This window comes from Scardinius erythrophthalmus, assembly GCF_964197995.2.
Source record: "Scardinius erythrophthalmus genome assembly, chromosome: 23".
NCBI lineage: Eukaryota > Metazoa > Chordata > Actinopteri > Cypriniformes > Leuciscidae > Scardinius > Scardinius erythrophthalmus.
In genome coordinates this window covers 25,099,220-25,232,811 of record NC_138243.1, presented here as the reverse complement: position 1 = coordinate 25,232,811, position 133,592 = coordinate 25,099,220, and the positions used below count along the sequence as shown (strand labels likewise).

The 133,592-nt window shown below is 42.4% G+C and overlaps 4 protein-coding genes and 4 pseudogenes across 8 annotated transcripts; 1 reads left to right on the top strand and 7 right to left on the bottom strand.

The window, feature by feature from the left end:
- Positions 1-20,444: 20,444 nt before the first annotated feature.
- Positions 20,445-21,509, bottom strand: LOC308683468 (trace amine-associated receptor 13c-like; the record flags this gene model as incomplete). Its single annotated transcript, XM_081353933.1, has 1 exon — positions 20,445-21,509. The coding sequence occupies one exon, from the start codon at positions 21,507-21,509 to the stop codon at positions 20,445-20,447; it is 1,065 nt and encodes a 354-aa protein (XP_081210059.1).
- A 12,684-nt stretch (positions 21,510-34,193) lies between these two features.
- On the bottom strand, positions 34,194-35,261 carry LOC308684048 (trace amine-associated receptor 13c-like; the record flags this gene model as incomplete). Its single annotated transcript, XM_081355079.1, has 1 exon — positions 34,194-35,261. The coding sequence occupies one exon, from the start codon at positions 35,259-35,261 to the stop codon at positions 34,194-34,196; it is 1,068 nt and encodes a 355-aa protein (XP_081211205.1).
- A 2,668-nt stretch (positions 35,262-37,929) lies between these two features.
- Positions 37,930-45,613, bottom strand: LOC308683467 (trace amine-associated receptor 13c-like; annotated as a pseudogene). The gene is made up of 4 exons: positions 45,568-45,613; positions 44,610-44,826; positions 39,823-40,085; positions 37,930-38,410 (listed from the first exon to the last, which is right to left on the bottom strand). The product of its transcript is annotated as a trace amine-associated receptor 13c-like (transcript).
- A 7,314-nt stretch (positions 45,614-52,927) lies between these two features.
- Positions 52,928-53,980, bottom strand: LOC308684053 (trace amine-associated receptor 13c-like; the record flags this gene model as incomplete). The annotated part of the gene is made up of 1 exon (XM_081355082.1): positions 52,928-53,980. The coding sequence occupies one exon, from the start codon at positions 53,978-53,980 to the stop codon at positions 52,928-52,930; it is 1,053 nt and encodes a 350-aa protein (XP_081211208.1).
- A 7,974-nt stretch (positions 53,981-61,954) lies between these two features.
- LOC308684052 (trace amine-associated receptor 13c-like) lies at positions 61,955-63,971 on the bottom strand (annotated as a pseudogene). The gene is made up of 2 exons: positions 63,723-63,971; positions 61,955-62,779 (listed from the first exon to the last, which is right to left on the bottom strand). The product of its transcript is annotated as a trace amine-associated receptor 13c-like (transcript).
- Positions 63,972-81,963: 17,992 nt separating this feature from the next.
- Positions 81,964-83,031, bottom strand: LOC308684047 (trace amine-associated receptor 13c-like; the record flags this gene model as incomplete). The annotated part of the gene is made up of 1 exon (XM_081355078.1): positions 81,964-83,031. The coding sequence occupies one exon, from the start codon at positions 83,029-83,031 to the stop codon at positions 81,964-81,966; it is 1,068 nt and encodes a 355-aa protein (XP_081211204.1).
- A 7,748-nt stretch (positions 83,032-90,779) lies between these two features.
- Positions 90,780-91,777, bottom strand: LOC308683465 (trace amine-associated receptor 13c-like; annotated as a pseudogene). Its single transcript has one exon. The product of its transcript is annotated as a trace amine-associated receptor 13c-like (transcript).
- A 33,854-nt stretch (positions 91,778-125,631) lies between these two features.
- On the top strand, positions 125,632-126,587 carry LOC308684062 (trace amine-associated receptor 13c-like; annotated as a pseudogene). The gene has a single exon. The product of its transcript is annotated as a trace amine-associated receptor 13c-like (transcript).
- Positions 126,588-133,592: the final 7,005 nt, after the last annotated feature.

Here is a 133,592-nt window from a genome sequence, read left to right as displayed (position 1 = left end):
ACAACATTCTCAAATATTTTACAACACACTTATACATGTACTGTCTGTACACTGAGCCCAAAAAAAAAGGCCTAAGTCATTATGATGAATGGAGAAGAAGTGTTTTGCGTTCATCACAGTGTTTTACATTGAGCACATCAGTGTTCAACTGGTTCTTATAAATGTCTATTCATATGATGGTTTGTGTGTGTCATTTGAAAACAAAATACAATTTTGAGAAGAAATAACATTGTTTTGAATGTAAAGTTTCATTTTGCAGGAGAATTGAGGGGTTTTGCCCATTGTGTGTTTTTTTTATTTGTGTGTAGAGTTCTGAGAATATGAGGCATGCTTTCAGAAAATGTGTGTAAATAATCGAGAAAAACTATAAGTGCGTGCTAAATGTATGTGTTAATCTATATAGTCTACATAGTCTACATAGTCATAGGCAACATAGTCTATTTTAGCTTTTTTATAATAAAAACTTAGTTTTTCTCGATTGCTTAAACACTATGACCAGGCTTTTGAACTAAAATTTCAAAACCATAATGCCATCTATCAAAAAGCACACCCATTTCACTACACTATAAACACTATTCCCTGTTTTGACACATGAGTCAGATTTGTTGAACTGTCACTGCAAAACTCTACACACAAATCCCTTCATTTCTCATTGCCTAGACCATGTTGTCATTTAGAAAGCACTAGCATTCAATATTGTTCACTCAAGTCAGCACAGCTTCAGCTCAGTTAGCACACAATTACCCAGGTGGAAACACTAAGAGTCAAAATTGAACACACATCAATCAGATCCTTCAATAGATAGATAAAAGGGCCAAAATTAGTTTATTGAGTTTTGGAACAATGGATCCAGAAAGACATGAAGGAAGAGACCGAGGAGGGATAAGGAGGAGGAGGAGGAGGAGGAGGAGGATGGGCAAGGGCAAGAAGACAAGCAGTCTCAGATGAAATTCAAGCCACTCTACTTGCCCATGTCTTTATCAGTGGTGTGACTATGAGGGAGGCTGGGCTACGAGTAAGGCCAAATTTGAGTCGCTTTAACGTCACCTCGAGAACCTTCATGGAGGTGCGGTGGCAAACAAAATTCTATCACTGAAAAAAAGACAAACATTGCCAATAGTCTTTGATGAGGTGTATTTTCTTGCAAGAAAAGGCCAGCAGTCGTACAGTCACAGTGTTTAGTGTGACAGTGAAGGGAGGGCATCCTTTCTCCTTTATAGTCTTGACTCCCAGAATGTTATCTTTCTAGGCCAATGATGGTATTTCAACCATATGTGGAACATTCAGACTTGTTCATCATATTGTATCCTTGAGTGGAGGCCCTCCTGTCACGTCTTACAGTAACACTCTTTACCATTCCAGTACAATTCCATATTAGAATAAGGTTTGTGTGTGCTCTTTTACTGTCATATGATGGTCACACACATCTTACTGTAAGTAAATAAATATATATATATATATATATATATATATATATATATATATATATATATATATATATATATATATATATATATAAAATTAGAGGAGAGAATAGGGAAAAAATGTTTGTTTTGTTTTGTTGTGTGTGTGTGTTGTACTGTGTAGTACATGAATGAATAAAAATGTGCCAATGCATCCATTGGTTGCGTCTTTTGTGTTCATCATGTGAAAAGGTTTGTGAGGGGGGAACCACAAGCAACATAACTGACCAGTTTTGGAAATGTTGTTTTGAATTTATTGCACCATTGTAGTGTGTGTGATTTTGAGGGCTTGTGTGTCCTGTCTGAAAGTTTGGGAATTGGGTGAGACGTTATGGATTTGTGTTTACAGTTTTGAGAATACGAGGCATAGTTTCAAGAAATGTGTTTAAGCAATCAAGAAAAACTGTAACAGGTCATTTTCATTGCTATTTAAGTGAAATTACTGAACCTAAATATACAAGCTTGATAAAAATGATCATTCAAGAAGAAAATTTCAGATGGCACTTAGAGGCTTTTGCATCTTATAAATCAATGTGTAATGGATTATGAGCAATTTTAGCACTGGAGTTACTTGCTGATGTTGGAATTTTAATTTAGATACAATTAACGAAAGATTATTCTAATTGAAAAAGACAGTTACTAGGTGTTTGAAACCAGCATGCATCACCTCAGTTCCCAGAATGGTTTGATATACTCGATTTTATTTTATGTATTATTTACAGTAATACAATTTAATTGATAAATGCTCTCTATGGGGAGGGGAACTCAAATACTAACCGATGAAAATGCAAAAGAGTGGCCACATGACCCACAGGGGTCCATTTTGGTCCTTCTTTCAGCACACATGCACATGTCACATAGCTCCATATTTTCTCCACTGAAAAGGGCATTTTTCATTAATTTCTGTCCAGATAATCAGTTACAAAAAATCTGAGTCACCTTCATTGGTAAGTAAAGAAGTATTTTCAAAAACTTTACATTATATATCATCAAATATTTCATAGGAAATTACATAAAACTGCATGTTGCCTCGAGGCAACATTGTACCATAATGGAATCACATAAGGCCATACCAGGCATACTAGGTTTGAATACTTGAAAGTGTATTTTATTTGTAAGGAAAGAAATTTGAATTATCTAAATGTATTTGCATTTTTGCAAACTGAGAACTCAGCATGATTCGACGGGACATTTGGCCACTATAGTGGGAAATCAGACAAATAGTGGGTTCGTGGGACGAGGGCGTGGCTTGTGAGTGGTCAGCAGGGGCCGACTGGTCATTTGGCCACTATAGTGGGTAATCGGACAAATAGTGGGTTCGTGGGACGGGGGCATGGCTTGGGACCGGTCAGGGGGGTTAACATGACATTTGGCCACTATAGTGGGCAATCGGACAAATAGTTTGTTCGTGGGACGGGGGCATGGCTTGGGACCGGTCAGGGGGGTCAACCGGACATTTGGCCACTATAGTGGGCAATCGGACAAATAGTGGGTTCGTGGGACCGGGGCGTGGCTTGTAAGTGGTCAGCGGGGGTCGAGGGGACATTTGGCCACTATAGTGGGTAATCGGACAAATAGTGGGTCCATAGGACGGGGGCATGGCTTGTGATTGGTCAACGGGAGTCGACGGGACATTTGGCCACTATAGTGGGCAAACGGACAAATAGTGGGTTAGTGGGACAGGGGCGAGTGGCGCCAAACTGAGGATGAAGGCGGCGCTACTTCTGGGGGTCTCGGATAATCGGGGGGATCCCCCCCCCCCCGACCCCCCGACCCCCCGACCCCACACGGGTCATTAGGTCGGCCAGGGAGGTCATCCACATGTTTGATCTTGCTGTTGTTGAGGCCTGGCTCCTCAACCGGAGAGACAGCAGAGTTAGGATGAGGTTCATATTAGGATAAGGTTATGGTGATTGTAAATGTTTTACCTTGAAACAACACCGATTGTAATGTTTTGATATGATAACTTGATGATATGATGGTTTGTAGTACTTGCGTTCCATGATGGTACAATGTTGCCTGAGGGCAACAGTTGGATAATAAATGTTACTTTTTATTAAATATGAAATGTGTAATTCATTAAAAACGTGATAAATATGTTTGTTCAAGTGTTTAGTTAAATAAATTGATGTTTTCAAAAATATATAATTTTTGACATGAAAATGTCAAATGTTTAAATTTGTCCATTGTGGTACAATGTTGCCTTGAGACAACAAACTTTTAATTAATAAATAAATGTAAAAAATAATGATAATGTTTATTGATATTGTTATAGTGTCCATTTTTAAGCAGGAAAAACATAAACAATTTTTTCCTCACTGATATCATATTGCGTACCATAGAGGCATATATATAAAACATATATAATAATTTCTATGCCTCTGTTTAAACCTGCACAGAAACTATTCAAGCCACTGCTACCAAAGACTGTATCGCTAATAGCTCGACATTAGCACTCAAGCCGCCGGCCGCTAATAGCTCGTAAACTGCACTTTTGACGAAGTTTCTGGCTGTTTCTATTCAGCTATTTAGAATAAAAGGATGCAGGCTGTACGTGTAACTGTGAGGGAACTAAGAGACGATTCTGAGAGAGTTGGGGGATTGTTTCCATTCAGAAATGATCACCCTATTCTTTTCGACTTTACCATTCACTGTTAGAGCTTTGGAGTCCTGGGGCTCAAAAATAATTGTCATTTGAAATTGTGTGTGTGTGTGTGTGTGTGTGTGTGTGTGTGTGTGTGTGTGTGTGTGTCATACAATAGTAATATAGATTATTTAATGAATAATGTCTATGTAGATATTTATTCTACTCTTTAATCCTAGACATTTATTTAGACATATTTAAAAACATCTGAACTTGAATTAAACATTTTTTTTTTTTACCTCTGCTTCCAAACCATCATGGAACTTCTTAAAGGGATAGTTCAGGATTTTAGACATGAATCTCTATAGCTTCCCCATAAGCAGTGTTGTGCATTGACCATGACTTACCCCCGACAGCGTCCTGTGAGCCGAGCTCCGGTCCAGTTTTGGTCAAGATGAAATTAGTCCGGCAAGTTTGCTGGGGTCACGGCAATAAAGCTTTTTTCTTTTAAAATCAATATGTGTTCAAAAGAGTGATATATTTGCAGCACAAAACCGCTGTCTATGGAGAGGTCAGACCTCGTAATGGCTTGGCACTATTTTCTTCCCCGTCATATCACTGCGCGCTGCCGCTACCTACAGCCAGCTGGGAGCCGCGCACGTGTCACTTTGTTTACAGCTCGTAAAGAGAACGATAACATGTCTGACTACAGCAGCGACGATGACAACATTGACACACAGCCAAAAGGATATCTGTACAAACTGATCGCTCTTGGTGAGTAGCTATGTTAGCTCGTTCGTGTAGCTGTTCTAAGCACGTAAACACTGCTGTAAACACTGCCGAACAACTGAAAAAGTGGTGTGCGCCTGCGCTGCTCGCAGCTGGCTGTAGGTAGCGGCAGCGCGCAGTGATATGACAGGGGAGAAAATAGTGCCAAGCCATTACGAGGTCTGACCTCTCCATAGACAACGTTTTAGTGACGCAAATATATCACTCTTTTGAACACATATTGATTTGAGAAGAAAAAAGCTTTATTGCCGTGACCCCAGCAAACTTGCCGGACTAATTTCATCTTGACCAAAACTGGACCGGAGCTCGGCTCACAGGATGCTGTCGGGGGTAAGTCATGGTCAATGCACCACACTGCTTATGGGGAAGCTATAGAGATTCATGTCTAAAATCCTGAACTATCCCTTTAAGTGACTTGGAACACTACAGCTCTGCACACCACACAAATAGTGCTACTAATGCGGAGACCAAAGAAGTCTTGATTTATAAATCAAGCATCATGCTATTTGAGCTAATAGCAAGATATTTTAATAAGCATAAAAATCCCCAGCACACACAATTATTACACATAACTTTTTTGTATTTCTGCATTTAACTACTGTATAAAATAAGTTTATAAGTACTATCAACATTTCTAGTACATCGTCCACATCTTGGGTTTACATGTTCAATTTTCACAAATTTCACAAATAGGATTGCCTGTAAAGGATACATGTCATGCTGCCTTGGAACACAAAAAAAGATACTAGGCAGTATCTGACAATGTCAGTCATCATTCACTTTCATTTCATCCTTTTTTTTTTTTTTTTTTTTGTTCATACAATGAAATTGAAATGTGACAGAGGCAATCATTCTGCCTGACATCTCCCTCAGTGTTTGAGTAAATGAGTAAATACCTGAGGTTGAGTAAATTATTATTATTATTTTTTTAATGTTTGGTTGAACTCTCTCTTCATTATTAGGTTAATGTTGATCACTAAATTGTATGTGTCATTCTCGCTCCTGAACACCTAAATACATATGACATATTCTGTAATAGCGGTATTTGTGTATTTGTTAACCCCCCTCCTCCCTTCAATCATTAAAGGGACAATAAGTAACTTTTTAGGTATTTTATTATCTAAAATCAATATTTTTATTCATAAATATGTCCTCAATGGTGTACAAATACCTCTGCCAATGATCTGACTTATCCTCGTAAACGAAGAATTTATTATCTTTATATACATGGGACGGGTAGGTCCACGGAGGCTTCCATGTAGTTCCGCCATCTTGAAAAACTATAATAGCAGAGAGGGACAAAAAGTACTAGGCCAACGCGTTTCCACAACGCGTTTTCGTTCAGAGCCCGCGTCACGTGACTGAAACCAGCAGAAACGGAGCAGAGCAGTGAGAGGCGCTTTTGTCACTGCCCCGGCAAGTTTAAAAGGCTGCACTGCACGGTTAAGTCACAGGATAACGAGTCTTCTTCGACGAAAAAGTCCACAATAAGACCGTAAAAGGAAACGTGATCGGAGATTACAAAAACAATAATGTCGGGATAGCTAATGCAGGAGAAAGCTTTCAAAAGAGACGCTGAAGTTGGCTGTTTCTTCTCGACAGGTAAGTCAATGTTACGGTCTTAATTACAGGCTTTTTATTTTTATTTTTTTATTAGCCTATATATACCAGCGTTTCTCAGCGGGGTGACGCGGCACCCTGGGGTGCTTCTGGCGAGAGCAGGGGTGCTGTGTAAAAAAAAAAATAATAATTACCATCAGGGCTGGACTGGGAAAAAAATCGGCCCGGGCATTTTTGCCCAGACCGGCCCACTATATGATCATAAACACCACCCATCTTTGCACGCCCTTAATTATATGCATACCAACTCCTATTCATTAAAACCACTAATGCCATTTAATGAGTGAGTATAGGAACGAGTGAGAGTTAACAGATGAAATAAGTGAAAATTTGACAATTATTAATACATTTGAACTATACTCCACAGTGGTGAATTCTAAAACAAGCTATAAGCGGCTCTGGCATAGCAATACAAGTGTTTCTTACAGGATTTTTATTAAAACTATGGTGGTGTGACCTCGGTCCTTCTAGGGGGGTTGGGGGGCATGCCCCCCCGTGAGAAAATTGTGCATTTTAATGTTAAATTCATCAATCTGGTGCACTTCGAGAGTTCAAAATTAAAAGCTCCAACCCATATACAGTGTGCAAATTAAACAAAGACAAATTCAAACCTCTTTTAGTTACAGTGTCTACATTACACCTACTACATAATAATAGTTATAATACTAATCCAATGACAGTAATAGCCATATTTTGTAAAACAAATGCACTAAAAAATAAAGGAAACTTTCATAATTAGTGTTGTACCAATTTCTATACTTGAAAGAGATAAGCACATTATCTTTTATTTTGACGCAAACTGCATCAAGCTTTTATTTTGGCGGAAAACATGGTTTACAAACGCCTCTCATTAGATTTCTAGTGAATTGCATAATCGTCAACTTTGCAGATGTGGAAATAATCTACACTCATGACATGGCCTAAGTGTTTTGAAAGTAGTTCTGCTTACCGCGGACTCTACACTCTCTCATCTCTCTCCTGATCCTCCGTCCTCACTATCATCATCATCACAGGAGCTGATGAAGGTCAGAAAACATATATTTTGACCATAGACTGTAAAAAAATATGGACGTAGTGTCCGTGACGTCACCCGTAGGTTTCTGAAGAGCATTATTGAAGCCTAAAGTGGGCGGAGCCGGCCGTCGCCATCTTGGCCTTGCGTCACTCCCGGATAACAGAAAATAGACAAACAGGCGGGGCGCGTGAGTGGAGCTGAGGAGCCTGGCTATCTGAAATCACCTAACGTTAGCTCGACGTGATCGAGTTAGCTGATGATGTAAAGCCAATTAAAAGTTCCTATTTTTGCCCCTTCGAAATATTATAATAGTTAAAAGACATGGCTACAAGTGAGACTGTGTATTACTTCGAGAGTGTTTGAGTGTGACAGTGATTTATGTGCATACATGTCCGTCACTCTTTCATGGTCCGTCAGCGCGGCATCGCTCAAGTTCGTAGAGAGCTTTTTCAGTCCATTTTAAATTCTGATGTTGGCCGTCTCTCAAATGGGTTATGGTTTAACCGTTAAACCATAGATATAGTGCCTTTGAAGTGCAAGTAAATGCGCTAGAAAATCCGTGCTCATTCACGGACGGAGAAAGCGCCGACGCCTGTGTAAAAGCAATTTTTATCTCACTTGGAAAAACAGCATCACAGGTGTAAGACAACACTCAAAAGGCAAAATTGTAATATAGAAGAAAAGGCTTTATTCTTTGAGGAATCTTTTCGCAACCGCAGCCACCCAGATGTGAAACAGAAAGCCTCCTGACATAATAAAACTGAGACATTTTATACAGGTTTCTGACATTCTTGACTCCTCCTTTCCCAGTCTCTGTAAATTTCCTTAAAGACATCTAGTATGGACTGGTTCTACCCCCCCCCCCCCCCCCCCCCCCTGGGCAGGTCATGCTGTTCTTTGTCCCTGAGAAGCCAAAAGGCCTTCATTTACAGTCTAAATGACCTCCTGCTTTCCTCAGGAGGGGGCCTGGGACCCTACTATATGACATCCTGTATTCTTCGACTAAGATTCTTTCTCGTGCCTAGGTGTTTGTTATCTCCCCGGGCTATCTGGTTTATTACATCTGCTCTTTCCTACCCCCAATTCAGCTGTTAGAAATGCTTTTACACACACTCAAATGAAATCAACAAGTTTTAAATGAATGGACACAAGAACAATGAATTTTTCATTAACATCTCCCCCCTGTTTATCATTCTCTGATAACCAATAAAATAATAAAAATTCATTTCTGTTTTCTAATCAAACCCATTATACTATTAAATCTTTAAGAATAGAATTAATTCAAGTCTTAATTCAAGAACAATTATACCCTTCATGTATATCAATACTAAGCCCTAATTTGATTCAATCAAATAAAATCGCAAAACTTTTCTTCAACCATTAATTGGTCAACATTTTCTCCAGATATGTTGATCATCTCGTTGCCTCATGGACGTTCCATCTTCACCAATATGACACTTTGCATGCCGTAGAGAGGATTTTTTCCAACGTTGGCAGGGGAGATTTGTTTCTAGCACATATCATTGATCCCCTACTTTATTCTTTGCGCTGGCGTGTGAGGTTGTTGATGTTGGTTGGTATAGTTTAGGTCAGATGCTTGGACCCAGGTCTAACATCCTTCAGTCATTTTCAAATCCTTACAAGATTTTCCCTTAGATCACGATCGCACCCCTACTGGAATGAGTCATTTACTGTCTACTGTCACCTGCGAATGGAGGCCTTAAGTGATTTTGTTAGTGAGCGCGTGTCTTGTCGTTCCTTTGGTGTGACCTGTGAAATTTTCAACCTGAAACATATCACCGGATAATTTCTTGCTCATTGAATAGCACTCAGGGTCCTTGTTCCCCTAAAAAAAAAAAACATTCAACCCATGTTGCTTATGTTAACAAAACAATACAGAATCAGTTCTGTTTGGTTCAATCCATCCTGACATCCTGCAAAATGAAAATTTTTAAGTTAGGCATTACACAGGGTTAGGCAGTGTTTCTTCACTTTGCTCATGCCATGCGCAAAAGTCTGCATCTTCTGTAAAGAAAAACAAATGTTGAGGTTATTGTCACAAATTTTTTTTTTTTTTTTTTTTTTTCTTCTGCTGTGCTGCCACATCTGCTCCGGCGTTTCCTGTTGAAACAATTCTTGTTATTAGCACACTTAAAATACAAACAATGCACACAATTAAACCCAATGTCCTCCCAACATTTATCTTCCCACCTGTGCGATGGCTTTCAGCAAATGTGAACCCCTTAGTAAACCAGATCTAGCTGGTTAAGACAAATAAAGTTCTTCTAATAAACCCCTCCTGGACTTTTACTGTCCTCATATACCAATGAGGTCAAAGCTAGATAACCTCTCAGCCTGCTGTGAAGACAATGGGTTTAGCCCTCCCCCCCTGGATTTACTGTTTTTCCCACCTGTGAGGCCGAAATGTCTTTGTTTGTGGCCTGAATACAAATTATCCATACTAAAAAATTCAAAGACTCATCTGACCACTTGTTTTACTGTGCGTTCTCTTGTTCCTGCCATGAGCATATTCATCCTCCTCTTGATGCACGACACCCATCTCGTGCATAAATTTAACATAATAAAATTCTCTTACTTTTATCAGACGCTTTTATCCAAAGCGACTTACATTTCAAGGTACACATTTGCATTCTTGTCAGGTCAGGTCGTGGTGTGCACACTTCGTCAACGTCAGTCGAATAGCAATCTCCCCCTTTTTTACAATACATAACTGTTAAGGGCTCTCTGGATAATCTGATATTTACTTAGCCTACGTGTTTGTTGCTGTCAAATCTATAACTTTTTCTCAACACATGACTGACGGCTATCTACGACTTCACAATTCTAATTTACACATCAATACCTAAACCTGTCCAGAAAGTAATTCAAATCTACTGCACATCATAAATGACCAAAATAATAAATAGACAGAGCTCGATGATCAATCAACTTAAAGCTCATCCTGTTCTGTGTTGCCTTCTCATCAGATTGACTCACAATCCTCAGCTTACTTTTCAAACTTGTCATTCGCCTTAACCCATCTATAATGCTAAAACACTCTTTCCAGAGGTTAATGACAAATTTATACACACTATTCAGACAGAATAGTTGTCCTAAACTAACACATACTGTACAAACATGAATTAACACTCACACTCATCCCTGACTATGAACTGCTCATATTTCTTATTCATATCTTTTCTCTAAAAAGATTTAAATTTTAAATGACATTTTAACCTTACATTTTCCTGTATCTTTTATCTAATGTTTTTATGGCCTCTTAACCAGTTTCAAAGCATGTCTGTTCATTATTCATCTGATTTTAGAAAAGTCAGCTGGATTGTTTTGGTGCATAATTATTACTTTGCTTCAGCTTTCTTTGGCTGACTGATAACAGAAGAACAGACAGAGTACCATCCTCTTCCTCCACTCAAGCAGTCTCTTTCTCTCTCATTATAAGCAAATAATCTTTTCAACAGCCTCCTAGGACTGTAACTAAAATAATCATAGTCATAGTCAATCCTTAATAGTTCACAAATGTCAAAATACAAATGTTTGACTCAAATTAGAACCGTTACAATAATCTAAAATACATTATGCTATGATCTTTTTTCTAAGGTTATTTTTAGTTTAAATACTCAATTCACCTAACCTTCGTTTTTCAGAAATTTCTCTTGACTCATCACAAGCTGTTCTCATCTTTAGCCACCACCATGTCTAATGACCTTCAGGAGTTAAAAACTAGTTCAATATCAAACATTTTTCTTTGCCCATAAGGCAACCAACATCATGTTCCTTATGTCACATCTTTGATCTTCTGTTAAAACAGAACGGTCAAATGTTTAAGGTGACAAGCTATTCGAAGTCCCCGTAATCAAGATGGTTGTTGGTTGTGCTCTGTGATTCTATTTACATATTACTGAGATTGGATGTAATTGTCTCTATATGATAATTAAGCTCTTTTAAGTGAAGGAACATTTTGATATATATATATTGGAGTGGAAGTTGTAGGGAACAGACCCCTCTTTGATGCTCTTGGCCCCAAGTAGCATCACAACCACTCCCTTCTTGTAGGTAACACCTCCCGAACCTGGTGGGCAGGTGCCCCAGTGGCGGCGATAATCCCTGCCTTAGGTTGTTCCCATCTATGGCCATCAGAGAATCTTACCCGTCTTTGGGATCTACGCCTCCTGCACACTGAGTTATGGCTCTACTTCACTTGAGCAAAATTATCATAGTTTGTGGTAATGAAATTTTTTTTTTTTTTTTTTTTTTTTTTAATCGAGGTAATCAAGAACCATCATATCCACTTGGAACATTTAATATTGACATTCAGTGTACTGTTACTTCTGTAGCCGGAGCCATCGGCCCTGTTTTATGGTGGAGGCTAAAATCAGACAAAGAAGCGGTCAAAAATGTCACTTCTATCATTTAAGGTCTGCATTATTATTTTAAAGACTTCTTTAAAATCATTCAGTTTTACTTTTAAAACATTTACAAATTGTCCTCTAAATTTGTCAAATCTGATTTGTTTTAGCTTTTCCACATCTATGAATCTTTTCAACTGAAACACTGTGCTTTACACAGCCTCAGACAACAGCTTTCAGCTGATATTGAATGAGAGAGAGACTCTTGAGGCATTCAGGACTGGTACACTGCATTCTCATAAACTTTTAACTTCAGACTTTATCTACCATCTTTTTCAACTGTAGCCCATCTTAAGGCATCTTTTCCATGAATTACATGTATTGTAATTTAGACATAATATCCACTCCGAATGAGTCTCTGTTGCACTGAAACTGTGGCAGTTTCAGTCACAGCACGTGCCAGATTCAGATAAGCAAACCTGTTTTGGCCAAATCACAATCTTATCTTTTAAAATCAACATTAACAAGCCTTTGTTTAATCAAATGCCTTTTACACATTTTACATTTAGCAACTGTTAATCCTGTAACACTGCTTCTGTTTATTTTATCTTAAAGAAATAATACGAATTATTCTAGTTCTTAATAACAATTTCATTTCAATTTTACTTCAATGTTTTCTCTAGGAGTTTATCAATCTGCTTCTATGATTCACTTTTGAGGCTGCTCCCTGCTTGTGATACATTTTTTTGATTATCATTATAAATCATTCATTAGATTTGTCTCTCCATATCATCTAAAACCTTATCAAAGCATTTCATTCAAAAACACAATCATCCTTTTAGTGACCGGTACTTTTAAAATATTTTGCAACTCATTTAGTCTTATCCGTAATTTTATGTCAACCGGTACTTTTTATAGTTCTTTCCTTTCAAAAGGAATTCCTTACACTTAAATCTTTCAATCTTCTTACAACTTTCAAAAGTTCCAACTATCAACTTTATTTCTCCCTCATTTACTTTTACAGTCATACAGTGCGCATACAGTCACTGAATGACCCAGCTGACTGCAATAAAACACTCTCTGTTATTCTGCCTTTTATCTTTCTAACAGCTTCACCCTATTTTGCACTTCTGAAACATTGTGTTGTATTCAGGAAATGCAAACAGAGCCACTGATAAGTTCTCTGCATTCTCCCCCACTGTCCCAGCTGCAAATTCAATTACAATAGCCGAATTATAATCTTCATCATATTAACACTGATCTACTTTCTAACTCATATTAACACAGACTTTTCTTTAAATTTGTGTTAGTTTGGCACTTTCTTTGTTTGGAGCCAGTCAAGTTACTATTTATCTTTCCAATCAGAATCAAACTTTTACAAAAACATAATCTGCAAATCTCTTTAAACTGAGAGCTTCAGAGCAGAGCTGCTTACAGCATTTGCTCTCTTTTGTATCAGGACTATTCAGTTACTCTTCATACAGTATTAAAACATTAACGTGTAATTAATTTCATCAACACTGGTTTTAAAAGCTTATTCTTCTATCAAATGGTTAGTTTGCAGATTCAACATAAATCACAAGATTGTATTATAATTATTCAGTCCTACTTATCTCTACTGTTTCACAGAGACCACAAGATTCCCTAATTCTTCTCAGTCTCTAAATTACACAGACAGCTATCCTCAACTCAAAAATATGGCAATCTATTCTTCAATACTCTTGTTTTCATGTCATTAATACAATAAAGCATTCACATCGTAATTTCAATCATTATTTTATCTCCAAAATATAGAATTTTTCCCGTTTTGCTTACATTTGCGTACATGATTCCTAATCTTTATATCATGTTAATCCCTGTTAATCATACTCAATGCCTTATTTTATCTAACACTCTTTCCCTACATGCCACTTCCTTCTGTATCTGTTCAATCCAACAATTTCCATCAGGAAAAACATCCTATCTTCCCCTACATGCCAGTTCCTTCTGCATCTGTTCTCTTTTATCTGCAATCCAACAATTCTCTGTTTATAATTTCCATCAGGAAAAACATTCTATCTTTCCCTATCTTCTTTAGTTCAACAAACTACTGTCTGTTCACAGTTTTCTTCCATATCTCTTTCTCATAGCACAATACTTTCACGTTCCTATCGATTCTTTAACCACTTTTAATCTTGTTGTACTCAATGTTTCCTCTTCTGGAAAATCATGATATTTTATCAATTTCCCTATGTCAGTCATAATTACCACCATAATTATTTCTCCTTTGACAGAAAATTGGTGTAAAAAAAAAATGATCTACTTTACTGTTAGATGACCCCATTTTGGCTGAGTTCCTCTCTTCTGGATTTCACAATTCGACACGTGTCTTACAGAATCTGTCAAACGTCTTCGACAGACCCGATCTTTTACTCCGAGATCGGACGGACCTCTGCTTGTTTACGTTCCACTCAAAGTTTTCTCACGTGCGCTTATTCGCTCGCTCAATTCTTTTGACTTGATTAATTCAACCTGGTCTTGTAATTACGTTCCACTCAAAGTTCCCCCACGTGCGCTTATTCGCTTGACTCAATTCAATGTGGTAAAACTTCGAGTAGAGCACAATCACCCAGAAACTTCTTTTTTACTTGATTAATTCAACCTGGTCTTGTAATTACGTTCCACTCAAAGTTCCCCCACGTGCGCTTATTCGCTTGACTCAATTCAATGTGGTAAAACTTCGAGTAGAGCACAATCACCCAGAAGCTTCTTAATCCTGTTTTAAACTTTCTCTAAGGTTTACATAAATTTCGAGTAGAACGTAATCATCTCAGCAGCTGTGATTTCTCTGAATCACCAGTGGATCCCCTGTCCACTAACGAGCTAAGTGAGGCAGAAACTGGTCTGCTTTGTCAGATCAATTTCTCCCCATAAAATTTGTGATTAACTGACTCACCTCTTGCTCGTACCAAAAAGCAAAACTCAGCCAATATGGTTCACGTTCACTCACAATTATCAAATTACACTCAACTTCAATAAAACAATTTGCCGTGTCTTACCCAGAGATGCTTTTCTGTTTTTTTTTTCTCGCAATCGTCGCGGATTTTTTAATCCTGGTGGGAGTTTTCTTTCACTGGCCCTGAGTGCGGGGTTTTGCCTCTCTCTCTCGTAATCTGTTGAGTTTCTATCTCAAACCGTCGAGGTATGAGACGGCCGCCTGTTGCTGCCGAGGTCGTGCACTTTCCCGTCAAATCCGTTCTCAGGACCAGGAGAAGAAGCGTCCGCACAGGATCCCTCTTCTGACACCAGCTGTAAAAGCAATTTTTATCTCACTTGGAAAAACAGCATCACAGGTGTAAGACAACACTCAAAAGGCAAAATTGTAATATAGAAGAAAAGGCTTTATTCTTTGAGGAATCTTTTCGCAACCGCAGCCACCCAGATGTGAAACAGAAAGCCTCCTGACATAATAAAACTGAGACATTTTATACAGGTTTCTGACATTCTTGACTCCTCCTTTCCCAGTCTCTGTAAATTTCCTTAAAGACATCTAGTATGGACTGGTTCTACCCCCCCCCCCCCCCCTGGGCAGGTCATGCTGTTCTTTGTCCCTGAGAAGCCAAAAGGCCTTCATTTACAGTCTAAATGACCTCCTGCTTTCCTCAGGAGGGGGCCTGGGACCCTACTATATGACATCCTGTATTCTTCGACTAAGATTCTTTCTCGTGCCTAGGTGTTTGTTATCTCCCCGGGCTATCTGGTTTATTACATCTGCTCTTTCCTACCCCCAATTCAGCTGTTAGAAATGCTTTTACACACACTCAAATGAAATCAACAAGTTTTAAATGAATGGACACAAGAACAATGAATTTTTCATTAACACCTGCATGATTTCATCCGACGGTAACTTTTACATAAGCATATTATAATCCATCTGTTCCATGGGAGCAGAACGAACGAGCATTTATTGACGTTTTAAATTTGAAAACCCCAAAAAGCAACGAAATTGTCAGACATCCATTAGTGCATGTTCACAGAGGAAAACAACTGAAATACAGCGCTGGTTGTTCTCTCGAACGATAACGACGGAATCCAAAGACGTGGGCTTTGTACCCAAGTATTAAATTGTATGAAATAATAATCCCGAAAAAAAGCACTAACACTGCAGAGATGGCAAGTTCAGCAGCTAACATTGCTGAGGTGAAGTGACGGCTAGTAACAGCAGACAAACGGCTAGCACTGACAGCGGCAATCCATCTGTCACTCAAGTAGCTTGGCCACACCCTTAAATTTAAATATTAATCAACTAAACGGACGCGTTATAAAATAATTCACCCCCCTCACAGTTGTTATGAAGGGCAAAATTAGCTGTATAGACCAAATCCACATACAGACACCAGGCTTTAAACACGTTTATTTCTGCTGTAAAATTTGGCATTTTAACATGGGGGAGATACAGATTTGACTCACTTCTGACAACAGCCTCAAGCGGCCAGTCAACGAATTGCAGTTTAACTCACTTCCGTGTTGGTTTCAAGAGAGAGACGGGGAGGTTGCCGCTTGATTTTGACACAGTTTACAGTGTCTGCTTTAAGGGCCTGGTTCTATTTTTTCACGCTATTTATCTGCACATTCCTTGCGTTTCTTCTCCATCTATTTTGACAGATACACACTGACACTGCTGCACGCTCGCTCACTCGTTTAAAGTTGTGATTGGGCCAGCCCAGTGTCAATCAAGAAAAGAGCCAATGGGCCGCTGATCTACGTGTTTCATGGGCTGGTCTGTCAGAAAAAAAAAAACTAACACTGACTTTGACCAATGCATTACACCGGCACAAACCCAGCGCCGCCAATTAAGCAAAACAAAACAAAACGAATGGGCCGCCGATGTACAAATTTTATGGGCCGTAAAAAAAAAAAAAAAAAAAAAAAAGTATGAGTATGAGATATATCGGCCCAAAAAGCACGTCGGCCCACCGGGCAAATGCCCGGTATGCCCAATGGCCAGTCCAGCCATGATTACCATCAATCTCGGATTGTCGGAAGTCTCTAATAACAACAAATAATGCGCACAAATTTATAATAAAAATGCAAATCATAAGTTTTCGGCGTTGAATTGCGGAGGTTGCGCTTGCGTGTGATTTTACTCCCGTGCCTTATTCCCAATGCGTCCACATAAAGCTGCCCAGTGGTGTGCCGTCATAGCCAGCAGGGCCTTCTCTGCTGGCCCTGTCAAAATAGAAAAATTTTTTTTTTCAAAAATTAAATTAATGTATGTCTAAATTCAATTACTGTCTATCAGTACGTTACAATTATATTTCCAGAAAGAATATGGTTATTTTTTGTGAGTCTGAGCTGGATTTTACATATGTCATCTAAACGCAGCTCCGTGGACCAGCACTAGTAGTATAGCTAGCCCTCCGTTGAAGCTGCCGTTTTCCATTTGATCATATCTTTGACTGACGTGTTTTATCAGCCAATCAAATTGAGATGCGTATGACAGAACGCCCCAGAGGCCCAGCGATGTGTCGACGGCTAGCCCGCGCTGATGTCATCGACATGGGTGGGCAGATACAATACATGTTTGTGTACAATAACAATTTTCAGGAAAAATAACATTACGATGTCCAGAAATAAATTTCATTAGTACATTGGGTCATTTTGGGTACATTTGTCATTCTAGATCTACTAATATTGTTAGTACCGAGAATTTCCACGTGACTAAATACATTGATACTTTTATAACTTTTGTGTACTGCGATGATCTAGTGGTAGCACTTTTGCCAAGCGTGTCAGAGGTTCTGGGTTCGAATCCACACTCGTATATATATATATATATATTTTTTACCGAATATGTTCATCAGTGGTTGTATATCAAGCAGGGCGTTTGCATTTTGTTTTGTAAGATTTCAACGAATAGAAAGTCTTCGCAACGGCGATAGATTGAAGCGCGCATCTGAGTGAAAACTGTGCGCGAGCCACAAGAGAACACTGGATCCGCGCCACTGATAACAGCGGCAACGAGCACTCAGCTTGAACAACACATTTCAGCGCTAGAATGCATCTTATTTAACAAACGAAAATGAATGTCCTGCTAGTTAACCGGAGATGTTTTATTTATTTGTATTAGGTAACTTACATCCGTGCGCGAGATGTTTCAGCTCAGCTTTTATAATGTACAGTGGTGTGCGTGTGCGCTGAGGTTGAAGATCAGCTGTCTCGTCGTTGTTGTTACGCAGTGCATACAGTGAGTGCATGATTGTATTTTGCATTGGGGTGGGGGGGTGGGGGTGTTAGATCGTTACTGAAGGCCCTGACTGAAACCCCACGGTACGCTACTGAAGCTGCCTATTTTTCATTGATGCGCTTACAGTCAAATACACACGAAAACATTGTCACAACGTATTCACATAAACTATGCTATTTCCGTGCTGCTGTCAACGCAATGCGTGCGATTAATGTTTTTCACTTTAACATGTTAAAAATATTTAACGCAATTAAAGCAGCATTTTTTTTTTTCTGTCATACTTTGGCTATAGCGTTACATTATATAATCACGTTCTTCTTCATGCAAATGCTTCTAACCATGCAAGCGAGAAAATACAAAAGAGAATGCGCTCTCCTGTGATGCTGACACGACGCGCGCCAGACTCGACTTCTCTTTCGCGCTTTCGCTTTGAGTATCCTCATCAGACCAGTCTTAAATTAGTTAAGTCTTAAATGAACGTTAATAGTAGGGAGAAAATGGGACGCCTGTGGGATCCACATGTGACAGTGCAGCAGTGACATCAGAATCAAATAACACTTCATTCATAAAAATATGCCATTAAACAATTATTTGAAATATACTGTCTTTATGATGTTTCTACATTAATTTGGAGATTTACTGTGAAATTATTAGGCTACATAAAATATAGTAAAAACAAGCTATCTTGTGCAATTATAACAACATTATCCCAATAATTATCACATTATCCCAATTATTATCCCAATAATTATCCCATAAACTGAGTGAGCTAACATTTAGGTGAATGATATGAATAAAAAGCCTTAATTGAATATGTCATTATGTAAAGTGATCTCTTCAGAAGAAAGTAATTATTTCCTAGATTTTAAATGGATGGACAAAAAAAATAAGAAAATAAAAATATCTATATGACAGTAGGCCTATAAGTTCTTCCCTGTGTGGTATTGAAAATTGATACATTTATTTATTTATTTATTGCTCAAGTCATACATAAATGTTTCATTCATTCATTCATTCATTCATGCATGCATTTCTAACATGCATGAACGAAGAAAAAAAAAAAAGGAACAGGAAGAAGATAATCTTATGGTACCTGTCATTTATTTGTGCACATCAAAAATTAAATAAAACAACCCAGCACATTTCAAGGTATAGTATCAAAGTAGTATCTCTACTATTGAGTAAAGTAGAGAAGGCCCTATAAACAAGGTTGTAAGTTTTGTTTGTTCAAAACTGTAACATTCGTTTGTTCGTTGTGTCAAGTTGTAGTTTGTTTGAAATAACAAACCAGTTCACCCGAAGGAAAACTCGATGAAGTGCTATTAGAGGACATCCTGTCATAGCTTTTTGGTACATAATGGCTACCGTAGATGCAACACACATTTGAAAATGCGAGGCGCTAGAGAGCACTATTCATTTGATTGCAAAATACAATTTCACCACTAGATGGGAGAAAATCCCACTTACTGTCCCTTTAAAGCAACAACATGGAACTTTTCCTCTGCGGTCGCCCTACAGGTTGGAAGCGGAATTGTCCATTACCGCTGTCGTAAAATGATTTACGGTTACTGTATATGAAGCATGCAGGTTTTTTTCATATGGGCAATGACAATATTATTAATCTTCCCCCTTTCATAATTTATACATGTTTAGTAGACTAAACATTTTAACTCAAACATTTGCGATTTGCATGTCGATTGCAATGCTCAAATCTGAACGAGAATGATAGCGATAGCATCCTAACCATCTAAAACTACCATGTTAGTGTTTACTAGCTACCAGATTGATAATTCGCTCATCTACTAGCTGATTCATGAAGATAAATGGAGGACCAGATAGTTTCCGTAACGTAGCCAGGCAGACAACAGATTAGAAAAACTAAAGATAGTATGCAAGCAATTTACAGTTACTTACTAGTTCAACAGCATGACGGCCAAGTCAGCATCGGTCTGGTAACTCTCCTCCTCCATAAGCTAACGGCAGCGAGCAAACGCTCGACCAATATTGATCCTCGTCCTGACTTTCAGTTTATTACTCTCCCTTTTCCTCTTCCTACTCTACTCCGACAAAACCTTGAATTCCTTACGTTTCGCTGCTGCTTCAGCCATGACGAAAACAGACGTACGAAAACAAACGCGCTGGTTGGCCACATTTGAGGAAGTGGTGGGCAAAGTGACGTATGCCGTAAAGCAGTCGAATTTTGTAGTTCTTTTTGAGCTCTGGTTACTACCCGCACCCCGAAGTTACATAGTGCCAGTAAAAGCGATACAGACCCCGTCAGGCTCTGGCAGACGTCTCATTCAACCTATTGTAAGTCGATGTACTATCACAAGGGTCTTGGAAATATATTATGAAGGTTGAAAAGTTACATGTTGTTACTTTAATGACAATCCGTAAAAATGTCCATCAGAGAGGATGCTGGCTGAAATATTCGAAGAGTTAAGATGTGTTTAACTGATATTTTAAACCAGCGGTAAAATAAAGCATAGACAATAGGATTCAGACCTGAGTTTATATTAAAGGTCCATACTAGTAATGTCATTGTAGTGGATGTAATTGTTGTGGTTTTTGTTAGAGAACAGATATAGAATGGAATAAAGCAAAGCAGATAAGCCGTCACAATGATTCCTAATGTCAGAGCAGCTTTACTCTCAGATTTCCTCCTAACTGAAACTTCCATTACACATTTTACACCATTCATTTGAGAGTTAATAACCTTCACTTGCTGACGTGCAACATAAAATATCCTCAAATATGCAGTGATTATGACAGTACATGGAAATAAGAAGGAAAATATCAAATCAGCGAATCTCCAAGCCAGAGTAATCAAAACAATACACTGACCGTAACACGTTGTTTTATCTGTGATGTTAAAGTATCCATTACTAATTACAAACCAAATAATGTAAAATGAACAGCAAAACCAGCAGAGACAGATGCTTATTAAGGTTTTAGTTATGGTTATTTTCTGTGGGTACTGTAAAGAGTAACACACAGCCACATAACGATCAACAGCAATTAAAACTAAATTACTAAGAGATATAGAAAGGAGCAACCTAACGATAATTACAAACAGTCCACAGTAAGTGTCTCCAAAGTACCAACATGTCTCAATTTGCTTGATGCCCTCTACGGGTATCACAATAAGTCCAATAAGCAGGTCAGCCACAGCCAGAGAGAGAATAAGCAGGTTTGTTGGAGTGTGAAGCTTCTTGAAGTGAGAGATGGAGATGATCACCAGCAGGTTCAGAAACACAGTCCATGCTGACAGCAATAATACAAAAATGTAAATGATATTATGTTCAAAACTGGAGTGTTTTCTCTTGATACATGATGAGTTGATGGCAGGAAAGCAGTATTGAGTCTCATGATCCTCTGTCTCATAGGCCATGAGTGAGTCTCCTCCTGTTAGGAGTTTGTTCTGCTCTCCTTTCTGTCCTTTCATTTGTAGTGTCTAGCTCAGGCTGGCCCACCCATTTTCACCCACTCTGATACTGCGTAAAGAAAAAAGTAATTATGGTTATGTGCTCTTACAAACTATTGTAACTCAAACGTTCTGGGAAAAAGTTTTTAGATAAACCTGAAAGAGCTGTTGGAAGCTTATTAGTGATGGTGACGTTGAATTCGTGGGACTGTGGTGTAGTTTGTTTATAGCCTACCCTTAACTTTTTTCTTCTGGCAATTGCATTTGGCTTCAAAATTCATAAAAGTTTTTGACAATAACTAAACCAACAATAACAGGAGAAAGTACTAAATTATTACTATACTATATAGTAAAACGCATGTGAACAGTAGCCTACTTTTTGATCAGTTCATCAGTAATATTCAGGAAATAGTAGATATTGAATTGATGTTGGAATTGATTTTCATAAGAGGAAACCAACAATAAAATAGGAGAAAGTACTACATTATTACTATATTACAATACTTTAGTAGTAAAACACATGTGAACAGTAGCCTACTTTTGGATCAGTTCATCAGTAATATTCAGGAAAAGAGTACACTAAGCTTACGTCCACCCCTGCCACCCCCATCCCCGTTGGGCAAATGGTCAAAATGATCTGTTTGTGCTTCGTGAACACTCGCACCTTGCACAGCGGCACCATTGCGCGGCAAAGATGTACCGGGAGATGCGCGCGCGGCACCATTGCACGGCAAAGATGTACTGGGAGAAGCGCGGGCGATACCATTGCGCGGCAAAGATGTACTGGGAGAAGCGCGGGCGGCACCATTGCGCGGCAAAGATGTACCAGGAGAAGCGCGATCATTAGACGGCCGATCGTCATTTCCGAAAGGCAAATATTCCTCTTCAGAGTCAGAATCAGCGAATAACATTTGAACACATCCTCACGGACCACGGTACAAGTTTTTATTAGCCATTTTCTCTCACAAATCTCACAATTTACTCAGACACTCTGAACTGAACTGCTTCCGCATCAATGACACGATCGCTCACTTGCTCTGCTGTTTCCTCCAACACTTTGAATAGGAACATGACGTCATTTTGGTCTTGAATCGAAGTATTACATGTCTGCCATCTAGTGGTAGGGAATACAAATGAGATATTACACCATATTAGGATATACAGCCTGTTTTATTAAGTATGACGTCTTGTCGCAATTTTGCGACTTTGCCGCTTAGAGGTTTAACAAACGTTCCGGGTTACGTATGTAACCCTAGTTCCTCGAAGGGAACGGACGCTGTGTGGAAACGCGGTGGGAACGCCTCCAGCGTAGTGCGTCTGAAGCATGAATGAAATCAGTCAATGGCGAGACGGAACGTAGTAGGCGGGTGATGTCACCGACCAGGAAACTATAAAGCACCCCTGAAAACACAAGCGAAACAGCTTATGATGTTACTGAAGCAAGCGATCACAGGGATGCCGGGAGTATGGCAAAGACACACAGCGTCCGTTCCCTTCGGGGAACTAGGGTTACATACGTAACCCGGGACGTTCCCCTTCAGGGAACTACCGCTGCATGGAAACGCGGTGGGAACGCAATACCCACGTCGCCATTCGAGCAAGTCTCCGTAGTGTGTAATCAAGGCGCACAGGCTGACGAAAGAACTTGCGCCCCAGGAGTGGAGCTAAAATCAAGACTATAAAACCTGATGAATGTGTGCGGTGATGACCAGCCTGCCGCATCACAAACGTCCTGAAGAGAAACTCCTGAAAGGAGAGCTTTAGAAGCAGCCATACTCCGGGTGGAATGAGCCCGTACAGCCAAAGGTGAAGGCTGACCGACCGACTCGTAAGCAAGTGAGATGGCCTCGACCACCCACTTGCTCATCCTTTGCTTAGATGCAGGGAACCCCTGTTTGGGCGACCCAAAACAAACAAACAGCTGTTCAGACTTCCTCCACAGGGCAGCTCTGTGGACATAGGCATCTAGAGCCCGAACTGGGCAGAGCAAATTAAGTTTCTCCTGGTCCGACGTCAGAAACGGAGGAGGACAAAAAGCCTGCAGTATGACAGGTCTAACTACAGTAGTTGGAACTTTTGGAACATAACCTGGCCTAGGATAGAGGAAGGCCTTAGCCATGCCAGGTGAGAATTCCAGGCACGAGGGAGCAACCGAAAGTGCTTGAATGTCTCCAATCCTTTTGAGAGATGAAATAGCAAGCAGGAGAATAGTTTTGAGAGTAAGGAACTTCTCGGAAACCTCTTCAAGGGGCTCAAAAGGAGCTAGGGAGATCCTCTAAGACGATGGCCAAGTCCCATGATGGCACCCTCGTGCGTACTGCTGGCCCCAGCCTCTAAGTGCCACGAAGGAAGCGAGATATAAGTGGGTGTCTCCCAAGAGAAACTCCACTCAAAGGGGCGTGGTAAGCAGCCAGGGCCGCCACGTATACCTTCATTGTGGAGTGGGATAACCCCGTGGAGAGACGGTCCTGCAGGAACTCCAGCACTGTACCAACTGGGCAGTTAACTGGGTCCTGTTGGCGCTCTCCACACGAAGAGGTGAAAAGTTTCCACCTCATGGCATATAGCTTCCTTGTAGCGGGAGCTCTGGATTGGAGAATGGTCTCAACGACCTCAGTCGAGAGACCGGATTCTATGAGCTGAGCCCCCTCAGAGGCCAAGCCCACAGTCTCCATAGCTCTGGGCCGGGGTGAAGGATCGATCCACTCGCCTGAGATAGTAGGTCCCTCCTGATCGGAATCTCCAGGGGAGAGCCGTCGAGGAAGGACACAAGGTCTGAAAACCATTATCGGGCCGGCCAGAACGGGGCTATCAGGAGTAAGCTGACTCCGTCCTGGCAAACCCTTTCCAGAACTCCTGGGAGCAGAGCAATCGGGGGAAATGCATACAGACGTGACCTCAGCCACGCCTGTACTATAGCGTCCAACCCCAGTGGGGCTGGATGGCTGAGAGAGAACCACAGAGGACAATGTGATGTCTCTCGGGAAGCGAATAGGTCTACCTTGGCATGACCGAAATGTTCCCAAAGGAGTTCCACCACCTCGGGGTGAAGTCTCCATTCCCTGGGCCTCGGCCCCTGCCTCGACAGGATGTCTGCCCCCCGATTCAGATACCCCTCTCAGATTCGCTCTCAAAGACAGAAGTTTCCCCTGGGACCACAGAAGGATCTGACGAGCTAGCTTGAATAATGGACGCGACCGCAGACCCCCCTGATGGTTTATGTAGGAGGCCACCGATGTGTTGTCTGAGCGGACAAGCACATGGTGGCCCCTCAGGTCTGGGAGAAAATGTTTCAGAGCCCGAAACACCGCCAACATGTCTAGACAGTTTATGTGCCACGAGAGATGATGGTCCTGCCATAGACCCTGAGCTGGGCGACCGCTCATGATCGCCCCCCAGCCCGTGAGGGAGGCATCCGTCTTTAGCGTTACACGACGACAAGGAGCTCCCAGCACGGGACCTAGGGGCAAGAACCGAGGATCTTTCCACATAACCAGGGCGCAAAGACACCGTAGCGAACTCATGATCGTGCGGAGCGGATTTCCTCTTGGGGAGAATCCCTTGGTTCTGAGCCACCACTGAAGCGGTCTCATGTGCAATAGGCCAAAAGGAATAACGTTGGACGCTGCTGCCATGAGACCTAACAGTCTCTGGAACTGTTTCACAGTGAGTAAGTGGCCTAGCTTGATCTGATTTACTGCAGCGAGAATCGAAGCAATACGAGCAGGGGAAAGTTGTGCCTGCATCGTCGTTGAATCCCACACCACACCGAGAAAAGTGGATCTCTGTACTGGAGAAAGCACACTCTTCTTGGCGTTGAGCCTCAACCCCAATTTCTTGATGTGAGCGAGAACGACATCTCGATGCCGAACCGCCTGAGACTGTGATTGAGCTAAAATCAACCAATCGTCGATGTAATTCAGAATGCGGATGCCCTGTAGACGCAGAGGAACTAGAGCCACATCCATACATTTTGTGAACGTTCGGGGTGACAGTGCTAGGCCGAACGGAAGAACCCGATACTGGTACGATTCGCCCCCGAAAGCGAACCTCAGGAACTTCCGATGTTAAGGAAGAATAGACACATGGAAGTAGGCGTCCTTCAGATCTATCGTGACAAACCAGTCCTCGGACCTGATTTGTCACACGATCTGTTTGAGAGTGAGCATCTTGAACTTGAGCTTCCCTACAGTGCGATTTAAAAGACGCAGATCTAAAATCGGACGCAACCCCCCCCCCCGTCTTTCTTTGGAACAATGAAGTATCGGCTGTAAAAACCTGACTCCCTGCTGGAGGGAGGAACCCATTCTATGGCTTCTTTTTGTAGAAGAGTCATAACCTCCTGTTCCATTACCAGAGCCTGCTCGGGGCCTACCACTGTGGGTAGAACCCCACTGAATCGAGGCGGACGAGACCTGAATTGAATTGCATAACCTCTTTCGACCGTGTGCAGGACCCAGTGAGATATGTTGGGAAGATTTTTCCACTCCTCCAAAACATCGATAAGCTCATCTTCAGCATGAGGCTGGAGTGACGAGTCTCCAGTCTCCTGAGTTCCGACACTTTCAATATCCAGCTCCTCAGAACTGGATAAATGAAGCTGCTGAAACTCATGTGCCTCATCCTGGCCGGAAGTAACCGCAGTGCGTGCTTCCAAAAACCCAGGACAGAGGCACTGGATCTCATCGGTGAAAGCTGAGATAGGGCAGGGCCCGTCTCAACATCCTCAGTGAGATCCATCTGCGAACCCCACGACGAGCGTCTCCGCTCTGCCTCGAAAGAAGCAGGACCCGAGCCGCGGGGCGCGCGCAGCGAACCGCCCTCCTCAAAGAGCGATCGCCGCGAGCGCAACGCTCTTAGGGGAAAACGCTCGCAATGCTCGCAATCAGCCTCTTCGAGAGCTGACTGGGCATGCTGCATTCCCAAACAAGCAACACATAGTTGGTGTGAATCCCCACCTGTAATGTAACGTGTACAGGGGGGAACACACTTCCTAAAATGCTGCTCGCTCGTCACTTTTTCTGTCTCTTAACTCATTTTTGTTTTTTTAATATATATGGGGATATATATAGTGAAAACTCCTGCCTAGTAACAACAAGAAACAGACAAACACGAAATAGACAGTTTTCAAACACACACAGAGCACTGCTGAAGTAACAGAAGCTGTTTTGCTTGTGTTTTCAGGGGTGCTTTATAGACCCTTTTACAGTTAGTAAACATGGTGACGTATTTGTGTGGGCGGGGCTTAGCTGGAGGCAGAAAGATCCCTCTGGCCGCTTCACTAACGTTAGTTTGCAAGTTTTGTTAGCTTGTTTTTTTAACAATGACTGGAGAAAATCCGATTTTGTCTTAATGTGCAAGGTCACTCACTGTCCAGGACCTCGATTGTTATTTGCAAAAGTTAATTTTAACGGATGGAACCAGATGACCGTACACGCTCAGTCAATGGACGATCTGACAGGATTAACGTTAACGCTACCTCCGGTTGAGTGGCCTGACTTCTACACCTACCTGATAGAGAAACCGAGGGTAAAGAGAAACTGAGGACATATAAATATATTTAGATGCCTATAATATAACTATGTGCTGAATGGCCATGTAAATACTTGTGTGGTACGATCCGCAGTTCTGCCTAGCCAGCGCCAAGACGACAATGTAAAGAGTGACACTACGGTGCAATTTTAATGATATGAATATTTTCTAGAAATAAAAATTCCAGATACAGCATACTCATTTTTCATCGATTCTTGCACCCAAGAACACAACAAGATGACATTTAATAATAAAAATAATAATTTAAGCTCCTTATTATGTAGCCGAATCTGTGCTGGTTTGTATTGGCCGCCTCCAGTTTTCCGTTTGTTTTGCCTCCAGCTAACGCTGTGACGTAACTGTGACGTCGGCGCAAAAGGGGTCTATACACGAATCCGACGAGCGTTCTGTTGTAACGACAATGACTATGACATGCAATCACATGCTGTTCAAATTAGTAAATCCTGATCTCCAAACACATCCTTTGTTGTCTCCTTAGACAACGAGTTTGTTCATGGCGCCTCTAAGTCTGCTTGAACGGTCAAAATTGCATCTTTGTGGCTCCCCAGAGGGACAATTGAGTCACAAAAAGAACCCTGTTTTTGGAGAATCCCCTCTAAAACCCCCATGCCTTTGAATCACGTGACAAGACTCGAGACATTCCAGATACTCCACACACACACACACACACACACACACACACACACACACCAAGAGACCAACCTTTGTGTGTAACTCAGTATAAGCAATATTTCTTTTAAATATATGTACAATTCCATTATGCATGTGTGGTTAGGTTGCCTTATAATAGAGGTGTGGTTTGCTAGAGTATAATTTTGAATTCTAAAGGTTCACTGAAAGAAGGTTCCTCAATAGTGTCTTGTAATTCGACCTCGACCTGGTCATAAACTTTATGACTCCAAAGCTGCAGCTCATCCAGTTCCTCTGCAAGCCAACATTCCAGACATTTCCACACATGTGATCCAATAACAATGTTTTCTATATGTATTTTTATGTGTGTATAATTGGCCAGATAATGTCTGAGGTATCTATGCAACGTTATTATGTTAATCAAAATCTAGTGATTATGAGGAAATTATGTAACCCTGTATTTCTTTCATGCAAAAACGTCATTCGAGGTGTCAATGTAATGGGAAAAACATGTCGGAGTCGAATCTTGACTGCAAAGTACAATAATATGCATTTATTCCAGGAAATACTATATTTCTAAATATGATTGCTATTTTCGATCTCTCACATGACAAAGTAGGCGTTTTCTTCACAAACAAAGAAACTTTCTTCCCGCCTCAGATCTAGATCTGATTTGCTGTGTCCCAAAAAGAGGGCGTAAACAGATGTCTTTTAAAAAGGAAGAGACCCCCACCTCTCACTCTCCTCTCTCATCCCTGATCTCTCACCCTTCCTCCTCTTCTCCCCGGCGCAGCCCTTCTCCAAGGAACATCTGAAGGAGGCCCTGGCCTTCTCTATCGAACGAACACATGTTCGAGTCGTAGCTTCATCCTTTGCAACCAAGATTTGCAACCTCTCCCTGCCCGGGAGATGAATCTGAACTTTCTCGGTAATGTTACATTCAGTGAGCCTTTTTAAACTTCCCGCGACACCGGAAGACGCAGCAGAAACAGGACACCGTCCGCGCTTTCCTGCCTCTCAGCATCACCCGAACAGAAGACAAACTCGCAAGTATATTTATTTATTACTAGCTTTTCCCTTCTCTCTATTTCTTTCTTTCTTTCTTTCTTTCTTTCTTTCTTTCTTTCATTTCATTCTATTCTGATCACGTATTTTCTTGTTTGGTTAAATGTTTATGTGTTTTATTTGTTTGCATTTTTACGTACGTTTATATTTGTAGCTCATATAATCTCTAGTCTTACATTTATTAAAATCCATAAAATACTTTTCACTGTCTCTGTGTTTGAAAACCCACCTTATTAAAGTCAATGAAACAAAAAGATCTAATTAAGCTATAAAGCTCGATATTATAGACTACATTGAGTAGTTCTTAATTCATAAACTCAGAAAGTTTGATGTTCGTGGCCAGAAGATAAAACTTTCTTGGAGTTTGTAAATACCCCTTCTTAACTGTGATGATCTTACATTTATTCGCTGGACGAATGACTGATGACCAGACCAGTTACAGAACAAGGTTATCTCGATAATTGATAAAATAAATGTACATGCGACTGATGAATTATGACCATGAGTTATGATTATTAATATTTCCAAAATTCCCTATATCCTTGAGCTAATTCACATTTACCCCAGAGTCGTTTATGTTACATTGTGTAGGCTGCCATCTTGTGGCGACGCCATTACTGAGCTGTTACTGGTATGTAAACAAACCTCCGTGATAACGCACCCTCGATGACAGCTACAGCCAGGCAGTATGACTTGTTGGGTTGATGATGTTAGACAGTGGCCTCCAGTCACAGATGAAGGTACAAACGATCTTACAGATTATTTATGAAAATAGCTTGGCAATAACTATGCTAGCTAGGCTAGCTAAGGAGGAAACTATAAAAAGATCTGTCCATTTGGCAACAATAAATAAATGAATGATATCAAATAAACAAATTCATGTTTTTCATTTGTGGCCATTATTTATCTCATTTTCACATTTCAAAAGGAAAGGGTAAGGTACAGCTAACTGCTAGCGTTGTTGGTTCTCAGAGTGAGAGTCACAGTCAAGCAAATCAAACATTAACAACAGACATAACAGTAATGTTACTACTGCCCCAACGCACCCCTTCTGTTGTTTTAAAGGTATTCAAGAGTATTTTCTCCTTCGCCTGGCATCCGATGATCAACAAAATGCCAACTACAGGTCACTGATAGAGGGTCAAAATTATCTGAGCTCCGGATGGGTTGGTCAAATAATGCACACTCTACCAGATGATAAAATAAAATTTTACTGCCGCCATTGAAACAATTTATACCAGGAACATGTTTTCCCACTCGACATTATAAAAGTTGTAACGTTAGTAACGTTAGTGACAGTCGTAAATCTCGGGCTGTTTATTCCAGTGGACGCAACCAAACCAATAGGAGGCACTGGCGCAACGCTACCCAGCAACAGCTCAGTTATGGCGCCCGCTTACTTCCGGTAGTTTCGCCGGAGTCTATGGCGCTATACACATCAAAATCCACTTTTCTCAGGATATAATTTTTTGTCTAGTAATTTGAATGTTGTATTCGAAAGGAGATGCAAAGAAATTACACATTGCGGGGTGTTCGATTTTTTAGAGTCACTTATTTGCTTTAAAACGTCTTTTAAAGTGTCAATGACGTCATACACATCGTACGACCAGAGATACTGCTTAACGGCAATCCTTCACTTACTCTGGTGCATTCGCGCTCTGCACTTTCTTTTCTCTCGAGGCATCGACAACACAGCTGACACAGGTAAATACACGTGCTAGAAGAGTTTTTGTTTTGTTTGTTTCTGGTCCCGCTTCGGATGCCACGATGCCATCAAGTGGCATCTCTGGTCGTAATCAGTCCTTCACTGTCCAATCAGCGTTCATTAGCAGAATGCTAGCGTGTTATGGGCAACAACAACTCAACCTGTAAGAAATCGAAAGGACATAAGTACTCGTTCATTCAACTTTCGACCTATAACCCATGTTGAACTTACAAAACCTTGAATCAAATCTGAGATTTCTCAACGGCAATCGGATGAAAGAGACAAATTTAGCTGTCTAGCCCCACAGACTCCCATTCATTCTGCACTCATGGGTGATCTCCCCCAGTGGAACTCTGGTGGAACTACAACCAAAATTCGGTACAATAGGACTTAATAGGGAGTGGGAAGGCTCTCCGTAGACGGGCTCTGATTCGTCTATAGTTTCCTGGTCAGTGACGTCACCCGCCTACTACGTTCCATCTCGCCATTGACTGATTTCATTCATGCTTCAGACGCACTACGCTGGAGGCGTTCCCACCATGTTTCCATGCAGCGGTAGTTCCCTGAAGGGGAACTATAAATAATAGTGATTTAACAATCATAACTCAATTTTGTAATGCGCTGCAAACAGTCAAACAAGCTTTCATTTTTCGCTCGCTGAGAACGGTTTAAAAAGAAGAGAACAAGCTAAGATATTTCTTTAATTAGTGTTTAAGGACATTCCCTGACATAACATTAGAAAGAAAAATGAACATAGCTAAAGTGCGTTGATTCAGTAAGGGATCTTGTCAAATTACCATTGAATTATTGAAAATGAATGCAATCAAAGAGGTGATAATGCACACATACATATGCTAGCTAAATGTATGTGTTAATATATTTATATATAAAAAAGAAAAAATAAATTCCTATGCCTCTGTTTAAACCTGCACAGAAACTATTCAAGCCACTGCTACCAAAGACTGTACCGCTAATAGCTCGACATTAGCACTCAAGCCGCCGGCCGCTAATAGCTCGTAAACTGCACTTTTGATGAAGTTTCTGGCTGTTTCTATTCAGCTATTTAGAATAAAAGGATGCATGCTGTACTTGTAACTGTGAGGGAACTAAGAGACGATTCTGAGAGAGTTGGGGGATCGTTTCCATTCAGAAATGATCACCCTATTCTTTTCGACTTTACCATTCACTTTTAAAGCTTTGGAGCCCTGGGGCTCAAAAATAATTGTCATTTTAAATTAATTTAAGAATTATTAAATCTCTTGATTATGATTAGACTATAAAGGCATCATTTAGGTAGTTATGCACCCAGGGATTGTGTATGTGTGTGTGTGTGGGGGGGGGGGGGGGTGCGCGTGTGCGTGTGTGTGTGCGTGTTTGTCATACAATACTACAGTCATATAGATTATTTAATGAATAATGTCTATGTAGAATTTTATTCTACTCTTTAATCCTATAAATATAAATATTTTAGAAAATGTTTAGACATATTAAAAAACATTTGAACTTGAATTAAACATTTTTTTTTACCTCTGCTTCCAAACCATCATGGAACTTCTTAAGTGATTTGGAACACTCAGTGCCGGCCCGAGCCTTTTGGGGGCCCTAAGCAGAATTTGATTTGGGGGCCCCCTCCCACCACGCAGAGTCACCTGTGCTTGACGATTATTGACACAATGTCACTCTATAATGTTACATTATAAATTAATACAATGAGGTTATGTATTAATACAAAATAAATAGCCTACTTAATAAAAAATAGATACTTAAATAAAAATGTTTTAACTTTTTCTTTACTCTTTTACTAACTCTTTGAAACTTCTGAAAACAAACTGTCAAAAAACATATTATATACATGACGGAGTATGTGTTTATGTTTCCACTGTTCGATCGCGCCTGCGCCTCACACACACACACACACACACACACACACACACAACATATTCCAGCACCGCAATCTTGACATCGCAGCCTGTTCGTTATAGCCGTAATAAAATATAATAATAAAATAGTCAAACTAACATATAAAAATTACACTGCTCTTTTTAAATAGTCAGTAGTAGCCTACAATTCGTACCATTCAGCGCTGCACCGCTCCACTGTGATGTTTCCAAGCACATTTTTGCGCATGTGAAGAGAATGATTTTTTCCCTCGATATTGGATTTCAAGCACATTTTTGCGCTTGTGAAGAGGATGATTTTTTCCCTCGATATTGGAACGTGGCGGGTGAAGTACAAAGAAGCCTATAATAAAGAATAGTTTACCATCCAAATCTATCGCGAATGTTGAAACATTTTGATTCTAATGAGAGAGATCCGCTTTCACTTTCGCTTTAAATTATTTCGTTTTGGCTTGTTTATAGTTATTTTTTTATTCTTGTTCTGTTCTGAATATCATTAAATTTAAAGGATAAATCATTGATCAAATCAAATTTGTGTGAAATGGCTTAACATTACCGTGACTTTGCGCACGAATTTTCTATGCACGCGAGGTTATGCGCATATGACTCAAACACTGGCAGACACAGCAGCAGTTGCAGGCAGGTATATTGATCATGAAATCAGAATTTTCTTGTCTTGAATTATTAATCCATTAATTAATTTATGTCACTTGTTTAATTTAATTAATATGTTAAAAAAAAAAAAAAAAACTCGCTTAGGGGCCCCCTGGTGGCGAGGGGGCCCCAAGCAGCCGCTTAGTTCGCTTATGCCTCGGGCCGGCCCTGGGAACACTACAGCTCTGCACACCACACAAATAGTGCTACTAATGCGGAGACCAAAGAAGTCTTGATTTTTAAATCAAGCATCATGTTAGTTCAGGGAGGTCACATCAGTTATGCTTGCTTCAGTTCACCCATGATTTGACAAGTACCTTGTTACAATGATCCTTTAAATTCACTCTATTCAGATGATAATGCTAGCTGCATTTAGACTCCCACCTCCATCTTCAGCTACAACTTAGCTGATGGATGTCAGTGATTCTAGGCTAGTGATGTAATCTTGTTTACCTCTTCTGTGTATTGTCATTTGTATTAAGCCATTTTTTCTGTCTTACAGTTGTGTGCAGCTATCAAATATGTGAACTACTGTAGCTGTTTTGACCCAGAACAAAATTGTACAAACAAACATAACTGTTGCCACGTTTAAATAAACTATTGATGAAAGTTGGCCTGATTGAATTAATTTCAAACAGAATTTGAGCTAATAGAAAGATATTTTAATAATCATAAAAATCCACAGTACACACAATTATTACACATAACTATTTTGTATTTCTGCATTTAACTACTGTATGACATACGTTTATATAAGTACTATCAACATTTCTAGAATATCGTCCACATCTTGGGTTTACGTTTTCAATTTTCACAGATTTCTCAAATAGGATTGCCTGTAAAGGATACATGTCATGCTGCCTTGGAACATAAAAAAAGATACTAGGCATTATCTGACAAAGTCAGTCATTATTCACTTTCATGTCATCCTTTTTTTTTTTTTTTTTTTTTTTTCATACAATGTGTCAGAGGCAATCATTCTGCCTGACATCAGTGTTTAAAAACAGATTTGGAACCACCTGAGGTTGAGTAAATGATTATAATTTTTTTTTAATGTTTGGTTGAACTCTCTCTTCATTATTAGGTTAATGTTGATCACTAAATTGTATCTGTCATTCTCGCACCTGAACACCTAAATACATATGACATATTCTGTAATAGCGGTATTTGTGTATTTGTTCACCCCCCTCCTCCCTTCAGTCATGAATGACAATCTGTAAAAATGTCCATCAGAGAGGATGCTGGCTGAAATATTCGAAGAGTTAAGATGTGTTTAACTGATATTTTAAACCAGCGGTAAAATAAAGCATAGACAATAGGATTCAGACCTGAGTTTATATGAATGGTCCATATTAGTAATGTCATTGTAGTGGATGTAATTGTTGTGGGTTTTGTTAGAGAACAGATATAGAATGAAATCCAGCAAAGCAGATAAGCCGTCACAATGATTCCTAATGTCAGAGCAGCTTTACTCTCAGATTTCCTCCTAACTGAAACTTCCATTACACATTTTACACCATTCATTTGAGAGTTAATAACCTTCACTTGCTGACGTGCAACATAAAATATCCTCAAATATGCAGTGATTATGACAGTACATGGAAATAAGAAGGAAAATGTAAAATCAGTGATTCTCCAAGCAGGAGTAATCAAAACATCACACTGACCGTAACACATTGTTTTGTCTGAGATGTTAAAATATCCATTACCAATTACATACCAAATATTGTAAACTGAACAGCAAAACCAGCAGAGACAGATGCTTATTAAGGTTTTAGTTATGGTTATTTTCTGTGGGTACTGTAAAGGGTGACACACAGCAACATAACGATCAACAGCAATTAAAACTAAATTACTAAGAGATGTAGAAATGAGCGATGCAGTGGTAATTACAAACAGTCCACAGTAAGTGTCTCCAAAGTACCAACATGTCTCAATTTGCTTGATGCCCTCTACGGGTATCACAATAAGTCCAATAAGCAGGTCGGCCACAGCCAGAGAGAGAATAAGCAGGTTGGTTGGAGTGTGAAGCTTCTTGAAGTGAGAGATGGAGATGATCACCAGCAGGTTCAGAAACACAGTCCATGCTGACAGCAATGATAAAAAAATGTAAATGATATTATGTTCAAAACTGGAGCGTTTTCCCTTGATACATGATGAGTTGATGGCAGGAAAGCAGTATTGAGTCTCATGATCCTCTGTCTCATAGGCCATGAGTGAGTCTCCTCCTGTTAGGAGTTTGTTCTGCTCTCCTTTCTGTCCTTTCATTTATAGTGTCTAGCTCAGGCTGGCCCACCCATTTTCACTCACTCTGATACTGCATAATGAAAAAACTATTATGGTTATGTGTTCTTACAAACTATTTTAACTCAAACGTTCTGGGAAAAAGTTTTTAGATAAACCTGAAAGAGCTGTTGGAAGCTTATTAGGGATGGTGACGTTGAATTCGTGGGACTGTGGTGTAGTTCGTGTATAACCTTTAACTTTTTTCTTCTGGCAATTGCATTTGGCTTCAAAATTCATAAAAGTTTTTGATCAATTTGATGACAATGAACATAGCTAAAGTGTGTTGATTCAGTAAGGGATCTTGTCAAATTACCATTGAATTATTGAAAGTGAATGCAATCACAGAGGTGATAATGCACACATACATGTGCTAGCTAAATGTATGTGTTAATCTATCTATCTATCTATCTATCTATCTATCTATCTATCTATCTATCTATCTATCTATCTATCTATCTATCTATCTATCTATCTATCTATCTATCTATCTATCTATCTATCTATCTATCCATCCATCCATCTATCCATCCATCTATCTATCCATCTATGCCTCTGTTTAAACCTGCACTGAAACCATTCAAGCCACTGCTACCAAAGACTGTATCGCTAATAGCTCGACATTAGCACTCAAGCCGCCGCCCGCTAATAGCTGATCATAAACTACACTTTTGACAAAGTTTCTGGCTGTTTCTATTCAGCTATTTAGAATAAAAGGATGCACGCTGTACGTGTAACTGTGAGGGAACTAAGAGACGATTCTGAGAGAGTTGGGGGATCGTTTCCATTCAGAAATGATCACCCTATTCTTTTCGACTTTACCATTCACTTTTAGAGCTTTGGAGTCCTGGGGCTCAAAAATAATTGTCATTTGAAATTAATTTATTAAATCTCTTGATTATGATTAGACTATAAAGGCATAATTTAGGTAGTTATGCACCCAGGGATTGTGTGTGTGTGTGTGTGTGTGTGTGTGTGTGTGTGTGCGTGTGTGCTTCATACAATACTACAGTCATATAGATTATTTAATGAATAATGTCTATGTAGATTTTTATTCTACTCTTTAATCCTATAAATATAAATATTTTAGAAAATGTTTAGACATATTAAAAAACATTTGACCTTGAATTAAAATTTTTTTTTTTTACCTCTGCTTCTAAACCATCATGGAACTTCTTAGATTTGTAACACTACAGCTCTGCACACCACACAAATAGTGCTACTAATGCGGAGACCAAAGAAGTCTTGATTTATAAATCAAGCATCATGTTATTTCAGGGAGGTCACATCAGTTATGCTTGCATCAGTTCACCCATGATTTGACAAGTACCTTGTTACAATGATCCTTTAAATTCACTCTATTCAGATGATAATGCTAGCTGCATTTAGACTCCCACCTCCATCTTCAGCTACAACTTAGCTGATGGATGTCAGTAATTCTAGGCTAGTGATGTAATCTTGTTTACCTCTTCTGTGTATTGTCATTTGTATTAAGCCATTTTTTTCTGTCTTACAATTGAGTGCAACTATCAAATATGTGAACTACTGTAGCTGTTTTATTTTAGCAGATGGGTAAAATATTGCTGATCTCCTCACCTTGTCCAGGCATGGCTTCATCATGCTTCATTCAGTTTGACCCAGAACAAAATTGTACAAACAAACATAACTGTTGCTATGTATAAATAAACTGTAATTGCAATTTTTTTAACCTTACTGAAAAACAGCATCAACAGGTGTAAGAAACATTCAAGAGGCAAAATTGTAATAAAGAGAAAAGGCTTTATTCTCTGTGGATTCTTTTCACAGACCGCAGTCACCCCGCCATGAAAAACAGACAATCCCACACACATAATAAAACTGAGACATTTTATACAGGTTTCTAACATCTTGACCACACCTACTTAGTTTTCTGTAACTTTCCAAAAGATACCCCCTATCTTCAACTGGCCTGGACTGGTTTTCTACCCCCCTGAGCAGGTCACACTGTTCTTTGTCCCTGAGAAGCCAAAAGGCCTTCATTTATGACCTAAATTACCTCCTGCTTCCCTCAGTTGCTAGAAACCCTCACAGAAACACGATTAAATGGAATTAACAGTTTGGAAACAAATGAATATAAGAAATACTGAATTTTTTCACAACAAAACTATTGATGAAAGTTGGCCTGATTGAATTAATTTCAAACCGAATTTGAGCTAATAGCAAGATATTTTAATAAGCATAAAAATCCACAGTACACACAATTATTACACATAACTATTTTGTATTTCTGCATTTAACTTCTGTATGACATAAGTTTATATAAGTACTATCAACATTTCTACAACGTCCACCTCTTGGGTTTACTTTTTCAATTTTCACAGATTTCTCAAATAGGATTGCCCGTAAAGGACACATGTCATGCTGCCTTGAAACATAAAAAAAGATACTAGGCAGTATCTGACAACGTCAGTCATCATTCACTTTCATTTCATCCTTTTTTGTTTGAGTAAATGATTATCATTTTTTTATGTTTGGTTGAACTCTCTCTTCATTATTAGGTTAATGTTGATCACTAAATTGTATCTGTCATTCTCGCACCTGAACACCTAAATACATATGACATATTCTCTAATAGCGGTATTTGTGTATTTGTTCACCCCCCTCCTCCCTTCAATCATGAATGACAATCTGTAAAAATGTCCATCAGAGAGGATGCTGGCTGAAATATTCGAAGAGTTAAGATGTGTTTAACTGATATTTTAAACCAGCGGTAAAATAAAGCATAGATAATAGGATTCAGACCTGAGTTTATATGAATGGTCCAAATTAGTAATGTCATTGTAGTGGATGTAATGTTGTGGTTTTTGTTAGAGAACAGATATAGAATGGAATAAAGCAAAGCAGATAAGCCGTCACAATGATTCCTAATGTCAGAGCAGCTTTACTCTCAGATTTCCTCTTCACTGAAACTTCCATTACACATTTTAAACCATTCATGTGAGAGTTAATAACCTTCACTTGCAGACGTGCAACATAAAATATCCTCAAATATGCAGTGATTATGACAGTACATGGAAATAAGAAGGAAAATATCAAATCAGTGAATCTCCAAGCAGGAGTAATCGGTAACACTTTAGAATACTGTATCTTACTTACTGCATAACTAATAAGGAATTATTGAGGAACTAATAGATAATTATTTATTAACACTTAAGTCACTACTGTTAACTACTAAGGAAGATGTGTTAACTAATTAGTATGTAATAGAATTGTATGATTGTGTTAAGTTTCAGTTAGTTAATCAATAACTAATGAATTATGTCATAACTCTTGAAGAACTATTATTAATTATCTATTAATTAATGTGCAAGAAAAATAACTAAGAAGTAACTACTAATGAACAGTCATACACAGTGGTTACTACAATAAACCGTTTTATTTTAGCAGTGGAGTGGTGGATGAAGTATACACATCAAGTACTTGAGTAAAAGTACAGATAACCCAATACAATATTACTCCAGTAAAATGATAAACTATTGGCCTATTCATTTTCAAAATTACTTTAGTAAAAGTACAAAGGTAATTACTTGAAAAGTAAAAAGCACTGATCAATGTTTTTTATTTTATTTTCTAGCCAGTTTTAGTCATTCTTCAGCTCTAATAAGAAAGATAAGTGCAGACATTTACTAGGCTATATATTGATCTGCAAATAAGCAAACTTTTTATTTAATTAGCAAAATGTATCATAATGTATGATGACTTATCTATTTTACAAAGGTTTAGATAATACCGTTAATAATGTGTTTTTTACAGTAAGTTTGATTTGAGTCAGAAGTATGTGGTAATTCTGTATTAATTACTAATGAGTTCCCTATATTCTCACTTTAGAATACTGTTCCAGGTTCCAAGTAATTCCTGAAGAATTATCTAATAATTATTTGTTAATTACCAATTAATTTCCTTATATGTTCACTTTAGAATACTGTTTCAGGTTATAAGTAGCCTAATTCCTGGATAATTATTTGATAATTATTTATTAATTACTAATGAGTTCCCTATATTCTCACTTTAGAATACTGTTCCAGGTTCCAAGTAATTCCTGCAGAATTATTTGATAATTATTTATGAATTACTAATAAGTTCCCTATATTTTCAGTTTCCCTCAGTCATTGCCTCAAACATGAATTTACTCAATGGCATTCTATGCTGAGGAAAACAGACACACACAGTACTGTATATAAAATATAAAAACAGGTTAGTTTTGTAAGACTGTTCATTAGTAGTTACTTCTTAGTTATTTTTCTTGAACCTTAATTAGTAGATAATTAGTAGTAGTTCTTCAAGAGTTATGACAGAATTCATTATTTATTGATTAACTAACTGTTACTTAACACAATCATAAAAATATATTACATACTGATTAGTTAACACATCTTCCTTAGTAGTTAACAGTAGTGAAGAAGTAGTTAATGAATAATTACCTATTAGTTCTTCAATAATTACTTATTAGTTATGCAGTAAGTAAGATACAGTATTCTAAAGTGTTACCGAGTAATCAAAACATCACACTGGCCGTAACACATAGTTTTGTCTGAGATGTTAAAATATCCATTACCAATTACATACCAAATATTGTAAACTGAACAGCAAAACCAGCAGAGACAGATGCTTATTAAGGTTTTAGTTATGGTTATTTTCTGTGGGTACTGTAAAGGGTGACACACAGCCACATAACGATCAACAGCAATTAAAATTAAATTACTAAGAGATGTAGAAAGGAGCGACGCAGTGGTAATTACAAACAGTCCACAGTAAGTGTCTCCAAAGTAACTTTAGTAAAACAAAGTACAAAGTAAAAAAGTAAAGTCTGCAGTAGCTACCTGTTAAGAATGATTTTAAATATATATTTTTAATTCCTATGATAGGATTCCCTATAGAGCAATAGACTGCACACATGTTGCAATCTCCACAGCTCTCGGAGAACATGAGTCAGAAAGTCAGAAAAGTCCTTTCACAGCCTTAAAGGTAGGGTAGGTAATCCTGTTCAGAAACATTTTTTTTTTATACTGGGTGAAATGGTCCTTCCCTTCTGATAGTAGTCAATACATTATGTGTTCAGAAAAAGGAATGAAAAAAATCTGACCTCTGTAGCAGCTGTAGGACAGTAAAAACTCTGACCAATCACTGCCATTCGGTGCGAATGTAAAGAACCAATCAGATGCCTTCATGTCTCGTGCCCGAGCACCACTGCGTGCACTCATCACATGTCACCGTTCCCGGAAATATTCAGCTCACTACACCGAGTAAGCAGGAGTTTGCGGCACAATGGCTGAGAAAATGCAGCAAAAAGTACCAATGCCAGCTTTGCTACTTTGTTAAACTACTTCCTCGGACCCTGCCCGCACTCTTGGGAACGACCTCCTCTGCTTCACCCTCGACCCCAGACCTGTCCTCGAACCGACGATGCGTTACTTGTCACCGGAGTGTAACGTTAGTCCTCATCAGTGTCAACAATGTTTTCATCATGGAAACTCTTACATGCAAAACACCGTATATGTTATGACTCTTACACGAAATTCACCTTCATCACAGTTTAACTGATGGTAATGGAAAGACGTGTATCAATGCAACCTAGCTTTGCCTTATAAATATAGCTCATTACCTATAGCCAAAATATAGCTCGTTACCGAATCAAACAATATATTTTAAACTTTACCAGTATCGATATGCTAGCTTGATAGTGAGTACTAAAAGCCATCATATTTGTTTATATTCATAGTGATAAAGTTAGGTATTTTATTATATGTGATTCTGACATGATGTCACTGCATGCTCTGCGCTCCTTCCTCCGCGTTCATGTGTTTTGGGGGCGTGGCTTTAGAAGGAGCCCAGAAGGGAGGGGGTGGAGTGAATGGAAATAATGAGCTGTGTTTACAACAGTCATGAGAGGTCTACAGACACTCGATTTTTATACTTTCTTTTTCAGAGTACTTACATTTTAATTATGTATTGGTATATAAAGACAGTTTAAACAAATTTGGAATGTTTTTTTTTTTAGAAAAATCTTACCTACTCTAGCTTTAATGTTCAGGAAGGGCTACTATGTGAAGTGATTTTTATTTGCATTGAGATCAATCTTTAAATAAATAGTAACTAACAGGACAATTATTTACTGTACATTTCATCTGCAGATGACTTGTGATCATGAATGCATGATCACAAGTTTGGATGCCAAATGGCCTGGCTTAGTGCATGACTCACAAATTTTCCGTGAGTCTATTTTGTGTCAGCGCTTTGAGGAAGGCAAGTTCAATTTGGTACAGTACACTTTAAAGTTTTAATTTTAATAGCAAAACTTACACAATTTTCCCCTTTTCTGTTCTATGACAGGGCTTTTTGATGGCCTGTTGGTAGGAGATTGAGGTTATGCATGCCAGAGGTTTTTGCTAACCCCCTATCCTGACCCTCAGACAGGGCCACAAAACCGCTTCGATGTGGCCCTCAGTAAAACCAGGGTCAAGATCGAGATGACCTTTGGCATCCTAAAGGCACGTTTCAACTGCCTTAGGCGCTTAAGAGTGTCACCAGAGCAGGCATCACAGATAGTCGCTGCATGTGTCATTCTGCATAATATAGCCACTATCAGAAAGGAGCGATTACCACCACAAAACCAGCTTCTCCCTGATGAAATTGACCCCATCACACTTGACCACCCAGCTGGCGCAGCTGTCAGAGATGCAATCACAACACAATATTTTACTTAATAAAAGCACACTGACACTGCAGATATGTCTCAAACTGTTTTATTGGTCATCATGTGGCTAGGGGGGAAGAAAGAGAGCAAGAAAAATTACATTAATAAACATTCATAGTGTTCATACTAAAGGGTTACTTGGTTAAAAAAAGTTCACATACTGAGATCTGTTTTTTCCAGCTGTTTGATCTCCAATTTAATTTTTTTTTAATTTGGAGCCTCCTCAGCTCACAGTCCAGCTCCTTCAGTGTGCCAGTAGCGTAGCCAGGAATCACAATGTGGGTGGGCCCAGAAAAAATCAGGTGGGCACAGCCTAAAATGCATCTGTTATCAAAATAGGCCAACACAACTACACCTGCTTGAATACACCACAGTTTAATCAGAGCACAAGCATGTAAGTCATCATAAGCAGTGTTAATAAAGAACATAACGATAAGAACAGCATTTCCACTGTGCGCGGCCAGGCCACACCACACACACACGCGCATCTGACAGATGCGAAACAACATCATCAAATCAGCAGCAGGACAGTAGTGGACAGTGTGTAAAAACCAAAAACAATGCTTGGTCATAGTCTGGCTCAGCGGCCACATAAACCACGTTATATAAACAACATTGACTAGGCAACTACATAAACGTAGATTGGCTTACTTTTGATGACTAGCTTATAACAGGAGACGACGGGGCTGGGGGTCGCACACAGTTTTAAATTCGAACACATTATTCTCTGAGTGTAGTGTGTACACTACACACACCGGCGGCGTCTGTCCGCTGCGCCCAGCAACGGCTCAGGACCTTGTTCAAAATCCTGCCGCGCCACAGAGCGCTATTTACATAGTTTTATATTAAATTTACATTTATTTGTCTCAAATCGTAGTTAATGAATCTGACTTCACCCTGGGCTGCAATATACGTTTAGTTTTATATTCATGTACAGAAATCAGCTGCTTGAATGAATATTGCTGACATTATCGGATTTTCAGGTGAGAGTTGTCCTAGACGCGGCGCTGCGCGTCCAGTGTGCGACCCCCTTAAGAGTTGAACACTGCAATGATTTCGTTATAGTCCAACGATTCAGTCAATTCTCCTGAACATCTGCATTATCTTCCTCCTGTGGTGGCCGTGGTCTTTTTGACACAAACTTGTTGCTCTGTTTCATTTTAGTTTAACATAACGTTCCTTAGCTAAACTTCAGTGTCCCTCTGTGAAATGTGCTCGTCGTTGTGAAGGGGGGATGGGCTGTTCGCAATCATCTGAGTCTGACTCCGAAATGCGCTACGCGGGCATTTCGTCATCACCATGACAACCAAACAAGAATCAAGAAACATTAAGATTTATTTTTATAGGTCAAAATTGTTATAATCGCAACATAATTTCCTAGGCTACCTTGTGAGGCCACTGAGTGACTAGATGGGCCTGACTGACAGGTGGGTGGGCCCAGGCCCACCCAGGCCCACCCGTAGCTACGCGAGTGCAGTGTGCAGTCTAGTTCGAGGCTCCTTTTGTACAGGGCCCTGACTGAGTCTGTTTCCACCTGAAACAATTCCACCACAAACAATCATTACACGTTTTCTGGAGGTTGATCAAATCACAAAAAGTGGCATGACTTTCTACAAACACAGTCGTGACTGTAAATTATGTCAAGGGTTTAAAGCATTAACTTGTTCACATTCCTTCTGTAGCCCATTGAGGTAGAGGCTTCAGTTTCTGGGGCAGGTTGTGAAAAATCCTACAAAAGAGATGTGTAAGGGCCAGTCACTTAATTATGACATTCAAATGTGTGCTATAATAAAAAGCTAAGTGCATTCACCTCAGCAACTGTCTCAGAACACACAGACAGAGTGTCTTCATCGTTTGGTTCATCCTAATAAATAAAAGGCCAATGTAAAGCATAACTGTTATAAAGCAGGTTCCCTTTCGTTTTCACTCCGAGTTACGTCGGATGACGACGAATGGGGTTTTGCTTAGAAATCCTATCATCTTCGAGTATATAAAACGAGCCAATGGCAATGAAATGCCATGGGTCTGCGGAATTTGCATAGCGTAACTCCGCCCCACCCTGGCTTTGTATATAAGGAAGTGCGCTGGCAACATGCAGATATGTTTTTGCTTCGGAGCCAAGTTGATGTACTTCACTCCACAGCCAATCCTGAGATTCATCTCTTCATTTCTCTTCGAGACGAGCCTCTCCCCAAGTGTTGGTGTGACAGCGAGTTCCAGCGAGTGCACATTCCCTGCTTATCTGTGCAGTGATTTGCCAGTGTCTGTGTGTTCTCTCCTGGTCGCTTCAGCATTTGTGGAGAAATCTCCTTTCTAAAAGAGCTTGCACGCGGCACGTCTTTTTAAAGATGCCTCGCCCCTGCACTTCTGGTTGCGGTCTATTTGTTTTTGACTCTGATGGGCACAATCGCTGTCTTGTGTGTCTGGGTTTAGAGCACGCTAAGGCAGCGTTTGTGGATGAGTCATGTTCCCATTGCGGGAACATGCCCATCGCACGGTTACGGTCGAGACTCAATGACCTTCATGGTTGAGTCCCCTCATCCGCACCCCGATCTACGGGCTCCGCGAGAGCTAGTACTTCGGCTGGCGGCCAGGGTGACCTGAGGGTTACGATGTGGGACAAAGCGCCGACTATTCCACGCTCCACACCGTCCTCTAGTGCCGTGCAACCCGCGAGTGGTTCAAATGAGCCTGCAGTACAGTCCTCGGACTTGCCGCGGATCTCATTTGGCGCTCCAGAGGAAGATTCGATGTCGATCGCTGCATCACAGGGTGGGCGAGAGTTCTTGGGAAGTGAGGATTCGGCTGTGCTGCCACCTTCGGGTGTGCCAGCATTGCCCGAGTCTGATCCCGAGATGACTGCCATGCTTTCCCGGGCAGCCGCGGCCACTGGGCTTGAGTGGTCCCCGCCACCTGGTCCGGTGCGCTCGTGGCTTGACGATTGGATTTGGGTTCCGCCGCTGATCCTCGTCAGCGCGCGTCCCCAATGCCTTTCTTCCCGGACGTGCATGAGGATGTCACAAGGTCCTGGAAGGCACCATTATCTTCTCGTGATCGCTCGGCGACCTCCTCCGCCCTGCCTCCTCTCGATCAGGCGGCCGCCAAAGGGTACACTGGGGTTCCCCAGATTGAACGCTCTGTTGCGATTCAGCTGTGTCCTCAGAGTGCTTCTTCCCGTGGTGACCCAAAGCACCCCTCCAAAGCCTGTAGGTACTCCTCCACGCTTGTGGCGAAGGCCTATAGAGCTGCGGGGCTGGCGGCCTCCTCACTGCATGCCATGGCGACACTCCAGGTCTACCAGGCCCAGATGTTGCGTGACATGCACAAGGGGAGGACTGACCCAGCGCTCTTTGATGAGCTGCGTGCCGCCACCGACCTTGCTCTCCGAGCGACGAAGGTGACCGCACGCTCCCTAGGTCAGGTGATGTCCACTTGCGTGGTCCAGGAGAGACATCTGTGGCTCAACCTGGCCGATATGTGTGAGGCCGAGCAGACCCGGTTCCTCGACACTCCCATATCCCAGGCTGGCCTCTTCGGCGGTGCGGTTGAGGACTTTGCCCAGCAGTTCTCGACCGCCCAGGAGCAGACTGAGGCTCTCAGACATGTCCTGCCCCGACGGCCAGCTGCTGCCTCCACCCAGCCGTCGGCACAGGTGCCTCAGTCTGTTCGCCGCCGAGTGCGCCCTTCTACGGCTCCCGCCCCTCCCGCACGGCCCCAGCAGCAGCCTCCATCCCGGTCGCGTCGTGGAGGACGCCGTAGGAAGGCACCACAGCCCTCTCCCGCCCCGTGCCCTGCTAAACGCCAGGCCAAACGGCACTCCTGAGATGGGCTGCTCAGAGATGGCGTTGAGTTCTTCCCAGGAGCCGGTAGCAGGGCCGCTCCTTCCCCCGGTGGAGGGCCGGGGGAGAATCCTTGGTTTTTCCCACCCCGCTGCTCGTCCCACGACGGGCAGCACCCTTTTGTGGTCAAAGAAAGAACTCCGTCCCCCATCTCTGAGCACACAGAGTGTCCGGATGACAGTGCGCGCCGCTCACGAGCTTCGCCACTCTCGTCCCCCTCTGTCGCCAGTTTCCTGCCAGAGCACGCCCCAGTGGGACGCTGGTCCTCCCCTGGCCTCCTCTGGCAGGACGCGGCTAATGACCGTGCCCCCGCACCGGGCCGCTATGCCACCCACGCCTGGGCCGGTCATTCCGCCTCGCTGCACCACCTAGGGTACGTCTGTGGTCCGTATGACCCCGCTGGTACAGTTCCTGGAAGCCTGGTTAGAGCTTCCCAGGCTGTCCCGCTGGGTCGCGAGGACCATCAGGCTCGGCTACGCGATTCAGTTCGCGCGGTCTCCTCCCCGCTTCAGGGGAGTCCGCTTCACTATGGTCGGTGGCAATGCCCCGGTTATGAGAGCGGAGGTCGCTACCTTACTGGCGAAGGGTGCGATCGAGACTGTCCCTCCAGCCGAAATGAGGTCCGGCTTTTACAGCCCTTACTTCATTGTACCGAAGAAATCCGGTGGGTTACGGCCAATCCTCGACTTGCGCGTCTTGAACCGCTCCCTTCACAGGATGCCGTTCAAGATGCTCACGGCCAAGCGCATTTTCGAGTGTATACGGCCGCAGGATTGGTTTTCAGCGATCGACCTGAAGGACGCCTACTTTCATGTCTCCATTCTTCCTCGACACAGACCGTTTCTACGGTTTGCTTTCGAGGGGCAGGCATACCAGTACGCGGTTCTCCCTTTCGGGCTAGCCCTGTCTCCTCGCGTCTTTACGAAGGTCGTCGAGGCAGCCCTTGTTCCCCTTCGGGAACACGGGGTTCGCATCCTGAACTATCTCGACGACTGGCTGATCCTAGCTCACTCTCGAGACCAGGTTTGCGAACACAGGGACCTTGTGCTCCGGCACCTAGCTCGTCTGGGCCTTCGGGTCAACTGGGAGAAGAGCAAACTCTGCCCCGTGCAGAGGATCTCTTTTCTCGGTATGGAGATCGACTCAGTCACCATGTGCGCGCAGCTTACGAGCGAGCGCGCGCAATCACTGCTGACTTGCCTTCGTCAGTTCGAGGGCAAGAGTGTGGTCCCACTGAAACTATTTCAGAGGCTCCTGGGACATATGGCATCCGCAGCGGCTGTCACGCCGCTCGGGTTGCTTCATATGAGACCACTTCAGCTTTGGCTTCGCGATCGAGTCCCGAGGTGGGCATGGCACCACGGCACGCTCCGAGTTCCAGTGACTCCGACCTGCCGTCAGACCGCCACCCCGTGGTCGAACCTCAGTTTTCTTTGGGCCGGAGTGCCCTTGGAACGAGTGTCCAGGCATGTTGTTGTGTCAACAGATGCTTCCACCACGGGCTGGGGCGCCATGTGCAATGGACATGCTGCCGCGGGCTCCTGGACAGGACCCCAGCGCCTTTGGCATGTCAATTGCCTCGAGTTGTTGGCTGTACGTCTTGCCCTGCACCGCTTCCATGCGTTGCTCAGGGGTCAACATGTACTGGTCCGATCGGACAATACCGCGACTGTAGCGTACATCAACCTTCAAGGTGGTCTGCGCTCCCGCCGTATGTCACAACTCGCCCGCCACCTCCTCATATGGAGTCCGAAGCATCTGAGGTCGCTTCGTGCCATTTATATTCCGGGAGACCTGAACCAGGCGGCCGACGAGCTGACTCGGCTTCGGCCTCTCGCTGGAGATTGGCGACTCCATCCCCAGACGGTTCAGCTGATTTGGGATCAGTTCGGGGACGCACAGGTAGACCTGTTTGCCTCCCAAGACTCGTCCCACTGCGACCTGTATTATTCCCTGACCGAGGGCACGCTCGGCACGGATGCACTGGCGCACAGCTGGCCGCGGGGCCTTCGCAAGTATGCGTTTCCCCCAGTGAGCCTCCTTGCGCAGACCTTGTGCAAGATCAGGGAGGACGAGGAGCAGGTACTTTTGGTTGCCCCGTATTGGCCCAACCGCACCTGGTTCTCGGAACTAATACTCCTCGCGACAGCACCTCCCTGGCCAATTCCTCTGAGGAAGGACCTGCTTTCTCAGGGACGGGGCACCTTATGGCACCCTCGTCCCGATCTTTGGAAGGACGTGTGGCTACTGGACGGGATGAGGCAGGTTTGAGTACCCTACCACCAGCGGTGGTGGCTACCATCACTTCCGCTAGAGCATTGTCCACGAGACATGCCTATGCGTTGAAGTGGAACCTCTTCGTCAACTGGTGTTCTTCTAAAAATATAGAACCCACGAAATGCCCCATCAGCGTCGTGCTTTCCTTCCTGCAAGAAGGGTTGGAGCGAAGGCTGTCTCCCTCCACCCTGAAAGTGTATGTTGCCGCCATTGCCGCACATCACGACGCAGTTGATGGTAAGTCCTTAGGAAAGCACGACCTGATCGTCAGGTTCCTGAGGGGAGTGAGGAGACTGAATCCTCCTCGTCCTCCCCTCGTACCCTCTTGGGACCTCTCAGTGGTTTTAACTGCCCTGCAGAGTGCTCCCTTTGAGCCTCTGCAATCAGTGGAGCTTAAGTTCCTGTCAATGAAGACAGCGCTCCTGGTTGCATTGGCCTCCATCAAGAGGGTAGGGGACCTGCAGGCATTTTCGGTTGACGAAGCGTGCCTGGAATTTGGACCGGCTAACTCTCACGTGATCCTGAGACCCCGGCCTGGATATGTGCCCAAGGCTCCCACCACACCCTTTCGAGATCAGGTGGTGAACCTGCAAGCGCTGTCTTTGGAGGAGGCAGACCCAGCCTTGGCACTGCTCTGTCCAGTACGCGCACTCCGTGCTTACGTGGAGAGAACGCAGTGTTTCAGGACCTCAGACCAGCTCTTTGTCTGTCATGGTGGGAAGCTGAAGGGAAAGGCTCTCTCCAAGCAAAGGCTGTCTCACTGGATAGTGGACGCCATTGCTTTGGCATACCAGCAGCAAGGTCGACCGTGCCCCCTTGGTGTGACGGCCCACTCCACCCGGAGTGTGGCAGCCTCTTGGGCTCTAGCGCATGGCGCCTCGCTAACAGACATCTGCAGAGCTGCAGGCTGGGCGACACCTAACACATTCGCGAGATTCTATAATTTCCGAGTGGAGCCAGTTTCTTCTCATGTACTCGCTTCAACTAGCCGGTAAGAGATTCTGCTCAGGTGTCTTCGCTTGCTCGCCATTCCTCTCCACGGACGGGAAACGTGCGATATTTCCTCAGGTGAGCCTGATAAGCCCTGAGTCTCCTCCAGCACTGACGACGTCAACGCCAGAGTTATGCCACCGGCAGCTTTCGTGCTTGGCTAGGTGCCTCCATGTGCATGGTTCCCCTCCGGGTGACCCCCACATGTGTATTCCACTGTAAGCCTTTGAGCATGTGTCTTTCCCTTGGCAAGCCACCTTGCCACCCCTGGGGTGAAATATTCCACCTGCGGCTGGACACCCCAGTGATTCTCCATATGCAGTTCCTTCGGGTCATATGTGTATTCTTAAGTCCCCCCCTTCGGGTTGGGCATGATTGCATATTTCCACTGGATATGCTTCCCAGTGTACCTTGGTATTCCTGTGTTAAGTAGGACTCCTTCGTCCGTGCTAGTCTCACGACAGGGAGCTCAGACTTACGCAGGGCACTGGAAGACAGTCGAGAGGTGGCGTGATTACACTGGGAACCCCATTCGTCGTCATCCGACGTAACTCGGAGTGACAACGAAAGGGAACGTCTCGGTTACGGATGTAACCTTCGTTCCCTGAGTAGGGAACGGAGACGTTACGTCTCCCTGCCACTTCCGCTGTACCGCTGGAACGCCTTAGTTCAGTCTCGGCTCCTCAGCAAAGACATATCTACATGTTGCCAGCGCACTTCCTTATATACAAAGCCAGGGTGGGGCGGAGTTATGCTATGCAAATTCCGCAGACCCATGGCATTTCATTGCCATTGGCTCGTTTTATATACTTGAATATGATAGGATTTCTAAGCGAAACCCCATTCGTCGTCATCCGACGTAACGTCTCCGTTCCCTACTCAGGGAACGAGGGTTACATCCGTAACCGAGACGTTATGTTTGGTGTTCTGTCTGCTGCATACTGACCTCTGTGTGGCAGACTGTGTGCATGTGTGCTGGCTTCAACAGGGACACTGTATTTCCCTCTACTGCAGAACAGAGTCAGCCATATTTAACTTTTTTTAAAAACATTAGTAATGCATTGTACACATATACCCAGTGTCACTTGCTTAGAGGAGTCAGCACCAGGGTCAGACTGTACAGCACATGCAATCCCATCCATAATCGGCCGCCCCTTATTGTTGCTCAGAGCCAACTCCTCCGCCACAGTGTAATCTTGAGGAGGTGGCCCTCCCCCAGTTTTCCTCATTTCACATTTTTTTCTGTTTGCTGCAAACAAGTGTTTGTGATTAAATGTTCAAAAAAATAATAATAAAAGGTTATGGTAAATACTCACCACTTTGAATTATATTTTTATATTTTGTCTTGATCTGCTGCCAAGAACGTTTGGAGTTGGGGTTGCATCTAAAAATCAATGAATATCAATCTTTCTTAGGATGTAATAGCCTATACATTCAAATTTTACATATATCTACACACACGTATGTATGTATGTATGTATGTATGTATGTATGTATATATATATATATATATATATATATATATATATCTCAACACGAATACATTTTCATTTTAGCATTTAATGCATTTTTAATATGATTAGCCTACATAAATGTACATTAATTGTTTAACCTACGCATCAACGCAATCAGCAATCTTCCTCCAAGATTGTTCTCTTGCTTTGGCAGCAGATACAGTGTTACTGCGTGCTTGAAAAATACTTCTATATTCTTCATATTTCTGAAGAATTATCTCTTGCTCCTGCGCTGAAAAGTATATAGCTCTCGTTCTATCCATATCGAACGCGATTGGTTGTTCAGTGTCGACGTCACTCTTTTATGTGCACGCACGCGTGGATTAATCATAGCTTAAGGATCAAAGCCTGAGTTGACAGAGAAAGTTGATGAGCTGTGTCATGGTACCAATAAAGCCTGATTGCATCGGTTTGGTTTTGTCGACTCAAAACCAATCATGTAACCCCGAGTTTGTTCAGCTACCTTCATGGTACAGGCCCCAGTTTTCAATATCTCACATAAATATCAGGACATAAATAAGCCTAACGTAGAGGTTGTAAATAAACGAGCACAATTTGCAAACTAGATAAATTGCAATAATCATGTCTTCGGAGTCTGTGTGCCTGTTCCATGCCCGACGCAGTTACCGGTGTACAGGGTGGGGGGGGGGGGGGGGGGTGTAGGGGTTAGAGATGCGCGGATGGGCTATTATTTCATCCGCAACCGCATCACAAAACTCATCATCCGTCCGCCATCCATCCGCACCAACGTTTTTGACCAATTTTCAAAACCGCACCTGCCCGCCATCCGCTGATTGCTGTATACATAATATTTTTCATTTGATTGGTTCAACCGCCCGCCACCCGCCCGAATTGAATTCAAATATTATTTTTCGTCACGTCATCCGCCCGATCCGCGGTTTATCCGCGGAGTCCGCGGCTGTAACCGCCAACCGCGCATCTCTAGTAGGGGTATTTACGACAGTGCAAGTATTCCACAGCGACTCTAGGGGTCGCTGTTTGACAAAAACACAATTTCTCCACAGTGTGCCTTTAATGAATAATGTCTATGTAGATTTTTATTCTACTCTTTAATCCTATAAATATAAATATTTTAGAAAATGTTTAGACATATTAAAAAACATTTGACCTTTAATTAAACTTTTTTTTTTTACCTCTTCCTCCAAACCATCATGGAACTTCTTAAGTGATTTGGAACACTACAGCTCTGCACACCACACAAATAGTGCTACTAATGCGGAGACCAAAGAAGTCTTGATTTATAAATCAAGCATCATGTTAGGTCAGGGAGGTCACGTCAGTTATGCTTGCATCAGTTCACCCATGATTTGACAAGTACCTTGTTACAATGATCCTTTAAATTCACTCTATTCAGATGATAATGCTAACTGCATTTAGACTCCCACCCCCATCTTCAGCTACAACTTAGCTGATGAGTGTCAGTGATTCTAGGCTAGTGATGTAATCTTGTTTACCTCTTCTGTGTATTGTCATTTGTATTAAGCCATTTTTTCTGTCTTACAATTGTGTGCAACTATCAAATATGTGAACTACTGTAGCTGTTTTATTTTAGCAGATGGGTAAAATATTGCTGATCTCCTCACCTTGTCCAGGCATGGCTTCATCATGCTTCATTCAGTTTGACCCAGAACAAAATTGTACAAACAAACATAACTGTTGCTATGTATAAATAAACTATTGATAAAAGTTGGCCTGATTGAATTAATTTTAAACAGAATTTGAGCTAATAGCAAGATATTTTAATAAGCATAAAAATCCACAGCACACACAATTATTACACATAACTATTTTGTATTTCTGTATTTAACTACTGTATGACATAAGTTTATATAAGTACTATCAACATTTCTAGAATATCGTCCACATCTTGGGTTTAAGTTTTCAATTTTCACAAATTTCTCAAATAGGATTGCCTGTAAAGGATACATGTCATGCTGCCTTGGAACATAAAAAAAGCATTATCTGACAAAGTCAGTCATCATTCACTTTCATTTCATCCTTTTTTTTTTTTTTTTTTTCATACAATGAAATTGGAATGTGTCAGAGGCAATCATTCTGCCTGACATCTCCCTCAGTGTTTAAAAACAGATTTGGAACAACCTGAGGTTGAGTAAATGATTATCTTTTTTAATGTTTGGTTGAACTCTCTCTTCATTATTAGGTTAATGTTGATCACTAAATTGTAGCTGTCATTCTCGCACCTGAACACCTAAATACACATGACATATTCTGTAATTGCGGTATTTGTGTATTTGTTCACCCCCCTCCTCCCTTCAATCATGAATGACAATCTGTAAAAATGTCCATCAGAGAGGATGCTGGCTGAAATATTCGAAGAGTTAAGATGTGTTTAACTGATATTTTAAACCAGCGGTAAAATAAAGCATAGACAATAGGATTCAGACCTGAGTTTATATGAATGGTCCATATTAGTAATGTCATTGTAGTGGATGTAATTGTTGTGGTTTTTGTTAGAGAACAGATATAGAATGGAATCCAGCAAAGCAGATAAGCCGTCACAATGATTCCTAATGTCAGAGCAGCTTTACTCTCAGATTTCCTCCTAACTGAAACTTCCATTACACATTTTACACCATTCTTTTGAGAGTTAATAACCTTCACTTGCTGATGTGCAACATAAAATATCCTCAAATATGCAGTGATTATGACAGTACATGGAAATAAGAAGGAAAATATCAAATCAGTGAATCTCCAAGCAGGAGTAATCAAAACAATACACTGGCCGTAACACATTGTTTTATCTGAGATGTTAAAATATCCATTACTAATTACAAACCAAATAATGTAAAATGAACAGCAAAACCAGCAGAGACAGATGCTTATTAAGGTTTTAGTTATGGTTATTTTCTGTGGGTACTGTAAAGAGTAACACACAGCCACATAACGATCAACAGCAATTAAAACTAAATTACTGAGAGATGTAGAAAGGAGCAACTTAACAATAATTACAAACAGTCCACAGTAAGTGTCTCCAAAGTACCAACATGTCTCAATTTGCTTGATGCCCTCTACGGGTATCACAATAAGTCCAATAAGCAGGTCAGCCACAGCCAGAGAGAGAATAAGCAGGTTGGTTGGAGTGTGAAGCTTCTTGAAGTGAGAGATGGAGATGATCACCAGCAGGTTCAGAAACACAGTCCATGCTGACAGCAATAATACAAAAATGTAAATTATATTATGTTCAAAACTGGAGCGTTTTCCCTTGACACATGATGAGTTGATGGCAGGAAAGCAGTATTGAGTCTCATAGGCCATGAGTGAGTCTCCTCCTGTTAGGAGTTTGTTCTGCTCTTCTTTCTGTCCTTTCATTTATAGTGTCTAGCTCAGGCTGGCCCACCCATTTTCACCCACTCTGATACTGCATAATAAAAAAAACTTATTATGGTTATGTGCTCTTACAAACTATTTTAACTCAAACGTTCTGGGAAAAAGTTTTTAGATAAACCTGAAAGAGCTGCTGGAAGCTTATTAGTGATGGTGACGTTGAATTTGTGTGACCGTGGTGTAGTTCGTGTATAGCCTACCTTTAAATTTTTTTCTTCTGGCAACTGCATTTGGCTTCAAAATTCATAAAAGTTTTGGATGAATTTGATGACCCCCACCCCCACCATCCCCACCATCATTCCTATTAGATTAACAGTGTTGTAAAACTTATCATGCAAATGAAATATTAAAATTCTCATAAATATGATAATTAACAAACTATAAATAATAGTGATTTAACAATCATAACTCAATTTTGTAATGCGCTGCACACAGTCAAATAAGCTTTCATTTTTCGCTCGCTGAGAACAGTTTAAGAAGAAGAGAACAAGCTAAGATATTTCTTTAATTAGTGTTTAAGGACATTCCCTGACATAACATTAGAAAGAAAAATGAACAGCTAAAGTGCGTTGATTCAGTAAGGGTGTCATGATTCTTGTCTTGTGTTCCCCTTGTCTTGTGTGGACTTATTTCCTGTTCTGTGCCATGTTTTGTAGTCCTCTGTAGTTTTCTAGTTTATTAGTCTTCCCAGGTGTTTCTAATTAGCCACACCCCCTTGTTATCTTGTTTAGCTTGTTGGTCCCAGTGTATTTATAGCCCTTGTGTTTCACTTGTTACTTTGTCAGTTGTTGTACATGTAATGGTTGCCTCTGTGATTCCCTGGTTTTGTTCCTTTTACCTTTGAGTTCTGTGTTCCTTGTTACTTTATTAAATACCCTGCGTTTAGATCCTTGTCTTCACTTGTCTTCCTCAGCAACATTACAGAACAACTGACCAAACTATGGATCTAGCAGGTATTATCCGGGACCCACTGAGCAAAATTTGTTCAATTTATCAAGATGATCGTAGCATCGAAAATTATGTGGAGGAGTTCCTTTTTTATAGTCACCTCGTTCCTGGTAACGATGCTTTGCTAAAGGACTGTTTCTGGAGTGGACTAGAACAGGACATTAGCCTAAATTTACCAGAGGAGGACCCCAGCTGGACCCTGGTACAGTACATTGACTTTGCCCTGCAGTTTTGTGGTTCCCCCTTCACTGTAGGGGAGGTGGAGAGGGGTCACATCACGTCTGCTGATCCAGAGACTGTTCACGTCGCTTCAGCTGATCCAGAGACTGTTCACGTCGCTTCTGCTGATCCAGAGACTGTTCACGTCGCTTCTGCTGATCCAGAGACTGTTCACGTCGCTTCTGCTGATCTAGAGACTGTTCACGTCGCTTCTGCTCATCCAGAGATTGTTCATGTCGCTTCTGCTGATCTAGAGACTGTTCACGTCACTTCTGCCGATCCAGAGTTTCACGCCAGTCTAGCCGAGCCTGCACTTCACGCCAGCCCAGAGTCTCCTTCGCCGCTGGTCCTGCCCAGCTCAGAGCCCTCTTCGCCGCTGGTCCTGCCCAGCTCAGAGCCCTCTTCGCCGCTGGTCCTGCCCAGCTCAGAGCCCTCTTCGCCGCTGGTCCTGCCCAGCTCAGAGCCCTCTTCGCCGCTGGTCCTGCCCAGCTCAGAGCCCTCTTCGCCGCTGGTCCTGCCCAGCTCAGAGCCCTCTTCGCCGCTGGTCCTGCCCAGCTCAGAGCCCTCTTCACCGCTGGTCCTGCCCAGCTCAAAGCCCTCTTCATCGCTGGTCCAGGACTCTTTACCGGGGAGCCTCCCCAAGAAAATTTTGGGGGGGGGCTATACACCTCCGGACCAGCCCGATCCGCCAGGACCGCCAGAGGGGTGGTCTCCTGTTCCGCCCTGGCCGCCTGAAGGGTCGTCTCCGCCCTGGCCGCCCGAAGGGTCGTCTCCGCCCTGGCCGCCCGAAGGGTCGTCTCCGCCGTAGCCGCCCGAAGGGTCGTCTCCGCCCTGGCAGCCCGAAGGGTCGTCTCCGCCCTGGCCGCCCGAAGGGTCGTCTCCGCCCTGGCCGCCCGAAGGGTCGTCTCCGCCCTGGCCGCCCGAAGGGTCGTCTCCGCCCTGGCCGCCTGAAAGGTCGTCTCCGCCGTGGCCGCCCGAAGGTTCGTCTCTGCCCTGGCCGCCTGAAGGGTCGTCTCCTCCCTGGCCGCCTGCACAGCCTGCTCCACCCTGGCCTCTCGTCCTGTCACAGTCTCCAGGCCCTCTTCTGTTTCATGGGCCTGGCCCTCCATCCCTCCCCCGTTCCACCTCTGCTCCACCACCCTCCTTGACCTTTATTTATTTATATTTTGTGTGGAGTGTCTGGAATCCACTCCTTAAAGGGGGGCTCTGTCATGATTCTTGTCTTGTGTGGACTTATTTCCTGTTCTGTGCCATGTTTTGTAGTCCTCTGTAGTTTTCTAGTTTATTAGTCTTCCCAGGTGTTTCTAATTAGCCACACCCCCTTGTTATCTTGTTTAGCTTGTTGGTCCCAGTGTATTTATAGCCCTTGTGTTTCACTTGTTACTTTGTCAGTTGTTGTACATGTAATGGTTGCCTCTGTGATTCCCTGGTTTTGTTCCTTTTACCTTTGAGTTCTGTGTTCCTTGTTACTTTATTAAATACCCTGCGTTTAGATCCTTGTCTTCACTTGTCTTCCTCAGCAACATTACAAAGGGATCTTGTCAAATTACCATTGAATTATTGAAAGTGAATGCAATCACAGAGGTGATAATGCACACATACATATGCTAGCTAAATGTATGTGTTAATCTATATATATATATATATATATATATATATATATATAAAAATTCCTATGCCTCTTAAATCTGCACAGAAACCATTCAAGCCACTGCTACCAAAGATTGTATCGCTAATAGCTCGACATTAGCACTCAAGCCGCCGGCCGCTAATAGCTTGTAAATTGCACTTTTGACGAAGTTTCTGGCTGGTTCTATTCAGCTATTTAGAATAAAAGGATGCATGCTGTACTTGTAACTGTGAGGGAACTAAGAGACGATTCTGAGAGAGTTGGGGGATCGTTTCCATTCAGAAATGATCACCCTATTCTTTTCGACTTTACCATTCACTGTTAGAGCTTTGGAGCCCTGATGCCGGTTTCACAAAGATAGACTTTGACTATGGCTTAGATATAGTAGATAGTCAGACTTCAGATAGACATCTAAATCAGACCGTTGCACAAAGCACTTAAGACTCTGACTATCTTAAAGCTCCAGTATGCGACTTTGGTATTTGACCACAAGAGGGCGCAGTTTCCAACAATAACAAAGGCGAAGCTTGATGACGCTATGAAGGAGGTGACGATGGGAGATGTCGTTTTTAATGCGTTTTCACCATCTAGCGATATATCTACATGGAATTAATGAATCATGATCACGGATGAGGTAATTTATTCGTTTTTGTATTACCTGTATGTCTGATCGTATTTTTTTATGTCATCATAATTAATGAACTGCAAGGAACGTGGAATGTTATGCTATTATCCCGATACAACATACAGCTATTTGTCAAATGATTTGTTTGGTTAATGTTGTGCAGTTTTACGTTTTTATGGTTAATGCCGTGTTGTTTAACGTGTTCAAACCAATATCTAAAAGTACATTTGAACGAACATTTACAAGTAATGACTAAATATAATTTTTTAACATCATATCCGATTGTATTTAATTGTACTGCCATAATCTCGGTCACCACACGTGATAAAAAGCCTTACCAAAGTACAAAGAGCAATATAACTTTGTTTATAAGTGCTATTATTGACAGTTGCATGTCTTACCTGTCTCAATACACTCGCGAGAGAGTCTCTGTCAAGTCCAAGATTGACGCGCAGCTCTCTCCATCTCGAAAATGCCTGCCGATATTTATCCGGGTTTTATTCCTCCGTTTGTCACACAGTCCGCGACTCCGCGTGTGGAATATCCTATCACATGGTCCACACCGGAAAAAAGGATTGAGCGGACATTGCGTCACTGAGGCGCGACATTTCTTTTCCGGGACGGCCAGTTATTTAAAATCGGAATTTCTCTGAAATAAAAAATCTTTGGAGACTTTTGAGATATTGTAAGTACACAACTGGAGGAAATATATCACACTGTGCAAGTTATTTTCGGAAATTTTATTACAAAATTCCTACATATTGGAGCTTTAAGTAGGACTACACTGCAATGCATTCTGGGTAAAATAAGACACTTTTCAAAACACAAAAAACATGGCGGATCGAGTAAGCGCATACAGCCGCTCACTGCAGTTTACCCCAGCGGAAATTAAGTGTTTGTTGGAGGAGTATAACAGTTACAAGGACATTTTACTTGGAAAATTTAGCAGAGAATGTAGTAACAAGAAGAAATGTTTAAATTATGAGCCATTTTCCCTTTTCTTTTGGCTGTAATGTAACTGATTGTTACTGCTGGTTGCCAAGGTAACAGAGTCTTAGACCTAAGTTAGCCTGGGGGTAACTAACTTAGCCATGTTTTTGGTCTAAATTAAGTTGGTCTTTATTTTTGTGAAACAGTCTAACTTGCATTAGACTAGTCTATGAGCGAATTGTAGACTTGTCTAACACTGTAGACCGGTCTAAAATAGCTTTGTGAAACCGGCCCCTGGGACTAAAAAATAATTGTCATTTGAAATAAATTTATTAAATCTCTTGATAATGATTAGACTATAAAGGCATCATTTAGGTAGTTATGCACCCAGGGATTGTGTGTGTGTGTGTGTGTGTGTGTGTGTGTGTGTGTGTGTGTGTGTGTGGGAGTGCGTGCGTGCGCATGTGTGTGTGTGTGTGTGCGTCATACAATACTACAGTCATATAGATTATTTAAAGGGGGGGTGAAATGCTCATTTTCACTCAATCTCCTGTTAATCTTGAGTACCTATAGAGTAATATTGCATCCTTCATATCTCCAAAAAGTATTTTGTTTTATTATATTTTTAATTGAAAGATTGGCTGTACCGAGTCTTTCCGGAAAAAAACGAGCGGCTGGGGGCGGGCCGTGTGGGCGAAGCTTAGCTGTGCTAACGCACCGAGCTAACAACACACAGAGACATTTGTTCAACAGTTTTACTCACCGTTCTAACGCACAAACCTTTATCATTGTGACTGCTCGATCCTTAAGCATTAGACGATCTGCAAATCCTTTGATCTGGGCTTTGTTTATAAAACAATCATCGTCGAAATGCAGGGAACAACAGTCTTACACAACTCCGTTTATGCTCAGGAAAACAAACTCCATCCACGGGTTCCTTAACGCTGGGTTCTTTGGGAATCTGTGCAGGGTTGTCTTGCCCTGGCAACCAAAAACACACTTCTTTGGTGACATTGACTTCCCAAAAGCCGGGCAGGGCGCTTTGATGGCGAACTGCTTTCACTCTCTTGCTCTGTTCTACGAGTGCGCGCGCGCCCGCGATCTTACCGGAGAAGTGCCCTTAGGACCCATATAAGGAAATTCCGCTCTATCTTACGTAAGACAGAGCCATACTCGAAAAAAACTTTCCGAAACTTGTGACAAACCGGAAGGAGTATTTTTGAAACAAAAATACTCCTTCAAACGTACAACTTAGTTTTTGAAACTTTGTCCATGTTTAGCATGGGAATCCAACTCTTTACCAGTGTAAAAAACTCAGTATGCATGAAATAGCATTTCACCCCCCCTTTAATGAATAATGTCTATGTAGACTTTTATCTTACTCTTTAATCCTATAAATATAAATCTTTTAGAGAATGTTTAGACATATTTAAAAACATTTGAACTTAAATTAAACTTTTTTTTACCTCTGCTTCCAAACCATCATGGAACTTCTTAAGTGATTTGGAACACTACAGCTCTGCACACCACACAAATAGTGCTACTAATGCGGAGACCAAAGAAGTCTTGATTTATAAATCAAGCATCATGTTATTTCAGGGAGGTCACATCAGTTATGCTTGCATCAGTTCACCCATGATTTGACAAGTACCTTGTTACAATGATCCTTTAAATTCACTCTATTCAGATGATAATGCTAACTGCATTTAGACTCCCACCCCCATCTTCAGCTACAACTTAGCTGATGGATGTCAGTGATTCTAGGCTAGTGGTGTAATCTTGTTTACCTCTTCTGTGTATTGTCATTTGTTTTAAGCCCTTTTTTCTGTCTTACAATTGTGTGCAACTATCAAATATGTGAACTACTGTAGCTGTTTTATTTTAGCAGATGGGTAAAATATTGCTGATCTCCTCGCCTTGTCCAGGCATGGCTTCATCATGCTTCATTCAGTTTGACCCAGAACAAAATTGTACAAACAAACATAACTGTTGCTATGTATAAATAAACTATTGATGAAAGTTGGCCTGATTGAATTAATTTCAAACAGAATTTGAGCTAATAGCAAGATATTTTAATAAGCATAAAAATCCACAGCACACACAATTATTACACATAACTATTTTGTATTTCTGCATTTAACTACTGTACTGAAGTACAGTAATTTATAATATGAGTACAGTAAGTAATTTATAAGTTGTTAGTTAATGATGAACTAGTCATTTACAGAACATTCATAAATGAGTAGCAAGTGATATACTAACATTTTATGTATGTTTTGTAAATTTCGTTACAAGTCATTTACATGTGATTAGTTAACGATTAACTAATTATTTACGAAACATGACTATGCGTTCATAAATGATTAATAAGTGATATGTTAATTATTGGGTGTATGTTTTGTAGATTCAGTTATAAGTGATTTACAATTGATTAGTTAATGATTAACTAGTCATATACAAAACATGAATATGCGTTTCATAAATGTTTAATAAATGTTTGTTTTTTTGTATATATGTAGCAATTAGAGGGTGCAAAAAGTGTTGCCTTGAATACACATACAGATCATTTGTAGGTATATGTAACACATTTACAAGTGATGAATAGTTTACACTTTAGATTAGGGGATGCAGAAAGTGTTGTAAATGATTTACAACACTTTCTGCATCCCCTAATCTAAAGTGTAAACTATTCATCACTTGTAAATTCGTAGATTCGATTCGTTGATCTTATGCCTTTTTGATTCTTGAAGTGGTAATCTACAAATGAAGTGTAAGACATTTACAAGTGATGAATAGTTTACACTTTAGATTAGGGGATGCAGAAAGTGTTGTAAATCATTTTCATCACTTGTAAATGATTTATTCATGCGTTTACACATCTATAACAGGTGTTGAACACTGTAGTGTAAGTGCTGACTGGTGAGGGTATAGACAGCTGTCTTCTCTGAAACACATGGAGTCTTTAACCACTGTGCACCTGATGTGAGCAAAACATGCAAAAAAAAGTAACAATTTATTAAACATTTATGAAACGCATAGTCATGTTTAGTAAATGATTAGTTAATCATTAACTAATCAATTGTAAATGACTTCTAACTGAATCTACAAAACATATAATGAACATGTCACTAATTAATCATTTATAAATGATTAGTCAATCATTAACTAATCAATTGTAAATGACTTGTAACACAATTTACAAAACATACATAAAATGTTAGTATGTGACTTGCTACTCATTTATGAATGTTTTGTAAATGATTCGTTCATCATTAACTAATCACTTATAAATGACTTACAACTGAACATTATTATAAAGTGTTACCCTTTTTTGTTGTTTTTTTGTTCATACAATGAAATTGAAATATGACAGAGGCAATCATTCTGCCTGACATCTCCCTCAGTGTTTAAAATCAGATTTGGAACAACCTGAGGTTGAGAAAATGATTATCATTTTTTAATGTTTGGTTGAACTCTCTCTTCGTTATTAGGTTAATGTTGATCACTAAATTGTATCTGTCATTCTCGCACCTGAACACCTAAATACACATGACATATTCTGTAATAGCAGTATTTGTGTATTTGTTCACCCCCCTCCTCCCTACATTCATGAATGACAATCTGTAAAAATGTCCATCAGAGAGGATGCTGGCTGAAATATTCGAAGAGTTAAGATGTGTTTAACTGATATTTTAAACCAGCGGTAAAATAAAGCATAGACAATAGGATTCAGACCTGAGTTTATATAAAAGGTCCATAATAGGAATGTCATTGTAGTGGATGTAATTGTTGTGGGTTTTGTTAGAGAACAGATATAGAATGAAATCCAGCAAAGCAGATAAGCCGTCACAATGATTCCTAATGTCAGAGCAGCTTTACTCTCAGATTTCCTCCTAACTGAAACTTCCATTACACATTTTACACCATTCATTTGAGAGTTAATAACCTTCACTTGCTGACGTGCAACATAAAATATCCTCAAATATGCAGTGATTATGACAGTACATGGAAATAAGAAGGAAAATATCAAATCAGTGAATCTCCAAGCAGGAGTAATCAAAACAATACACTGACCGTAACACATTGTTTTGTCTGAGATGTTAAAATATCCATTACTAATTACAAATCAAATAATGTAAAATGAACAGCAAAACCAGCAGAGACAGATGCTTATTAAGGTTTTAGTTATGGTTATTTTCTGTGGGTACTGTAAAGAGTAACACACAGCCACATAACGATCAACAGCAATTAAAATTAAATTACTAAGAGATATAAAAAGGAGCAACCTAACGATAATTACAAACAATCCACAGTAAGTGTCTCCAAAGTACCAACATGTCTCAATTTGATTGATGCCCTCTACGGGTATCACAATAAGTCCAATAAGCAGGTCGGCCACAGCCAGCGAGAGAATAAGCAGGTTTGTTGGAGTGTGAAGTGAAGGGAGTGGATTGGAATCCACTGCTGCTTCAATGTATATGTAATGAGTGATTATCATCAAGGTATTAATCAATATTTTTCCTTCTAAATATAACATGGGTTGACTTTCTTCTCTGGAGATTTTACTTTGTTATAGAAGTTACCAGTGTGATTACTGAAATGTTCTTTTCATGTATTCTTTAATGTCTGTATTTGATATTTGAATGCAGTAACATTGCTTGCCTATTTATCCCAGCTTCCAGAAATTAAATAGGGACTGGTTTTGTGTTTTTAGAAAGGTCTTCAATGTGTTAAAACATATAGGGGTCATTGAAGTCTATAGTTTAAGGGACCATTCGTCAGTTAAAGCCTATATTTTCCATTTAGACTAAAGTGTCCTATCCTGAGAGAAAGAACTTGTTATCTTGATGTTTTGAGACGAGACTCCTGTTTATAGTTAGAGCCTGGCCAAATCCAACCTTGGAAAAGATGTGTGTCGGTGTGTGTGTTAGTCTTCTTGCTTACAGGTTAAGGAACCACTGGCATTATTGGAGTTTGACAGAGTTGTTGTTCGAGACATGCTGGCACCCAGCCACCCAAAATCTGCGACCTGGAAGGTCACGACGTGCCTGACTTCAGGGTCTGAGTGTCAGCGGCATAATCTATGGAGATATGCTTCTGTCTATCTGTATATGTGTGGAAAATTACTATGTTTATCAATTTCTTAGCCAATCAGAATCATTCAATGACGTAGCTTAGACCTTGGAAATGGTATAACTGCTGTGATCTGTGTAACTGTAAGAGGGGCGGCCTACGAACTCCTGTGTGAGTCTTGAAGCTGAACTTCTGCTGATGAAACTGCAAACTATCTTTAGTAAAACTTTTCTTCAATTTTTTATAATTCTGACTCCGGGTCTTCTTTCAAACATTTGGTCCATGGGTCTTAAACTGTTTACCCCTAACAGAAGTTTCTTGAAGTGAGAGATGGAGATGTTCACCAGCAGGTTCAGAAACACAGTCCATGCTGACAGCAACAATACAAAAATGTAAATGATATTATGTTCAAAACTGGAGCGTTTTCCCTTGATACATGATGAGTTGATGGCAGGAAAGCAGTATTGAGTCTCATGATCCTCTGTCTCATATGCCATGAGTGAGTCTCCTCCTGTTAGGAGTTTGTTCTGCTCTCCTTACTGTCCTTTCATTTATAGTGTCTAGCTCAGGCTGGCCCACCCATTTTCACCCACTCTGATACTGCATAATGAAAAAACTATTATGATTATGTGCTCTTACAAACTATTTTAACTCAAACGTTCTGGGAAGAAGTTTTTAGATAAACCTGAAAAAGTTGTTGGAAGCTTATTAGTGATGGTGACGTTGAATTCGTGGGACTGTGCAGCCTGGTCTCATTGTTAATACGTAGTATTAATACGTAATTTTCAAAGATAGAAAACGTACGTTTTGTACGTTTGGATAGATGCTGAAACGTATGATATGGACGTATCTGCAACAATTAAACATAACATTATAACGTTTTTTACAGCTACAAAACGTAAAATATTTACGAATCTTTCATATCATTAAGATATCTGTATAATTTAATGGAAGATCCCTTAACCCCACTCCCAAACCTAAACATAACATTACCCATTTTATACAGAATATAAAAAGGACAAAACGTAAAGAGATGTGTAGGGAAATGGCAATTTTATTAACAATATAGCATTAAAATATTTTTTTAGCAGCTAATCCTACTCCTATCCCTAAACCTACCCTTAACAATTTCTTAAAACTACATAGGCTACAATTATGAAGAAAAATTACAACATACGTGTAATCACAATAATTTATTTATTGCGAAAATGTCCTGCCCCTCCCGCTGGAAAGCCAATCATCTGCTTTTAACAGTCAAGCTGGGAAACATTTAAACCTATCGTCTGGTTCCACTGACGCATGCGCACAGTTGAGGTTTTGCGACAGCGAGTTGTTGTGTGTGCAAGATCAGTGACAGGGCGCATATTTAACTGAATAGTCAGGTCCCAAAATAGATAAATAGCCCTGGATAAGATGCAGTAGGCATTTTTGAGGAAAAGTACTTCAAGTGTTGTTTCTATATGATTTTTAGGTGCTGAATCCATTTCTGCCGTATAACAAGTTGTAAACATCACTGTTTTGACATAAACCATAAAAACAAAATGGCTACCAAAAAAAAAAGTTTTAATGCATTTATTGCAGTTTAAACATTAAACATTAGAACTAAAACTATGCATTCTCAGAATATTTAAACATGTAAACAATGAAAAAACAACATTAACATGAAAGGTATAGTTTTTAATGGCTGCTGGAATTATGCCAAGGTACACTGGGAAGCATATATCAGTGGAAATATGCAATTATGCCCAGCCCGAAGGGGGGGGGACTTGGAATACACATGACCCCAGGGGGCTGCATATTGAGAATCACTGGGGTGTCCAGCTGCAGGTGGAATATTTCAAACCCAGGGGTGGCAAGGTAGCTTGCCGAGGGAAAGACACATGCTCAGAGAGGCTTACAGTGGACTACACACGTGGGGGTTGCCCAGAGGCCGTGTTAGGTGTCGCCCAGCCTGCAGATCTACATATGTCTGTTAGCGAGGCGCCATGCGCTAGAGCCCAAGAGGATGCCACACTCCGGGTGGAGCAGGCCGTCACATCAAGGGGGCATGGTCGACCTTGCTGCTGGTAAGCCAAAGCAATGGCGTCCACTATCCAGTGAGACAACCTTTGCTTGGAGAGAGCCTTTCCCTTCAGCTTCCCACCATGACAGACAAAGAGCTGGTCTGAAGTCCTGAAACAATGCATCCTGTCTACGTAAGTATGGAGGGTGCGTACTGGACAGAGCAGTGCCAAGGCTGGGTCTGCCTCCTCCAAGGGCAGCGCTTGCAGGTTCACCACCTGGTCTCGAAAGGGTGTGGTGGGAACCTTGGGCACATATCCAGGCCGGGGTCTCAGGATCACGTAAGAGTTAGCCGGTCCAAATTCCAGGCACGCTTCGTCACCCGAAAATGCCTGCAGGTCCCCTACCCTCTTGATGGAGGCCAATGCAAGCAGGAGCACTGTCTTCATTGACAGGAACTTAAGCTCCACTGATTGCAAAGGCTCAAAGGGAGCACTCTGCAGAGCAGTTAAAACCACTGAGAGGTCCCAAGAGGGAACGAGAGGAGGGCGAGGAGGATGTAGTCTCCTTGCTCCTCTCAGGAAACTGATGATCAGGTCGTGCTTTCCAATGCACTTACCATCAACTGCATCATGATGTGTGGCAATGGCGGCACCATACACTTACAGGGTGGAGGGAGACAACCTTCTCTCCAACCCTTCTTGCAAGAAGGAAAGCACGACACTGATCGGGCCTTTCGTGGGTTCTTTAAGTTTAGAAGAACACCAGTTGACAAAGAGGTTCCACTTCAACGCATAGGCATGTCTCGTGGACGATGCTCTAGTCTAGCAGAAGTGATGGTAGCCACCACCGCTGGTGGTAGGGTACTCAAACCTGCCTCGTCCCGTCCAGGAACCACACATGGAGGTTTCAAAGATCGGGACGAGGGTGCCATAGGGTGCCCCGTCCCTGAGAAAGCAGGTTCTTTCTCAGAGGAATTGGCCAGGGAGGTGCTGTCACGAAGAGTACTAGTTCTTGGAACCAGGAGCGGTTGAGCTAATACGGGGCAACCAAAATTACCTGCTCCTCGTCCTCCCTGATCTTGCGCAAAGTCTACGTAAGAAGGCTCACTGGGGGAAAACGCATACTTGCAGAGGCCCCGCGGCCAGCTGTGCGCCAGTGCATCCGTGCCGAGCGTGCCCTCGGTCAGAGAATAAAACAGGTCGCAGTGGCAAGAGTCGTGGGAGGCAAACAGATCTACCTGTGCGTCCCCGAACTGATCCCAAATCAGATGAACCGACTGGGAATGGAGTCCCCATTCTCCAGCGAGAGGCCGAAACCGAGACATATCAGCTGCACGGTTCAGGTCTCCCAGGATATAAATGGCTCGAAGCGACCTCAGATGCTTCTGACTCAATATGAGGAGGTGGCAGGCGAGTTGCGACATACGGCGGGAGCGCAGACCACCTTGTCGGTTGATGTACGCTACTGTGGCGGTATTGTCTGATCGGACTAATACATGCTGACCCCTGAGCAACGCACAGAAGCGGTGCAGGGTGAGACGTACAGCCAGCAACTTGAGGCCATTGACATGCCAAAGGCGCTGGGGTCTTGTCCAGGAGCCTGCGGCAGCATGTCCATTGCACATGGCGCCCTAGCCCATTATGGAGGCATCTGTTGATACAACAACATGCCAGGAAACTCGTTCTAAGGGCACTCCAGCCCATAGAAAACTGAGGTTCGTCCACGGGGTGAAGGTCTGACGGCAGTCACTGGGACTCGGAGCGTGCCGTGTTGCCATGCCCACCTCGGGACTTGATCGCAAAGCCAAAGCTGAAGCGGTCTCATATGAAGCAAGCCGAGCGACGTTACTGCGGCTGCGGATGCCATATGCCCCAGGAGCCTCTGAAATAGTTTCAGTGGAACCGCACTCTTGCCCTCGAACTGACGAAGGCAAATTAGCAGTGACTGCGACTGGCACGCTCATAAGCTGCACGCACATGGCGACCGAGTCGATTTCCATACCGAGAAAAGAGATCCTCTGCACGGAGCAGAGTTTGCTCTTCTCCCAGTTGACCCGAAGGCCCAGACAAGCTAGGTGCCGCAGCACTAGGTCCCTGTGTTCGCAAACCTTGTCTCGAGAGTGAGCTAGGATCAGCCAGTCGTCGAGAGGAACAAGGGCTGCCTCGACAACCTTTGTGAAGACGCGAAGAGACAGGGCTAGCCCGAAAGGGAGAACCGCGCACTGGTATGCCTGCCCCTCGAATTATATATATATATATATACTGGTATGCCTCATTTGCATATGTAAACATGACATTTCAGAAAACTTGTAATGCAAAAAATGTCTGTCTCTATGTAAGTGAAAAACTGGAAAGGTTTTATGGTGATATCTATAACTTAAAATTTTTACCCTATCCACCTGTAGTGTTTTGGCTGTGAATAATGCACCTATTGTTTCAATGACAATTACAAGAAAATGGGACCCTTATTTCAATGTTATATGGTGGATCCTTATTCAGGAGACATTGAACTTTCTAAAAATGTGGTATAACAACTTTTCCTCAAAAATGCCTACAGGGTTACACAATCTTGAAGATTCGGACCTGACTAGAAAGAAAGAGAGAGCCCCGGTCGCGCGCGCGCACTCTCTCTCTCTCTCTCTCTCTTTCCGAAATCCGAAGCCAGGCGAAAGTGTAAACAAGACTTCACCGTCTCCAAATTAAGCGCTGTCTTGCTCTCTTTCCCGCACGCATATTAATCAAAATAAAACGACATGATGGTAAAAGGTAGGAAGACCAAATTAAGTTTCATTTTGGAGCGTTCGGAGATTTTTTCCCCCTGAATTACAGTTGGGTGTGAAGTGTGCTAAAATACGTTGCCTTATCTTCTCTGAAATGCGTTCCGCACATTCAGATGACATAAAATTACTCTCTAAATAAACGAAAAAACCTATCCAGTGATGAAATGTTTTCTGTGTTGACACTAACCTTGTGGGATGTCCATGTCCTAACTGCTGGGATAATCACACAACCGTATGACACGTCCAATTCGCGAACTAATGACTCCTTTGAACCGATTCATTTTAATGAATAGTTAAAACAACTGATCTAAACAATACATTGTTATTACTGATAAAGTGCAAACCTGCTTATATTTAAACAAAGGAGAACAATATTGACATTGAATATGCACAACACCGGCATTCTGGATAGAGACGTAAATGAAGTTGGTGTCGTGAACCCTTGCACATGCGTAGTAAAAGTATAACCTGTGGGGGAAAAGGCGTTTTAAAACTTATTTTGGGGCAAAGTCATCAAACTTTTTCAGCGATTTTTATCATATTTTACTGCTGTTTCTATACATGCAGTTTTTATGTCCCGGTGACCAGTGAAAGTGCAGTTCTGACTCTCTGCCCATTCATTTAGATAGGAGCCTTGTTAGTCCGAAATAGCTGCCCGGTATGGCGTTATATATGTGCCTCATTCCTGAGCGAGTAATTGTAAGTTTTGAGCACAGACAAGTATATTTTGCAAGCACATTACATTATATTTTGAACAGAAATTAACAATCGCAAAGGAAAAAATGATTCCGTGCTCAATAAATGCTTGTTTGCTATTATCAATATTAACATGCAATAATAACCACCCTCTCACGCAGTTTACTCAGGTGCTCTCTCACAAACTTATTCTCTGCGCTCCTGTCAAGTCCCTCTCTCTCTCTCTCAACCTCTTAATTCTGTGCGCGCTCAACTCTTGACACACACGCTCGCTCAACTCGACACACACACTCGCTCAACTCGACACACACGCTCGCTCAACTCACAACAGCGTTACAAGTGTGCCACAAAATCAACCAATCGGAAAATTAAAGGTCAATTGTGATTGGCTGTTGTTGGTGTAACCCAGGTTACCAGTGGACAGAGACAAAATGCACTTCAAATTAAACAGAGTTAAAGTATGAAAGATCATACTTTCAGATCAAATATAAGACTGCAAACAAATTAATTAAGTATATAGAAATGGATAAATATAAAATATTGAATGTTATAAATATGTCCAATAGCGTTATCTCCCTTTACATAAGCCTCCAATGAGATCGCATTTTAAGTGACGTCATGGAAAATTCCGCTATCGCGGCACTTTTAGAGAGCAGCGCCTTCTAGAACTTTCTTTTTCTCCGTGACCCTCTGACGCGAGCAGACGCTTGTTTTGCTCCGGGAGATTTGAAGCTCCGATTGAGTCGAGAATTGACGTAAGAGTTGTATAAATGCTTCTAAATCATTTATATGATGACGATGTAAAAATAAGTTGCAGTAAAATGAGTTGAAGTGTTATGTTTGTTCACGTTATGTGTTGACCGCATGTCAATGACGCAATATTAGCACTAGTTTAAAGCTAATATACTGTGTATGTATATTTATCCCTAACGAAGGATTCAGAGAGGAGCAGTTTATGCTCAAATGACATTTTGAGAACGTGTTTCATCTGGAACTTCCCTGGTTCTTTCGATGTACATGTAAACGAGTTCCTTGGTGAGTTAATATAGTTTCACTAATTTCAATATTGTTCAATAAGGTTCATTAAGGATCATATTAAGTGTGTTACATCAAATAATTGTTTATTTGTTGCAGTATTAATGGCAAATACAGCCTTAAGTGTAAAATGAAAGATGTAATTAGGCCATTTATGTGAAATGCCATGAAATGCAATGTGTGTGTGTTAAATAAGATGCAAGCAAGTATGCAAACAAAATGTATTTATTGCACAGAAATTTATTGCATACAGACAATTTATTGTACAGATTCCTATAAATGAACATTAATTGCTGTGTTTTATGAGAGTTGTGTATAATCTGAATTGATTTGTATATAGTGTCAAATGCTAATTGTTTTTTTTGGCCTTGTGTCTTCAAGGCCAGGTTTTTTTGTTCTTCTGCTTTTGTTTCCACGTGAGTGCTGTGATGTCCAGCTGATGAGTGTGATCCATTCTGCATGTGAATCGAACGAAGTGTGAATCATTCCTGAATTGTGGATTGTCTCAACTCTTCCTGTGTGCGTAACGGTGGGGTTGGACTGGCGAGCCGCCCATTTAGCGAATCCTTTGATTTCCCTGTGAAAGAGAAAACTTGCTCATCTTTGAACGGTAGGATTAGAACCACACATCAAATTATTCTGTTCTATCCAGAGCAGAATAGGACGACTGAATTAAGTGCCTCACGAACTTTTGGACTGAGTTTACGAACTGATCTGTTCATTGAGAAACATCCAACTTTTGGACTTTCTGAGTATTTACATTCAAGAGTGAATGAAATTTTTTTTTTTTTTTATTTGTTTCATTTTCTATTGTTTTCCTTACGCCTGTGTGAGGTTATATGGGTCCATGTTCAACAAATTGATTAATCATTACAATCTAACAACAAGGTGAAAAGAAAGAACATATTCAGTAAATTCAAACTTTTCCTTACCTCATCCTTTTGTTGAGTATTCACTGCTGCTGTATCATCTCTCTCCCCGGACGAACCTAATCTTTTGAGCCCACTGGTCCGTTTATAAAGTTGACACAAATTTATCACGTGTACGGGTTACAAGTGAAAGTGGCGAGTGCCAGCCAGGAGAGAGATTGGCCTGCAGCAATAGTGACAATATAAATATATTATTAATTATTTATATACTCAGCAGAATATTGACAACATGGATATTGTAAAAAGAGAGAATATAGATGTCTCAAATGCCGTAATAGTCAGCGGCTTAACATTAACTGAAACAGATCAGGACTTAGAAGCATGGTTGTTGAGATATGGCAGCATTAGTCGTAACCTTCTCATTGATGACCCAAACTCCGAATTCCATCAACATGCCATTATAGAGTTTACTTATAGCTCCGCTATGAAAACACTAATGCCCCTTCTGCCCGTAACAATGGTCAGTACGTCAAACCCAGATACAACTTTCATAGTACGTGCCTTAAGCCATGTCTACACTCAAGTAGCTAGTGACAGTGCCACTAAGCTGTATTTCGAAGAACTACAAACTATTGCTAGCGCTAGTGGAAAGTCAATTGAAGAAGTGCTCCAGGAGGAGTTAAAGAGGATGAAAGCTGGCTGTTCTGTTGCTGAGCCCTTATCTGCTTCAGGTGAAAGAGTTAACTATCCACATGTTGCAGACTCTCAAACTCGTGATAGCAGCACCACCAGCTCACTGGATGGACCGTCGTCCCCAGCCAAATTACAGAGAGTGACCACAGAACAAGTAGCCCCTCCCTCAAATGAATCTGAGACATCACAAAACCTGTCCAAGGAAAGACCCAGCAGTAGAACTAGCCATCCTGCACCTACAGTGTTACCCCATCCAGTACTTACAATGGACATGATTGATCCACCCAGCGTGCAAAAAGTTGTAGTTGAACACATCGTCAGAACCAACGACACTGCTACATTACAACCTACCTCTTTCCGTCTCAGGTCTTTCTCTGGGAAAGTTCCTAGGCCAGTAAACGAGCCAGACTTCGACACATGGCGGGCAAGTGTTCAATTTCTTTTAGATGATCCCTCCATTTCGGACTTGTCTCGCACAAGGAGAATACTTGATAGTCTGCTCCCCCCGGCAGCTGATGTCATTAAACATGTGAGTCCCCAGTCTTTACCTTCAGTTTACTTGGAGTTACTAGAGTCAGTTTACGGATCCGTGGAGGATGGAGATGAGCTGTTAGCAAAATTCATGACCATGCTACAGAACCCAGGGGAGAAGCCCTCCAGTTATTTGCACCGGTTGCAAGTTATGTTGAGCACTACTGTAAGGAGAGGTGGCATTGCGGAGAGTGAGCAAAACCGCTGTCTGATAAAGCAGTTCTGTCGTGGATGCTGGGATAATGGGTTAATTTCCAGCTTACAGCTAGAGAAGAAAAAGATCCACCCACCTTCTTTTGCAGAGATGGTAGTGCAAATTCGCACAGAAGAAGACCGACAAGCCTCAAAAGAAGACAGGATGAGAAATCATTTTGGATTGAACAAACAGAGTAATGCCCCCAAAATGAGAACTGCTACTCATCAAATGTCAACATACTCCCATGATGCAGTTGGTGGAGCAGCTGAAGAGGTGGATACTATGAGGGTTCAAATATCTGAAATTAATGCTCAGGTTGCTGCTATGCAAACCTCAACTTACCAGAAGTGCAAGCCTGATTATTCCAAAAATTCTGAATTGATCCAGCTAAAGAAAGAGCTAGTAGAACTACAAGCAGAAGTAGAGGCTATGAGAACATCCATTTCTGGTAAAATGCCAAAAGAAACCCCAGCAGCTAAGGAAATAGCGGGACTGAAGAAGCAAGTGGCAGAGTTAAAGGCTCAGTTGTCAGCCCCTGACATACCACAACATCGGTCAGGCAAGACTGCAAAATTCCAGCATAGGCAAACTGAGAGGGATGAGAACAACCAATTCAGAAGTGGTTCAGTGACGTTCACTCGTCCTCGTCCTGGATACTGTTTTAGATGTGGTGAGGAGGGACACCTTGCCATCAACTGCGAAAATGAACCGAACCCTTCTAAGGTAGATGAGAAGAGGCGCCAGTTGAGAGAAAAACAAGCCCAGTGGGACCTAAAGAACCAAACCACTACTACTCAGTTAAACACCAGGCAGTCTCTGTAGCAGGGCATATGGAGACTTGGACAAAGCATCATTGCCCTAAAAACCAACTGCCAAAGGGACTAATTGGAATGAAATGTACTGCCCAAATCTATGTTGATGAAATCAAAGTGAACTGCCTTTTAGACACTGGTTCCCAGGTGACTACAATCCCCTTCTCATTTTACAAAAATAATTTGTCTCATTACCCCATGAAACCCCTGGAGTCTTTGCTGGAAGTGGAGGGAGCCAATGGACAATCCGTGCCTTACCTTGGGTATGTGGAGTTAACTTTAATGTTTCCCAAAGAGTTCCTAGGAACAGATACTGAGGTTACCACACTAGCACTGGTGGTTCCAGATTTGGTAAATGTACCACAAGTCCTCATCGGTACAAATACCTTGGATGTGCTTTACTCCAGTTACGTTCAAAAAGAGACTGTCAGCCCCAAATCAGCTTCTAAAGGGTACGCAGCAGTACTGAAGACACTTGATGTGAGGCATCGACAATCATGTGCCAAAACCCTTGGGTGCGTGACATTAAAAGGGGCAGTCCCTGAAACAGTGCCAGCAGGATGCACTACTGTTCTTGATGGAGCTGTCTGTCTGAATTACCTTCCAGCAGAAACACTGACTGTTATAAGTCCTCCCACCATATCTTCTCTGCCAAGTGGTCTTTTAGTTGCTAGTGGATTGCACGCCTTACCTGTGAAACGTTTCTTCTCCTTGCCTGTGGTAGTCAAGAATGAAACCCAGACTAACATAGTAATCCCTCCCCGGTCTGTGATTGCAGAAATGCATGCTGTCCAGCAGGTGATAAACAAGCCATTAACAAGTGATGTTTCTGAAACACCAGAAAGTCCTCAGATAACTCTCGATTTTGGAGACTCCCCACTTCCCTCCGAATGGAAAGAACGGATATCAGCCTTGTTAAACTCTATGCCTGAAGTTTTTGCTTTGAAGGAAATGGATTATGGACACACTGATAAGGTGAAGCACCGAATTAAACTGAGTGACGAAACTCCTTTCAAGCATAGAGCTCGTCCCATCCACCCACAAGATATTGATGCCGTCAGGAAACATCTACAGGAGTTGTTAGCAGCTGGTATTATACGAGAGTCTGAGTCCCCATTCGCATCCCCCATTGTAGTGGTCCGGAAAAAAGACAACTCAGTGCGGCTATGTATTGACTTTAGGAAGCTAAACTCTCAAACCATACGAGATGCATATGCACTCCCAAACCTGGAGGAAGTGTTCTCCATGTTAACTGGTTCCAAGTGGTTTTCTGTTCTCGATCTAAAATCCGGGTATTACCAGATTGAGATGGATGAAGCGGACAAGCAGAAGACAGCATTCGTATGCCCCCTCGGGTTCTGGGAGTTTAACCGTATGCCGCAAGGGATAACCAATGCGCCAAGCACCTTCCAGCGGCTCATGGAGCGCTGCATGGGTGACTTAAATAGAAGAGAAGTCTTAGTTTTCATCGATGATCTCATCATCTTCTCCGAAACCCTTGAGGAGCATGAGCGCCGACTGATACAAGTCCTAAATCGTCTAAAAGAATACGGATTGAAGCTCTCACCCGAGAAATGCAAATTCTTCCAAACATCTGTGCGCTACTTGGGCCACATTGTCTCCCAGAACGGTGTAGAAACTGACCCATCAAAAATTGAGGCCATTAAAACCTGGCCAAGGCCCCAGAACCTTCGGGAACTAAAATCTTTCTTAGGATTTACAGGATATTACCGTAGATTTGTTAAAGATTTCTCCAAGATTGCAAAGCCGCTCAACAATCTTACAGCTGGCTATCCTCCGGTTCGAAAGGGAAAAAGGAAAGATAAAGATCATACTTACTTTAATCCAAAAGAGTCTCTGTGTGACAGATGGACTACCGAGTGTCAACAGGCATTTGAAAGCCTCGTGGAAAGGTTAACCTCTGCTCCTGTCTTGGGGTACGCAAATCCGTGTCTGCCTTACCTATTGCATACAGATGCTTGTGCTACAGGACTAGGAGCAGCCTTGTATCAAGAACAGCAAGGACACATGAGAGTCATAGCATTTGCCAGCCGTGGATTAACAAAGTGTGAAGCCAAGTATCCTGCCCACAAATTGGAATTTCTGGCTCTCAAATGGGCAATCACCACAAAATTCCATGACTATCTGTATGGGGCAGACTTCACAGCGGTCACTGATAGCAATCCCCTCACCTATGTCCTTACGTCTGCCAAACTAGATGCTACTAGTTATAGATGGTTATCCAGTCTCTCAACCTACAATTTTAAGATCCAATACAGAGCTGGAGCACAAAATCAAGATGCGGACGGATTGTCTCGTCGTCCCAATGGTGAACCATCAGATGATTGGGAATCTAAAAAAGAGCAAGAACGAATCAGACAGTTCACTCTACATCATCTTGGGGATCTTGAAGGCAACACCAAGACAATCTTACCTGAAGTAGTGGAGGCCATCTGTGAAAAACATCAAGTCAATCAATCCCATGATTTTCAGTCTTTCCCTTTGACCTTGGTAGAGTCTCTGAGCATGAATGAAAAGGCATTACCTCCAGAAATCCAGGAAGAAGATGGTCATGGTCTCCCAGAGATGCCTTGCCTGTCTGAAGAGGATCTGATCAGGAAGCAGCGAGCTGACCCTGAAATTAAAGAGGTAATTGAGTACTTGGAGTCTAACAACAAACCTTCAAACTTGAAATTCCACTTACCTGCAGTAACCTTGTGGATGAGACAATGGAACAAACTTGAGCTGAAGAATGGGTTGTTATATCGGAAGAGGATGGACGGAGACAAAGTGTTGAACCAACTGGCTTTACCTGAAGATCTTCGAGGAATTGTACTTACCAGTCTTCATGATGACATGGGGCATCTGGGTCTGGAGCGAACTCTCGATCTTCTCCGTTCCAGATTTTACTGGCCGAAGATGGCGGCTGATGTGGACAAAAAAATCAAAAGGTGCGAGCGCTGTGTTCGTAGGAAGACTCCTCCACAGAAAGCGGCTCCCTTGGTGAATATTCAGACTCATAGGCCATTAGAACTAGTTTGTATGGATTTTCTGTCGCTGGAACCAGACAACAGTAACACCAAGGATATCCTGGTCGTCACAGACCATTTTACCAAGTACTCTGTTGCTATTCCTACCCGTAACCAGAAAGCACAAACAGTTGCTAGATGCCTGTGGGATAATTTCTTTGTCCATTACGGTTTTCCAGAAAAGCTGCTCAGCGATCAGGGGCCAGATTTTGAATCTCATACCATCCAAGAGTTGTGTAGAATTGCTGGCATCCGAAAAGTGAGAACCACCCCCTACCATCCTAGAGGGAACCCGGTGGAACGCTTTAACCGGACCCTCTTACAGATGCTAGGCACCCTGGAGAACAAAAGCAAAGCTCATTGGAAAGATCACGTCAAACCATTGGTGCATGCATATAACTGCACCAGGAGCGATGTAACGGGATACTCACCATATGAGCTAATGTTTGGGAGGCAGCCTCGACTGCCGATCGACCTTGCTTTCGGACTTCATACCAACTTCCCATTTCAGTCCCATTCGCACTATGTGAAATCCCTAAAGAGTAGATTAGAGGAAAGCTACAGAGTTGCTTCTCACAATGCATCCAAAATAGCTGACCGGAACAAAAGACGTTTTGACAGAAATGTAGTTGCCTCTACACTTGAATCAGGTGATCGAGTCCTTGTGCGAAATGTCAGATTGAGAGGGAAACACAAGTTGTCAGATAAATGGGCCTCTGAGATCTATGTGGTAGTCCGGAAAGCAGGTGACATGCCAGTATATACCGTCTGCCCAGAAGGGAAAGATGGACCAGTCCGCACACTACACCGCGATCTGCTACTACCTTGTGGGTTCCTACCCCTGAATGAAATCGAAGGAACAGACCCTCTGAAAGTTAGTCGTAAGCCTAGAACCAGATCCCACTCTGCACGTGAAGCAGTTCCTCAAGAACATCTGAGTGGTCAATCTGAATCAGAGGATGACTCTTATATTGGAAATTCAGGACGCCAATTGGAATTTAGTACAAAAATTATTTCACCTCCAGAACATCCTATGACCGTAGAGAACTTACCTGAAACTGAGTTTCTCGATTCCCCTGCTGCTGTGGTAGAACCTGTGAAAGAAACCTTACCTGACACTGGAACCCTTCCGGCTGCCGTAGACCTTGTAAAAGAAACCTTACCTGACATCAGACTAGAAGAAGACTCCACAGATAATCAGTCAGAACATGAAGAAGAAAATTGTATACTTGTTCAAGATGGAGACACGGTTGAAGTGGAGAACTGCAGAAGCAAGTGCATTGAAAGTACTGAGCCCCCAGAGTTGTTAGCACCTATGAATGGGAATGTGCTGGAGTTTTCAGGTCGGTCGGACCCTGTGACGGAGGAAACACAGTCCAATGACACAATCTCACCTGCCCAGGATGTTACAAGTAACCAGCCCGTTGCAGATGATGACCTTGGAGCTATTGACCCTAGACGTTCCAAAAGGCAGCGTGGGCCTCCTAACAAATTCCAGTATCATAAACTAGGAAATCCCCTAACACTAGTTATCCAGTCCTTACTGCAAGGGTTAAGTTCTGCACTTACCACTTCCTTGGAAGACTCCACATCCATCAGTGATCAGTCCCTGAATATGTCTAGTGCTTTTCCTATAGTGGTGACAAGTCAACCCCAAGCATGCCCGAGGACGTGCCTGAATTCAGAGGGGGAAAGTGTAACCCAGGTTACCAGTGGACAGAGACAAAATGCACTTCAAATTAAACAGAGTTAAAGTATGAAAGATCATACTTTCAGATCAAATATAAGACTGCAAACAAATTAATTAAGTATATAGAAATGGATAAATATAAAATATTGAATGTTATAAATATGTCCAATAGCGTTATCTCCCTTTACATAAGCCTCCAATGAGATCGCATTTTAAGTGACGTCATGGAAAATTCCGCTATCGCGGCACTTTTAGAGAGCAGCGCCTTCTAGAACTTTCTTTTTCTCCGTGACCCTCTGACGCGAGCAGACGCTTGTTTTGCTCCGGGAGATTTGAAGCTCCGATTGAGTCGAGAATTGACGTAAGAGTTGTATAAATGCTTCTAAATCATTTATATGATGACGATGTAAAAATAAGTTGCAGTAAAATGAGTTGAAGTGTTATGTTTGTTCACGTTATGTGTTGACCGCATGTCAATGACGCAATATTAGCACTAGTTTAAAGCTAATATACTGTGTATGTATATTTATCCCTAACGAAGGATTCAGAGAGGAGCAGTTTATGCTCAAATGACATTTTGAGAACGTGTTTCATCTGGAACTTCCCTGGTTCTTTCGATGTACATGTAAACGAGTTCCTTGGTGAGTTAATATAGTTTCACTAATTTCAATATTGTTCAATAAGGTTCATTAAGGATCATATTAAGTGTGTTACATCAAATAATTGTTTATTTGTTGCAGTATTAATGGCAAATACAGCCTTAAGTGTAAAATGAAAGATGTAATTAGGCCATTTATGTGAAATGCCATGAAATGCAATGTGTGTGTGTTAAATAAGATGCAAGCAAGTATGCAAACAAAATGTATTTATTGCACAGAAATTTATTGCATACAGACAATTTATTGTACAGATTCCTATAAATGAACATTAATTGCTGTGTTTTATGAGAGTTGTGTATAATCTGAATTGATTTGTATATAGTGTCAAATGCTAATTGTTTTTTTTGGCCTTGTGTCTTCAAGGCCAGGTTTTTTTGTTCTTCTGCTTTTGTTTCCACGTGAGTGCTGTGATGTCCAGCTGATGAGTGTGATCCATTCTGCATGTGAATCGAACGAAGTGTGAATCATTCCTGAATTGTGGATTGTCTCAACTCTTCCTGTGTGCGTAACGGTGGGGTTGGACTGGCGAGCCGCCCATTTAGCGAATCCTTTGATTTCCCTGTGAAAGAGAAAACTTGCTCATCTTTGAACGGTAGGATTAGAACCACACATCAAATTATTCTGTTCTATCCAGAGCAGAATAGGACGACTGAATTAAGTGCCTCACGAACTTTTGGACTGAGTTTACGAACTGATCTGTTCATTGAGAAACATCCAACTTTTGGACTTTCTGAGTATTTACATTCAAGAGTGAATGAAATTTTGTTTTTTTTTTATTTGTTTCATTTTCTATTGTTTTCCTTACGCCTGTGTGAGGTTATATGGGTCCATGTTCAACAAATTGATTAATCATTACAATCTAACAACAAGGTGAAAAGAAAGAACATATTCAGTAAATTCAAACTTTTCCTTACCTCATCCTTTTGTTGAGTATTCACTGCTGCTGTATCATCTCTCTCCCCGGACGAACCTAATCTTTTGAGCCCACTGGTCCGTTTATAAAGTTGACACAAATTTATCACGTGTACGGGTTACATTGGTCTCCAATCAAATCGCTAGTAGAAACAAAGCCCGTCTTGTAGAACTATCCATATATATCCATATATCCATATATAATCCTTTATTATATGATATGGAACTATCTACAGCATCCAGGAACCTTACTGAAGAAAAAAAAAAAGAAAAAAAATCGAAAAAAATAACTGACTACAGCGAGACTAATGGATTAAAACACATTTTGGTAAGTATTTTTTTATTATTATTATTAACTTAAAGGAGAACTCCGGTCAATTTTAACATTGAGCTCATTTTTTGTACATTTGGAGTGCTGTCAATACAGAGAACAACGACAAAAATCGGTGTTGCCTACACCGAGTTATCCTCTTTTTAAAATTTGCACCCTGTTGACTTCAATAGGGCAAGTACTAAACCTGCTTTTAGCCTCTTAACATCCTTGATGTGTCATTACAAGTGCACAGAAAATGTGAGTGATTCCTTCTGAGTGAACACGAGTGGATCTGACTGCAGTAGATGTGAAAGAAATGTATAAAAATGATGTTATTTAAGCCAGCGCAAATACCTTTGATTACATCCTGTTTTCGGGTGAAGTCCAAAGTAGTCGATTGTCGAGTTCACGCGCATAGGTTTAGTACCTATGATCACGCGCGTGAACTCGGCAATCGACTACTTTACATAACATGAAAAATCTAAAAAAAACCTCTGAAAAAACAAGAAAAATCTATCTATCTATCTATCTATCTATCTATCTATCTATCTATCTATCTATCTATCTATCTATCTATCTATCTATCTATCTATCTATCTATCTATCTATCTATCTATCTATGCCACTGTTTAAACCTGCACAGAAACCATTCAAGCCGCTAATAGCTCGACATTAGCACTCAAGCCGCCGGCCGCTAATAGCTCGTAAACTGCACTTTTGATTCTATTCAGCTATTTAGAATAAAAGGATTCATGCTGTACGTGTAACTGTGAGGGAACTAAGAGACGATTCTGAGAGAGTTGGGGGATCGTTTCCATTCAGAAATGATCACCCTATTCTTTTCGACTTTACCATTCACTGTTAGAGCTTTGGAGTCCTGGGGCTCAAAAATAATTGTCATTTGAAATTAATTTATTAAATCTCTTGATTATGATTGGACTATAAAGGCATCATTTAGGTAGTTATGCACCCAGGGATTGTGTGTGTGTGTGTGGGTGTGTGTGCGTGTGCGTCATACAATACTACAGTCATATATTATTTAATGAATAATGTCTATGTAGATTTTTATTCTACTCTTTAATCCTATAAATATAAATATTTTAGAAAATGTTTAGACATAAAAAACGTTTGAACTTGAATTAAACTTTTTTTTTTTTTTTTACCTCTGCTTCCAAACCATCATGGAACTTCTTAAGTGATTTGGAACACTACAGCTCTGCACACCACACAAATATTGCTACTAATGCGGAGACCAAAGAAGTCTTGATTTATAAATCAAGCATCATGTTAGTTCAGGGAGGTCACGTCAGTTATGCTTGCATCAGTTCACCCATGATTTGACAAGTACCTTGTTACAATGATCCTTTAAATTCACTCTATTCAGATGATAATGCTAGCTGCATTAGACTGCCACCTCCATCTTCAGCTACAACTTAGCTGATGAATGTCAGTGATTCTAGGCTAGTGGAGTAATCTTGTTTACCTCTTCTGTGTATTGTCATTTGTATTAAGCCATTTTTTCTGTCTTACAATTGTGTGCAACTATCAAATATGTGAACTACTGTAGCTGTTTTATTTTAGCAGATGGGTAAAATATTGCTGATCTCCTCGCCTTGTCCAGGCATGGCTTCATCATGCTTCATTCAGTTTGACCCAGAACAAAATTGTACAAACAAACATAACTGTTGCTATGTATAAATAAACTATTGATAAAAGTTGGCCTGATTGAATTAATTTAAAAGATATTTTAATAAGCATAAAAATCCACAGTACACACAATTATTACACATAACTATTTTGTATTTCTGCATTTAACTACTGTATGACATAAGTTTATATAAGTACTATCAACATTTCTAGTATATCGTCCACATCTTGGGTTTACGTTTTCAATTTTCACAAATTTCTCAAATAGGATTGCCCGTAAAGGACACATGTCATGCTGCCTTGGAACATAAAAAAAGATATTAGGCAGTATCTGACAACATGAGTCATCATTCACTTTCATTTCATCCTTTTTTGTTGTTGTTGTTTTTTTCTTTTTTTTTTTCTTTTTTGTTCATACAATGAAATTGAAATATGACAGAGGCAATCATTCTGCCTGACATCTCCCTCAGTGTTTAAGAACAGACTTGGAACAACCTGAGGTTGAGTAAATGATTATCATTTTTTTAATGTTTGGTTGAACGCTCTCTTCATTATTTGGTTAATGTTGATCACTAAATTGTATCTGTCATTCTCGCTCCTGAACACCTAAGTACATATGGCATATTCTGTAATAGCTACTGTAATTTGTGTATTTGTTCACCCCCCTCCTCCCTACATTCATGAATGACAATCTGTAAAAATGTCCATCAGAGAGGATGCTTGCTGAAATATTCGAAGAGTTAAGATGTGTTTAACTGATATTTTAAACCAGCGGTAAAATAAAGCATAGACAATAGGATTCAGACCTGAGTTTATATGAAAGGTCCATAATAGGAATGTCATTGTAGTGGATGAAATTGTTGTGGTTTTTGTTAGAGAACAGATATAGAATGGAATCCAGCAAAGCAGATAAGCCGTCACAATGATTCCTAATGTCAGAGCAGCTTTACTCTCAGATTTCCTCCTAACTGAAACTTCTATTACACATTTTACACCATTCATTTGAGAGTTAATAACCTTCACTTGCTGTTGTGCAACATAAAATATCCTCAAATATGCAGTGATTATGACAGTACATGGAAATAAGAAGGAAAATATCAAATCAGTGAATCTCCAAGCAGGAGTAATCAAAACAATACACTGACCGTAACACATTGTTTTGTCTGAGATGTTAAAATATCCATTACTAATTACAAACCAAATAATGTAAAATGAACAGCAAAACCAGCAGAGACAGATGCTTATTAAGGTTTTAGTTATGGTTATTTTCTGTGGATACTGTAAAGAGTAACACACAGCCACATAACGATCAACAGCAATTAAAACTAAATTACTAAGTGATATAGAAAGAAGCAACCTAACAATAATTACAAACAGTCCACAGTAAGTGTCTCCAAAGTACCAACATGTCTCAATTTGCTTGATGCCCTCTACGGGTATCACAATAAGTCCAATAAGCAGGTCGGCCACAGCCAGAGAGAGAATAAGCAGGTTGGTTGGAGTGTGAAGCTTCTTGAAGTGAGAGATGGAGATGATCACCAGCAGGTTCAGAAACACAGTCCATGCTGACAGCAATAATACAAAAATGTAAATGATATTATGTTCAAAACTGGAGCGTTTTCCCTTGATGCATGATGAGTTGATGGCAGGAAAGCAGTACTGAGTCTCATGATCCTCTGTCTCGTAAGCCATGAGTGAGTCTCCTCCTGTTAGGAGTTTGTTTTGCTCTCCTTTCTGTCCTTTCATTTATACAGTGTCTAGCTCAGGCTGGCCCACCCATTTTCACCCACTCTGATACTGCATAATTAAAAAACTACTATGGTTATGTGTTCTTACAAACTATTTTAACTCAAACGTTCTGGGAAAAAGTTTTTAGATAAACCCGAAAGAGCTGTTGGAAGCTTATTAGTGATGGTGACGTTGAATTCGTGGGACTGGTGTCGTTCGTTTATAGCCTACCTTTAACTTTTTTCTTCTGGCAATTGCATTTGGCTTCAAAATTCATAAAAGTTTTTGATAAACTTGATGACCCCCCCCAACCCCAGTGTGGCCAGTGTGTATATAAGCAGGGATCGTAGGCTAAAATTCTGGTTTTCACAGTCTGAAGCGCAAAAGCTCGTGGCGCGACACGGCCGTTTACGCAATACTCGTTTCCCTCTTCTAGAGAGAACCGAGGTTACATTAGGTAACCGAGTACGTTCTCTAACGAGAGGTTCTCTCGTATTGCGTAAGAAGCTTACGCTGTGGGAACCCATTGTCAACGGCGTGTGCGCCGAGCATCCAGTGCATGAGTCCCAGGGAGACCGGGGAAACGGCATGCTGAATAGGTGGCCGGTCAAGAAACAGGCCAATCCATGTACAAAGCACTTCACTTCATATGTAAATAGAGCGGCACAGCCGGTCCATATATGTCAATGTGAACGATGCGGCCAGTAGCACGGGCCCGCGTAGTACATAAGCACATAAAGGTGAAAAATAGAGCGGCAACACCGGTCTATATGTGGAAATAATAGCCTCAGCGCCACCGAGTGTAGGACAGGCGGCCAGCAGCGCGGGCCAGCACTGGTACACAGGCACGTGGTGAGGAACAGAGCGGCATAGCCGGTCTGTGTACAAAACACTCTTCCCTAGTGCCATACCAGAAATATTTGCCAGTACGTGAATGTGGTCTGCGCATGAGCGACTGGGCAGAACATACATGCCATTTATACTGACAACAGTTTAGCCTGCAAGGCGGGAACTTACAGGTTATAAAACCTCACGAATGTTGATGGGGAGGCCCAGCCCGCCGCCATACAAATATCGTGGATAGAAATTCCGCTGGACCAGGCCCACGAGGAGGTCATGCCTCTAGTAGAGTGGGCTCTGATACCCAAAGGACACTGCAGGTGTTTGGAGGCGTAAGCTGCTGCGATCGCGTCCACTATCCACCTGGACAGGCTCTGTTTCGAGGCGGCGAGACCTTTGGTGCGCCCACTGAAAGAAACAAAGAGCTGTGCGGAACGCCTGAAGGTGGCGGAGCGCATAATGTAAACTCTCAGCGCCCTAACGGGGCATAGGAGGTTCTTATTGTCCCCGATATCGGATGCTGGCAGAGCCGAAAGGGAGATGATTTGCGCCCTAAAGGGGGTACCGATCGCTTTAGGGATGTAACCGTGCCTCGGTCTGAGAATGACTTTAGAGTCATTAGGTCCGAACTCGAGACATGCAGGGCTAACGGATAACGCGTGCAGATCCCCCACGCGTTTTACTGAAGACAGAGCTATCAGAAAAACGGTTTTGAGCGAAAGGTACTTCAAATCCACAGATTCAAGTGGTTCAAAGGGAAAAGCCTTCAGGGCCTCCAGGACCAAGGACAGATCCCAAATAGGAACCGAGGGGGGCCGCGGGGATTCATCCGTCTAGCTCCTCTGAAGAAACGGATAATAAGCTCATTCCTTCCTATAGCACGGCTGCGCGTCGTCTCAGCGAATGCTGCAATAGCCGCCACATACACTTTGAGTGTGGAAGGGGACCTGCCCTTATCCAACAGCTCTTGAAGGAAGGAGAGCACTTGCGGAACCTCACGTGTGTGGATCGACGTGGATTTAGCGAACACAGACCATTTAGACGCATAGAGCCGTCTCGTAGAGGGAGCTCTAGACTGCGTGATCGTGTTTACGACCCCTTCTGGTAGATCAGCGGGCAGAGACCAGCGCTCTGGATGGGGATGCCAGATCAATCCGCCGGCTTGAGATAGGAGATCCTTTCTCACCGGGATCGGCCATGGGGGTAAGTGCGACAGCCTCACCAGCTCTGGGTACCAGATTTGGTTCTCCCAACGCGGGGCTATGAGAAGCACTGGGTGGTGCGTTTCCCTTATTCTCGCAATGACCTGTGGTTACAGGGAGATCGGGGGAAAAGCGTACAGCGGGAGGCTGGGCCAGGTCCGGGCCAGGTCCGGGCCAGCGCGTCCTCGCTCCATTAAAAAAAAAAATAATCGGGCAGTGAGCGTTGTCTTTCGACGCAAAGAGGTCGACATCTGCTCTGCCGAATAGGCGCCAAAGCAACTGGACTGTCTGGGGGTGCAGGGACCATTCTCCCGGGGGAATGATGTCCCTGGACAGTCTGTCTGGGCCGACATTCAGGTGGCCCGGCACGTGCGCGGCTCTCAGCGAGCGCAACGAGCGATGAGCCCATACAAGAAGGCGTTCTGTCAGTTTGCACAGGTTCCTGGATCTGACACCGCCCTGTCGGTTCACATAGGACACCACGGACATGTTGTCCGAGCGGACTAGTAGTGGTCCCGTATGAGTGGGAGGAAGCTCTTGAGCGCGTTCTCGACCGCTATCATCTCCAAACAATTTATGTGGAGGGATTTCTCCTGGTCTGACCAAAGGCCAAAGACCGGTTTGCCTTCGAACAGAGCACCCCAGCCTGAGGTGGAAGCGTCCGTCGAGATAACTTTGCGGTGCGAGACGGTCTCCATTGTCACTCCCCGCTGGTACAAGTCGGCCGCTAACCAGGGCTTCAGTGCTGAAACGCAGCTCTGAGTCACTCTGATCCGGATGCGGCCGGAAGCCCATGCTCTGTGAGGCACTCGGGCGTACAACCAGCGTTGTAGCGGGCACATACGCAATAGACCCAGCTGAAGCACTGCTGCAGCTGAAGCCATACAACCCAGCATCCTCTGAAATGTCTTGAGAGGTGCTGTACTGCCCGGCTGGAAAGACGCGGCCAGGCGTCGAATACCGTGCGTGCGCTGTATCGACAGGCGACTTGGACGAGTTTAAGAACACTATTACTTGGCTCGATAAGTGTTTGTGGATCCTTTTGAACATTTTTCCACATCACACATTCACTCATAAAGTTCTCAAATGTAGCCATTTTAGGCTCAAACCAGTAAATGAGCTCATTTTCTCTGATATCATCAGATAGTTGTTCTTGTACAAGCCTATGGGCAGTCTTAAATTCTCCAAGTGACAAAAAATGTCTCTGCACTTATTTTTATTGATTCCACATCACAACCATCAGCAAGTAGTGATGTATGTCTCGAGACCGGTCTTGGTCTCGAGACCGGTCTCGAGACCACTTTTACGTGGTCTCGGTCTTGTCACGGCCTTGACAGTCTTTGGTCTTGGTCTCGGACCTCTTGGTCTTGGTCTCGGACCTCTCGGTCTTGTCTAGGTCTCGCTGTCTCAGACCGACATAGTGGTCGGGGGATTTAGCAATACAATACTACAATATCCATGACGACACAACGTTCGATAATGCAATTATTATCCGCAACGGAACGGATTGAAGCGCGCGTCCGAGTACTGACATTGCGGCGTGTGCGCGAGCCACACGAGAAAACATTTTATCCGCGCCACTGATCGCAGCGGCAACAAGCACTTTGATCACTTGGTTTAAAAAACACATATCAGTGACATGATGGGTTTTAATTTCATTCAGGAGTCATTCATTTTGGGTAACTGCACAACTACACAACTGACAGATGACTGAGCGCACCGCCAACCGTGTGTGTGTTGTGTGTGTAACCATAGCGACAAAACGACCAACTTTCGGATCGCGCACTTAAGCCTATAATTTCGTTTTTAAAAATGTAATTATGTTTTTAAAAGTTGCAGAATGGGTTCATTTGGAATCTGAGACTCCGAAATCGGCAGAGATAGGCAGACATTTGCTTGGATGAATTTGTGTCTTTGATATCTATCTGTGTGTGTGTGTGTGTGTGTGTGTGTGTGTGTGTGTGTGTGTGTGTGTGTGTGTGTGTGTGTGTGTGTGTGGTGTTGTTTGATTACAGTACTGGATTTAAGATGGTGTTAGACTAAATTATATACGATTTAATCTACACATTAAGTATAATTTCAATTGGTTACATATTTCTCATTCTTTAGACAGTTGTTGGAGGAGCAAGATGGTGTTGGAGGTGTTTGATGTTTTGTCAGATGAACCAGTCAGTACCAGTCATGTCAGTCCTCAACAGTACACTAAAGTTAAGGGAGCCTCAATCCTCTACTAGTGCAGTAACAGCCGTTATGCAATAATTGCTCACATAGTTGATCTCACCCAGTCTGCAAAAACATTTACAATGAGCTCACAGTCACACACATGACATGGTCTGTCTCTGTATAGTTCTGCCTGTGTAGTTGAAGTAATACCATCTAATATAGGCATTGAATGTAAACTGCGGCTGAACCCTATGCTGCTGTTCTTGAATTCACAAGTTATTGCTTAGCTTCAAAGTCTGTTTTTTTTCCCCTCCGGTCTCGACTTGGTCTCGGTCTTGGTCTTGACTTGGTCTTGGTCTTGGTCTTGGTCTTGTCTTGGTCTCGATACCCTCTGGTCTTGGTAGTGTCTTGGTCTCGGTTTAGGCGGTCTTGACTACAAGTCTATCAGCAAGCAATGCCTTTACTTCATTCATCCTACGTGTGCACACACCAAGCTTTCCCCTACGCATAGAACTGAGGGATCCAGTGCTTTGTTCTACTTCATCCTTTTCATTTTTGGACATTTCATCAGCCATGTTTGACACAAACAAGCACAATCAAGTATCCAGCTTTCCATAGAATCAACAGGCCACAATGTACACATAAGCATCAGCTTCTTGTACCATGCTTTGATCAAAGCAAAAATTCTCAACCACAGCTCTTAGAAATAAGTTCACCCTTGTTTACTCACGCATTGGATGAGTTTCAGAATCCTTTGAAAGCTGTCGATGCCTGCCACTCATGGCTTGATCATTCCAAATGTAGGCCTTGATTGGGCCTACCGCATGCCTGCATGTCCTTCTTAGGAGTTTTTTGACTTAATGTAGTGGCTTCCTTTCCTTCTTAAGCCACTTCCGTGAGGGAAAGTGTGTTTGATTCTACACCTGTTTTAACATGACTTGAACTTTATTGTAACAAAAAGGTGCAAACTTAAAAACAAAACTATGGCTTCCAAAACAAGCAGTGTGGTGTAATGTAGGTCAAAAAACTGTCTCCCTTCCCCTCTGCCCTTGCCACATCACTTCCTGTTTAAGATGGCTACCTTCAGGAAGTCCCCAAAAGGGGTTCAATTCTTTCCCTTTACCACAGGGGGAAGTACAGCCCATAGTTACATTCAGCCATTCAGCCATGACATTAAGTAACATAATTAATATCCTTATGGCTCCTACACCCTATTCTTTCCGACTTTACCATTCACTGTTAGAGCTTTGTAGCCCTGGGGCTCAAAAATAATTGTCATTTGAAATTAATTTATTAAATCTCTTGATTATGATTAGACTATAAAGGCATAATTTAGGTAGTTATGCACTCAGGTAGGTGTGTGTGTGTGTGTGTGTGTGCGTGTGTGTGTGTGTGTGTGTGTGTGTGTGTCATACAATACTACAGTCATATAGATTATTTAATGAAAAATGTCTAAGTAAATTTTTATTCTACTCTTTAGTCATATAAATATAAATCTTTTAAAAAATGTTTAGACATATTTAAATATTTAACATTTGAACTTGAATTGAACATATATTTTTTTTACCTCTGCTTCCAAACCATAATGGAACTTCTTAAGTGATTTGGAACACTGCAGCTCTGCACACCACACAAATAGTGCTACTAATGCGGAGACCAAAGAAGTCTTGATTTATAAATCAAGCATCATGTTAGGTCAGGGAGGTCACATCAGTTATGCTTGCATCAGTTCATCCATGATTTGACAAGTACCTTGTTACAATGATCCTTTAAATTCACTCTATTCAGATGATAATGCTAGCTGCATTTAGACTCCCACCTCCATCTTCAGCTACAGTTTAGCTGATGGATGTCAGTGATTCTAGGCTAGTGATGTAATCTTGTTTACCTCTTCTGTGTATTGTCATTTGTATTAAGCCATTTTTTCTGTCTTACAATTGTGTGCAACTATCAAATATGTGAACTACTGTAGCTGTTTTATTTTAGCAGATGAGTAAAATATTGCTGATCTCCTCGCCTTGTCCAGGCATGGCTTCATCATGCTTCATTCAGTTTGACCCAGAACAAAATTGAACAAACAAACATAACTGTTGTAGCCTGGAAGTTCGGTCTGGACTCGATCCGTTGAGGAGTAATTATGCCCGGCTCCCAAAAGGCCGAGCCAATCAAATAGCCAGGGCGGGCTTTAATCGATGATGGACAGATGATCTGCGGTTTCGTAATCACCCACGTCACCAAAGAGCGCTTGATTTGAATTAGTTTACAACAAAGACGACTGCCGCTGGAGAATTGAGATTTCACGAGTTCACATTTACAAATAAGTCAGATAGAATAAATGCGTATATAAGATTTCACGAGTTCACACAAATAAGTCAGATAGAATAAATGCGTATATGAAGTGCTGTCCGAGGAGAGGGCTGTGGGCTCGGTAGCCATACTCCGCCGTATTCCTGGTTGTGAGAGAACAAGACAAGAGTGAGGATTCAGGGTGGTGGAGGGATCCTGAAAAACTGTCAAAGAGTGTTAGGTAAGTTGACAGAGTGAATATGCTTCCTCATGCTGATATAGGGTAACGTTAGACATGGTATTGTTTGATGACAAGTTGATATTGGATTGATTATTTGTACGTGCTCCTCCCGAACTTTGTTTATGAAACATCATGTGTAGATTCCGCCATCACGTCTGTTATACTAGATATCTACAGCGCATTCATTTTAAAAGAGGAACAGAGAGCCGCGACATTTTGTTGGTTGAAAATATGAATGAAGAACATACGTCATTTACTCCGTTGCTCTGATTGGTTGTAGGTCTATCCAATTGAGTGCAGAGTTTTTTTTTCCTGGTTCGGTTGAGACACGCCCCATAATCGAATCTCTATGGAGCAGTATCAGACTCACATTCTGGCTAGAATATGAGTATGACGAAGTCAGGCTATAACTGTTGCTATGTATAAATAAACTATTGATGAAAGTTGGCCTGATTGAATTAATTTCAAACAGAATTTGAGCTAATAGCAAGATATTTTAATAAGCATAAAAATCCACAGCACACACAATTATTACACATAACTATGTTGTATTTCTGCATTTAACTACTGTGTGAAATAAGTTTATATATAAGTACTATCAACATTTCTAGTACATCATCCACATCTTGGGTTTACGTTTTTAATTTTCACAAATTTCACAAGTAGTAATGCCTTATCTGTAAAGGATACATGTCATGCTGCCTTGGAACACAAAAATATATACTAGGCAGTATCTGACAACATCATTCATTATTCACTTTCAATGCATCCTTTTTTTTTTCTTTTTTTTCATACAATGAAATTTAAATTTGACAGAGGCAATCATTCCGCCTGACATCTCCCTCAGTGTTTAAAAACAGATTTGGAACAACCTGAGTTTGAGTAAAAGATTATCATTTTTTAATGTTTGGTTATTAGGTTACTGTTGATCACTAAATTGTACAGGTATGTTTCAGTCTCCCTCCTGAACACCTAAAGACATATTCTGCAATAGCGGTATTTGTGTATTTGTTCACCCCCCCTCCTCCCTTCAATCATGAATGACAATCTGTAAAAATGTCCATCAGAGAGGATGCTGGCTGAAATATTTGAAGAGTTAAGATGAGTTTAACTGATATTTTAAACCAGCGGTAAAATAAAGCATAGACAATAGGATTTAGACCTGAGTTTATGTGAAAGGTCCATACTAGTAATGTCATTGTAGTGGATGAAATTGTTGTGGTTTTTGTTAGAGAACAGATATAGAATGGAATCAATCCAGCAAAGCAGATAAGCCGTCACAATGATTCCTAATGTCGGAGCAGCTTTAGTCTCAGATTTCCTCCTAACTGAAACTTCCATTACACATTTTACACCATTCATTTGAGAGTTAATAACCTTCACCTGCTGATGTGCAACATAAAATATTCTCAAATATGCAGTGATTATGACAGTACATGGAAATAAGAAGGAAAATATCAACTCAGTGAATGTCCAAACAGGAGTGATCAAAAAATACACTGGCCGTAAAACATTGTTTTGTCTGAGATGTTAAAATATCCATTACTAATTACATATCAAATATTGTAAAATGAACAGCAAAACCAGCAGAGACAGATGCTTATTAAGGTTTTAGTTATGGTTATTTTCTGTGGGTACAGTAAAGAGTAACACACAGCCACATAACGATCAACAGCAATTAAAACTAAATTACTAAGAGATATAGAAAGAAGCAACCTAACGATAATTACAAACAGTCCACAGTAAGTGTCTCCAAAGTACCAACATGTCTCAATTTGCTTGATGCCCTCTACGGGTATCAGTATAAGTCCAATAAGCAGGTCGGTCACAGCCAGAGAGAGAATAAGCAGGTTGGTTGGAGTGTGAAGCTTCTTGAAGTGAGAGATGGAGATGATCACCAGCAGGTTCAGAAACACAGTCCATGCTGACAGCAATAATACAAAAATGTAAATTATGTTAAGTTATGTTCAAAACTGGAGCGTTTTCCCTTGATACATGATGAGTTGATGGCAGGAAAGCAGGCCAAGGCCATGAGTGAGTCTCCTCCTGTTAGGAGTTTGTTCTGCTCTCCTTACTGTTCTTTCATTTATACAGTGTCTAGCTCAGGCTGGCCCACCCATTTTTAACCACTCTGATACTGCATAATGAAATAATTATTTTATTCTCCCAACTTTTGATATGATATGTACACACAACTGTAATTAGAAACGTCTCGGTTACGGATGTAACCCTCGTTCCCTAAGTAGGGAACGGAGACATTACGTCGGATGACGACGATTGGGGTTTCGCTTAGAAAGCCTCTCACCTTCGAGTATATAAAACGAGCCAATGGCAATGAAATGCCATGGGTCTGCGGAATTTGCATAGCGTATCTCCGCCCACCGCAGGGGGTATATAAGGAAGTACGCTGCAACATGCAGATATGTCTTCGCTAAGGAGCCGAGACTGAACTCAGGCGTTTTTCAGCGATACAGCGGAAGTGGCAGGAAGACGTAACGTCTCCGTTCCCTACTCAGGGAACGAGGGTTACATCCGTAACCGAGACGTTCCCTTTCGTGGTCACTCCAAGTTACGTCGGATGACGACGATTGGGGTTCCAGTCTAATCACGCCACCTCGGCTGTCATCCAGTGCCCTGCGTAAGTCTGAGCTCCCTGTTGTGAGACTAGCACGAACGAAGGAGTCCTACCCAACACTGGAATACCAAGGTACACTGGGAAGCATATCTCAGGAGAAATATGCAATTACGCCCAACCATTAAGGGGGGGACTTGAGAGACACATATGATCCAGAGGGATGCATATGGGGTAACACTGAGGTGTCCAGCCGCAGGTGGAATATTTAAACCCCAGGGGTGGCAAGGTGGCTTGCCAAGGGAAAGACACACGCTCAAAAGAGACTTACAGTGGAATACACATGTGGGGGTCGCCCAGAGGGGGGACCATGCACATGGAGGCACCTAGTCAAGCGCAAAAGCTGTGTTATGGCTGATTGGCATAACTCAGGCGTTGACGTAACCAGTGCTGGAGGAAACTCAGAGCTTATCAGACTCACCTGAGAAGATAATTGCACGTATCCCGTCCGTGGAGAGGAATGGCGAGCAAGCGAAGACACCTGAGCAGAATCTAGGACCGGCTGGTTGAAGCGAGTACATGGGAAGAAACTGGCTCTACTCTGAGATTTTAGAATCTCGCGAATGTGTTGGGTGTCGCCCAGCCTGCAGCTCTACAAATGTCTGTTAGCGAGGCGCCATGCGCTAGAGCCCAAGAGGAAGCCACACTACGAGTGGAGTGGGCTTTCACACCAAGGGGGCATTGACGACCTTGCTGCTGGTATGCCAAAGCAATGGTATCCACTATCCAGTGAGACAACCTTTGCTTTGAGAGAGCCTTTCCCTTCAGTTTCCCACCATAACAGACAAAGAGCTGGTCTGAGGTCCTGAAACACCGCGTTCTGTCTACGTAAGCACGAAGGGCGCGTACTGTGCAGAGCAGTGCCAAGGCTGGGTCTGCCTCCTCCAAGGGCAGCGCTTGCAGGTTCACTACTTGGTCTCGAAAGGGTGTGGTAGGAACCTTGGGCACATATCCAGGCCGGGGTCTCAGGATCACGTGAGAGTTAGCCGGCCCGAATTCCAGGCACGCTTGGTCAACCGAAAATGCCTGCAGGTCCCCTACCCTCTTGATGGAGGCCAATGCAACCAGGAGCGCTGTCTTCATAGACAAGAACTTAAGCTCTACTGATTGCAAAGGCTCAAATGGAGCACTCTGCAGGGCAGTTAGAACCACTGAGAGGTCCCAAGAGGGTACGAGGGGAGGACGAGGAGGATTCAGTCTCCTCGCTCCCCTCAGGAACCTGACGATCAGGTCGTGCTTTCCCAGAGACTTACCATCAACTGCGTTGTGATGTGCGGCAATGGCGGCAACATACACTTTCAGGGTGGAGGGAGACAGCCTTCGCTCCAGCCCTTCTTGCAGGAAGGAAAGCACGACACTGATCGGGCATTTCGTGGGTTCTTGATGTTTAGAAGAACACCAGTTGACGAAGAGGTTCCACTTCAACGGATAGAGATGTCTCGTGGACGATGCTCTAGCGGAAGTGTGGTAGCCACCACCGCAGGTGGTAGGGTACTCAAACCTGCCTCGTCCCGTCCAGGAGCCACACGTGGAGGTTCCAAAGATCGGGACGAGGGTGCCAAAGGGTGCCCCGTCCCTGAGAAAGGAGGTCCTTCCTCAGGGGAATTGGCCAGGGAGGTGCTGTCGCGAGGAGTACAAGTTCGGAGAACCAGGTCCGGTTGTGCCAATACGGGGCAACCAAAATGACCTGCTCCTCGTCCTCCCTGATCTTGCGCAAGGTCTGCGCAAGAAGGCTCACTGGGGGAAACGCATACTTGCGTAGGCCCCTCGGCCAGCTGTGCACCAGCCAGTGCATCCGTGCCGAGCGTGCCCTCGGTCAGGGAATAATACAGGTCGCAATGGGACAAGTCGCGGGAGGCAAACCTACCTGTGCGTCGCCAAACTGATCCCAAATCAGCTGGACCGTCTGGGGATGGAGTCGCCATTCTCCAGTGAGAGGCCGAACTCGAGACAGCTCGTCGGCCGCCTGGTTCAGGCGTCCCGGGACATAAATGGCTCGAAGCGACCTCAGATGCTTCTGACTCCATATGAGGAGGTGGCGAGCGAGTTGCGACATACGGCGGGAACGTTAGACCACCCTGATGATTGATGTATGCTACTGTTGCGGTATTGTCTGATCGGACTAGTACGTGCTGACCCTTGAGCAGCGCATGGAAGCGGTGCAGGGCGAGACGTACAGCCAGCAACTCGAGGCAATTGACATGCCAAAGGCGCTGGGGTCCTGTCCAGGAGCCCCCGGCAGCATGTCCATTGCACATGGCGCCCCAGCCCGTGGTGGAGGCATCTGTTGATACAACAACATGCCAGGAAACTCGTTCTAAGGGCACTCCGCCCCTATGAAAATTGAGGTTCGTCCACGGGGTGAAGGTCTGACGGCAGGCTGGAGTCACTGGGACTCGGAGCGTGCCGTGTTGCCATGCCCACCTCGGGACTCGATCGCGAAGCCAAAGCTGAAGCGGTCTCATATGAAGCAATCCCAGCGGCGTTACTGCGGCTGCGGATGCCATATGCCCTAGGAGCCTCTGAAAAAGTTTCAGTGGAACCGCACTCTTGCCCTCGAACTGACAAAGACAAGTCAGCAGTGACTGCGCGCGCTCACTCGTAAGCTGCGCGCACATGGCGACCGAGTCGATCTCCATACCGAGAAAAGAGATCCTCTGCACGGGGCAGAGTTTGCTCTTCTCCCAGTTGACCCGAAGGCCCAGACGAGCTAGGTGCCGGAGCACTAGGTCCCTGTGTTCGCAAACCTGGTCTCGAGAGTGAGCTAGGATTAGCCAGTCGTCAAGATAGTTCAGGATGCAAACCCCGTGTTCCCGGAGGGGAACAAGGGCTGCCTCGACGACCTTCGTAAAGACGCGAGGAGACAGGGCTAGCCCGAAAGGGAGAACCGCGTACTGTTATGCCCGCCCCTCGAAAGCAAACCGAAGAAACGGTCTGTGTCGTGGTAAAATGGAGACATAGAAGTAGGCGTCCTTCAGGTCGATCGCTGCAAACCAATCCTGCGGCCGCACACACTGGAGGATGTGTTTGGCCGTTAGCATCTTGAACGGCAGCCTGTGAAGGGAGCGGTTAAAGACGCGCAGGTCGAGGATTGGCCGTAACCCACCGGACTTCTTGGGTACAATGAAGTAAGGGCTGTAGAAGCCGGACTTCATCTCGGCTGGAGGGACAATCTCGATCGCACCCTTCGCCAGTAAGGTGGCGACCTCCGCTCTCATGACAGGGGCATTGCCACCGACCATAGAGAAACGGACTACCCTGAAGCGGGGAGGAGATATTGCGAACTGAATCGCGTAGCCCGAATCTGATGGTTCTCGCGACCCAGCGGGACAGTCTGAGAAGCTCTAGCCAGGCCTCCAGAAAGTGCACCAGCGGGGTCATACGAACCACAGACGTACCGTCGGTGGGGCAGCGAGGCGGAATGACCGGCACCGGCGAGGGTGGCATAGCGGCCCTGTGCGGGGGCACGGTCATTAACCGCGTCCTGCCAGAGGAGGCCAGGGGAGGGCGCGCGTCCCACGGGGGCGTGCTCTGGTAGGGGTCTGGCGACAGAGGGGGATGAGAGGAGCGTGGCCCGTGGGCGGCGCGTGCTGTCATCCACAGCCTCTTGGGGCTTGGAGGAAGGGACATCTGTTCTTGAAACAAGAATTTTCCCCCGGCCCTCCACCGGGGAAAGGAGTGGCCCTGCTACCAGCTCCTGAGAAGAACTGAGCCCTAACCCCAAGCTGCCCGTCTCAGAAGTGCTGCTTAGCATGGCATTTAGCCGGCTAAGGGGCGGAAACAGGTGGTGCCACCCTCCTGCGACCTCCTCCTTCAGTGAAGGCTCGAGGGGAGGAACGCAGAGGGGCGGTGTCGGCAGGAAGCAGGCTAAGGAGACCGCACGGACAGATAACCGTCGGTGCAGAAGGTCCTGCGCCTGCTTATAGAGCGATCGAAGACTGTTGGGCGCAATCCTCAACCACACCGCCGACTAGGCTGTCCGTCTCAAGAGTGCTGCTTAGGCTGGCGTGGCAGTCTAAGGGGCGGAGACGGGCAGCGCCGCCCTCCTGCAACTTGCTCCTGCTCAGGGCCGGTGAAGACCCGAGGGGAGGGGGCCTTGGCGGGAAGCAGACTAAGGAGACCACACGGATGGATGACCATCGGTGCAGGACCCGAGTCTACTTCAGGTGGTCGAAGCCACACCGCCAAAGAGCCCAGCCCGGGACATGGGGGAGCTTAGACACAACTCTCAGACACCCCCACATCAACCTGGCTAAGCCCATGTCTGGACCACACTAGTGGACATCACCTGACCCAGGATCACGCAGGTGCTGATGTCGCCTGAGCGAGGTTGGCAGTGTGCGTGATGGGAACAAACCAGGCCGGGCATGGGAGGCATAGCGTCCCAGCATAGGGGCGTGGTTAGAATTTCCGTGTTCTGCCAGGGTTGGCCAGGGAAGGACTAGCGTTCCACTGCGGCCGGTTCGACAGAACTCCCGGGACAGCACTGCATCGAAGGCGCAGGCGACACACAGCACTGCATGACCGTGCCACGATAGTGACAGGGAACATACAGACCATGATCGCCGTGCGATCGAAAGCAGCGAAGGCGGAGGACACCCGCGGGCCGCGAAAGTCACGTGGAGTCTCGCGCAACGCAGGCGTCCTGATGCACGTCCTGGAGAAGCTTACAGCGCTCGGGGGGAGGGCGCTCTCCACTCCAGCCGATGCTTTCAGCTGCCCGGGACAGCATGGCTGACAGCTCTGGATCGGTCTCGGCAACGATGGCACTCCCGTGGGAGGCAACGCAGTCGAAACTTCATTTCCAGAGGAATCAAGCCCGCCTTGTGATGCTGTGAGTGCATGGTCTGCGATGTGGAGGGGGGTGTGGCCCGAGGAATTGACTCGTCGGTTGTTGTGCCACACCAAACCCTCAGATCACCCTGGCCACCAGCCAAAGTATCCCTTCTCGAGGAAGAGATAAATTGGGGTGTAGCAGAGGGGACTCTACTCACATGGAGATCATTGAGTCTTGATCTATAAACATCGCGATGGTCATGTTCCCGCAATGAAAACATGACTCATCAACGAGCCCTGCCGAGCATGATTAAGCCCAACATGCAAAACAGCGCTCGCGACCGTTAGGCAGATGACTCACGCACACACATCCAGAAAATACACGGGCGAACCATCTTGATAAAGACGTGCCGCGTGCAGCTCTTTTAGAGAGTGGAAAAGCTCAGCAGAGTGTTGAAGCGCCCAGGGAGAAACACACTCACTGTCGGCAGATTACTGCACAAATCAGCAGCAGCAAATGCAATCTCGCTGGAAAGCGCCGTCACACCAACACACTGAAGAGCCGCTCGTCTCGAAGAGATTTGAGATGACACTCAAAAGGCTTGTGGAGTGAAGTACTGAACTTGGCTCCGAAGCGGAAACATATCTGCATGTTGCAGCGTACTTCCTTATATACCCCCTGCGGTGGGCGGAGATACGCTATGCAAATTCCGCAGACCCATGGCATTTCATTGCCATTGGCTCATTTTATATACTCGAAGGTGAGAGGCTTTCTAAGCGAAACCCCAATCGTCGTCATCCGACGTAACTCGGAGTGACCACGAAAGGGAACTAAGGTTTACTCTTTTTTGAAGCATAATTCAAATCAGAATAACCCTTATTCGTATGCGCATCTAATAATTATTTCATAATTATTAATCATTAGAGATGTAACATCGATGGTAAAGGTGGTCTGTTTCCTCGTCGTCGAAGATGTTGCCGTATTTCGCCTCGTCTCCTATGCCTTCTTTTGCGTTCAGATGACGACCTCACGCAAACAGGCAGGTTATAAAGAGGTGGCCCGGCATGGCAAAGCGCAAGCAATGCGTCTCTGGTGTAGCTGATTGGCGTCCAAGTTGCCACACCTGTATGTAGTGTTTGGCACCGTGCAAGATATCCCAATACAGCAACTGCTAGACACAGCTGAACAAACATTGTGGTACTGGTATCGGCGTTAGAGCAGTCACAGTTTAAAATAAAAATAAAATAGCTAAAAACTAATAAAAATAAACAAACAACAGACGGATGCAGTAGAGCAAGAGCCCGGGTCGCAAGCAGAGCAGCGCCACTGGAAGTTATGATGACTATTGAACTACTATTTAACCTCGGTTCCCTGAGAAGAGGGAACGAGTGTTGCGTAAGTAGCTTACGCTATGGGGAAACTCCTTTTTTAAGACAACTTTCCTTTTCGAAAAAAAATAATGGCGTTTGTTTGCAGGTATGCATGTTTCATAACAGACTCGTTTACTGCAGTATTGACATTTCCAGCCGCCTGAGTTAATGAGGGGACTGGAAAATGTATAAAAGGCTTTTAGTAGATTGGCCCGGCCTCGGCAGGACTCAACACTCTCTTTTCCTCCCTTTCGCCATGGCTAGGAAGGCTTTCGAGGCTCGGGGTCCAACACAATCTTGGGTCGGAGTACCCGCTGCTCTGGGAACTGCCGCTTAGCTGAGCAAGAGTGGTGACGGACCTCATCCGCTGGGCAAGGCTGTGTGACCGGCGGCGCTGACTTTACCTGCTGAGGAGTTGGCACCTTTTTGTGGCGGCTTGAAGCAGAGCTGGAATGCTTAGGGAAGAAGTGACACATAGCTTGTGACACCTTCTGAGCCTCAGTGTAGCGTTCCGCGAAACCTTTGACTGCTGGGCCGAACAGACCGGTGGTGGAGACAGGGGAGTCGAGAAAAGCTGCCCTGTCTGCATCCTTCATCTCTGTTAAGTTTAACCAGAGGTGATGTTCAAGCACCGTCAAGTTCGCCATTCTCCTTCCAATCCCGCTGCGCAGGTCCCTCAAAGCTTCCGGTTTATGTCCAGATTCGTCCATCGAGCAGAGAAGTTTGGCCTGAAAAACAGCCATGGTGTGAAGCGCCGAAGCAGCTTGGCAAGCGGAGGTGTATTCTCGGCCAGCGAGGGCTGAAGTGGCGCGGCAAGGCTTAGACGGATGCTTCGCTTTGGCTTTCCATCCCATAGCAGTGGGCGGGCATAGGTGTGCGGCCACCGCTTCTTTGAGGGGAGGAATCACTTTTTTCAGTCGAGAGAGTTGAGGAGATGGAAGGCTTTCGGCGAGCCGAATGTGGTGCTTACAACGACTTCGTTTGCTCGCTGTGCACTTCTGGAAAGAAGGGGGCAGGCCTCTGCTGAGGGGCCTGTTGGCACCCCTGCAGAAACGATACATCTAAGCTGCTACGCGTCGGCTCCTTGGTCGAAGACCACTCGAGCCTCAGATCTTCAACGGCCTTAGCAAACAGAGAAGCTCTGCATCCAGCCTGATTCGCACGCGCTGGCTTGTGTTGAGGGTGCGGGGCCGGACACGGAGCCAACCCACTCGTCGCATTCAGATGCAGCAATAGAAAGGCTGTCATCCCTATCTAACCCTAACTGAGTGTGTAGCTTTTCATTTCTTAAACAATCATGGCCATATACCAGGATGACAATATCAAGATTCATCAGGCTCTAATTGTGAAAGAATGGTTTGGAGGGAGAATGACATTTTCACACATGAATTGGCACCTTAAATCCAGACCTTAAAGTTTAGTAATTGGTGATAGATACATTTGTATGTGTCATTCCCGCACCTGAGCACATGAACATGTCGTGATGATATGCCTGCTACAATATCTGTGTCCATTTCCAGGGATTGATCTCAGAGAAGTATCTCCAAGTTTAAAAAACAAGCAAAAACAAATCTCCAAAGTACCAACACATCTCCACCTGCTTGACAGCTCTGACATGCAAGACAATAGTATTCAAACATTTGACATATCAATATGAATGTATGTACAGTATTTGCATTGGATATAAAATATCAAAACAAGTGACATCTGCAGAAAGAATTGGTTGTATGAATCCATATATTTTTGTCAAATGTTTTGTTTGAAAACTATTTATCTTTTTTTTAAATGAACACCTATTCTTGATATTTAGTTTAAACTCTTACATTTTTAGTTGCTGTGGCAAGTGTGTCCAAATGTAAATTTGGGTTACTGTATTATCATTGCCATTTATAAGCCCCAAAACCACTTTGTCTGTGTGCACCTGGCCACTGACCTGTCATTCAGACAGTGACTTTGCATCTTTGTTAGTTTGACCAGTTCATTTTCTAACTTCAGACAGAAACTAATCATCTAAAGAAATACGCTTTTGTGGCTATTTAGTATTTCACATTGGTAAATCCTTTGGGCCCTGTTAACACCTGTTCTGTATTCAGAGATCTGCTGCTGTGACGATCCTCCAGTGATCTGTTCATTAAGGGTGCGAAGCAAACATAGGCAAACAAACACAATACACAATACACTGATGTTGCATTGTGCTCAGAGGTCTGTGAGTTTGTTTGACAACAAAAATGAGACACATGAATTCAGAAAATTCTGCTTTTATGTGATGCTATAACAATGAGGTGTCAGTATAAAGTAGGAACATTGACGTATTGGCCAGTAAAACAAGTTTACTTTGTATGTTACTGTATTACAGAATTATTCATAGATAATTCATAGAATGTGCCACAGCCATTGACACACATGAAGTCATGGCTTCTGTAGGTGAATCAATGGATATGATCACATTATGTAGATTAACCACTGTAATTGCACACATTTATAGAGACATTGTGATGCTTATCATTAGCCATATTTCCATTCACCTATTTTACGCGAATTTTGGCAAATAGCATAAAAATAAACACTGAATGGAAATGCCAAGATGCACATGTAAGGACCATCCATTGGCCCAACGACGGAATCCAACGGCCTGGCGAAGGTTTAAAGCGTGTATGTCTTTTCAGCGATCCAGTGAAGTTCACTTAATTTATTGGAACTTCGTTTTAGTATTACTTTAGCTCTATGCGTAATCTGACTCCAATTTCAAATGATAACCAAATTTAGATCGTATTTCTGATTAGAAAATACTCATAAATATTGATTATGAATTAATTTAGATCTTTGATTATTCTGATTATCCCATACTTTCAATTATTCGTTCATTACGGACCTAGTGTCGCTTTGAGACGTCACGTCGCGACTGCGCGCTCACGATCACAAACCAGCCAGTCCTGAAATAGTCAGAGGGTGTAGTACAAATATTTTACCCTATGCGGTCGCACACTACAGACCCATAGGTGTAATTTATATAATATTTGTAGCATACAACATGCTAAGTCAGGGAATAGTCAGAAATCAGAAGGTCTCCTAAGATGTGCCCCATGGTCCATTCAAAGTGCCTTCAGTTTGATCTATTCTGGACAAGGTTTTGCGGAAACACCAGACTACACATTAATCTACTGGAAATAATGATTTCAGAAGAATGCAGAATAAATCAAGGTTAACATTTATTTGTCAGGTAAAAATGTATCATGCCAATTACAGAAGTAAATTATTAAAAGCCAATTCAAAAATACATGACATCATTTACTCAAAGATGACTCTAAAAGTAAGTAATGTTTTCCTGACAGAGACACACAGTAATGTGTCAGGACCTTCCAACAGGAAAATACTGAAACATTACTGTGGGGGAAAGATCCTGGTAAAAGATTCCCAAAGTGTGTTCTATTCCCTCGCCTTAAATACCAGACCAGAACAGAAGGGGGTTATACAAATGTTGTTTAGAGTTGGTTGGGCCAATCCATGTACCCCAGGGGGGTAGCACCTGGTTTCTTGAGATATCGTAAAGAGATATCAGCCAGAGAGATACAAGATTATCCTAAGTTCTCAATCTTTCTCATTAAACCAAAGACTGCAATGAAATTAAGACCATTTTACCAATCGCACTGTGCCCTTTAAAATGACATCAAACATGTAAAGGAAAAACAACATATTCACAAGAAACACCATATGTGTTAAATAGACATTCTTAATGAACTTTCAGTGACTTGAGGAGGGAGAAGAGGAGGGAGAGGGGGGATGAGTTGAAGTCAAACAAAGGGACAAGGAGATACGTTTGGGCAGGACAAGGTTCTGTGCTCTGTCTTTGCTATCTGCTGTCAGGGGGCATTTTATGGCGTTATTGCAGGGTGCGTTTTGTTTTAGCAGGAAAATCAGTTCTTACAGACGGCCCCTGGCCCCTTGGGACAGATTTAGATCAGGCCTAAGGGGACATTTTTTGGACATTTTCCTGTTTCCACATTTTCAGTGTTATTCTCTGAGTGTTCATATAGGGCTGACCACTGTAGTTTGCAGCGTTCGTCGATTGGTGCAGGAATCCAGTCGTCACCTGAAATAACAGCATTAAGACAGGTTGAATATTAAAATGAAAGCATGGCAGAATGCGGGGATTCTGCAGCAGCTGGACAGGGTGTCACATGACCCTCTTGGCCGGGTTTGCTTCCACCTGCACTTGGCTGCGTTGGTATTCAGTCTGTAGAATGATCTCGTTGTATCAAGTCTGTTTGCTTTGGTCAGCATGATCAGAAAGTGTCATTGGAAAGTGTCATCATAATGCTTTGCGGAAACATCTTTGTCCTCCCTAGGATGTTTTAACTGACCCTTTGAGAAGTCCTCGGTCACCTTCAAGCAGAAGGTTTCATTTGCCGGGTAGATCAGAACTCCATTGTTGAAGGAATCATTTCACTGATGACGCTCCACTGCGTGTAAGACACCTGAACAACTTTTGAATGACCATGCAATAATTGAACACTGATGTATTTGTGGTTATTGTAAGATGAGGAAAAGTTATTGGATAAACACAAGAACACAAGATAACAAAACATGATGTACTCAAAAATATGAAACCCAAAAGTCAAAGGTGCGAGTGGTAAATATGGTCTCTTTTTCAAAATCATATATTTAATGAACGTGTAATTTGATCACCAAATTCTTCACTACCGCAGTGATCTGGTAGTAGGATTTAGACTTGGTCTGGATGAATCAAGGACGGGTAGCAGAAAGTCACCATAACTAGTATATTTACTAGTTGTATGCATAATTAGAGTAATTAGAGTATATCACATAATTAAACATGGAAATACACAATTTCATAATTGTAAAATTGTCTACATTAGTTGTTATAAGTGCAAATCATCAATGAAACTTAATGTTTTAATAGATTCAATTAGAGAATGAAATGTATAGAAACAGAGATTTAAATTCTCTGGTTTAACTTTTGTAATTATCCTCTGTGCATTTGATGTACAGACTAGGTCACACTCAATAGTGCAGGTCTGAATTGTATAGTTGACAAATAGAAATGCCTGCATTTTAGATTTAGCTGTTTAGATCATTTTTTATCGTCATTAGTCATTTGTTGGAAACTAGGGGGCCCTCCTGGTTTGCAACAACGCTAACGACTGGACATAATAAATATTTTGTCCAAAGACCAGTTGCATTGATTAATAGGTCTCAATAAGATTTTTTTTTTTTTTTATGTGGATTTAAATCAATTGATGTGTGACCACAGCCATGCATGTCCTATGCACAGCACAGTATTTACATACAGGAAGTTTTGAAGACTGTAATGCTGAAAAGAAATTATTAAAATAATTTTCCTTGTCCTATATGTATGAAGGTAAATGATGTATTGCATGATGTGAATAATTTTGGCCTGGTTAGTCTTATGATCTATGCCAGGTAGAGATGTTCTAAGATTGCCATAGTGATGGTGTGTATTGTGTATGTTTGTGTACAGGAGATGGGTGGTGTTTTATCCTACCATAATTTGTGTTGCATAATTTAGTTCCAGTGCTACACCGGGAGGCCACATACAGGAGCTGCTTCTGTAGTGTTATGAGGTGTGAGCGGCCCCTTGGAAGTTTCTCCACCCCCATCTCCTAATGTAAAGTTGTGTGTCCTGCTTAAGGCAGGCAGAACCAGACCCTTGTGGAATCTGGTTCTAAAGAAAGTCATTTGTCAGCCTGTAGGGAAATAGACCTAGAGAGGAAAACACAGTTTAATCTTGAGCCTTTATACAAATTGCATTTAAGATAGATGGTCTATCTCAATATTTATTTGATGGCTTTAGCCAGACAGTTGTTACTGATGGCTTTGATCTGTTAAGATTTTACGCCATTAGAAGAAAATGTGTTTTTGTTTACAAAGACATGTATCATTCTCATGATCATGTGTTTGCAAAGAAAAGGTCAATTAAACAGTGATAATAGTCAGATCTGACTGCTATTGCATCTAAACTCAAACAGTCTGCTGTGTTGTGAGCATTAGGACCCTCAGGTCTGCTAGGGGAATCTCTTTACATGATGTTGTTTATTTACACTAGCCAGATCTGTGTTTAGAGCAATTAGATCACCAGGGGTGGTGCTGTGCTTGTTTGTTTTAGCCTTTGGAATTTATGGTGCCATTCAACTCTTGACCATTTGGATCTCTGTGGTCCATAAAGACTAGATTTTCTGCCTGATATTTACATTTCACACAACTGTTCTTACATGTCCAGTAAAATACCTTCCCTGATCAGATTCCATGTGAGCTGAAGCCCCCAGAGGGGAGTTTGATAACACTTGCACCACTTCGTTTGTGGTTTTGTTGCAAGAGAAAATTAAAATTTGTACCTCCCCTTGTTACTGGGTTAAAGATCTATTAGATCAAAATTAAATCATCCTGTGGCTTTGGATGGATATTTAAGACATGGTAATCAGGTTGATCATTTTAGTTGGTATATACTGAGCATTGTAATTTCTCTCATTAAAGATTTTTGCACAAATAGAAGGTAAAGAAGTTCTTTCTGATTCATTCTTCCTTTCAGTTTCCTTTCCAATACTTTCTCTAACCATCTATTATCTCATTCCTCCCAACACTAGTGTTCCTTCTTGTTCCCTACATACACGTACCATCTTTCTACATTCTGATTCTTTTAATTCTCATTAAACATTCTTTCCTCTTCCAACCCAATGCTGAATCATTACGAGATTAAAGCCATTCTTGGCCATTACAATATAATATATATTACAATCTGGTCATAATATAAATTATATTTTATAAAATTGTATAAATCATACCAATCTTATTTACTGGTCTCGGGGGTTTTTACTGAGTAATTTGTCCAAACTGACTTGTTATCTTCTCACTGATCTTTTAGAAGGTGATTGGCCCTGCAGCTCCAGCTGTGCTGGCATGAGCATTGTGTACACAGCAACAATACAAACTGGAAACCAGTTACAGCTGCTTTGATGCTGTGAACCTTCAATGGACTGCATGAATTGAGAAACATGGGTCAAATCATTGCTCAATTTAAAGATTTTTGTGACTACAATTTAGAATTGGACACAATTATCTTATTTTAGGCTGAGATGTTATCAGTTGCATTCTTTTAAGAATCTTATTTGAATATGAAAGAAAGGTTGGACAAACAGGTCTCATGGAGGGCGCCAAGATTGTTTTATGGTTTGTTGCTTTTATCAGTCTCTTTTGAGACCTCGAAAGCATACAATAATGCAGTGATTGCAAAGTCTGGTATAAAACCAAATTAAAAGCTATGTTTTATAAGACTGAGCCTTAAATGGTGTTGTTTAAACCATATACGGGACATCAGTCATGAACTTTTTGACACTATTAAAAGATTTTCAAAGAACCATGATTACTTTGATGTAATTCATATTGGTCTTTGTCTAAATTATCTCATAAGATAAGGACAAGCTGTGCATGTCCTCTGACACTATCAGGCCTGGTTACAAGCCTCTTAGTAACACAATAATTGTCATTATATGCATCAGTTTTAGAATTTAGCGTATTTTTCCCAATTTCAGCCTCTAGGACTTCTGCATAGCAGCTGTTCTCTAGGACTGAGCGATCATTTTCTCAGATAATTTCTTTTGAAATATTCTACTTTAAATTACACTGTTTTGTCCAACTTTACACTTCACACACAAAGGATTCAAGTGAGACAGTTTTACTTGTTATCTTTTAGCTCATCAATTCACAAGGTTTTTCACAAGTTAGCGTGACCATTTTCTTGTTTCCAATGTTGCAATGTTGTTGCAACAAAACAAATAATTAAATGTAACGACATTACCTCAGAATTTAAGTTTTTAGTTTTCAACCCTCTGTTGAGTACCAGAATAAAATTTGGATGATGTTATTCCAATTTAGGTTTCATCACTTGTTGCTTAGACAAACAAGGAGGTATTTAAAGTTAAAGCAAGGGATATCTTTTCTCATCTACGCTGCCGCTATCATGTCCCTGATATGTGGTTTTATCTAATTCTCAAGCCCCAACGGATTTTGCGTTCTCCGGTCTAACTGGGTATGCCGACCCATTCTACAAATGTGTCTATGTGAGGTGCGTCTGAATTTTCCCTCAACACTTCTAAAAGGCAAAAGAGAATTGACTTACCAAACGGCTGAAGAAAGAGAAGGACATCTTACTTCTCTTATTTGCTGCAAGTCCCAATATTTCGCTGAAAAGACACTCGCAACCTGGAGAATCACGGAGGGACTGTCACCACTTTGTAAGGACCATCCATTGGCCCAACGACGGAATCCAACGGCCTGGCGAAGGTTTAAAGCGTGTATGTCTTTTCAGCGATCCAGTGAAGTTCACTTAATTTATTGGAACTTCGTTTTAGTATTACTTTAGCTCTATGCGTAATCTGACTCCAATTTCAAATGATAACCAAATTTAGATCGTATTTCTGATTAGAAAATACTCATAAATATTGATTATGAATTAATTTAGATCTTTGATTATTCTGATTATCCCATACTTTCAATTATTCGTTCATTACGGACCTAGTGTCGCTTTGAGACGTCACGTCGCGACTGCGCGCTCACGATCACAAACCAGCCAGTCCTGAAATAGTCAGAGGGTGTAGTACAAATATTTTACCCTATGCGGTCGCACACTACAGACCCATAGGTGTAATTTATATAATATTTGTAGCATACAACATGCTAAGTCAGGGAATAGTCAGAAATCAGAAGGTCTCCTAAGATGTGCCCCATGGTCCATTCAAAGTGCCTTCAGTTTGATCTATTCTGGACAAGGTTTTGCGGAAACACCAGACTACACATTAATCTACTGGAAATAATGATTTCAGAAGAATGCAGAATAAATCAAGGTTAACATTTATTTGTCAGGTAAAAATGTATCATGCCAATTACAGAAGTAAATTATTAAAAGCCAATTCAAAAATACATGACATCATTTACTCAAAGATGACTCTAAAAGTAAGTAATGTTTTCCTGACAGAGACACACAGTAATGTGTCAGGACCTTCCAACAGGAAAATACTGAAACATTACTGTGGGGGAAAGATCCTGGTAAAAGATTCCCAAAGTGTGTTCTATTCCCTCGCCTTAAATACCAGACCAGAACAGAAGGGGGTTATACAAATGTTGTTTAGAGTTGGTTGGGCCAATCCATGTACCCCAGGGGGGTAGCACCTGGTTTCTTGAGATATCGTAAAGAGATATCAGCCAGAGAGATACAAGATTATCCTAAGTTCTCAATCTTTCTCATTAAACCAATGACTGCAATGAAATTAAGACCATTTTACCAATCGCACTGTGCCCTTTAAAATGACATCAAACATGTAAAGGAAAAACAACATATTCACAAGAAACACCATATGTGTTAAATAGACATTCTTAATGAACTTTCAGTGACTTGAGGAGGGAGAAGAGGAGGGAGAGGGGGGATGAGTTGAAGTCAAACAAAGGGACAAGGAGATACGTTTGGGCAGGACAAGGTTCTGTGCTCTGTCTTTGCTATCTGCTGTCAGGGGGCATTTTATGGCGTTATTGCAGGGTGCGTTTTGTTTTAGCAGGAAAATCAGTTCTTACACACATAAATTCTAAATATGTGCATAAAACTGGCATGCGGTCCATATATAAGCTGCAAATGCTCAGCATACCTAAGGCATTTGTGGACTCACTAATTAATAATAACTTATTTGATGTGTACCAGAAAAGCTTAGATGATAAAATGTTGGTAAGATAACCATCAATCATGTATTTATTTGTCAAACAATGGTATTTATTTGCCAATCAACGGCGCTGAGTGTCATTGCCTCAGAATCTTGGACTGAAGCAGAACGCAGCCGACGTTACTATTAACTTGTAAGTTAAAATTCTAAAGTCAGATTGTATTGAAACTGTATTGACTCTCCTCTGATTTTTGTATATAGAGAGCATTTCCAAATCAGTCACTTGCGAGGTTCCATGACAGTTAGAAGACCACTGCCTTATGTAGGTTGTATAACATATCTGTAAATAACAATATTTATATGTAAATGCATCTCAGATATTGTTTAAACCAGCGGTTTTCAACTATGGCCCTCAAGGTTCACTTTTCTGCAGAGTTTTTCTCCAACCCTAATTAAACACACTTGAACAAGCTAATCAAGGTCTTCAGGATTTCTAGAAAGCTATTCACCTTATTTTTAATGTAAGAGCAGCTGCAGCCCTTTGTATATTGAATGTGCCGTCCAGTCTAGGTTACGTATTCCCTGAAGGAGGTTCACGAGTTCACACTTACAATAAGTCATATAGAATAAATGCGTATTTGGCGTGCTGTCCGAGGAGAGGGCTCCGGGCTCGGTATTCGGCCCGAACCCAGAGTACTCCCCCCATATTCCTGGCTGTGAAAAAACAAGCCAAGAGTGAGGAGTCGGGGTGGTGGAGGGATGCTGAAAACTTGACAAGGTTGACAAGATGGCGCCTGTGATTCACTCGGCATGCCGTCGGTCTTTGTTTGTCTTTTATGTTGTAATCCTCCTCTTAGTAATGTTGGTACAGAGAGCCAGCTCCAGCAAATCAGACGAAGAAACCGGCTCAAATGTGATCAACTGACCCCCAGCACACGAATCGAATGGTGGTTTCAGGCTACTTTGAACACTGACAGACTTCAAAATGCCGGCTCTAATAGTTGTAATCTTATCCATAAAAAACTGAGCGAACTTTTCACAAGCTCTCTCAGAATGCTCAAAAGCAAAGGGGCTGGCAGGACTCATAACAGAATTAATCACACGGAATAAAATTTTTGGGCTATGCTGGTTTTTGGAGATTAAGTCCGAGAAGTGTTTCTCCTTAGCCGCTTTTACAAACTGTTGATAAGACAGCATGCGCTCTCTTAAAATCTCGTAAGAGACCTGCAGTTTGTCCTTCAACCATTTCCTCTCTGCCTGCCTCCATAATTGCCTCAACAGTCGACTCTCATCATTAAGCCATGGCTGAGATACAGTTTTTGCTTTTACCTGTCTCCAGGGGGCGATATAATTCAATATATGGTTGCACTCCGTATTAAAGTCTAAGACACGTTCCTCTACACTCTGGTTTAAAAAAATGTTGCTTATTTGCTAGCTTGTGGGTATTGTACTGTTCTGAGAACTTAAAGGCTGTCGCAGCATTTATGGCCCGGGCACGGCGGCCCACTATCCCTGACTACCATGGCAGCACTCGTAAACTTGTTGATATTAGTATACTTCAAGCAAAGCGTCTAATAGCCTTGTATTGGAAGAAAGTGGAAAAGCCATCTATCGTACAGTGGATCAATAACATGTCCTTCTGTTTAGCTATGGAAAAGATAACTTATATCTTGAAAGGTAAAATTTCTTCTTTTGAGAAAATTTGGACACCCTTTATATCCTTTATATCAAATTCGGATTTTGGGAATGTACCTGTACTAAATAAGACAGGAGAAGACAAGCTAACTTGACACTTGACCTATCTTATTTATCCCCCTTTTCATATTTTTTTATTTATTTAAAGAAAACATTGTTAAATAATGATTTGTTGTATGCCTTCTATGCGTGTTTTGTATTTTCAACTTCCCCTTCCTACTGTATTACTTTCTGGAATAACCTGTGTTGCTATTTAAAATAACCTGTGCCTTGTTTTATTTTATTTTATTTTATTTTATTTTATTTTATTTTATTTTATTATTTTATTATTTATTTTTTTATATGAAAAGATGTAACTATAATATTGTTGTATTACATTGTTATATTTTGATACATCTCAATAAAAAGATTGTTAAAAAAAAAAAAAAAAAGAACTCAGAAAACTCCCTTATAAACTCCTTGTTAAAAATGGGAGGTCTATAAATGATTGCAAATAGCTGAAGCCAGCTTTTTGTTCGCTGGATATTTTACTGCCCCGTTTGTTGATCCAGGTGTGGGACGTGGTGGGGTCCACTATAACAGTCTTAGTAAATCAGAGTCTTACGGAGGGGAAAGTGCCATCTTATTTTAAGCACGCTCTTGTACTACCGCTTTTAAAGAAAACGAGTTTAGACCCCTCTGTGTATACAGCCCAATCTCTAAGGTACCTTTTTTGTCCAAAATGCTGGAGAAGGTGGTACTCAAACAACTCTCTATATTTTTAAACAAAAATAATATTTTTGATACGTTTCAGTCAGGCTTTAGATCGCAACACAGTACCGAAACTGCCCTTCTTAAGGTGTCAAACGATCTGCTTTTATCGGTAGATTCAGGGAATTGCACAGCGCTAGTGTTACTGGATCTTAGCGCTGCATTTGATACAGTGGACCACGGGATTCTTCTTGAACGATTGAGTAAGTGGGTGGGTATTGGGGGATCTGTGTTAGCCTGGTTCGTGTCCTACCTACAGGGAAGAACCGTTGCGGTGGAAATAGGGTATTCTATCTCTTCTGTTCACCCCGTTGTTTGTGGGGTCCCTCAAGGCTCATGCCTTGGCCCTGTCCTGTTTTCTTTATATATGCTCCCCCTGGGTTTAATTTGTCAGAGACATGGAGTGGCATATCATTGTTATGCTGATGATACCCAGTTGTATTTTCCATTAAACTCTGTGACCAAGGCTATGGGTCAGCGTTGTTCAAATGCCTGGATGAGATATGGCAGTGGATGGCAGACAGTTTCCTTCAATTGAATGAGTCAAAATATGAAGTGGTGGTGTTCGGCCCACAGAAGTTAGCTAAACAGCTCTCCGAAGAGCTGGGCACCCTTGCCTCCAATGTTAAGACTCATGTTAGAAACCTTGGAGTGATCTTCGACGCTGAATTAAAATTTGATAAACAGATTAATGCGGTGGTGAAGATCAGCTTTTTTCAGCTAAGAGGTATTGCCAGATTGAAAGGTTTTCTGTCTACTAAAGATATGGAAACGTACTCGGTTACTAATGTAACCTCGGTTCTCTCTAGAAGAGGGAACGAGTATTGCGTAAGTAGCTTACGCATCGGGAAAGTCTTCTTTCTTCGAGATCTGAAGCCAAAAAATTATCCTTAATTTTGTATTCATTGTCAACGCAGTGCAGCAGCCGACAGACCTAGGCAGGCTAAATAAGCGTGCTCATTGGCTGCTCGGCTGCAACTGCTTAAGCCTATCGGTGAGCGCTCTGAACGCGGCAACCAATGAGGGCGCTTCGCGCCCTCCACACCCTTCTAACCGTCAGAATGGGCGTGGCCAGCATGTATATATTCAGCGCTCACAGGCTAAAATTCTGGTTTTCGCAGTCTGAAGCGCAAAAGCTCGTGGCGCGACACGGCAGGTTACGCAATACTCGTTCCCTCTTCTAGAGAGAACCGAGGTTACATTAGTAACCGAGTACGTTCTCTTACGAGAGGTTCTCTCGTATTGCGTAAGTAGCTTACGCATCGGGAACCCTTTGTCAACGCCGTGTGCGCCGAGCATCCAGCCCATGAATCCCAGGGGAACCGGGGAAAACACTCTGCTGGGAAATGTGGCCGGTCGGAGAGACGGGCCAGCGCAGTACATGCACTTCATGCAGCATATGAAATAGAGCGGCGCGGCCGGTCTATAAACATAACAGTACAAACAGTAGGGCCGGCGGAGCGAGCCCATACAGTACATAAGCACTCATAAGGGTAGGAGAAAACGACATAGTCGGTCTCACATGAAGAGAAAAATTCCCGCGCGGCAGAGAATAATGCGGGCGGCCAGCAGCGCGGGCCAGCACCGATAACAGCGCGTAACGGGAAATAGGAAACAGAACGGATCAGCCGGTCTGAGTCAAACACTTCACCCTGAGTAGTTACCAGAATAGCGCCAGCATATGAACGTAGTCTGCACACGGGAGCTGGGCAGAGCATACATGTCACTTATACTGACAATATTTTTGCCTGTAGGGCAGGAACTTCCAGGTTATAAAACCTCACGAATGTTGACGGGGAGGCCCAGCTCGCCGCCATACAAATGTCGTGGATAGAAATTCCGCTGGACCAGGCCCACGAGGAGGCCATGCCTCTAGTGGAATGGGCTCTGATGCCCAGAGGGCACTGCAGGTGTTTGGAGGCATAAGCTGCTGCTATCGCGTCCACTATCCACCTGGACAAGCTCTGCTTCGAGGCGGCAAGACCTTTGGTGCGTCCGCCGAAGGAAACAAAGAGCTGCTTTGAACGCCTGAAAGCGGCGGAGCGCGTGATGTAAACTCTCAGCGCCCGGACAGGGCATAGAAGGTTATCACTGTCCCCACTATCGGATGCTGGCAGAGCCGAGAGGGAAATAACTTGTGCCCTAAACAGGGTTCCAATCGCTTTGGGGATGTAACCGTGCCTCGGTCTGAGAATGACTTTCGAGTCATTCGGCCCGAACTCGAGACATGCAGGGCTAACAGATAGCGCGTGCAAATCACCCACTCGTTTGACTGAAGACAGAGCTATCAGAAAAACGGTTTTAAGCGACAGATACTTTAGATCCGCGGATTCAAGCGGTTCAAAGGGAAAAGCCTTTAGGGCCGCCAGGACCAAGGACAGATCCCACGAGGGAACCGAGGGGGGCCGCGGGGGATTCATCCGTCTAGCTCCTCTGAGGAAGCGGATAATGAGCTCATTCCTTCCCATTGCCCGGCCGCGCGTCGTCTCAGCGAACGCTGTAATAGCGGCTACATATACTTTGAGCGTGGAAGGGGATCTGCCCTTTTCCAACAGCTCTTGTAAGAAGGAGAGCACCCGCGGGACCCCGCATGCGCGCGGATCCAGGTTTTGAGTAGCGCACCATTTAGAAAACACCGACCATTTAGACGCATAGAGCCGTCTCGTGGAGGGGGCTCTCGACTGTGTGATCGTGTTCACGACCCCTTCTGACAGGTCAACGGGTATCCGTTGATCACCCATGCATGCAGCGACCAGCGCTCTGGATGGGGATGCCAGATCGATCCAGCGGCTTGGGAGAGGAGATCCTTTCTCACCGGGATCGGCCACGGGGGTGAGTGCGACAGCCTCACTAGCTCTGGGTACCAAGTTTGGTTTTCCCATCGCGGGGCTATAAGCAGCACTGAGTGGTGCGTTTCTCTGATCCTCGAAATGACCTGTGGCAACAGGGAGATCAGAGGAAAAGCATACAGCGGGAGGCTGGGCCATGTCTGGGACAGCGCGTCCTCGCTCTTCAAATTAAAACTTCAGGCATTGAGCATTGTCTTTCGACGCAAAGAGGTCGATTTCCGCTCTGCCGAATAGGCGCCAGAGAAACTGGACTGTCTGGAGGTGCAGAGACCATTCTCCCGGGGGAATGTTGTCCCTGGACAGTCTGTCTGGACCGACATTCAGGTGGCCCGGTACGTGCGCGGCTTTCAGCGAGCGCAGCGAGCGGTAAGCCCACACGAGAAGGCGTTCTGTCAGCCTGCACAGATTCCTGGATCTGACACCGCCCTGTCGGTTCACATAGGATACCACGGACATGTTGTCCGAGCGGACTAGCACATGGTGATCCCGTATGAATGGGAGGAAGCGCCTGAGCGCGTTCTCGACCGCTATCATCTCCAAACAGTTTATGTGGAGGCATTTTTCCCGGTCTGACCATAGGCCAAAAGCCGGTTTGCCCTCGAACAGAGCGCCCCAGCCTGAGGTGGAAGCGTCCGTCGAGATAATTTTGCGGTGTGAGATAGCTCCCATTGTCACTCCCCGCTGGTACCAGTCGGCCGCTAACCAGGGCTTCAGAGCTGAAACGCAGCTCTGAGTCACTCTGATGCGAATACCGCCGGAAGCCCATGCTCTGTGAGGCACTCGGGCATTCAGCCAGCGTTGTAGCGGGCGCATTCGTAAAAGACCCAGCCGAAGCACTGCTGCGGCTGAGGCCATACAACCCAGTAGCCTCTGAAATGTTTTGAGAGGTACGGTGCTGCCCGGCCGGAGGGACGCGGCCAGGCGTCGAATGCAGCGCGCGCGCTGTGTCGACAGGTGGGCCGTGTACTGATATACCTGACCGTCGAAGGCGAATCTCAAGAATGGCCTGTGACGGGGTATTATCAGGATCTGAAAAGCACGCGTCTTTTAGATCGAGAGATATAAACCAGTCCCTCGGGCGAATTTGCGCGAGAATTTGTCTGGTTGTGAGCATTTTGAACGGTCTTCTCATAAGAGCCTCGTTCAAACGTCTCAGATCCAAAATTGGTCTGAGTGCTCCGTCCTTCTGGGAACGAGGAAATAACGGCTGTAAAAGCCCGACTCGCTCATGGAAGGGGAAACCGGTTCCATAGCCCTTTTGCACAGAAGTGTAGCTATTTCTGCTTGAAGTAGATGTGCTACTTCCCCATTCACTCTGGTCTCGATACGCGCTTGAAAGCGCGGAGGGCGGCGAACTGCAGAGTATAGCCCTGTTTTACTGTGCTTAGCACCCGTTCTGATGCGCCTGGAATAGTTTCCCACGCTTTTGCGTGTGCAGCCAGGGGCAGAATGGCCTCCGGGCTCCGATCGCCGCGCATCGCGGGCTCGAGAGCTCGAAACGGAGGGGCGGGCGCGGCGCGCGCGCTCTTGGTGCTTAGATACGGCAGATCGCACGCAGCGATAGCTGGCCGTTTTACACACAGTGTCCCGGTGGCTTTAGACGGGGAACATAAAGTGTGAGGCGCGACGCGCGATGGCGGCGTCGGGGCGAAAATGTTCGTTAGTATGTGTGAGCGCTCGAGGGCGGGCACAGGAGTTACATTCAGGGGCGGGCGCGGCGCGCGCGCTCTTGGTGGTTAGATACGGCGGATCGCACGTAGCGATAGCTGGCCGTTTTACACACAGTGTCCCGGTGGCTTTGGACGGGGAACATATAGTGTGAGGCGCGAAAATGTATGTGTGAGCGCTCGAGGGCGGGCACAGGACTCACATTTAAAACATGACCGGTCGTGCGAGGCCGTGTGACAGAGCGGGCAGTGAGTAGGTGTGGGCACGGAGAAGTGGACACGTGACCTACTTTTAACACTAAAGCGGCTTTTGCCTGCTTCATGAGAGTGGGCTCTGTGAGAGACACGGGATGTATAGTGCTTGTGTACAGGGGTGAGCACAGAACGTGGGCACATTCACTGTACTAGAAACACATACGGCGTCAGCCGTGCAACCAGACATTATGCTCTTTTGACATTTTTCTGGGTTGCCGTGAGAACGGCGGATGCGCGCAGGCGAGCGGGTAGATACCGGCTCGTTGACTGCGGGGTAAACAGCTGCAGTAGCCGTGGCAACGGGGACTGACAGAGCGTTAAGCTTCGACGGTGGTCCAGCCGCAGGGCTGCGGGATTTAACCGTCTATTCTTCTCTCGTGTTTAGACGCTCAAAAAATACTCGAGCACCCTGAGAAGGTGTGGTGCGAGGGGCGGGTTTGCTTTCTGTAAGTAAGAAAGACTGGCCGCGAGCTCGGAGAAGCAAGCAGCATAAATTTTATTTTCCCCGAGAGCTGGGCTCGAACGCGGGTCTCTCGCATGAAAGCGTATGATTCTGCCACTGAGCCACAGGGGAATCACATAGGCTTTCAGTTAGCGCGAGCATATAAAAAGCGATGTACCTCATGTGTCGCGTCGGCGTTCGTTTGCAGGCGAGCGTGTGTTTAAAACAGGCTCGTTTACTGCAATAGTAATATTTCCAGTCGCCTGAACTTAAGAGGGGACTGAGAAATGTGTGAGAATTGGCGGTTGTCCAGCCGTAGCGAGACTAACACACTCTCCTCTCTTTTCGCCGGTGAGTGAGGCGCGTACGCTGAACGCTGCTCGTGACCGTCCGCTTTGTCATCCCTTGAACGGCGCAATCTGCGCGGCCCAACGAGGGAGAGAGCGGGCTTGTTTTCTGTATGTAAGAAAAACTGGCCGCGAGCTCGGAGAAGCGAACAGCATAAACTTTAACTGCCGCGAGAGCGGGGACCGAACCCCGGTCTCTAGCTTGACAGTCTAGGATTCCGCCACTGAGCCACAGGGGAGAATACATTAGTATCATGTCTTGTGACGGCGTTTGCTTGCAGGCGAGCGTGTATTTATAACAGGCTCGTATACTGCAATAGTAACAATTCCAGTCACCTGAACTTAAGAGGGGACTGAGAAATGTGTGAGAATGGAGGTTATAGTCCAGGCCACGGCGGGACGAAAACACTCTGTTCCCCTTTCACCAGTGACGCGCGAGGACGGAGTAGCTTTCTTGTAACGTAAAGAGAGCTCAGACCGTCCGCTCCTGCCATCCCTTGTGAGCGGCGCAGTTTGCGCGGCTCGAACAGAGGGAGAGGAAACTCGCTCCGAGACCGTCCGCTCCTGCCATCCCTCGTGAGCGGCGTATTGCACGGCTCGAACAGAGGGAGAGGAAACTCGCTCCGAGACCGTCCGCTTCTGCCATCCCTCGTGAGCGGCGTATTGCACGGCTCGAACAGAGGGAGAGGAAACTCGCTCCGAGACCGTCCGCTTCTGCCATCCCTTGTGAGCGGCGTATTGCACGGCTCGAACAGAGGGAGAGTACGGGTATCTATCACATTCGCCTCATCTCCTGACGCGGCGGCGGCGCGGGCAGAGCCGGCGGTAGAGCGGCCGGGAGGGAGAGGGCGAGAGAGCGCTCGAGGGAGAGGTTCCGGCGAGCTCCTCAGTCACAACAGTCTCCGGTGGTCGCTGCGAGCGGCGCTTCTTATTGCGCGGCCCGGCAGGGACAGGCGGAGCGACAGCTTGGTCGAAAGCTTCAAGTCGAGCCCGCAGGGTCGACATTGAAAGCTCTTCGCACTCGGAGAGTGCGGTGGCGGCGTGCCCGCGGCCCAGGCGGAGAGCGCAGAGAGGTGGCGGTCTCCGTTGCTGAGCGGGGCGCGGCACGAGCCGCAAAAACGAGGCGTTTTACAAAAACGCCTCGTGCTCTTTTAGAGTACACACAGAAACAGTAATAATGTAAAGGATATGTCGCCGGATAGCGTAGCAGGCACGGATGGCTGAAGGCGGCGAAGACGGCCGGCTTCCTCAGGCGCTGTCCTAAGCTTGCTGGTCGCTGGTTTCAACGGCGGCGGCTCTCAAGATCCAGCAATGCGAAGAGCGTCGCTGAAGACAAGAAAATCAGAATTTTAGCCTGTGAGCGCTGAATATATACACGCTGGCCACGCCCATTCTGACGGTTAGAAGGGTGTGGAGGGCGCGAAGCGCCCTCATTGGTTGCCGCGTTCAGAGCGCTCACCGATAGGCTTAAGCAGTTGCAGCCGAGCAGCCAATGAGCACGCTTATTTAGCCTGCCTAGGTCTGTCGGCTGCTGCACTGCGTTGACAATGAATACAAAATTAAGGATAATTTTTTGGCTTCAGATCTCGAAGAAAGAAGACTTTCCCGATGCGTAAGCTACTTACGCAATACGAGAGAACCTCTCGTAAGAGAACTGATGTTATCCATGCTTTTATCTCGTCCAGACTAGATTATTGCAACTCCTTGTATGTGGGTGTGTCCAAAAGGCACGTCTGCAGCTAGTACAGAATGCAGCGGCCAGACTGCTGACTGGAACCAGAAAATATTCCAGTATCTCTCCAGTCTTGGTCTCTTTGCACTGGCTCCCTGTGGAGTTTAGGGTGCAATATAAGGTCCTTTTAATGGTTTTTAAAGGTTTACACGGACAAGCCCCTGTATATATCTCCGAGCTATTACAGCATCACTGCTCCATCAGACCATTAAGATCGTCGCAAAGCTTATTGTTACAGGTTCCAAAATCTCGCCTGAAAACAAAGGGAGATCGAGCCTTTTCGGTGGCTGCACCGAGGCTTTGGAATGGCCTCCCTGTTTACATTAAGTCTTGCGATTCCATTGAAGATTTTAAGTCTATGTTGAAGACATACTTATTTTCGGTTGCTTTTAACTGTTCATAGCTATATGTGGTATTGAATGATTTGTCTATTGATGTTTGTTTTTAATGCTACTGAAATGTGGAATCTGTAAAGCACTTTGGTCAACTCATGTTGTTTTTAAATGTGCTGTGGAAATAGATTTTTGATTGATTGATTGATTGAAAACTGTCAAGGAAGTTAGGTGAGTTGACAGAGTGAATATATATATATGCTTCCTCTCATACTGATAGGGTAGACATGGTAATTGTTTGATGAGTTGATGGATTGATTGATTATTTGAACGTGCTCCTCCCGAACTTTGTTAATAAAACATCATTAACGGAGACGTAGTCGACGTGTCGACTGATTGGGATCACACTTAGGGAACATCTTCTGTCATCTTCGAGTATTGATAAAACGAGCCAATGTACACACTGGCATGCAAGCTTTGCATCCACACTCCGCCCTGCAGTGCGGGTATAAATAGGGTATAAATTCAAATAATAAATTTGAAATATAAATTTCAAATAGGAGCAGAGCGGAGCCCGGAGTCAGCAGTGGTCCAGCAATAGTTGCGATGGGACTACGTCCCCGTTCCCTCCTTCAGGGAACGATACGTAACCGAGATGTTCCCTTTCAGTCGCTCACGTTCGATGTAGTCGATGTGTCAACTGATTGGGATCCCTATTAAAACGCCACTAGTGCTGCCACCTTCCACTGCCTAGACAAAGCCTCCTGACCCCCCGCATTATTAAGGCAGCGATAGGACAGGGCTTTATAGGGCGATAGGACAGGACAGGACAGGAATTTCTCAAGGTGAATGCATACCTTCACTCTAGGGGTCAAAAAAAAATCAAGTCAGGAATCTTGGTGTGACACTAGAGTCAGACCTTAGTTTCAGTAGTCATGTCAAAGCAATAACTAAATCAGCATACTATCATCTGAAAAACATTGCAAGAATTCGAAGCTTTGTTTCCAGACAAGACTTAGAGAAACTTGTGCATGCTTTCATCACCAGCAGGGTGGATTACTGTAATGGACTCCTCACTGGCCTTCCCAAAAAGACCATAAGACAGTTGCAGCTCATACAGAACGCTGCCGCCAGGATTCTGAGCAGAGCCAGAAAATATGAACATATCACACCAGTCCTCAGGTCTTTACACTGGCTGCCAGTTAGATTTAGGATTGATTTTTAAGTATTATTACTGGTATAAATCATTCAATGGCCTAGGACCTCAATACATTGCAGATATGCTCACTGAATATAAACCCAACAGATCACTCAGATCATTAGGATCATATCAGCTAGAAATACTAAGGGGTCACTCTAAGCATGGCGAGTCCGCTTTTAGCTATTATGCCAGCCGCAGATCAGATGTGCTCCCACAGTAGTCACTTTCAAATCCAGACTCAAAGCACATCTGTTTAGCTGTGCATTTACTGAATGAGCACTGTGCCGCTGTTCGTCCGACTGTTTGTACTGTTCTGTATTTTATTTTAATTTTCTAAACTGTTTTAATTATTCTTATTTCTTTTTATTATTTTAATTTCTTATATGTGAAAGCACTTTGAATTGCCATTGTGTATGAAATGTGCTATATAAATAAACTTGCCTTGCCTTGCCTTTATAGGACAGTGTTTGTATCATTGCTGTCAGCATGGACTGTGTTTCTGAACCTGCTGGTGATCATCTCCATCTCTCACTTCAAGAAGCTTCACACTCCAACAAACCTGATTATTCTCTCTCTGGCTGTGGCCGACCTGCTTATGGGACTTGTTATGCCCATAGAGGCCACCAGGCTGATTGAGACGTGTTGGTACTTTGGAGACACTTTATGCGGACTCTATTCAATATTTATTGATGTGCCTCTTTCCGCATCTCTCAGTAATTTATTTTTAGTTGCTGTTGATCGTTATATGGCTGTGTGTCACCCTTTACTGTACCCACAGAAAATAACCACAACTAAAACTTTAATAAGCATCTGTCTGAGTTGGATTTCCTCTTCAGCTTATATAACTGCCTTTGTAATTAGTAGCAGATATTTTGACACTTCACACAGAGAAGACATGTGTTATGGAGAGTGTTCTGTTATGATGAGTTTTGCTTGGATAATCATTGATCTGTGCATGTCTTTTATTTTTCCTTGTATCCTGATCATAACTTTATATTTGAGAATTTTTTATGTACTACATCAGCAATTGAAAGTTATAGACTTTTTTTTTTTATTCAGCTGTACTGTTTATCACTTCTGCAATAAATGTCATATATCGATATTTAAAGGGATATCACCTCTGGGAAGATGAATGTGTATTTAAAATAGGTAATTTAAATAGAAGAAATGTGAAGAAATTTTTGAATTTGGAGCTTTCTAGACTGAGAAAAGCCAGAAAATGTATTTTTGGCTTATGTGGATGAAAGACAACAACTCCCAGAATGCACTTGCTTCGCTCCCTTAGGAGGCCACGGCTACCGGTAAGGGAGCGCAGTTGAAAACAAACAACAAGACTAGCCTACGTGATGAGTTTGCAGATTTAGAGATCGCCCAAAATGCCCGGGATTCGGCTTTTGCGTTCTACAGTAGGCATTCATTATGTTTATTATGGCGAGCAGGACGAGGCTGACGGCCGCGGGAGAACGGCGCGAGAACAGCGGAACAGCCCCTACTACTGGCTGTAGTCTTTAGCCTCTGGCCAGAAAATCCTCCGATGACGCAAAATGACGATTTTTGTGTCATCGGAGGATTTTTTCCAGACAAAAAATACATAAATCTCTTGTCTCAAGGGGATATGAGGGTGGAAAGTACGGTAATTCGAAAATACTACAGGTTTTCTACTAATACAAAGCTTAATGCTAAATCCTGAAGTAACCCTTTAACTTGTGGCATTGATGCATCGTTTCATTAGAGGTTTGATCGATGCATCGATCCATATCGATGTATTGTTACACCCCTAATTATTAGTGTTAATTTTGTTAACGAAATCATGTTAAGTATTCCTGTCTGCAGCTTCCAGATGGGGGCGGGGCTGCACATGTAGCCCCACCCCACACTTACTCTGATTGGCCATATAAATAAGAGAGCTTAAACAGGTTGAGCCTAGTTTAGAGCACACTTAATCTGAGAATCTGTCAAATTCAGTTGTTTTTTGTTAACTTAACTCACTATGTCTGCATTATTACATCACTGAATTGTTAGCTACTGTAAGTTTAATCTTTTAGATCAGTCATTTCACAAATTAATATTATTTATTGTGAACCAGTTGATTTAACAGAATCAGTTCAAAAGTTTTGGTCACGAATCGGGTCACGGAGATCTCGATTTAATAATTCATATAGTGAATCACAATATTTGACCACTGGGGCTGTGAGATTTGAAACGAAAACAGAAGTAAAACAAATATTCAAGGATGTGCATTACATTCAGTTGAATGATAAATACAAATTTAACTTTATGCTTTTAAGCTGAATTTTGTGCTTTTAAGCTAAACTGTTTGCTGAAATAACCACAAAATTAACAAGAGCACTGAAATAAATATGCGCTGTTTAGGCTGTCAGTCAGATTCACGTGAAACCCAGCAAACACGTTGGTATAACGTATCCAACCTTCAAACAACGTTTTAACAATATTTAACAAAACGCCATTGCTATAACTATGTTGTGTGGTGAAGGTTGTTACAGCATTGTCACAATGTTGACATTGAACCACCGTTCAGGGCCATTGCTTAAGGTTGTGCCAAAGGTGTCTGGACAACCACTGTACTCGTCGTCACTGCTCTGAAGCGCAAAAGTCAGCCTTTTAAATTTCAACCGACGGTTGGGCTGTCTAATTCTTCATCAAGCAATGATACGCGATTATTGCTTTAATTTACCTCAACTAAATAAGATACTTAATTATTCAAACACAAACTACAACTTCCTTGTCTAATGCATACCTGTCAACCCTCCCGTTTTTCCCGGGATTCTCCCGTATTTTACATTGCTATCCCGCTATCATCCCGTTTAAATAATTTCCCGTATTTCTCCCGTATTTTTAATCTTTCTATAATTTTTTTTAAAAAAATCCCAAAGGGCGCAAACCAGTTAAGCGGAAATCCCGCCCTACAGCTAATTTCATTGGTTAAGGTTACAATGACGGGTAGGTTTAGGGGTCAGTGTTTGGTGTAGGCAATCAGTACTGTGATTCACATGACCAATAAAATCTTTAGAATCGGCTGCAGGGCGGGATTTCCACTGAAGTAGTTTGGGGGGAAAAATCGCGCAAAGAACAGCAGCATCCGAGGATGGGTGAACATGAGAGAGATGGCATTAACACACGCAATTATGTCAAAATGTCCGTTTTGTCGAGTATCCTCATAAGAACAGTCTGAGCAGTCTATTAGTTAAAAAAAAAAAAAAAAAGTCGTAAATGAAAGTAAAGAGTTGTGAGAGAATGAGACGCGTGTGAGATCCGTCAGCGGCTGTTTTTAAAGAGACAGTAGCCAATAAAGCTTTCTGTCAGTAAAGTTAATCAAAGAACAAAGGTTAAGGTAACAGAGAAAAGCACTCACTGCTCTTGACTAAAGATCTTTTTTTACTTTAATAAGGATTAATCTATGTACAATTTAAATTGTATGCAGTGCAAACTGTTTGATAACTTCAATTTCTGTATATTTTTCCTACCTGTTAGACAAATATTTAAAATATACTGTTTTATGTTTTTCTACATTAATTTGGAGATTAATTGTGAAATTATTACATTATAAAATGTAAGTTTTTTAATGGCAATTAATCGTGATTAATTAATGTAGTTAATTGTTGCAATTGATAAAAATAAAGAAAGAAACATGAATAAGTCTTATGTTTATTTTAATTGAATAGTATGTATGTATTTATTTATGTTAATATCTGCGCAATTAATGTCTATTTAGCCTGCCTCTAAGCCCCCCCCCCCATCCCCCCCCCCCCCCCCCGCGTTCAGATTTCCCGTATTTTGGTATCCAAATGTTGACAGGTATGGTCTAATGTGACATTTATTTGTTCTGTCTAACTGAAGGGACAGAATGACCTTAGCTGACTACTGTATGACGTAACATTAGAACAGCCTTCTATCTGTACCGTTTTGACTTTGCTCGCTGTTTTGCTATTATTCTCGTGCACTGCCTCATTCACTAAGCTGAACGAACAGCCAATCAGAGTTCCCTCTTTCACCGACGGCCCGACGCCGATTCAACATGTCGAATCGGCCGTTACAAAGCCGACGAGGACCATTGCTTGGTGTGTTCCAGGCTTTAGTCTTAGTACAGTTTTCTTTTTTTTAAATCAGAAAAACAAAACAAATAGTATAGAATAGAAAAGATAACTTTGCAGAGATGTCTTGCATTCGTGTAGGGTTTGAGTTCCTCGTGTGTAGATCTGTAATCCAAAGTAATTTCCCGCGCTCCAGCATCAGTTGTAAGCTTCAGCTTTGAGCTTTGTGAGGAATTCAGTGCAGGTTCTGGCGTACACACGGTTTTGTAAGTCTGAGGCTGCGTTCGAAACCGCATACTTCCCTACTAGCCTATATAGTAGGGGAAAAGCATAGGTGAGCGAATCCTTAGTATCCATAAAAGAGTAGGCGAGAATTACCTGGGTGACATACTAATTCTCTTGAGATTCGGACGTACGTATACTTATTGTGCGTCCAAATATGCCTACTTACCTAGTAGGAGAAAACAGTACTTGAAAGGAGTATTATGTTCGAAACATCAGTATTCACAAAAGAGTAGGTGAGAAGTTCCCAGATGTCTTACTGCTTCCGCCCAGATTTTCGAGTGCTCAACTGATGGATACTTTTCTATCCCAGGAGGCCACACGAGAGGATAGGCTACGTTATAATCGAACATTACAGAGATCAGCGACGCGGGTGCTTTCAAATGTGAGTAAACACGGTTCTTTGTGTTAAAATCGCATGTTTAACTATTGTAGAGTAAACTGTTGAATTGTTGAAGGTGTACTGTAAAGCAGTGATTCCCAACCCCCGGGCCGGTCCCCGGACCGGTGCCGGTCCGTGGACCCGTTAGTACCGGGCCTTGAAATATTCCCAGAAAAATTTTTCTTTTTTCTTTTTTTTATAATAATAATAATTGTCTTTTTTAAATGCTTTTTTAAGTGCTATGACATGTCATGTTATTTAATCCAAAACATAAACAATAAATAGATTAAAATGTGTTTCTTTGAGCGCCTTGCGATTGCTTAGCAACGCGTCGTATCTGAACATCTGAACGGACTGCAAAAAAAGCGCGGTGCACCTGAAGTGAGAGAGAAGTATGTGGAGAGATTAGCGGGCCTCAGCAAACTTCAATGGCTAATTTCATCGCGGACAGTTCCGGTAAAAGGAAAGGCGATGACCAACTCGAAAATAGCGAGAGAGAGAAAAAAAAAGTCAAGCTTCAATCGTAAATACGATACCTCATATATTAGGTATGGTTACGACAACAGGCGATTGTATCACACGCTGAATCCGTTGTATGTTATTTATTTTTTTTTGGCTTGCTCAGTTGGGGATATTTTGGGAATATTAGTTTAATTTTATCATTCAATAAATTCCACTAGAAACAAACCTTGTTGTATTATTTTAATTTAATACTGTGAAGCTGCTTTGATACAATTTGTTTTGTGAAAAGCGCTATACAAATATACTTGACTTGACTTGGTGAAAAACTGTAAGCTGGTTTTCGTTCATATTTGTGAAGCAGACCTTTTTAAATTTTGTTTTATTGTATCCTGGAATTTGTGTGCATTAATTGTTTTGGATGCATAGGCTATGTTTTATGGATGCCCAGGAACAGGAAGAACAGCTTGTCTTGTGCACAGCTACAAATAGTAATATCAAGCAGTTCATGCTCACATTAAAATAGTTTTGTTCTCACTGGTCTGGTCTGATATTTTTTGTTAAAGGTTAAAGCTTAATCTCTAATTTTATACTTTTAAAAATGACGGGGCATTTTAGGGATCTTACTAAAATATAAAGTAAGATCATTTTGTTACTTCTAATACAATCAAATGACATTGTGCTGGTAAAGTTACTGCTTTTGTATTATGTTTGTGTATTTTTATAGGATCTGAAATCTCTGCAGGCTGGTGTGAGCACTGAGGATGAGGAGCCCAGAGCTGAATCATATTATTCTATTATTGCATATATATTACTGTGTTAGGTAAATATAATGATGCATACAGTGAATAAATAATTACAACATTATGCATTCTCAGTGCGGGCGGTAGATGGGTTGGTCGGTCTGATCCAGACTGTATAAATTATACGACAATAAAGAGAGCAGAACAAACTCCTAACTGGAGGAGACTCACTCATGGCCTATGAGACAGAGGATCATGAGACTCAATACTGCTTTCCTGCCATCAACTCATCATGTATCAAGGGAAAACGCTCCACACATGATTACAATATCATGTATGTGTTTTTCTCACTGCTGTCAGCATGGACTGTGTTTCTGAACCTGCTGGTGATCATCTCCATCTCTCACTTCAAGAAGCTTCACACTCCAACAAACCTGATTATTCTCTCTCTGGCTGTGGCCGACCTGCTTACTGGACTTATTGTGATACCCATAGAGGCCTTTAAAATGATTGAGACATACTGGTACTTTGGAAACAATGTCTGTGGACTGTTTACTTTTATCCTCAATCTGACTCTTTCAGCATCTCTCAGTATTTTAGTATTAATTGCTGTTGATCGTTATGTGGCTGTGTGTCACCCTTTACAGTACCCACAGAAAATAACCACAACTAAAACTTTAATAAGTATCAGTCTGAGCTGGTTTTGCACCTCAGTTTATAACACTGCCTTTGTAATTAATAGTGGCTATTTTAAAACCATACACATATCAGATGGTGTATGTTATGGCGAGTGCTCCATTTTAATTAGTTTTGTCTGGACAGTCATTGATCTGATTTTGTTCTTTCTGTCTCCATGTATTCTGATTATAACTTTATATTTCAGGATTTTCCATGTTGTACATCAGCAAGTGAAAGTTATAAACTCTCTGGTAAATGTGTAATGGAAGGTTCACTGAGGAGGAAATCTGAGAGTAAAGCTGCTCTGACATTAGGAATCATTGTGACAGTTTATCTGCTTTGCTTTGTTCCATATTTTATCTGTTCTATATCAGTAATCTCTTCCACAACCATATATATATTGACATGGGTTGTGTATGCAAACTCAGGTCTGAATCCTCTGATCTATGCTTTATTTTATCCCTGGTTTAAAAAGACAGTTAAACACATCTTAACTCTGAAAATATTTTAGCCAGCATCCTCTGTGGTTGATATTTTTACACAATATCAAATGTAATTAAATTGGTAATTTACACTACATGTATCTTAATAGCAGTTTGTTATGTAGTACGCATTCTGTATAATTCTTGCATTCATACAATTGATTGAATATTTATAATTTAACAATTAAACAGACTTCTTTTTAGACTAAAGGTGTTAAGTTGTTTTATTAGCTTAAGTAAATTGAGCAAGAATCTCAAATCTTCAGTCTATTGAAATAAATTATAAAAGTAGATATGTATTTTATGCTTCACTTTCATCCATCATTTTGAGTCTGTTTCATCAAAAATAAAAAATAAAACACAATGACAAAAAGAGTACAGTCATAAAGAACTATGTGTAAGTGTCAAATGTATTATCGTGGTTCATCACAAAGTGATTGATTAAAATGGCTTATAACAGGCCTCAGGGGGTTAAAACATCTGAAACAGTAATGTCAAATTCACCCAAAATAAATTTAAAGAGTGGAGCTACACTGAAGAATTAACAGTTGAGCCTAACACAAAAAATATGAAATATCTTAATGTAACTTTTCAAGTAAGTTGATGTAATTTTACAGTATGTTGTTTCACAAAAAGTGATGTGTATAAATTAATACGATATATAAACTACTAAACATTACCTAATGCAGGCCATTTATAAGTCAAACAAGGTTAACATTAATATAAAACTTTTTTTTCTCAATAAATTCCTTTGATTAACTATCCAGTTGGCTTTGGAAGTTCACACACTTTGGCAGGATCACTGACGTTGTTTAAACACCAGTATATATTGATATGTTAGTTGATCTAGAGCTGTTGGATTCATTTTAAAAATAGAGGATGGAGGAAAATTAATTTAAAAACTTTTGCATTTTCATGCAATTGTTTTGTGTTCCCCCGAGAAACTTTCCCTTGCAAAAATGTTTGCAAAATGTTTTAGACTTGAGTTTACACACAGTGAACACCCCTTTAAAATTAAAGTCCTCAATCACACCCTATTGCATCTAATAAATTCATATCATGCACAAATCATACACATGTTCAAACAAACAAAAATAATAAACAAAAATTAAAGACCACAAATAATAAAGCAACAAACATTACACACTGGGATTTGTGACAAAACGTGACGTGTGACATTTGTGACATAACTGTTGGTTATTCATCTCATCATCATGTGTATTTAAGTTCCTGATGTTTACTTAGTCTTTGTCTGGTCATGTTCACGAAAGGTTGTGTTTTGCTAATGCTGTTCGCATGCCTTTGAGAATACTTGCTATTAAACTTTGTTGAGAACTTTATTCATCTGTTTTCGTCTGTCTGCCTGCAAACAAACACATTGTGACATTTCCACTGCCATCTGCGTTTTTTTGGAATTGTGCTCTAGCGCTAATTTGCCCTGTATAGTAATATTGTTGTGAGTTTAAAGGGCACATATTATGACTCTTTTCACAAGATTTAAAATAAGTCTCTGATGTATGTGAAGTTTTAGCTCAAAATACGCAACAGACATTTTTTTTTACAGCATGTTTAAATTGTCATTTTTTGGGTCTCAGAAAAACGCGCTGTTTTAGTGTGTATCCCTTTAAATGCAAATTAACTGCTGCTGTCCGCACAGGGGGCGGAGCCTCACAAGCTTGTGCTCAGAGCCAGGACAATATCATCTGATAATATCAGAACAGAAACTCTCAGTTTCGGTGTTCATATCATTCGGAGTCTGACAATAATGCCCACAGAGCCAGAGAATATATGCTGTATGGAGATAGACAGGTATAGTTTAGTTTAATTACGGTTATAACTTATTTGTCATCTGCTTTTATCCACTAATAATACAAGCCTGCTGTGGCAGACCTTGTCCGAATGATGAACAAAATAAACTCATGAGTTCAGTGAAGTTTATTGTACATCACACAAACGATGAAACCTTAGTTTTACTCCAGAGAATCACTGTAAGAGCTAAATAAACATAGTATAAGAAGTGCACATTAAAACTCTCTCTCTCTCCCTTTCATTATCATCAACATACACAGCGAAGTACACAAAACACTCGTTACAACTAACAGTAAACAAATATATACACACCTTTTCAGTGGGTGCTTAATAAACTGGTAAACCTTATATCCGTAAAATGATGAGCTGTCATAAAGTGCGCACTCTCACTTTCATTTCTGCCGTGGTCAGTAACGTTAGGCCCGTCGCTCCGGATACTGTAAGCTGGATCACAAACAGTACAGATCCATCCTCGAGTAACAACGAGAGTACATGAAGAATGCTATGTTCATTCTTACATCCAGAGGTGTCAAAAGTATTCACATTCATTACTCAAGTAGAAGTATAGATACTAGGGTTTAAAAAGACTTCTGTAGAAGTTGAAGTATCAACTCAAGCTTTTTACTCAAGTAAAAGTATAAAAGTACTGGTTTCAAAACTACTTAAAGTATAAAAGTAAAAGTAATGTAAGGAAAAAAATGCCATTAAGGACAAAAGCTTAGGCCGCGCCACAGGGGCCTTTATAGTGCACTACCCCAGCTCCTCAAAAAAACACATTTTTCTAAAGGCCATATTTGACTATAATTAGATTAAAATGTTGATGTTGAAAAATTTGGGATGATGCACTAGGCTACCTGTTTCAGCCGTATATATGCCCATAGAAAATACATTTTCTAAATAAATAAGCTAAATAAGCGGAGGAATCAGGAAATTAATAGGATAATGTATTAAGTTTTTTAGTCTATATTGACCTTAACAATACGTAAATTAATTAATTCTGTAATGTTACAAATAACTAATAAAGACATGGTGGCAGTTTAACAGAGACTTAACTTTACTCCGCTCATAGTGCAATGCAATAGTGCAATACTGTCTTGTTCCTTGCTTTTTGAAGAAGCCAAACACATGTCTGCATCTTTCATTAAAGGGATATAGTTTACCCAAAACTGAAAATCATTTACTCACCCTCAAACTGTTTCAATCCTGTATGAATTTCTTTCTTCTGATGAACACAAAAGAATAAATTTTGAAGAATGTCGATAACCAGACAGTGGACGGACCCCATTGACTTCCATAGTAGGAAAAAAAAAATACTATGAAAGTCAATAGCTACCATCAACTGTCGACATTCTTCAAGATATCTTCTTTTGTGTTCAGCAGGAGAAAGAAAATGGTTTGAAACAACTCGAGAGTGAGTAAATGATGACAGAATTTTCATTTTTAACTAAGTGAACTAATCATTTAACAGAAATTAACTGTTGGCATATGTTTCACATCAATACTGTCTAGTTTGTCCTGTTGGACACGACACACAGCGATACTGTCAAGTGTCACTTGTGACCATTGCTCTGAGCCATGTTTTCAGTGTCCTAAGAGCACTGAAACTTATTTCAGTCCAGCTGATGAGCCTGGGATGATTTGATCAACAGGCCTCTCATTTTAACAAGACCAGCCTTCAACAGACCAAGCAATGTTATTTTTTCATGTTTTATGGGGACTTTCCATAGACATAATGATTTTTATACTGTACAAACAAACTGTGTATTCTACCCCCCATAGACTAACCTTACCTATCACAGAAAACTGTCTGCATTTTTACATTTTCAAAAAACAAAAGTCTGATTTATAAGCTGTTTTCTGAAGAAGAAAAAAAATCCCCAAAAGGACAAGGACTTCGGATATTGACATCTTTGTGGGGATATTTTGACCCTATAATGTAGTTGCGCGCACACACACACACACACACACACACTCACACTCACTCACTCTCTCTCTGTCTCTCTCTCTCTCTCTCTCACACTCACTCACTCACTCACTCACTCACACACACACACACACACACACACAAACGATTATGTTAGTGTTATGTTACGATTGTCATTATATTGTAAAAACGTCTGTCCCCAAATCAATATTTGACGCGATTTGCCCCGTATTCTTGAGCACAGAACTGTTGATTTCTCCCTCGCTTACCGTATCTAGGTTTCCTTAGGACTCGGAGGAGTTTTGGCGCTTCGCACAACCAAATGTGACTACAGCCTCTCACAAGTTAGAAAGAAAAGAAAACACAAAGCCAATCAGTTTAGCGATGTGTGTTCAGGAGGCGGGACTCAGATCTTTTAACCGTTTGTGTAATTGGCCAATTTTTTTTTTTTCGACGACAAGCCGGAATGAAAACAAGCCGAAATGAAGTAGGAGTAACGAGGCTATTTTTCAAATGTAAGGAGTAGAAAGTACAGATAATTGCGTAAAAATGTAAGGAGTAGAAGTAAAAAGTCGTCTGAAAAATAATTACTCCAGTAAAGTATAGATACCCAAAATTTCTACTTAAGTAATGTAACGAAGTATTTGTACTTCGTTACTTGACACCTCTGCTTACATCCAACAACAAAACACCTCAATCGTTTAGGAGACATTCTTGTCTACAGCAGCTCAAGCCAGCGTAAAAAAAATGGAGGACTCTGTGTCCAGCTCACTCAGGGCGGGGCTATGCTCAAACTGCAGTGTCAATCAACAGTCGTGGGAGGGGCCTGTGCAATTCTACGTCACACTGCATAGAATCTTAGAACAGCTCATTCTGAGACAGTGCTTATGATTTATTGAGAAAAAAAACACTGGGTGGATTTTTATCATTCTAGGGTGGTTTTGCTCACACACTGCCAACACACATTTATGTTCAAACACCATGTAAAAGTGAATTTTGCATAGTACATGCCCTTTAATACATGCTTGAAACATATATGGCATGTATTAATCTCACAACATTATATCCCGTATTCAAGCATATGTATATTATTACTACTCCTGACTGATTAAAATTATGTAACTAAGAAATAATTTATTTCCAAGACCATGTTGTAGCCTATACATGGTTGAAGGCCCCATGCAGAAGGCTGTGTTGACAGATTAGAAAGTCCCTGTAAAAACAGGAAAAATTGAGAAGACTGGAGCAAACGTGTCAGGGGCTACATCCTCCGAATGCCACATTTGAAGGGCGATTGCGTCACAGCTGTGCGACGAAGCTGTCCAAATTCGAAGGATCCTTCTAATGCGTAGTACCCCAGAGTGCAGTCTGGATGATGGGGCAGGGCGACACATTGGCCCACACCCAGTTTAATTGGTTTATTTTACAGCAATCTTATTGGCCTAGATGATTCAAGCCTGAGCATGCGCATTCCTTTATGTTCTATTTTGTGAATATTTGGCTGAATTAAAGAACTATTAAATGCTAACTCTAGTCGTATCTTATTATCGGTTTACCATGGTAATTTTAGTTAAGATATATTGGCTAATGTTTTATTGTACTTAAGACACAGAATAGATTAAGTTATTGTTTAAAAACGAACGCTTGGTGACAGCACCTCAGTGTACTTCAAGCTAATAGAGCTGTTTTACATTTGCGCGTCATTCACTTGGCTTCTTCATATTTTTTTCATCAGCATCGGTGGATCAGCTCAAACTCTGAATTTTACGCAAATTATGGTAATTCACTGTATTAAAGGAAAACGTCTCGGGTTACGACTGTAACCCTTGTTCCCCGAGAAGGGAACGAGACACTGCGTCGTCGTCGTCGTGACGACACTTTGGGGAACGCCCTTAGCGTAGCGCATCTGAAGCATGAATAAAATCTGTCCAATCCTGATTGGTGCTGCGTCATGACGTAGTAGATGACAGCATAACCGGAAGATACAAAGGGACGCCGGCACAAACACACGTTAGCTTCTTTGCGATGAAGCAAGCGCTCTGCCCGTGATAGGTGTGGCGACGTAACCCGAGACGTTCCCCTTCGAGGGAACTCGCACTGCGTCGTCGTCGTGACGACACTTTGGGGAACGTAATGCCCACTATGCCACACCGTAATCACGCCCGCCCAAGTGTTAAGCTGGAAGACCAGGCACACTTAGGACGCGAGCACTCTGGCGCCAGGCGTCACAGGGAGTTGCAGACTGTAGAAACGTGTGAAGGTGTGCAGGGTGGCCCACCCGGCCGCCTCGCAGATCTCCTGAAGCGAGACACCAGAAAGGAGGGCCACCGAGGAGGCCATACTCCTGATGGAATGAGCCCTCACGGCCATAGATGAAGGCAAATTGCGCACCTGATAAGCCGTGGCTATAGCCTGGACAATCCAATTGCTGATTGTCTGTTTAGATGCAGGCAGCCCTTTCTTGGGTGAACCAAAGCACACCAACAACTGGTCTGACTTCCTCCACTGAGAGGACCTCTCCAAGTACACTCTCAGGGCTCTGACTGGGCAGAGCAGGTGAAGTCTCCCCTCTTCCGCCGTCACGTGAGGTGGAGGATGGAAGGCCTGAAGAACCACTGACCGCGCCACACTAGATGGCACCTTGGGCACATAGCCCGGTCTAGGATGTAAGATGGCCTTAACTCCGCCGGGGGCAAACTCCAGGCAAGTTGGCATTATAGCCAAGGCCTGGAGATCCCCCACTCTCCTCAGAGAGGTGATAGCAAGAAGAAAGGCCACCTTAACCTGTTAACCGTTGCCAGTGCGCGGGCGCACTGAAGCGTTTTTATTTTTATTTAGTTCAAATTTATTATCAGATTTAATGTTATACCTTGACAAACTATACATCATTAAAAAGATATAATACTCAAGTTTCAGTATTTGACCACTATTGTATTCTGAGAAACTTATAGCGACAGTTATTTCTTAATTTCTGTCAGGAGTTATGAAATGAAAAAATGAGTCGATACCTTTAATATGAATTATGCGCGTCAGCCGCTTTCATTCATAAAAAAACTCCCGTGCTGTCGTCATGACAGCGATTCACAAAACAACTTCCCTCAGGGCTTTAGCTCAGAAATGTGCAGATTTGGAGAAATATTGATAGATTCTCATAGGTTTACATCAGATTTCTATTGACAGGAATAATATTTATTGAATTTATACCCAAATGCGTCGATGTAATCTTTATGAGCGTTTGGCACTCTCATTTACTGTGTTTTCAATTCATACCAATAGCCTGAGGGCGCTATATGCACAATAA